Raw genomic sequence first — 120,000 nt, 5'->3', positions numbered from 1 at the left:
GTTTGGAAGGCAGCATTAAAAATCCGGAGTGCAGACAGAGTTCTAATTATAAGGAGCCGCTGTAATTCAGGAGGGAGACGGGAGTGCTGTAGGAGGTAGAGAATGGGGCGTCTGTACTAGCCATTCTGACCTCAAGTCCCTGTGGGAGTCTCTGCCTGCTGCCAGATATGCCCCCTCGCCCACTTAATCACGCAGAGCAGTTGTGTGTTATTGATTTATTTATGGGTGTTATTGATTTATGATCAGTATCACTGATTTATGTTCTTCTGCAGAGTAAGAGAGGACTGACCAAAGACTTTACACCTCTCTGTGGTCCATAGAGAGCTTACAGGGTTGGTCTTTCACTCTCTCTCTCTCTCACACACACACACACACACACACACTATTTCTAGGGGAGAGCTAATCCCTCACACTTTTAAAGAAAGTTGTGGTTCCATAGCCCCCTCGTTCATTCTGTGTGATCGGTAATTTAATGTCCTTTCGGCCAAGCACACACAAAGCGGCAGTAAGTGAGCGTGTGTATTAAGAGGAGAGAAGTTTGCGAAGTGTTATATGGGTTTCAGCTCTCCGTATTGAGTTTCCTAGGTGGGATTAGTGTAATGGGGGGCTTAGAGGCGAGCATCCACAGCCTTTCCAGGATCAAACTTGATTTAATTGCTTTTCTCTGAAAGCCAGAACTGGAGGCTCTCCTGTGCTTCTGTCTCTTCCCTCATGGAATGCACTGCAGCAGTTCAGGTGAAGCACTCTCTGCATGAAAGGCATCGTGTCTCAAACTTTTTTGCCATGTATTTTATGCTGATTCTCCTACCAAAATTCCCAACGCTCGTTGGAAAGTGTCAGGGCGGGCAAACGTTAAATATCATTCATACTGAAAAGCAGGTGTTGCCAGCAGAGGTACCATGTGGTGGGAAAATATGGGCACATTAAAAATGCATCGAAAAAAATGGACGGTCACTCAGTGGATTATAAAAATATGTTAATAAAAGGAAAAGACAGCTGCCAGCTAAATAATTTAAGGCTTTATCCACATGGACAAGAAGAATGCGATGCAAGCTTTGAGGCTTGACCTGCTGTGCAACATGGAATCCACGGGAGCAAATAACAAGCATAGGCTTCATTTACATGTGTACAGAGGGCATCCTGTCTGTCCATCATTGGCATGGCCACGCCTCCTCCCCAATCGGATGCTGGTGCCAAACTGCTGAAGCTTCATGTTTTCCACCCGTCAATTAGGTTTACAGACTACAAGGAGATGTGCACGATAAACATAACCCAGCCAGCTTCAGGCTTCAGGAAATCATTGAGGTTCAGCAGGGTTCAGTTTGCCCTGAGCGTTTCGACCTGCACTGCCGCCAAAGTCCTGCCTCTCTTGTGTTTAATGCACCATCACTGAGTCAGTTTTCCCCCAATATATTACACTAAGGGGCGTGCATATGGGAAAAGATATGTCTAAGGCATTAAGTGCTTAGAGTTTTTAAATTGTGACGTACACAAAAACGCTGTTGAGCCTACACGTGTCCAGAAGCTGAAGATGATTTAAAGGCAATTTGCACCAGCACAGTTATCCAAATAATGACTTGTCTTGTGGAAGAATACATACACACACACACTCACACACACACACACACACACACACACACACACACACACACACACACATACACATACACACACATACACACACACACACACACACACACATATACAAACACATGCACATACACACACACACACACACACACACACAAACACCACCCACACACTCACACACACACACACAGACACACACACAAACACACACACACAAATACAAACACACACACACACACACACACACACACAAACACACATACAAAAACACACAAACACACACACACACACACCTGTCATGTCTCGACATGCAAAAGCTGCACTGAACCTCAGTCAAAACAAATCCCACATGACACACAGATGTGCTGAAGCTACTTATGGAAGCATATGGAAGTAAACATTATCCCTGCTAGCTCCTAGTAGAAAGACATATTAATGTTCTCGGTACCGGAGATACTCTCTTCAAGTCTTTAAGATATGAAAAAATAGCAGCAACCATTTGCAGCTTCTCACTGGTGAGTAACAGGCGGTCAACTCTTCCCGAGAAGTGGAGATAAATTTGGGAGTGGAAAGCTTTCAAACCCAGTGCTGTTACTGAGAATGGGGGTCTGTTTGTTTGTTTTAGGATTAGGGATTAGGATTAGGGATCGCACCTTTCAGCCTCAAATTAAAGGAGCACTTAGTGAAATGATCCGTGCCTGAGCAACCACAGTGGACCACAATGGCTCCACCTGTTAAGTGTCTTTGATTGCAGGTCAGGTTTCCCCCACCCACCACTCTATCTGATCTTGGATTCCATAGGAAAAAGATAGAGGAACCACAGAGAGCATTTACCTTTGGAATGCTTTGGGATGTAGTCTCATTGTGTTATCAGAAAACTGTCTGGGTGTTCTAAGTGTGACATGGCAACCTGGTTTCCTCTACCCTTATGGTTCACAACTCCAGTTCTGAGGATCTTAATCTTAGCATGGTTTCCAGGTACAGACACAACTAACTTAGCTCTGGGTGGTCACAGTAATTACCCGCTGATGTGAATTAAAACTAGGTGACAAAATTGAGAACTATTCACACAAGACTATATATCATAAATAGGTGTAAACCACTTGGATGATACATGACATCCAAAAGGAAACACAGAGGAATGTAACCTAGTGTGAAAGACAAAGAGCATGGCTAAGAAGAGAAGCAGCATAAAGTGCTATAAACACTACATCATGGTAAGAGTGTTTATCCCCATGCTAAATGATCAAAGATGTCACAAGAGAACTGTGACTAACCTTAATCTAAACCCAGGCCACTTACCAAAATACTTCACCGGCTCATGCGTTAAATGCGTTGTGACCGGATGTGCCACTGCTGGACTCAAATGGTTCAACCACCAGAATCTTCTTTAAAAAAGTGGTAATGCAAAATGATAAATAGGTTTGTACCCTGTGGTTTGTATACAGAATTTACAGGACCAACTCCTGTGGTGGGAAAAAGTAAGAATGCTACAACAAAACCATCATACTTTTTCTACGGTACAATACAACCAAGTACAAGGTCATTCTGAACAACATTCTGAAAGGCATAATCCTTTCTGAGCTAAGCTTTTGCATTCTCCTTGTTAGGCTGCTTCAATGCCTTTATGTAACTGACATCTCAGAGATGCAGGTGGCGATGGACGATCAACTTCTCCTTGCCCATATGACTTATTCACTGGGATATAAAGGGCAAAAACCAAACACTGGTCTCTCTGATGCCTCTAAAGCAAAACACAGAGTTGTTGATGAGAACCAAAGAAATTCTAGGGTGAGGTGCAACTAGGCCAGACTTCCCAGTGGCGCTCTCTCAGCAGGCCAAGGACATGGGGGCGTGACGAAGTCCTGCCTCCAGCCCCTTTCACCATCCGAGCCGTGCTTCAGTCTGCCGGCTTTTAATTAACTATTGATTGGCTAACTGCTAAGAGACCTCTTGCTGCAGACCTACATGGGCAGTGATATACAGTAGGTGGATGGCATTTAAACTCTTATGAAGGAGAAATGTTTTACAAACTTCCAATCCGACCTCGCGTGTTTATTACAGTCAAGTTACAGCTCTAGATACAGATGACAAATTCGTTACACTGGTCTAACGTGATCAGATAATGTATATTATGGCTCTTAAAAGGGAGCATTAGCTTTTGGCTTGGTACTGAAGATCGTGGTGGGGTCGGTTGTATCACTGGTCATAGTTTGCAGAGAGTGCGGCAGGTAAATTCACAATCAGATCATGACCTCTGGAACTCCCGTCCTGTAATGCAGCAGTAGCTCACATAAGAAAAGGTCCTGCAAAGCAGTTATACCGCACATGCATGTACTTTTTGCTTTGCTCTCCTACCTCATACAACTTTTTAACAACTTGCAAACCTTCCTGTTTTGGAACAATATGCATGGTGATGAATTACTTTCACCCCCTTCCATCAAAGGCTGGTATTCTAACTTTAATAAATTGCCTTAATATTGGTAAGTGTAATGCTGTGGCTGGAGAAATAAATGAAATAAAAAGAGAAATGATGTCTTGCTGGAATCGATATGGCGGTGCAGGACAAGGCGCGCAAGAGCAAAACTGATGTGAAGCGAGTACCTAGCAGGGTAGCTCTCCCCGGCAGTGAGTTGTTGCCCCCGTCTTCATATTGCCACCCATCTGACAGGGAAATAGATTGCCCAAAATGAATACATTTTGGAAAACACAGACGACTTGGTCCCATTACTCAGACGTCACCGGAGACTTTAAAACAGCTTCTCAGCCTGCGAGGCATGAGCGAAATAGCAATTATTCTGTGTTTACATAAGACACAAACTTTTCCTTCACTTTTCTGCAATTAGCTTCATCATCCATGCCACCAATAACAAATGCAACGCTGAACATGTCGTTGAATCCAGGGCACCTTAGCTCAAGTAATCTGGCCATGAAATATGATGTCAGGTCTTTGAGGGATTGCTGGATTGTAATGTAATTCAGAAAAGGAAAAAAATAACTAAAATTTCAGAAACCGTCTTAAATAATAGCCCAAAAGATCTCTAGCTCTGTAAAAATACAGCATTTAATTTGTAAAAGTGCTGCATGATGATATTTTAGAGTCTTGGCTTTTTTGAAGATCACAGAATACAGAAATTAAACGAGATTCAAGGTTGTTGACCCAGGCAATTATTATAAAAATATCTTAACCTACTTTCTTGTAAGTGTCTGATTCAAGAAACAACATTTTTGCAAGTGTGTGTGATTCAAGAAACAACAGAATCAGGCTGATCCCACATTTGTGGAGTTTGTTGAATCCTGGGTTCAACAGATCCCACATTTGTGGAGTTTGTTGAATCTTGGGTTCAACGAACCTGCAAACCTACATTTAGGTAGCGGCTAATTGTAATGCCTACAAACTATTTGGAAAGATGTAACTGACATCCCCTGCTGTCCTCAAACTACAGACACAAGAACCTGGGATTCACTAAACATGACTGAAACAATGACAATCCACAAACACAAGGACCTGATGTTCACTAAACGTCAATGAAACACTGACAAAAATGGAAGTGTTCAGCAACAAACACCAGAAATTGGTTGTGAAAATCATGGAGAAAATAAACAACCCCCTGCTCTGTAGTATGATGGGGGGCTCACTGATGTTAAGGGGCTTCTCTCCATCCAAAAGGGCCTGGAAATCATGACAGTCTCCATCTGAAGCCAGAAGATTTTAGATAAGAATCTGGAAAGAAGTTAAGACTGGGAAACAGTTGGATCCAAAGCATAATGGCATACTGCCCACAGCATCTTTTGCCATGTCTATTGCAGTGTCAGGTCCCCTTGGCTAAAGCGCAGTGAAACCCTGAAGAGGTGAGTCCAAAAGCCGTGATGAAGCACTCTAAAGGATGCACAGATGTTTTGCGAGACCCAGACTCAGATTGGTTTGTGTGTGTTTTCTTTAAGGATTATAAGTGCTGTGATCTTCATAAAGGCAGGTTGCACCCAGCAAAAATGGCTGCCACGTTGTGTTTTTGAGGAAAAAAATAAATGCAGTTTGCTTTTTATAAGAATATTTTTGGCGTTTTTTTTTTTTTTACTCCTTTTGTGAATAATTTCATTCATTGAGAGGTTCCATTTTGAGCGTAACATCAAACTGATAAACAGGAAGGCATTTTTTCAATAGCCTTTTTTGCTGATGGTTGACATTCATTCCTGAGGATATTGTAGCTAAAGCATAAAGTGAGCTTTTAAATTAGCTCTACCTCCCCTTTGAATCAAAGACAGCCTAATCAGTGACTCCCCAAAGGAAATTATTTCTAAGTGGATAGGTTTCTGGTAAGGGTTGATTATCTCCATGTTCAAAAGGAGATCCCAGGGTTATTTATTTAATAGGCGATACGAATTTTAATGCTTTACTCTGATAGCTAACTCCCTCTCATTATGTGTGACACACACCAAATTTATATTTGGAACACATGCCTTTATAAATATTTGCATGTCTAGGCAGCAACAACCCTGTTGTGAGGAGGTTAGTAGGTGGCCTCCTGCGCATCTGTAAGAGCAGGAACAGCTCATAATTCCTACCTAATTCATTCAATCATGTGTCCTAGTCGATGTTTTCTACTTTGGTTGCCTCAGGCACTTCATGAAATGTTTTCCAGATATGTGTATGTTTGTTATTATTATGTGATTCCTATGTTTGCAACATTCCATACACACCATTCATAATTCATAAACATTTATAGAATTCACATATTTTATTATATAAGACATTACATATACATTACAAATATCTATCTATCTATCTATCTATCTATCTATCTATCTATCTATCTATCTATCTATCTATCTATCTATCTATCTATCTTATGGTGCAGGACAGGAATCTTCAGAACATTTCACTTAGTATATCAGCTAAATGTAAGCCGATAGGAAACATGGAGGTTGCGTTGGAAGTGTCCTCCCTGACGAAGGAGCAGCTGTTGAGAGCTGCTTCTCCTCCTTTTCAGAATTAGGCATGAGAATATGAGATTTTGGATTGAGATTCTCTGAAAGTCGCATAAAAGCACTTCAATCAGCATGACACACAGCACCTGTGTGCGTGCATGTGCAAGCATGTGTGAGAGCCTTTTTGAAAACCGTTCACGACACAGCTGTTAGCAGCTGTCTTACAGTCTCTTACATCACAGGCACTTTTGACGCGAAACTGAACAACAGCAGAGACCAGCGCAGGCAGCTGATTCAAGATATGCACGTGCCACACGTCAGCCATCCATCTGCAGGCTGTAGCCATCACATCTTAAGCCAGACAATGAAACTAAATGCCTTCCTTCCTAAGAGTTAGACCTGTGTACCATTGTTCAGTTGAAAGTGAATAACTAGCTTCTTTCCAACACCACTGTAATGCCATTCACAAACAATTTGCCATTAATCAAAAACAGCATGTGAATTCATACAACATGTGAATTTTACAATTAGGTTCAGTTCAGTTCAATCCAATTATATTCAATTAAAATCCAATCAAATTCAATTTTGTTTCATTTGTGTACTGTTTCGGCATCGAAGACTGTCATGGAAACTCCCTAAAATGGGAAGAAGACAAAAGCCAGAGAAAAACAGAAACCATCCTCCTCTGGGCAAGACAGTGGTATGTAACATATGCATATCCTTATGTTCCTTTTACGAAGACGCTGTTTACAAAGGTCTAGAGGCAGCCTCTGGAGCAGAATGTTTTAGAGTTACCTTTGTTTATAGACAGCTCGTGTTAGAGAGAGAGACTGCAGCAGCCGAGCCTCAGACACTGCAGTGACTGATCAAACCAGTTGAACCAGATTTTAAAGCTGCATTCTTCAGGTCCTGCTGGTTGTTTGGTGGCTTAAGCATCTATTTTTAATGTTAAAAATATTCGTGTAGACTTTTTTTTAAAACTCCCATTCTGCAAAACCGATATCAGCTCAATAGTTGGACGTAAGGTAAGGCCATACTTGCACGTGAGAGCGAGAGGAAGAGCATAGCGCATTGATTTACATGGCCTTTACAGAACCCTTGCAATACAAAGAAAGAGGGAAGGTAATAGCTATATTTGGAGCTCATTATCCCGAATTGTGGAACGTGAACAGAAATGCAGGCAGCGTCTCATAAGAACTTCAAACCACAGGAGAATGGATGAGATTCTGAGGTGTTCGCCAAATGACTGAAACTCATAAACACCTGAGTAGGCAAAGAGATCTTTCTGTTTACAGCTCCCAGTTCACAAACAGTGCACAATCAAAGTTGGAATGTGGTAGAATATGGAGTTAGTTGGCTTCACCTTCCACAGGCACTGGCCTGGATCCATGAAATGGGATGATGTGGCAAATCATTTTTCCATGAGTTATGATTCTGAGATTTATTGTGCTGCATGGACCATTGCTTGCCACAGAACACTTTTCAGGAAAAAAAAAAAAAAAGAAAAAAGTATATGGTAAAATGGAGTCATTACAAACCTTTTTTTTTTTTTTGAAGATGGGGTAAAAAATAAAAGTTTTACAGGTTTTCACCAGAGATCTGGATCTGCTCAGGCCCTTTTCAGAAACGTGTTCTGCTTGTTGCCAGGGAGAAAGCCAGAGTCCCCAGAGGTGACAAACAGTCCTTATTACTGCCAATCTACGCCCACACGTGCCTCAAAAGATGTCAGCATCCAACCTGCCATCCCCCTGTGCATAATACCAACAAGATCAAACACAGAATGTACGAGGAGGAGGAAGACACAGGAAGTTGGCCTGAAATGTGGGCTGACGTGTGTGTGCGTGTGTGTGTGTGTGTGTGAGTGCGTGTGTGTGTGTGTGCATGTGTGTGTGTGTGAGTGTGTGTGTGCGTGTGTGTGTGTGTGTGTGTGTGCCCGCTGTCAAGAGTTTGAAGATTTGATATGCAAAGGCAGAGGTGAAATCATCTCTACTGTCTGGAGGATGTGTCCTTCCCATAAACCTGGACACTGTCTTTCTGTAAGGATACAAGCTGGCGTGTGTGTGTGTGCGTGTGTGTGTGTGTGTGTACGTGTGTGTGTGTGTGTGTGTGTGTGTGTGTGTGCGTGTGTGGGTGGATAGTGGGTGTGCCATTTTGAGTAAGAACATCACGCTGGAGGCACAGATCATTACGACACATAGAAAACCGCTCTGACATGAAAAGCCCCCGGTAATGACTGACGTGTGACAGTTTTATCAGTTTATCAGTATATGCACTTATTACTTTTCTTACCTTACCTTCTTAGAGTATATTTATTCAGGTTTTTCATATATACAAATGACTAATCTTTTACTTTCCCTCAGTTTCTCAAGGCACCCCTTAAAAATTAATTTACGATGTAGTTTGCCGTTTGGCCAGGTGTTCGCCACAGTAATTTTTATGTGCAAGTGTTCTTGGCCAGAAAGCACATCTGGTGTATAGCCGACTGCAGGTGTTTCTAAAAGCAGGAGCTACTCTCACGGCCCACTTCATTTATTAAAGCTGTAGTCTGTGAGATAGAAAAGAGAGTGGACTGGTTGGTGTACCCGTTTGAACTTTCTAGCTAACTGAACGGGTACCCTCCCTGCTCCAGCACCACCTCAAAAGCCCCTCACGCTCCCTCTGTGCTCCAGCACCACCTCAAAAGCCCCTCACGCTCCCTCTGTGCTCCAGCACCACCTCAAAAGCATCTTCCCATAGAGGAGACAGCTGTGCACGTTGTGAAACATCAACACTACTGACCAACAAACAAGCAGAAATAAATCTTTCAGACATGCAAAGTATTCTGTTATATTTATTCGGTAAAAGAACTAGCATGCACTTATGTTAGGGTTTAGATGTTTGATAACAAAATCTGTCATGAATGGTGCTAAATATGCAGTAAACCATTTGTGAGAACATTTAGCTGTGAGATTGCAGGCACAAGTAAATCTCAAGAAAAGCCAGAAACCGATATGACTGCCTGTGCACTTCACAAAGATAGTTTCAGCAAAATACAGCTAAAATAATTAGTAGCTTCAGCATCAGTAACAACCTAACGTTGGCCCATTTGTAAAATCACAGTAACATGAGAACGGAATGTTACTGGACAATTTTGGCTTTCTGGGTAGTTCTTGGTAGTTTTGTTTAAAACATAAATCAATCAATCAAGCAGGGATTGACTACCTAGCTAGACATGTGGCTAACTCGACATTGATTTTGAATCTTTTCAGGTCCTTAGCTCTTCCCACCTCTGAAAAGCCGCCCCAATCCCTTTTATCTCTTTCTCTGTCGAATTCTTTCTTTCTGGCTTGCTTTAACTCATTTAATTCATTTATCTCATGTGAGCTGTGGTTGGCAAAGGAGGGATTGACAGCCTCTTGTTGCTTTTGCAAAGTTCCTAATGCACGCGCATGATCGCGCTTGACCGAATGAGAGCATACGCGTGCACAAACTGTGATTGACACGCTGTCAGACACTCCTCCTGGCTCTGATTGGTTGTTTTGATTCGGCCGCGGTGGATTCCTGCAAATGGCATTAGGTGGAGCTAGAAGAGCCTTATTTTTTTTAAAAAACAGATCGTTTGTCTCAAGTACTACTGTCAGGCGTTGTGACAGCAGCAAAAAGTTATTTTTGTACAGCTATCTTCTGCTTTAACGCCGGGAAAACTCTGAATGCTGCAGGGAGTAACTTGTCACATTTTAGTAATTAGCCTGTTGACTTGATTTAAAAGAAAATTTTTTATCTCTTAACATTCTCTTAACTTTTCGTATAACCAGAGTATGCAATCAAGCGTCGCGAGGAGGTTTGCTGCGTCTTTTGCTCCCAGAGCAGTCCTCTAGATATGTGGTCAGATCAGATTAGGATAAGAATACAGCAGTAAAACAGCAATTAAAGGACACATTTGTGCTCCTTTTGAGCACAGGGCAAGTGGCGAAATACTTCCAGGCTAATGAAGTGTAATTACTGGGAAAGACTGATAATACCGACACAATTAATGGTTATTACAATGGGTCAATTTTGCTTCCCAGTAATACTGATTCTATTGTATCTTAAGTCTCAAATAAAAAATAGCAGCCTGTAAAAATGTGACACAAAAATGGTGTAACAATAATATGATGATGTAACAAAAATAATGTAAAAAAATGACTAAAGCCCTCCTAAGTTTAAGGGGCTGCGTTAACATTTTTTGTTTAATCGTTCGTTTCAATCATATCCTCGGCCTTTCCACTGTTCAATTAGTGGCATCCACACTGGAGAAGGCTTGGCACCAGTACACTGGGAATAGTGGGGAAACGTAAACTATGGCGCAAGTGATTGTGCCACGCTGATGACGTACGAACGCACTGCATATGTTTCAGCCCGTGATCTGTATGTAAAACCTTATGAGCTAAAACCAAATACTTTGTGTGGGAAAGATGCGAGGAGATAATGTGTTTTATCTCCAGGGCGAGTTATTGTCGAAGTGACTCAATAGTTCGCTCTCTGCTCCTCCACGGCGCTTTGTACACAATAATTATGTTATCATGTTGATCTTCACCCCTGAAAGCGGGAGATGGAGCTGACAATTGCAGGCATTCAGAGTCTGGATGGCCTTGCGATAATCATGGTACCACAGCTTCCCAGAGCACCCGTTTCCGTATAGAAAACCCCATATATCTACACCACACAAATGCGCTGAAACGAAACTATTTATATAAGAGACCATTTACTTGAACGAAAATGTTAGCTCTGTGTTGCAGATCTCTAGCCATGCTATATTTACTGTGCAGTGCGTACTCAGCCTTTGAGCTGTGGAATTAGCCAGTAGCATTATGAAAGGTAATCTGATCGAAGCGTGCACTCTACCTTTTTTTCCCCCTGTATTCCGCGAGAAATATTGTCATGTTCTTTTTTTGTGTGTGTGCAAATCCATGCCGACCATGACCATAACGCTACAAATGCAATAGGGCTGAACTCCGGCGTTAATGGGGTCTCTGGTGGTGAGCCTTGACCGTAGGCCTCCAGTTCCCCACGTGATCAGACGGGATGGAGGCAGCACCGAGGCTGTATGGGGGATGCGGGGAGTGTATACACTGTGGGGGGGGGGGGGGGTAGTTTCACTGTATGGGGGGTATTTTCACTGTATGGGGGGGGGGGGGGGGGGTCGTCATTAGTGAAAGCAGAGGCAACAGGCTCACCACACGGCTAATGGCATGCAGGAGTCGTGTTGGGTGTTGAGTGGGTTTGTTCTGTCATTAGCAAGCCCAGGCTGCTATGCATGTGTGCTATTCTCTGGCTGTTTTAATTCGACTCTGCCTTAAGTCGCAAGCAATAGGATCGTTAGGGCTGATGAGTTTATCGTCAAAAATGACTTTCTGAATGCTTTTAAAAGGTTTATTCTGGCCTCTTGTACTTAGTGTAAAAATGATAAATTAGCATTTGGGTTCAGCGGTGCATTCACATTAAGAGAGCAAAACAACAAAACATAAGACCTCCAAAGGCCCTCATGGAAAAAGACGAATTAAAATTATGAAAACACTTCACTGCAAATAATGTCACACAATCACCATAGCGACTTTATTGGGCTTTCATGGGGGATGTGATACGAGGCGTTATTCTGTTAAAATGCTGAACACCAGCATGTCTGGCTGAGAGCAGACTAGCTCATGTACAGAAACTGCTGGATTCATTAGATTATAAAAGCTACCATTACATTTCTAATAGGATTGAAATGGTTATTGACCTCATGTTGACATTGTGCTATGGATACAGTTGCTTGCAGAAAATATTAGCTTTGCAATTTTTAAGGGGAACCAAGCGCATGCACACCCACAAACAGCAAAGTCAACTTCAGACATACCCCAGTGACATTTAAACTTGGCTTAAGCAAGGAAGATTAATCACGCATACTAATCGGCACAAACATGGGCTCTGATATAGCTTCCATGTTTATCCCTGTCACCTGCTGTAAATTACACAGAACGATGAGCTACAATCTAGTTTTACCTGCTGAATCATTTGTGAGCAAGCAGCATGGTTTTTGAGGTTAACTGATGTTTGCTTCACCCTTTGCTTGACTGCAAGGCAGGGCCTCAGAACCCTGTCTTCAGTTACCGTGGGAAACGGTGCTTCGGTAAGGCCAGAGTACAGTTTGTCCTTGTCTGAAGGCATTGAACACACACACACACACACACACACACACACACACACACACACACACACACACATAGACATGCAGGACAAAAACATCAGCAGTGGGGAGGACCAATCCTTATTCCACAGGTGCATCTGCAGAGACGTGTGACTTACACAAAAGCGATGATTTTTAAAAAAGCGAACTTTTTAGGAAGGAAAATTGTAGTTTTCCAGCTTCTCTCATGGCAAACATGACAACAGCGTCAGTAGTGCAGAGAAGGTGTGTACCATTATAATTTCATCCCTCGCAGCTCACCCAGGCTCGAAGTAGGCACGCTTAATGTAGGATTGTATTTGGTGAAATTCAGAGTTGGAATATTATGTCCATTTTTGCAGCAGGCAAGCATGCATATCTAGGAGACAGTACTGTTAAAACATGCATAGAACAGGCCAAACCCTACCTGGGATAAAATATGCAGAATGTAAATTATAAACCTCGGCTTGTCCCAGCTTGAAAACGAGACTTGATATCTAAAAGCTGGGCAGAAAATTAGTCTTCCATTCATTATGCTTAGAGGACAGATAAGGGGGCCCTTTGTGTTGGCAAAGATTAAACTCCGCCTCATAGCTTAAAATGACAGACTTCAAGAGACAAAAAGAAAACGAGTGGGAAAAAACCTTATGAGGCAGGATTCCAGCTATGGCTTTTGTGTCATGGTAGATAATGATTCTACAGATGACTTTTGAGGACAAAACCAAAAGGCATTTTTATTTATAAACAGAGCAAAGATATGGCACACCATTAAAATAGCACATCCCTCCTCTGAGGTGCTGACTGAACCTTCATAAAGCAAATGACAAAAAAATCTTCTTTTTTTTCCCCTTTCCAAAACAAAATGGGAAATCGCAGGAAACGTTTTTAAAGTATTCTATACACCCTTACTGGCACAGGTATCAAACAGCTCAAGGGTAACTCCCCACCACCTTATAAAACCACGTTTATTAGGATGAGAAAGGTGAAGGCCACACTCTAACTGCGAAGTGTGATACACGTACCACAGAGTTATTATTCTGCATTCAACTGTAAAGCCTATGAGCTTGTATTGATTGGCTCCGGCGGTAAATGACTGATAGACTTTCTGGGAGCTCGCTTTGGTCCTGTTGCATGTGACACTCTCATCAGCAGGGGGGACTTCTGTGCATTGTTTCAGGCAAGCAGACTTGTAGAGCTGATGGACCTGGAGCAGTCGAATGGACTGCATGTGGTATTGGAACGGCAATTAAAAAGAAATCTGCGGCTTTGACGTAGAATCATATGGGGAAAAAAACACACTTCTGTCCAAGCACATCTCATGGCTTGAAATAGACGTACGTTGTGTTTGTGCTGCCGAGTAAGGGATTGTTGGCGCACCCCATCTTATGTGCTTGTAAAGAAATCTAAATGTGTTCATATAGTGATCTCTATTCCCGTTGCTATTCAAGGCATGATAAGTGTTAAAGCTAGTTTATATAAAAGACTCGCTAGCCGTAATAACAGCTGAGAAGTGTGCTTATGACGAGATAGAATACAGCAGCTGTGGGGAAAAAAACAACCACTAGGCGCTGAATACGGAACTTTTACATTTTGAGTCAATTTCATTTCATTATGATGGGAAGATTTTCACGAATTGAGCACCATTAACCACGATGTGCCACCTTTGCAAATGAGGTTAGTGATAAATAGGCTACTCCAAAAGCCTATTCCCAGATTTCCGACAAATGTGAATGTGTTTTACTATCTGAGCAGTCAGTGTAGTGAAAACACTACATAAAACATGAACATACTCCAATACAATGAAACTGTATGCAGGTAAACAATATAACAATCAAAGTTACAAGGAATTTTTGTTTGTTTGTTTTGCACAGTTATTGATATCTTCTAAGACAGGTTCCCAAACTTTCAGGTTTGATTTGGTGAAAAAAAGACACACATTCACACACTGGTTATGCAGAGGGCTGGGTGTTGGGAGGTGTGGCCTAGTATTTTTGCTTTTGCTAGGACTGCACTCTCCTAGACTGAGGGTGATTCCTGGGCTATGTTGGAGCCACTCCTCCAACGTAGGGCTCACAGCCACAGATGGCCCCATCACCACTGGGAAAGCATTTGTGCTAACCAACATTCTCTCTATTTCTTCCTTCATTCCCTGGGGTTTGTCTAACTTCTTGTATTCCTTTCATTGGATGGTTCCATCACTTTCAATTGCCACATCTATTCCCACTGCTGTTTTATACATCTAGTATCTAGTATTAGTATGTGTGGTTGGATTATAATTACTTGCTTGTCTGGAAATATAGCTTTATTTATTTATTTATTTATTTTTGCAAGAATGCACATTATCAAAAACGTACCTTACAAAATCAAATATAATCAATTTTAGAGGCACTCTTGAACCCACATTCACTGCAATTTCAGTCTGCAGATTTTGTACTTCCAGGGGGAGGCGCTGTGTTGTCAAGCAACTATTTTACTCTACTGAGCAGAAAGGCAAGTGGCATCAGCAAGTAACATGTTCACAGTGCTAACTTTTAGCATTCACGTTTGCCTGTTTCGCAGCACCACTTGAGTAGACTTGGGTGAAACCAAGCTCTGACATAGATTTGTGAATTTGTGAAATACTGAAATGCAAAATGGTGTTTAGCTAGATGCCTAAATTTGGAGGCACAGCTGCATTGATTTTATAATGTCTGGAATAAAGAACGTTTCAAATCAAGGGCAACGAAAACGTGCTCATGAACTTTTGGCACAGGTAATTCAAGCTAATAACCAAAACAAAGGCACTCATAACCTTTCCCTACAACCAGTCAGGAAGGCTCAGAATGCTATTCACATTCAAATTGCTGCAGTAAAATGCAAAATGCCACACAAAGGATTAGACATTTTATTGTGCCAATTAAATAAAACATTGGAATGATCTCACAAAACAAGTGACACTGCTAGAGTGGTGGTCTCTCGAAGCTTAACACTTATTGTCCTAATCCGGTGTGATTGCTTCAGTTTACAAGGGGCATCACTGCTGTATAATAAAATACGAAACAGGAAACCAGAGAACTACAAAAAAAAAAAAAAAAGCTTTAAACACATGCCACCAGTTTTTTGCCTTGTTGATCTCTAGATGAAAGTAAATCCAGGTTAGTGTAAAGAGTGATTATTATTAGATACCCACTATTTAAACATTACAGTATTAGATTGTCTGATGCTTTCTGTTATACACTGTGGCATAATTAAAATCTGTTACTAAAGTGCTTTGTTGCTGAATTGCAGAGCTGAGGTTTAACACAGTAATATTGCACACAAACATCTTGTTTTCTATGTCAAAGTGATCCATAAAATATATTTTAGACGTTGACTGGTGATAAAATGGATCAGGTGATCTTAATCATTTTTGTGACACCCTCCTTATCCTTGTTGTAATTTAACAGCAATCAGCGAAGAAATACACATAGTGTTGCCATAAGGTTATTATTGGTAAAATCTAGTTAGGTGAGTATTAATATCAATTTTAATGGTGGCATTGATTCTAAAGGCTATGGCAATTCAATAGATCAAGTGTACAAACATTGTGAAAGTCTGTTGAGTTGAGATTTCCTCACTGACCCAATTGGCCTATTTAATCCCATGTCCTCGGTGACCCTGTCTGTTTGTAATAATTTTAGAAATTTCTTAGAACCACTGCTTAAGTTTAGTGAGAATCGGAAATGTTGCCAAGAATAATTTAACTGCTCATAAGACTCAGCCCTTGAACATCTAAGACTCAGCCCTTGAACATCTAAGACTCAGCCCTTGAACATTTAAGACTCAGCCCTTGAACATCTAAGACTCAGCCCTGGTTTTCCAGGAGGCCAAGACCTTTGTTATTTCTTTCTTCACATTTACATTCCAGGATATTTAATAAAGTGAAGTGGATTGTTATGTGGAAGGTGCAGGTCAAGCACACATCTGCCCTAATTCAAATCGTAGTTTTAAGTGTCATATACGAATCTAGTGTGATTGCCGTACTTAAGCAAGGTCACCTAAATAACTGAAAAATATTTCGTATCAACTTATTTCGTCGACATACACGCTGCAGCTTGGGATGTCCTCAGCACTATTAAGGGCACACGCCTGATTTTGGAACTGATTAAAATACATTACAAGGTTTCATGTAGAGTTAGAAACCGAGTGTAGTTTACCCAACAATTACTTTATTACGAATCTCGAAGTAGAATGAGATAATATGATGATATGCAAGTATGCATATAATCTAATCTAGGACAGCCATTACATTAAACAAAAACGAATTTACAATAAAAATACACAAGAACGTTCCACCTTTTACAAGCTATTATCAAATCATATTTCTGTTGTTGTGTAACGAAGTTGTGCTCGTGTCTAGTTAAGTGTGCGATTGATACTAAACACACGATTCTGCGAAGTCGCGCGCTGGGTGACTGCTGCTCAACTCTCCGGTGAGAAGCTTAAGCGCGCGACCTTGTTGCGCGTGGGAAGTCTGCTCCATGGGGAAATTATGCTTGTGGCTTAATAGGTCTAAGGTCTTCACATCATATTTTAAAGCAAGAGCAACGAATGCGTCAGACCTTTTTTTACACAAGCAGACAAAAATAGGTCTGAAACGTATTTTGTGAGGACCTTCATAATTCATTGTGAACTCTGTTACGCATGGGACAGAAAAGTGTTCCAAGAAAGTTTCGAAGGTGAAAAATCTCCCCTTTCATACCGACAACACAAAATCTCATTCTAATTTTCATAATCGTTGAGGGTGGAGCCGCGGGTGGAGTCATTGCGAAACTCTCTCTCTCGCTCTCTCAAAGTGCAGACCGTGCCTGCGCGCTCGCATTTCACCTGCCTTCCTGCTGCTCCTACTACGTGCCGGCTTTGCCTTCGTTATCTGCGATCTGTGAGCTGTAAGGTCGAAACGCCTCCCTCGCCAGTGGTTTGGTACTGACACCCAGAACAAGTGCCAGCGCAGAGCAGGAGATCGTACACCGGAGAGCCCGGGATTTGGAGAGATGAGCTCGCTTCTCTGCGCGCTCGCTGTCTTTGCTGCCGCGATGTTCACTGCAGGTAGGCTCGAGGACCTCTGTACTCGGCGTGCTTGAACAATGCGCCTTACTGAATCCTATGAACTCTTTCTTTCGACGTAACCTTTAAAATATATATATATATTATTTCAGTATTTTATGAAATATCAACAAGTGTTCGTAACGTAGCTGATTCGGGTACTGTAACATGTGAGTTACCGAAGTTACTCGTTAGCGTCGTTCTTTGAGCTTTTAATTGTGGTATTAGAAATTAAGTCGCGTCGGTTTGGATATTGACATGTCCCAGGTAGCGTTATGCTTTCACAATTGCGATGAAACCCCCTTTGTGTAAACTTCATACAGGAATCCCCTAGTGTGCGTTGCTGAAAAACGAACTAGGGTTTCAAATGCGCAGGCAACCCAAGTTAAAAACCCACCGGCAGCTACCGTAAAAGTGGCTTGAACGACACCCTGTGAGTTTCCTGCTTTATGTGATGCTGCGGTGTAAGCAAATACTCTCTGACATCACGAAGTCCTCGCGCCTGTCTGGCGACCCTTAATCGGAAAATACGTCACTTTGCGACTATCTACACGATGCGTCGTAGTTTCGGTTTGGCCGGGTTTGTCCCCTAGGCACGTGATCAAGGACGACGCGCATGAACGCAAATGTCCCGTGTGTGTGCGTGTGTGTGTGTGTGTGTGTGTGTGTGAATGAGAACGTGTTCGTAGAAACTTTGTCAGTCATTCGCCTATTGTGTGATCGTATCCCGTGGCGTCGGGTCATTTCTGCCAGACTTTTTGTCGTTTTGTGTCCACCCCCCCACCCCCCCGTGTGCATGACTCAAGCAGTTGCGAGACCTGTTCTCTGTCGTGGTGGGTTGTTTGGAGAATTCGGGTGGAGGCTGCTGTATTGTTCAGCCTTTTATTTCTTTTCATTTTAACTCCAATAAGCAACCACAAGATCTCCGGCAAGATATATACTAACATTTTGTCTTTGAGGCTATTATTCCTTTCTTTCCCCCGTATTTCAGCCTTTCTCCGCATACATGAATCACCAATAACTGCTAATCGTTAATGCTGTAATTGGCCGCATAATTTCGCACGTGGTGTGTTGGCGGTGTCTGTGGTCGACAGTACTACATGTTTGTACTGTGTTCTTGACTTTTCAGATCCATTTTCTCTGTTTAATCACTCTAAATCTGTGCATACGCGATATGAGGAATAGCAGCAGTGTCCATCACATGATGGGAAAAGAAATTCCTGTGAAATGTTCAAAAAAGAATGCTAGTGAGTGGCCTTTGTTAACTCTTCATAGAGCAACATTTTGACAGCTATTTTACAATCTTTGTTCGGAAAACAAGGACCCTTTGCTAGTTCTTCGTTGTCATAATGACAATGCAGCGAATGCTATAAATGGCTTGTTTGTAAATACAAGGCAGACTGTTTCTGTTTAGGATGAAGCTTTCAGTCTGGTGGATCTTACCTGACAAAAGGCGGGGCGTGGCTCCGGGCTGTGTAGCTCACAGCGCTTCTCCCCAACAGGGCTCCCGCGGTTAGCTTGTTATGCCATCGTTCTGCTCTGCTCTAAAAGTTCTTCCCTCGTCGAGCGCTAGACGACATGTCATGTTGGACCTGTCTGGGGTGGCTCGCGGTTTTATCGTGGGGAAAAGACAAACAAGATGTTGTTTGAGCCTGCACTCTCAAAAAGAATTCTGTTATAGTGCCATTATTTTTAAGTCAAGCATGACTGGATTATGAGTGATGCTACCACCCTTATCTTTCAGAGGTCAGCTTGCGTCTGTCATATCCTCAGAACCACACTCCAGTTCCTATGACTGTATACGTCATGTCTGAGCTGTATGAGGGTGGTGTTTGCATGACAGTTCTTTCCCTGTTTTTACAGAGAACACTTCCCATGGCCCATTTTGATTGACCCTTTGAGGCCAAATTTTTCACGTTCTGTTGAGAGATCCATAATTGATCAAATTTGGCTTGATGTATGAAGGAACGTCATCAGCCTGAGCTTCAGTTACGACATTCTTGTGGTGAAATATTCAGTGAAACATGCCTGAGAAGTCAGGTACTGGTAGACATGCGATTACGTGTCCGCTCACTTCCTCTGTTTATATGCGCAAGGCCTCACTCTGGTGATGTAATGAGTGACACATGACTGCTATTTTGAATAACTGACACAAACAGGAACTGAGAAAAGATGGCGGGGTTGGAGGTTGACTGAATTTTGCATTTGGTGGGAATTTTACAATTCCCTTCAGGCCACTGTGCCTAGCTGCAAGTCTCCTGGGAAAGCCCGGGACTGATGGGAGGAAGAGGCTGCAGAAAGCCCCGTGGTTTCCGGCCTTTGCCTTTATGAGTGCTGAATCATTGGTGATTGTGCACTGGCTGACATAAAACACTTCAGGTTACTGTCGATTCTAATGAGAAATACATGCATACATTAAAAGTACTCTAATTAGTATTTTCATATTCATTTTTTTGTAGCCTGAGTTAAAAGCAATTGTACAGTCAGTGTTTGAGGCTGGGTGGGGTGGCTTAATTGGCAGAATCTGTTTGGACATCATTTATCAGTCCTGTTTGTGGTCAGAATCCTGCGTGGACTGCCTACATGGATTCAGACTATCCATCCATATAGATGCATTATTACATAAATTAGCCATGTGTTTCCAGGCATACCCACCCATCCACCCACTCTTACTGTTATGCACTCAGACACTTTTTCCAGCAGTTTCCTCTGCTGATGTGACCGATGAGACATCTGCCTTCTGCTACCCACCCCTCCTACATGCACCGTGTCACCCAGCGTGTCACCCAGGGTGTCACCCAGGGTGTTTCCTGTCGAGTGAGCTTGGACTCCTCTCATCTGCTAATGGATTATTTGGAGCACTGCTGAGGGGGGACCTGTGGTCCGGTCCGCCTAACCAGTCTCCGAGGCATTCATTTATTGATACGGAACAGATGATTTCTGTTGCGTCCCAACACACCCCTCCCCCGCCCCACCACCAACAATGCTGCACTCCCAGCAGCCAATTGGAGCATGCATTTTCATCATGCGCGGGGTGGCGCGGACTCGGCTCTTGCCACCTGCACATACCCGGAGGTGGAGGAACGCCCTTCCTAGGAGATGCCTGGCTGGCGGATCAGTCCGCTGTCCTAAACGGAGGAAGGCTTCCCTTTAGCGGTGAGCGGCAGCACACTCTCCGAGGGCCTCATACTGTGCCATCTGTAATAGGGTTATTCATGCGGGTCGGGTAATGGCGTGCGGCAGGGGCTACGGATGGCCGCACGCCTGACGAGCGCCGCTGAAGGGAAGCGGCTGGCTCCGCGTTCAGGTCGGCTGGAACTCTCCCACCTCCCGCCGCGAAGTTTTCTAAGCTCAGCCCGATACGGGATCTTTATTAAGGGGAAAGAAAATAAAAAAGTGTCCGAGATCATTCCTGCTGTCGCTGAACTTCCTCTGGGGCTGACCTGTTTTCTGTTGAGCTGTATGAAAAAAAGCTCAAGACTGGATGTCAGAGTGTCAGAGCACACTTAAGAAAAATCAATAGCCATCAAAAGAAGTCTTCACTGACCACAGCCTTCTGCACTTTAGCCTGCTGAAGGGATAAAGTCTTCCACTCGATGGGAAACACTAGGAAGCCACGATTACTGCCCTCGCTCGTGCTGGTCAGCTGTGACCGTCATCGGGCACTTCTGGGAAACTACGAGGAAAATAATTAGTTACATTCAAGGCTGTGTGATATAATTAACTGAAAAGAACGCATGCCAAAGAGTGTTGGAGAGGCTGTCAGGAGGTGGCAAGGCCTCGTAATCAGTGGCAGACAGCAAATGCCTACACCTTCAGTCCTTAATGAAGTGCCATTTCACCTCACACCTGACGGCTCAGTGTTTAAGGGGCCAGAGCTTTTGGGCAGCTCTTGGCCTTTTAACGGGTTGGTAATGTAAACGTATTGATGGGAAAGTCAATGGACAGGTCAGGGGATAAGCATTGATTGTCCGATTATTCTTGCAAACACGCACTCCTTAGCTATAACTTATGAGCACGGGTGTGTGTGTGGGTGTGGGTGTCAGCTCTCTGGTTCCGCTTTAACAGCCATTATCTGGCTGGTGGATCTTTATATACGTTTGTTTACGGGGATTGGGTTATAAGTCACACTGTGTCTGGGTTGGTTTTATTGATCAGTTTGCAAGATAATTCTACTAATTGAGGGCTGTTGTGCGTGTGCTGTTCTCTGTACTGTGCAAAACAGGGCCTGAAAATATCTTCAGAAAAACAGAACCACCATAAAATAAGGGAAAGAAACAGCGAAATAGCACATTTGTAGCTTATCTCTGCACCAATTTAATGGTTGTTCCATCATTCTGAAGATATATTTTTTAATGTTTGGTGATTTTTCCTGATATTTATATTGGCATTCAGAAAAAGGTCACAAATCACAGTAGGTGAGTTTTTTTTTTTCTCCAATCTTTTAAATAAAATCCTGTCAAATATCCATCTGAAGCTTTAAGCACATCAGTTCAGTCTGACATTCAAAGTGGGCCAACCTTTTTTGGAGCCACGGAGATGTATGAAAACTGGATAGACGTTCGGAGGCTGCCGCTTTGATGGCGCGTATGATGTGCAGATTGCATTTCTCCACATGTGAGAAGACGCTTCTGCCTGCCACTCTGTTGCCTTAAGTGACACTTTGAACCCAAAAGGGCATGACTGAGGAAAGCAAAGTTTTCTCTCTCTCTCTCTCTCTCTCTCTCTCTCTCTCTCTCTCTCTCTCTCTCTCTCCCTCTCTCCCCTTTCTCCACTACCTCCACCCTGCTATCTGACGCTTTTAAAGGTCTGCCGGATGTGTGTACAGAAGTGTAGTGTATGTGTGCCCATGAGGTGGGGGGTTGTGTGTGTGTGTGTGTGCGCGCGCGCGCAGCAGGACCTCCCACTGCCCTCAGGGTCTTAGTACGGTAATATGAGGCGCTGGGACTGGTTAGCCCTTCAGTGACCTGGCTTACCCTGGTTTATGATGTTCTATAATTGAGTAATTTGGGATGGTCCCTCGTAAAAAGGTTTAACTGAAACGATATGTATAAATATATATGTCCAAGGAGCTTTCATACACATATAAACCAAATATGTCCAGATCATTGACTGCCTGCCTCTTCACTAAGCACACATGAGCAGCAGTTCTGGCCTAAATTAATTAAACACACACACACACGCATGTGCAGACACTGCAGTTATAGAGACTACTGGCTGCAGTCTGTGATGGGGCTTTAGCTTTGTGGTATTCATAAACTCTAGTCTATTTGTATTAGCCTAAGGATTTTTTTTCTCAAAAAGACAAAGCACTTCTCTCCAGAGCATCTGCCAAATGTTGTAAACACAAATGCAAATCACATAAAATATTCAGAATTGTTGGGGAAGTTTGTTTCACAGTTTGCTCCCTGCAAACTGGTGTCTGTTTGCGTGAAAGGATGAATGGGAAGATGACCAGAGGAATGACCTTTAATCATAATGGTGTTTTTCATACAGTCCAGCTCCCAGCATCATGGGTAGAAGAGGTTGGCGGAAGTGGGTCCTGTGGTGAATGTTTAGCGTTTTAATCGCGTGTGCCCTGTGTGTGTGCACACTTTCACAATGCTCACATTCATTTGAATGTCCCCTCCCATCTGCCTCGCTGCCACACAGATCCAGGAACGTGTCCAGGAACGGAGTCCCATGGGGCCACAGAATGTCGCGGGGCCCCATGTGGAAGTGCCATGGCCCAGTCTGTCAGTCACTGTCTAAGTGGATGTTGTCGAGTGGTCCGAAGGGGAAAAAATGAAGGGCAGGGACGTGTTGACCAGAGAATCCCAATTTGTAGATGAAACGCAAGCATTGGACTGAATGGCCCTGTGTCTCCGGACGCGGCCTGTCGTCCCTGTCCTGTGTGGATGGACGGTTTGGTGTCGTTTATCAGTCCCGCGTGGCTTATTGTAGTACATAACGTTAATGAAAGCCAGTCAAACGTTTACACCCCTGCAGACTGTCTCCCCCTGCGTTCGGAGTGTTTTTATTACCACTCTCTAAATCACGCTTTTAGAAGTTGAACTGTTGTCTGTGCTATACTGGGTAATAATTTAAAGCTGCTACTACAATGATTTAACCTTTGTGATGGCACAGAGGGGCATGTTGAGGGGCTTTAGAGGGAGGGAGCGAGGGGGTGGGGTTGGGATTTAGGGGAGGCCGGGGGGGGCGTCTGTATTATGTGGAAGTAAAAACATTTCGAATCACAAAGACTAGAAGGATGGACGGCTTTATCTCAGAGCCAGAAAAGGGAGACCAAGTTCACTGACAGGTTTAGTAGGCTACTGCTGAGCCTGAGTAGACAGATTTAATTACACTCTTCCAGGGGATGGCCAATAAAAACAGCACAAAGCAATCATTTGATACTAATTAACAGAGTCTCCCAAGGAAAATAAGTGCACTTTAATTAGATCATACACATATATCTAATTGTACATTTTTTAAATGTATCTACTGTTGTATTTCATCCCCTAAAAAGATTGTTGTGCCAGACCTTGCATGTGGTAATGCGCTCCCGCTGCTAATGTATTCTATAGCGCTCGCGCCCAGAGTGATTATGGCAGGCAGCTCCCGCGCCCGGCTCCCAGGGGACGTCGGTGGAGAGACGCATCCTTTCATGCGATAAATTAGCCGCAGCCCCGGCACACGGGCGCCACTCAGTCCAACCCTGCGCACGAGCAGACAAGCGCGAGAATGAAGGAGTGCTGGTGTGGGATATGGCGGCCCTGCATGGCTCCTCTCGGGGTGGGGTGGGGTGGGTCTGGTCGGGGGGCTCTGCTTGCATGCTTCTGCGTGTTCCAGCAGACCCTGGCTAGCGTGGGGCAGCCTCCTGAATCCCGCCGTCCCACAATTCCATCCCATGCAACCAACTCGCTTCCTTTTCTTTTATTATTTGTATTGATTTGATATGTGCTAATTGTTCCATGTGGGGTGAAGTGTTTGGCACCGGCAGTATAAAGTTTGAGATTCTCTCCATTTTGCTGTCTCTGCTGTTGAACACCCAAGGGAACAGACGAAGCTGCGGGCTTTTCGAGCTGTTCTCACTCAGGTCCTGGGGTTTAACTTTTTCCACTTCAGAAGGGAAGCTCGGGTCGTACCTGTTTTCTAGATCTGTCTTGCCGCTGGGTGAGTTCTTCTTTCTCTCCGTCTCCACCTCTTTGACCCTCTCTTGTTCACTGCAGAATCCGCACTTCCTTTGTTCCTCTGGTATGTCGGCCATCGCTGATTTATGAGCCATTCGGAAGAGGTCAAATGTCATGTTATTATTACGCAGAATGAGCTGCTGCATGTCGGTGATGAGGGAACAGCATCACCTCTACAAACGTCAGCTCTTCAACCAGGGAAAAGCTCAGAGTGTAGAACTTCTTTAAAACCGACAAGCAGATATTTTGTCCCCAGTGGTGCATGTTCTGGCCAGCTCGTAATGCTCTCTGCCGGAGCCCATCCCTTCAACCTGAGAAAACATGATGCTTTATATCTCCCTCTTTTCTCGTTTTGGTCTCCATTGTGGAGGTGAATAAGCACTGTATTGGTGAAGGGCCTACGTGTGGAGGGCCATTTAAAAACGTTGGCTATACTGTTCCTCTGGAAAGTCACCATGGCGCGATCAAGCAATAGTCTCTTTTTTCAGTTATTTTTTCATATTTTACCACATTAGTACAGGTTCTTCGGTTGGAAGCCTTACGTCATCTTCCCAAGAGTTGAGTCACAATCAGCATTAACTCTAGTCAGGGCTCATACTCACTTTTTATGCCTCCTTGTATTTGTTTTTATTAGGGTTCTCCATCTGGGGCTGTGTCATCTGAGCTTGTTCCTGCAGTGTGTTTAGCTGAGTGCTGAAAGCTTGGTCACGGACACCCTCCTGTAACACTAAAATGAACCTCGAACGGTCCAGGTGTCTCTTCCAGTCACTAGTCTTTGTCCTTAAAAGGAAGAATTTGTAGTCTTCCCTGTAGCTGCTGGAGATAACACAAATTCTCCAAACAGTTCTCCGTATCACATACTTTAGGCATGTAATTGAAATCCTGCTCTTGTGGCATGGTTTTATGCGCTTAGAGTGTTTATGAGGAGGGAATTTGAATTTTCCTCTTTCTGCTCTTTGGACCTACTTTTGCAGATGTCCAAATGATTTCTTCCAGTGTGTCCCTGCTAGATAAGAAGCTATGTTGCATTAATCTTCCCTCGCCCTATACAGGAAGCAACAGCAGTAATATATGTTTCATTTGGGCCATGCACTGGCCTTGTGAGCACACAAGTTAGTCAACAAAAACTGACCAGGAGAACAAACAGTACCACATAGGGTGCCCTTTTAATAAGTAAACAATAGGAACTTGTGAATAAGTGGCATTTTCAGCCGTGCTTCCCTGTGGAAATTACTGCTTGTTTTTCTCGGTTCGTGTTCGTGCCCAGGGCAGGGTAAGCTGAAGTTAAGCCACTACAACTTCAGCTCTAGACAAGAACATTACTGGGACTCAGTGTGCCACCAACTTCCCATTACAGGGGAAGAAGGATCTCCTATAAAATGCAAGTCTGTCTGTCTTTCTGGTGCTGGAGTTCCTCACTTAAGATTCTCCTCCACTCCATTTCAAAGGGAGTTTGCATTTGGTCCAGATGTCACCGTGGCACTTTTGACAGATGCAGTCAAGTTGCAGTACAGGGCCGTGACACCAAAGGTTCACAGCATTCGTCCAGACGTTCTGCACTTTAACCCTTCCTCCCACACTTCTGTTCTGTTCTGGCTTGTCTGTCGGGCAGCTTTCATGTGGTAGTGTTCTGGAACTCTCTGTTATTTCTGTAGTCTTGCCCTCACACTCTCCCTGGAGTGGGGTGTGTGTGGGGGGGGGGGGGGGCTGGGTGTACCGTGTATCCTCAAAGCCTGAAAGGCCTTTTGATCTCCGGCTACCTCAGGCTGACCCCGAATGGGCCTTGGCAGCCATTACGGACAAAGTGGATCCACGGCGTCGTTTTTTTCAGAGCTTTCTGGAGAACAGCTGTCATTTGGGGGCGTCATTTGTTATCTCCCTGACTGTTGTAGCCAGCGGCTGAAACGGGTGCCCTGACCCCCAAGCCTTTCAGTCTGGGTCCGATGTACCACTCCAGGCGAAGATGGCCCACAGAGGCCTGCTAAGTGCACTCTACATGTCCCTCAGCCATGCTGTCACTAATGCCCCTCATAAGCAGTGATTCTGCCTGCTGCTTTTAAGCGTCCCAGGTCTTCCGCCCAAACATCCGATTAGTTATCGATCATTATCGCAGCACTGGCCTGTGCCGTGCTCAAACCGCAGAAGGCTGCAGTGTGCAGATTAACCTGCTAACTAATCACAAACAGTGTTACAGTAATCTGACGGCGGTGTCGTATATGCGTTAATACGATTTCTCACATTCTACATGGTAGGAAAAGCTGGTCATGAAGCAAACTATGCAGACTTAAGAGTGGAACCAGCATCGGCAAGGCCTCCGTCTACGTGAATATCACAACCAGCCAGACTAGATAAAAGCAGCGTAGTAATTTTGCAACAAACAAAACCAGCAAGGCAATGAAATTGCACTGTATGATTTTGCCCATGTCATGTGGCTCACCTTTCCAGGCTTGGAGCCTTAAACCCAGGCTTTGATCACTGCCGTACTCCCACTTCGGCTGTGATTACAAGGAACATCACTCACTCGCAAACGTTCTCTCCGGCTGTTTGGAGATGTTCCATTTCGCTTTCATGCAAATGCCCTTCGGGTGTGTGTTTATTGAAAACGGGGGGGGGGGGGTCCATTTCTGTTCCTGGACAAGAAAACAAAAACCTGTGTTCCAATAGCATTTTAGCATTGGATTTTATCGTAACCAGATCCGGAATACCCCAGCGTCGGTTTGGTGAAGTGAAGGCAAGATGGGGAGGTGAAACAGACTACCCCCTCTCTGCGTTTCTCTTTCCCTCTCTGGCTTTCTCATGCCAAGTCCCATGTTGACTTGCCTCATACGATTAGAACAGCAAAGTCAAAGACTGGTTTATCATCTCATTCGCTTCAGAAGAAATCTTGCCCCCCCCCAAATGAAATTTCAAACGATCGCAGGCCCACCAGTGTCTCAGACACAGTCCTTAGGTGCTGCTCCTGATTTCGCCGTGTGTGTTGCCCCGACATGTGTGTGAAGCTGTTGCTATGGAGCCATGAGATTTAACGGCTGTGATGGCGGGCTTTTTAAGTTGTGATGATAGGTTTGGAAGAGCCGTGTTGTTTTTTTTCAATGGCTTTCATTTTCAGACCACTGACTGCATTTCTTTGCTATGGCTCGTTGCTCAACCGCACCGCCGAAGTAACAACTTAAGGAAGCGGCTTTTGGCGGAGGACTTTGGCAAATCTTATTCACTTGTGTGTGTTTGATCCTACATGGACAGACATCTTGGTGCTGAATCTCAGATTGGATTAATAGCTTAGTGGCGTGCACTTTAAGCATGTTAGAGGTGTAAGCACTTGTGGCGGGTGTCAAAATAACTTTTCACAATTAATGGTTTATTTCTATTCACCGTAATTAAAAAATTATGATTAAAAATAATGAAAAGAAACGGCCGAGATCAGAGGGCAAAAAGAGCCGCCTGGGTGCACACCAAGGAGGAGGGCACAGCACGGCAGGGTCAGAGCATGTGCTTTTGCACATTAAATTCACTTTAACTTCACTTCACTTATCGAAACGTTCAGAACAGTCTCTGCTCTCTTTCTAATGAGGTACCAGCCAACTTAGAGCACTGCGTTACAAAATAATACGGCCCCAAACCTGAAAATATGAGGTCAGAGTTCAGTAATGTTTCATTTCTCATGTGAAAGCACCTTTACTCATGTGGACCAACTGTATTGGTGTTTGAAATGAGTTTACCAAAGTGCTTGGTTCACAAAAGTACTATATGAACTATATGAATAAAGTAGTGTAATAAATATAGTGTAATAAATGTCTAAAATGACACTTTGTATAGTCGTTCACTGAGTGTGGTCTGTCACTCCACTTTCACCAGATCTTGGAGGGACTGACATAAAATATGACTGAACAATGACTTATATGTAATATAAAAGTGGACTATCAACATTTCAAGTTTCATGTGAAAAATGAGCTTTACAGCAACTATAACCACAAAATGGAAAAAAAACAGAAAAACCAGGTAAAACAGTGTGTTATGCTTCTTTTGCATCCCACTGGAGAGAGTCAAGTTTAAGCTTGTTGATGCTTACTATGGAGACAGCATCAGGGCAAAAATTCCAGTTCTCCTCCAACACACACACACAAAGGGCCAGATCCAGACTCACAAAGTGATGTACTCTCTGAGCGAATGGCATCCCCCTGAGAGTTCTGCAGAGCCCACTCATCCCCCCTTTTCCAAAAGCCATGTGAATGAGGCCACACGAATGGCTTTATGAATGTATTAAATTGTGCCAGATACCCACCCCATCTCTAGGCAGCTCTCGTGACATACCGATGCACCCCATTGAATCCCTGTGGGTCGGCAGGAGCCTGAGGGAGTGGGCTTGCCCCAACACCCTGCACTCTGACACTATATGACGTGAAGGTCACATTTCCCTTCCAGAAGTTTCCGTTGGAAGAGAAGGCCACGTGGCGGTCAACTCAGCGGAGGTACAGGGCAAACGTACCAGCCCTCCAGCCAGGCCCGAGATGGTACAGTCAGAGAAGCTCTGTGGTTCTGACGGGTCAGGCTCTACGCCGGGGCCCGGCCAGCACCGAGGCCTACGGAGACAGGCCTTGTCTCTGCATTGTTCAGACCGAGAAGGGTTTCAGATCCAAGAGCCTTGTAAAGGGAAATAATAAGGGCCACGTTTGCTCGCAGGCTGGAATTTCAATCCCCTGAACATGGCTTTGACTTGCCCTTGCTGTTGTACTTACGTTGCACACGTGGGCCACACGCCCAGAGGAAGTTTGTCAGTTTCTCGGCTCCTCATCAGCCTGTCAGCTTAGCCCAAAATCCCGCTCGTAGTCCTCAGACGTGAGTGAGAAGCAAAGGGAGGGAAGGGGAGGAGGGGATGGGCGGTCCCTGGAAAACCGTCTTCGGACTTCTCTTGGTCACTGACACTTAAAGCCCCAGTCGTTGGCCCTGTGAGCCCATAGCTACTGCAGCCTCAGCTCTGCAGTGTCACGCCCACTGAGGCCCGACAACACACACTCAGCATCACGGCACACCTAGCCAGACCGGAAAGACGGAGCTTGAATCCGGTTCAACACGCTGGTACGCATACACATTCCAGCTGACTCTGTAAGCAGACATTTCACAGAATGTTGCCTCGCATACGTTTGTGTAAGACTTTGCTGGAATTGAATTTTTTTCCCCTTTCAAGCCGGCGATTAAAAAGGTTCACGTTTACCTCACCCTTCTTCAAATATTACGTCGCTTAACAGCTCGACTTGCCGAGGTGAACCCATTTACATTGTGTCACGGCTTGAGATAAAACAACATTTGAGGAACGGCAAGAAGAGAACGAATGAATTCTCAAATCAGTGCGCCTGAAGGTGCTGGAAGAGAGGAGCAGTGCGTTAATATGTTCCAGACGTCTCCGAGATTATTCAAATGAAAGAAGCTGTGATTGTAACACCTTTAGATGTACATACCTACAGGCGGGAATTACCCGGGTGTCAATTACAGGCCCGCCGCCTTGGCCGTGGTCGCCCCAGTGTTCAGAATGACCGCCATGATTGCAATCTGCAGTAAAGCAGCAAAGACTAATTTGACCTGTAGGGACCCGTTTGGCTGGTGAGACGAGATCTGAATCGACAACGACACTTGGCACCACGGGACCGGCTCTCCCCCCACACCGACCAAATTCCCAGCAGATTGCCTGCTTTTTTTCAAACATTGTGTCTTATAATTGATTACCTCTTAGCCCTGCGCAACCGTCAATTAATGGAAAATCCTCTAAAAATGTAAAGGAGTTGAAGGGGACAGTGATTTGTGCTCTTGGCCACCAGGGAAGTTGGCGTGGTGGAAGCACTTTACCCCAGTCACCCACTCCATCTCGTCTTAAATCACAGCCGTGTGGAGCGCGACAGCCTTGGTTCCGACTGCACGGCAGACCACGCTGGCCTGCCACTCCGATCCCTCTTCCGCCGCAAGCACAGCGCGGGCCGAGGGAGGGTGAGTAACGGCTATGCTCCGCAACGCAGTGCACGGCGCTGTCGCAAGATTGGTGTCGTCACTCCCAGACAAGTCCACCAGTGCCAATTTGCTCTCCTGCCATCTTAATTTAGAACTGTTGCTCTCTCTTACACTGTCTTGCATTCTCTTCTCGCCTACCCAGCAACTCTCTCTGGCTTTTCACATATGAAGTGCGTTCTCTGACCTACCTGCATGTCCACATTCCACCATCTCCCATGAGCGTAGGCTCAGGAGTCTCTGCTGAGTGCATCTGGACATTTGCCAGAAAGTTTTTTTTCTTGACTATTTATAGCAGTTTGCGTCTTCCTGAAACCCGTTGTGTTCCGGCGCGCCTGCTGCTGTCCGCAGCTACTCACAGTACAGCCATACACATGCGGGCTACAGCGTGTGGGCCGAGGAAAACTCGCAAGCTGTGTATTGATTGGCCGAGATCCAAGGCTTGCTCTAATTTGACCTGCTGGAATCTCACGGACCCTCTCACGGGTCCCCCAGTCATGCCTCGTGTGTTCCAGCAGCGTGGCCATTAGCAGGTGCGATACCCATCTCATCTGTAGCCCGTTCATGAGAGGACGTGCCTGTAGCCTGCCAGTGCATGTCTAGTACCCACGGCCAGGCGTGTGTGTGTGTGTGTGTGTGTGTGTGTGTGTGTGTGCCAGCGCCGCGCGCGCGGACATGTGAGTGCATGCATCTCCAAGCGCCCCCCCATTACCCAGTCTGACTGCTGGCCGCGTGATAAATTGGTAGGAACATTTCTCCCTCACACAACAGCATTGAATAAATTTAGCTGCATCTGAAATGGCAGCGCAATATGAGAGAGCACAGAGTAACATAAACTTGCAGGGCATTTCATATTGAATAATGGATGTGCCAAAAGCCATTAGGAAACCGCGCGGATGTCTGCTCCCTGTGTACCACCGGCAGTGTGAAAACATCAGTAATAAACTATATGTCTGATTCATTGAATCCTTTTTGTTTTCTAAGTGTGCCTGCTTTAATTAAGTATAAAGTTTATTGAAGATTAAAACTGAACGCTCCATTGTTTATTTATTTATTTTATTTCTGTTGTAGCCTGTTGGGTGTTTTTAATATGTAACATGCTTACCTGATATGAAACATGATCGACGTGAAATGGTTCCTGTCTGTAATGTCGCTCGACATGCGGTAATTATATAGCCATAAAGCAGACGAGTGCCATATGAATGTGTGGGACCGTGCTGTGTGCAGAATTCACCGTGCAGCGTGTGTTGAAACGAGAGCAGTGACATGCCCGGCTCAGAGATGACCGCAAATGTGTTGGAAATGCACCTTGGTGTGTCTGAGCAGCCAGCTAAGAGGCTCTCCCGGACTCTCCAGGCTGGGTTTGCCTGTCACGAGGTCTAGCACTGGTGATACATCACACTCTGTGGGCTGTAATGTGTATATGTGTGTGTTGCTCTTGCTTGCTGATGTCTTCTCAAAGCCACAGCGGCCCTATTAGCATGAGGTGTGTGTAGTTTGCTAATTGTGTGTGTGTGTGTGTGTGTGAATTCACGTGTCCAGGCCAACTCCTAAACGGCACCCTCAGCCCAAATAAATGAAAGCCATTGCTCTGAGCGCAAGTTCATTTTCCTTGGGGCTCTCCAGCCTGAATGCATAACTGGAGGGGGGGGTTAGCGGTGACCTTCACCGCTCTTACGTCGGAGAGCAGCCCACACGAGGAAGATGAGGAGGAGGAAGCTCCTTTATCACAGGCACTGGAGTGTCCGTGTGGCTCTGGCACCGTTATCACGCAGCTAATCCAGGGCTGCCCCCCGGAGAACCCAGACACCCCGCTGATGTGTGAGTCACCCTCCCAGGGCTACTCTGAAGGGTCAGAAGGTGAAAGGTGCTCGGCAGGGATGCGTAAAATACGGCCCGCGACATTAGCTGCCCGTCCTCTGACAGCGGGTGACGTTGCGAAAGCATTTTCTGGCTGCCCAGATTGTATTTCCTTGGTGCCCTTTGACCCAGTTCTCTACCCTTAGTCATTCTGCTCCATGCTTCTCTCCTTTATTGGTGGGCAGACAGCAGCTGAGGGGTTATGGGCAGGTTTGGAAAAAAATGTTTCAGTATAAGCAGAGCCATAACTAAATTCTAAGCCAATCAGAATTCATAACCAAATGAAGCAGTTTCTTCTTCATCGTCCTCGTCTTCTTCAGGGAGGCTGGGAGACGCGATGCTGGTTTCGTAGTCTCGGCAGCATCCAGCGTGACGCGGCATGCTGAATCCCAGCTTTTGTTTGTCACAATATTTGTGCAGCAGATTCGCATGTTGACACTTCCTAATAACGGCCTCTAATTCAGGGGCGGCCACACTAATTAATCTGTCGTGTAAAGCACTGCGTCGGGCTTGAAAGGGTCCTCAGGGCATCCCGCGCCAGGTGCGAATCCGTCTGATCTCGATCCCAATCGGATGTTCCTCCGCATCCCGGCCCTGCGGTGGGAGGGTCCGATTAAAAGGCAGCGAGGCAGGGAGGAGCCCCGCGGGGGCCTTGTGCTCAGCCTGCAGACACGCCATGACGATGAGGCACTTCCAAATGCTGGCGGGCATTAGCTTTCTGATCCATCACCGACGCGAGGCCGTCACGAAGCGCCAGACAAGAGCATTCCGCCGGGGTTTCACAAGATTGGATTTTGCTAAATTTGTGTTTTTGTTTTGTGCTCATCTGTCATTAGAACCGTCTCCTTATTGGCAAGTGATTAATGACACACAAGTGGCTCTGGCCCACACGGCGTATCAGATTTCCAGAAGTGTGTCTGCGTGCACGTCTGTGTGTATGTGCATGTGCGACAGAGAGAGAGGGAGAGAGAGAGAAAGATCTTATTTTGGAGGTGTGCATGAGTATTTCTGCAAAACAATGGGAGGGAATAATGGCTGTCTGAAATTTAATTTCTGGTCCAATACAATCAGTAAGCCCCACACGGCTTAGGAAATCACTGCTCCATTTTCCTATATGAGCTCGGGCGGAGAGCTGAATGAAGTGCTCTTAAAGGCAAATGCATCAATACGCAGGGAACAGAATGGACTCCTCGCCTGTTCTGCCAAGCCTGAGGTGTTTTGGTCCGTGTTATCTAAGTCATCGGCTGTTTGGGGGGGTGGGGGGAGACACTCTCTCCTTTAATTGGCTGAAGCTTGTTTGCCAAAAAAAACCATGCCAGCTCACATTAGCATATTTTAATTATACGGAGAGCCTCCCGTGCAGAGACCCAGAGTGCCTCCACAGAGAGGGAGCGGTAACGCGCCGGTGTTCCGTGCGTGGTTGAGGCGGCACCGTGTTCCCCCACATTAAGGCCGGCCCCCTGGAGAGGAGAGGGGTTCGGTAGGCGTCCCTGCTGTTCGTGCCGGAGTCTGAGCTGTTGGGATCGAAAGCGCCGCATGCTGGAACAAACGGTTAATATTCTCGTCACGGCGGCTTTGAAGCTCGGCGGCAGGATTCCGGCCTTTGGCCGTGCCGAGCAAGCCTGATGTTTGGAGCTCTGCACTGATTAGCTGGTGGTCTTGGCTCATCTCCATTGGCCGCCGCCGCTGCCGTCCACCCACTGTTGCCCGCGGTTCCGCGGGGCCGGTCGGAGCCGACCCGAGCGTATCTGCGATTCCGGTACACCTCAGCGGTACAGAGGTACACCTCTCACCCTGCTCCACACTCCTCCAACACTGAGCCTTCTGTGGCCAGTATCTCTCACACCTGCCCCATCTCACCCTTCCTCTCCAATACCATCTGCGCTCGCTCTCTCTCTCTTTCTCGCTCCCTCCCTCTTGTCTTTTTCCCCCTCTCACTCGCTCTCTCGTTCTCTCTCTCCCCTTTATCTCTTCCTCTCCATAGGTGTCCTGCCAGACTCGGGCCCTCCCGCAGGGCAGCTATCAGCCTGACCTCGACCCACTCATCCTCCTTTGGCTGCCGCACTCCCCACTTCCCAACCCCCCCCCCACCTCCCAAACGAGTTCACCTCTCCCAGCCTCCTCAATGCCGCTTTCACGGCCCTCAAAGGTCCCTCTGTCCACCCGTGTCTGGGGTTCAGCCCCCCCCCTCGCACCTCCCCATGCCTCCGGGGACGGCAGCGGCTCTAACCGACACGCTTCCAGTCTCTGCTCCGTCATCGACCCTCCGCCGAGTCGGTGTGCGTCCACCCACAATGCCGCGGGCTGGTGTCAGCTCGTGGCATCCAGCAGCGCTGCAGCCTGGGACACGCCTGCAAAACGTGTCTAACAATGAGGAGTTTGTCGGGGTGACCTTTGCGGCTGGCTGGGCGCTCGAGGCTTTTGAATAGTAAACCATGGAAACACGCCTCTTATAAATATGCCAGCAACTGAAATATTGGCGTCTGTCCTGCAGCAGGTATAAAAGATAATGTTACAGAAGGAGAGTGAATAGAGGTAAATTGTTCTGGTGCGGCGCTGATATGTTTTGTCTTTGGAACGGGGAGGAGTTTACAGGGTAACCTTCTCTGTTCCACCAGCAGGAGAAGGCCGATGAGCGGTTCTGCCTGACGCCGGTTCCTGCTGGGCTTGTTATCCAACGCGGGTTTGGCTCTGGCGCCGTGGCTGGGGGGGAGCTCAGAGGAGTGACACCTCCCCGCGATGGATGTCTGAGCTACGCTCCAACCCGTTTCCGTCTGAGTCGAGGCCAACAAGACTCCTGTCGCCTGTTATGCGTGTGGAAGACCCACTCGGGCATTGACACGCAAACTCGCGCACGTCTGTGGATGAGGCGCAGGAGAGCGATGGGGGGGTGCACACATGTTTAACAGGAGAGAGAAGAGAGGGAGACGTCTCTCTGTACATAATTAGGAGTCACCATAGAGATCTCTCTTCCCGCGTCCACCATAGCTACGGAATTTCTGAAGCCGGCTAACGAAGGGCGAGCGAGAGCAGACGTTGCCCTGGGGACGACAAGCACGCGTCTGAGTTCAGCAGCATCGAGCAGGATGCGCATGACTGATGGAAATGATCTTTGTTTTCAAGCTTAATATACACAACCCCAGGGCCCCGTACATAAATAGCAGCGTTGAAAGATAAGGAATCCGGATCCTGCCGCAGTCGATGAAAGGGAAAACTCCCAGCCGGCGATCCGCCACGCGTGGCCCGGGGCGTCCTGTCTGCCTCTTCACGCAGCACATGCGGCAGGCCTAACCCGATACAGGCTAACCTCCATGGCCCCATAAAACCATCTGTGTTTGATAAAGGCCATCCCCCTGGTAACAGTGGCAGGAAGCACGACTCTGGGCTCCTGATGTGAATGCGGGGGCGGGGCATTGGAGCAAGGGCTCTTAGTAGACATTAACAGCGTGCTCTCTCTCTCTGCCAGTGGTTTGGAACACACAGGGGAAATTAGAGGCCCTGTGTTTCAAGGTCATAATTAGGGCGGACACCAGGCTCCTCAGATCGGGTCTCTGCCAGATGCTTTGCTACAAACAGGAATCAGCTGGCAGACGAGACCGCGTCGAAAGGTTTATGGCGTCTACCTTCTCCACGGTGCCTCAGTTAAAGTTTAACACATAAAGTTTCATGCATTTATATATGGTGTGAGTATGGGTGTGTTTCAAGCACTTCTTTCTTCAGAAGAAAAGTGCCCTGTTTTGGTTGTAAAAAACGGGACGGACTCGCAGTAGGAGCTGCGTTTGTGGGGGCAAACAGGGGCCATGTTAGAAGAGTGAACTTGGATCTTTTCTTGAAACGGGCTATTGCTGTGACCAGGGATTTTATGAGTGTTTGTGTGTATGTGTGAGAGAGAGAGAGATACAGTTACAGATACAGCGTGAAATGCATAGTTTTACACATGTCGGTCAGACTAAAGGCACCCGTATAATGAGTAAAGTGGACTTTATTCCCGTAATGTTTACCAGTGTGAGCTAAAACCACACCCAGACTGAAACACACACACACACACACACACACACACACAAGCAGACGCACTATAAAGTAAAAACACTATTAGAGTGATTAAGAGAACATTTCAGTCCTATCTCACCAGCTGCTGTTGCGATATGTATGGAACCATGGCCTGTAATGAGGAGCTTGGCTTCCTTTTGTCTTTAGCTGTGTGCGGCAACAGCATCGCGGTGTTTGCAAGTCGATACCCTTGGCAACGGCGTCTTGGCTCCGCTCATATGAATGCATGGAGTCCTGTGCCTTATCTGTTCTCTTTGAGATTACCTTATTTCTGGAGCTCCGTTTCTAAAGAGGCAAACGAACATTGCTTTTAATAGACTTCACATTTTCTGCCTCACACGATGGCAGTAGCGTGTGCCCGGGGCAAGCACTATCAGGCAGCTGTTCGGAGGTTATAAGCCAGCTTCTAGGTGGAAGAAGACTGATCCAGGATCAGCTTTGCATCAGTTATATTAATAAACAAGGCTGCAATGAGAGGGGAGGGCTGGTTTCTGGATCAGTGTGCTGTGGCTCGGTCCTTAATAACAGTAATAATGATAGAAATAATCCCTTTTATTCGCACAAGGACACAGCATGAGAAAAGGGGTGGGCGGAGACACCAGACCGAAAACGAAAAAAACGAACAAGAAGAATTATACCAACAAAACGGAAAGAAGACATCAAATAAAAGAGAGATGCATGCCGATAAGCGTCGATGAATTAGCATAAAAATAACCGAACTGGCCAGAGGACCAGCCGCGTGGCTCAGCACACGCAGACTGGCAGGGCAGCACGGGAGCCATCCGGATGGAGCCGTGACGGCCGGAGCAGCTGTCGATGCTCAGACGCCTGGAACGACCCGGCTAAGGTGAGCGAGACGGCCAGGACCGCCCCAGGGGCTGTTTACACAACGCTGCGATCTCCGACCCGCCCCGCAAGGCTCGCAGCGGGTGGAAAGATTTCAGGTTAGCGGGGTCGAGGAATTGCCCCCTTTTCTCCTCATCCACCTGTTCAGAGAAAATCTGTACATCGGCGCCTGTGTGTGGGGGTGTGTGTGTGCGCATACTGTGAAGCTCCAGACCTCATCTAACAAGTAGCTGAAGAGAAACTGCCATAAAAAAAACATTTAAAATAGTGAGTCTTTCATATTGCCGGATGCGAAAGGGCAAAACTGATCACGGATCAGTGCAGTTCCTGTGCCGAGACGTCTGAGGCCCATGGCAACTTCTCTATAAACAGCCTGTCTAGCCCCCAGGACAGGTACACAGACAAAATGACATGGCAGGTGTTTGCCCGGCGTGATGTGCGGTGTCTGGCTCCGTCTGCGTGTGGAATACGATTACAGTTGTTCCACAAAATGGCCGGCGCGGCTGCCGATTGTGAGCTGACTTATGCGCCCACAGCTGTGTTTTGAAACAGGAGAATCTAAACTGGAGATGGCGAGGAAATTCCATAGCTACGAGTCACATTCCCACCCTTGCAGAAGGTCGTTCTAAGAGCTTCCGGGTCAAGAAGTTTGTAGGTGTGTAGGTGGGTGTGTTGCAGCCCAAGTGGGTGAAGCAGGGGAATGGACAGTGTGGTGCTATGGGGAGGGAGTCATTCAGTACCAATAACACACACACACACACACACACACACACACAGAAACAGAGAGAGAGCTCTCTCATATCTCTATATAATCATTTGAATGGGGGTGTGTTTTCAAAGCCTCTTCAAGTGAACCAGAAGGACTGCTGTGGGCAGTTCAATTAATGGCGGTGACATTAATCAAATGCTACACAGTCCGGCTGCATTGTTAATGAGCGTGAGCATGTGTGAGCACATCCAGACAGCAGGATAAACGCACACCAGCTCCCACGGTTTCAGAACCATCCTCCTGACCTTCCATCGGGGGCCTGACCTCGGCAGGTCCGGGGCCTCTTCATCCAGCCCCGCGGCCTCCCGATGACCCCACCCTCCTGCAGGTAGCCCTGCCCCCCCTTAGGCGAAGGCCCCGCCCTCTCCCTGCGCAGCCAGTCTCCTCGCCTCTTTGGCCTCAATTAGCACGGGGTCCTCAACTTTTGAACCATTGCAACACTCCAGGAAACAGCCAGCGCATCGCTAATTCCCCGAGACCCTCATTCCGATTCTGCACCTTTTCCCTCCTCCGTTTATCCTCCCTTCCCGTGCGAGCCGGCTGTTTGAGGAGAGGATCCGTACACAGCTGTAATTAAAGCAGCGATGTAAACGGCGCCCCCCCCCCGAGGGAGAGTTAGCCGGGCGGAGCCATCTGCCCCCCCCCCCCCCCCCCCCCCCCCCCCCCCCCCCAACATTGTGCCTTAATTGGCTGTAGGCTTTTGAGGCGGAACTTTTTTTTTTTTTTTTCCCCATATTTTTGCTCGTTTCAGCTCACGCTGGAAATAAGAAGATGATTTTGTTTGCGTGCCTTCCTGCTCCCGGGCTGGCAGGTGGCTGGCTCCCCCTCCGACTCGCGCGGTCTCTTGAAAGTGTTCATCCCACATGCTTTAGTGCTAAACGGGCATTAAAATGCGAGACGGAAGGAAGCTCTGCTCAGCCGCTCAGGGGGTGGGCGGCCGCTGTTTGCCCAACGTCCAGGTCTGCGCGTCTGTGTGTTCGGAAATCTGCCAAGTCCCGCTCAGCCCAGCACATGGAGGTGTGGAAGGCTGTGGGTGGATGCACGCGCGCACGCGTGTGTGTGTGTGTGTGTGCATGCGCGCGTGTGTGTGTGATCTAATCGCCTTCCGAGCTCAGGCAGTGATGGAGAGACTAGGATGACAGATATAGAAGTGCTAATGGTGCATATCTCACTGTGAGAGCTACAAACACACATTTTCACACAGCTGCAGACATAAATGGGCTTGTGTTTGACAGCTAGGGCCTTGTTCGTAATTGGCCCCCAAGCACTAATGAGAACAGTGAACACACACACACCATCATCCTCACTGCCCTCTCACCTCACTTCCTCCCACACACACTCGAGGATGGAGAGCAAATGTAGGTAAACATGTTTGCATGCAAGTGTGTTTTTGCAGGTTGTTTGAGAGTTTAGGAAATGCAAGGCCTCTTCAACATGGAAGGTCTCATGGTCAGGGATCAACGGACTCCCTTCTTTAGACCTTTGTGAAATTGAATTAGGATGTGTGTTTGGTTTGTTGTGTTTTGTTTCCTCAGGGAGTGTGTATCACAGGGCATGTGTGCAAGTGTGTATCACAGGGCATGTGTGTGAGTGTGTATCACAGGGCATGTGTGCAATTGTATCACAGGGCATGTGTGTAAGTGTGTATCACAGGGCATGTGTGCGAGTGTGTATCACAGGGCATGTGTGCGAGTGTGTATCACAGGGCATGTGTGTGAGTGTGTAACACAGGGCATGTGTGTGAGTGTGCAACACAGGGCATGTGTGTGAGTGTGTATCACAGGGCATGTGTGTGAGTGTGCATCACAGGGCATGTGTGTGAGTGTGCATCACAGGGCATGTGTGTGAGTGTGCATCACAGGGCATGTGTGTGAGTGTATCACAGGGCATGTGTGTGAGTGTGTATCACAGGGCATGTGTGTGAGTGTGTATCACAGGGCATGTGTGTGAGTGTGTATCACAGGGCATGTGTGTGAGTGTGTATCACAGGGCATGTGTGTGAGTGTGTATCACAGGGCATGTGTGTGAGTGTGTATCACAGGGCATGTGTGTGAGTGTGTAACACAGGGCATGTGTGTGAGTGTGTATCACAGGGCATGTGTGTGAGTGTGTATCACAGGGCATGTGTGTGAGTGTGTAACACAGGGCATGTGTGTGAGTGTGTATCACAGGGCATGTGTGTGAGTGTGCATCACAGGGCATGTGTGCGTCTCAGACCTGCTCCTGTTTTCGTTCAGTTTGGGAAAATGGGGAAAACATGGCCTTTACTGAGAAACCACTGTCGAACAAACATGAGAACCAGCCAATGTTCTGCATGTTCACACAACCACAGTCATACACACCCACAGTCTCACACACACACACACACGCACGGCATAACAGAGATGCGTGCTGCTGAGATTTTGCTTGGATGTGGTTTGGGTTCTTCCACTGCTGTTCTACATGGGGCTGTGTACACTTTAGAAGAAGCTGCTGGAGAATTCCATAGCAGAGGCTGGAAGAAAGTTTTGTGTGTGTCAGAGAGCGAGCAAGCATAAACATCACTCTGTGTCAGAATGGAGACGTGCTTTGTAGTGCTATAAGGAAGGATGTTTGTTTCAGTTGCCTAATTGACAGGTTGTAAATTTTGTGTGTGTATGTGAGTGAGAGAGAGAGAGAGAGAGAGAGAGAGAGAGAGAGAGAGAGAGAGAATTAGGAGGAAGAGAGAGAGGAAGAGAGGGAGGGAGGGAGAGCAGAGCAGTCGTTGGGTTGATAATGGCTCAGGCCCCAGTACGTGTTGGTGGGATTAGCTCTGTGCCTTCATTCATATCAGCGCCTCCACTCGCCCTCCAGAGAAACCCTAATCCTCCAGCGAGTCTCCACTCATCCACCCTCTCCGAAGGTATCCGCCGTAACACTCCGGGTGGCAGTCATTTGTGTCCCGCTTCCTGCAAATTCCTGAGCTCAAACGAGCCCCACTCTGTCCATCCAGCTATGCTCCTGCATGAGTCTGGGCTCAGAGAGGCAGAACGTACACTCCCCAGCGGAGGAGATGAGTCAGTCCGAACCTCGCCGCCGTTCCTGACACGACACAAACGCTTGGCTCCCCCTCTCCGGTGAAACGCCCCGTGTCGGACTGCAAATGGGCTCTGACCTCTAAGCAGGCAAGCCGACGCAGGGAGTTGAGCGCTCTGTCCGTCCCGGAGCAGCGACCTCACGCGGCACGCGGGGAACGCCGCCATTTTCCTGCCTGTGTTTCGTTTTGCCGCCGTTCTTCGCTTTGTTTTTCATTCCCTTCACGGCTGGTGCCACTGCGAAATGGTCCCACGCTGGGATTAATAGCCGATCATTAAAGTGTGGACGGTGGGGGAGGGGAGGCATCTCCTGGCTGAACCCAAGCGCAGGCTTCCAGGAAGCTCTCTCCTCTCCTGGCCACCATCGCGGCAGCTCTCAGCATTCATAATGCAGGTGCATTAGGGGCCCTGATTGCAAAGTGCACTTACCTGCCCGACGGGGCTGATGTCTGGAGAGGGGCTTTACGGCCCAGGCTTTGTTCTGCATTTGCATGCGTGGCTTTTTGTTTCTTAGCCGCCCCGTTTCTGGCTCTGCTCTCCTCTCTTCCGGATTTCAGTCTCTCGCTCTCTCTCTCTCCTTCTCTCTCTCTCTCTCTCTCTCTCTCTCTCTCTCGATCTTCCCCTTTTCCTCCCTCTCAGGGAGTCGCATGCTGTACAGGAAGAAAGGTCGACAAAAGCGGCACGACGCGGCGCAAAGCCCATCGGACGCGTGACGAGCGCGCTCGACTCCCTCCTTCCCGGCTCCTGAAGAGCCTCCTGAATTGCTCTGGCGACCGGCTCTCCTCGGCCCGCCGCCTTGGCACAGGAATGGTCGCGCAGGCTCTCCTCTTCCCGTCGTGCCGATTTGAAGGGAAATTCAAATGTCGGGTCTCGTTCGGAAGCCAGGTTCTTTTAGAATGAGAGGTGAGGGTGTGGGAGGGGAGAAGGGCGGCTAATGAGCTACACCTGCCGTTACAAAGAGCAGATCAAGCAGGGGGTGGGGTAAGCTGTGTGTGCCTTTCCACACGGATAAGCCGCCTCCCCCATCCTCTCTTCCGCGGCAGGCGCATCGCAGTGCGTTTTACGCCACCGTGTTCGAGTGGAGTAATAATTGGATTTCAGTGGTGGCAACCAGGACGCCACAACAAATTGTTTCTCCCGCCGTTCGAGTGGGAAATTCGGTGCGTGTCACCAGTACACGTAAACCGAAGCCATGCAGAGAACAGAGAGCAAGAGGATAAGGGAAATGAGGTAGGCGGGGCCCTGGGTGGGCGGGGCCCTGGGTGGGTGGGGCTCGGAGGGGGCAGACCACCACGGCTCGTTCTAGACATTCACCACCTGTGCAGGAAAACACTTGTTGGATTGAGCACGGTTGTTTACAGCAAACACTTCTGCTGGAAAGCATGAAGCTCTGAGCCACACACACACTCACATAATCCGAAAGCACTTCTATGGCCTCTGTTCTGTTATACAGCTAACTTGACACATGCATTGTCTGTTGGGGGGGATATTTCACATTTTGGCTTCAGCAATGGAAGAACAGCGAGTGCAAATTGAAGACTTTGGGGGGGGGGGGTGTTTGGGAAGTGTTGCTGGAAACAACTTTGGACTTGGCTTTGACGCCTGGGAGCGATGAATAGACTCGTTGAGAGGATGCGATCCCTGGTTTGAGATGCAGTGCCATGCCTCAGCTCAGGACCAGAGCCGCACCTCAGACGGAGAGAAACCTCTCCGCATGCACGCCAGCACCGCGGCCAGCCGAAAGCGTCGGCACTGATATGAAACAGCCAGGAACTCGGGTGGGCGGGAGAGAGTGAGCAGAGTGGAGAGAACCGAGCACTGCGGGACGATCTGGTCAGATCAGAAATCGGCAGTGCAAGCTGTCTGTGGGCTTTAGTCCACAGTAAAGAGTTCCAAGTGCTTGGTATGGACAATTTGGTCCGGTGTGCATATTTGCCGCCACCTCTCTGATGAAATGTATCTCTCTCGCCTTCGGCTTGTTCAGTGCACGAAACCAACATGTGCTTCCTTCAGCATGAGCTGGGGGCTTGTGCTGTGGGCTGCAGGTGGCTCTAACAGAGCCAGGGTGGAGGAGCGGGTGTAGATGTGGTGAATGGCAGGGTTACAGAAGAGCAGGACTAGATGTGGTGGAGGAGCAGGGTTATGGAGGAGCAGGTCTAGATGTGGTGGAGGAGCAGGGTTATGGAGGAGCAGGTCTAGGTGTGGTGGAGGAGCAGGGTTACAGAGGAGCAGGTCTAGATGTGGAGGAGCAGGGTTATGGAGGAGCAGGTCTAGATGTGGTGGAGGAGCAGGGTTACAGAGGAGCAGGTCTAGATGTGGTGGAGGAGCAGGGTTATGGAGGAGCAGGTCTAGATGTGGTGGAGGAGCAGGGTTATGGAGGAGCAGGTCTAGATGTTGTGGAGGAGCAGGGTTATGGAGGAGCAGGTCTAGATGTGGTGGAGGAGCAGGGTTATGGAGGAGCAGGTCTAGATGTTGTGGAGGAGCAGGGTTACGGGGGAGCAGGTCTAGAAGGAGTAGGTGGGTGTATTTTCTGGGCCAGCTTGTGGCAGCTAATACTGCTTTTTGTCCCAGAACAGCCTTCTCTCTTCTCTCTCTCTCTCTCTCTCTCTCTCTCTCTCTCTCTCTCTCTCTCTCTGTCTCTCTCTCGAATTCAAGCAGTTGCCAAAGCAATTCTAAAGTGGTAACAAAACTAAATGCAGTACAAACAGTATGCCAGCGCCAATACTCCTGCCGCTAATAAACCAGTATGTGGAATCTCTCGGGCATCTGTTCATTGTCTGTTCTCACTCCATGCTGGTGAGTCAGTGCAGAGAAGCCATCTGAGCATCCGTGCAGCGTATGCATGCCTCTGTCGCTCCATGCGTGTCTGGGCTGTCCACCTGTAGACGTGTTGCCAACCACTTGCTGTAGCGTGTTTTCTTGTGCGGAATGCTCGGAATGCCGGAGCCTTCAGCCATTAAAGTGTCACACACCAGTGAAACACGTCCCTCCCGAGCGGAGACACTTCTCCAGCCTGGTCTGCAACGGTTGAGTGAGCTATACACTCAACGCCCACTTAATCCACTGCGTTTTATTCCGAACACCTCACGGGTGTAATGCTGGAGACCGTCGTCCATCTTTGGCCGTGTGCTCTTCACAACGCTCTTCACTCCCCATGTTTGGGGAGGTCCACCACACTGGTCAGCAGTAGTCCCACCATCAGAAATTGACCAGTCCCCGATTAACTGAAGAGTGGCTGACAAGTGAATGATAACACTCGGCCTGCAGTCGTACAGGTGATGCTACACCTGATGTAGCTGGGCACTAAGCGTAGGAGCTAGGTAGGTTTTAATGAAGTGGCTGGTGATTGGATGGCCTTTCCTTCACTAGGAGATAGCTCCGCAGACCAGCGTTTCCTCAGGCTGCGTCAGAGAGAAGACGGAAGCTTCCCAACACTCGGGACAGAGAGCCACACAGCGCCCACGTCTTGTCCGGAGGAGGTGGGCAAGGCACGCAGGGAAGGAGGGAGAGGGTGAAAGAGCAGAGGGAGGAGTGTTGAGGGGAGCGCAGGTGGAGTGTGGTGGACAGAGGAGGCGTGAACGGCCCTGGCTGCCCACCGAGGCCGACTGCTTCTTGTTTCATCGTGTCAATTATTTCAGCACTCCAGACCCTCGACCGGGCGGCTCCCAGAAGCCCCAGCCGCCCAGATGGGTCAATTAGCCTGCATGCTCTATCAGAGCGGCGCCAGAGGAAGCCGCACTGAAAAGAGAGAGAGGGAGAGAGAGAGAGAGAGAGAGAGAGAGAGAGAGAGAGAGAGAGAGACGCGATTTTCCTGTCCGCCTGAAGTCTAATGAAGACCTTCGTAACAAAAAAGCTGCCACTAACCAGCTCTGACAGTGCCCTTGTTCCGCGTGCGTGCGTGCGTGCGAGTGTGCATGTGTGTGTGCGCGAACGCTCGTGTGTGTGTAAGTGATGTTCCAGTCTATTACCTGCTACTTGTTATCATGCGTTGACATCAGCCCCTGATAACTACAGTGCTCCAGTTCTTTTGCATTCCAAAAAAAGCCTTCGCTGGTTATTCCTGTTGAGCTGTGGCTCCTCTGTGGTCTCAGCTCCTGCCCGCAGACCGGACACAGCTCAAACGCAGCCGCTCGCCACGGAGGAGATTGCTTTTTTCCTTTTTTCTTTAGTCTGCCCTACTTGCTCTGTACGGACTTTTTTAAGATTCATTCATCATTTTTAATCCATAATCTAACACATTCTTAATCCGTGATTTGCGCCGGCGCGCTTTAGAAATCGAGGCAGGTTATTAATGGGGAATGAACACATTAGCATCGGAAACCAACTCCTCCGTCTTGCTCTGGAGAAACCTCTTGGCTCGCCATGCGTCAGCTCTGGCCTGTCAGACACAGGCCTTATCGTACCGAGGGCACAACGGCTGCAAGATAATGGAAGCAGTGTTTCAATTAGCCCCGTCAAGATTCTGAGCGCGGCTGGCTTTAGCGGCAGTGTGGTTCCTGTGTCAGCAGGTGATAAAGTTGAATTAGTATGTGCCCATGGTCCGTGTCTTCCTTCCCTGGGTGCCATGGGAAGACGCGTGCCGTGCTGGGCCTTCGCCAGTCACCACGACAGGCCAATTACCGCCGTGGGCTCTGGATCCGAAGTGCGCTCCGCCACGCCTTAATGAAAATGCCACGCGCCAGCTCCGTTAGCCTGCCGGGTCTACGCCGTCCACCGGCACCCAGCCAAGCGGCTACCGTGCCGAATCCAGTTGCGCGGCACAAATATTTGTTCCTTCTTTCTGGGGGAGAGTAAATGTCAGAAATTCCCCCATCGTTCGGCATCGCTGGACACCATCAGGAACAGAAACCCTGGCTTCCTCCATGCACCCCCCACCCACCCCGACAGCCCGTTGAGCCCGAGTTTCCTCAGTCGGTCGTGGGTAAAGCACGTCCGGTCTGTCCTGCGTCCTGGCAGGCACGTCCCCGGGAGTGTGCTTTGTCTCCGCCACACACTGCCATTACACTGTTCCCTGTGACTTTTGTTGAAACAGTTACATGCACATTGCCGCAACCTTCATGTTGCATCCTTAAACGATTGCTTTATTTTGGAAAGGCTTTTTAGGGGTGTTACACACACACCGTGACTCCTCAAAAGAGCCATAGAACATTATATGTGGAACATTTGAAAGACACTCCAAAAAATAGTAATTTGTTAGAGATCCCATTTGCATATTGTTGCTTTCTGTGATATCAGGTTTTGAAACATCAGTGTTCTGATGATAACTAGTATCAAACAATATATTTCAGGCCTACTTCAGCACAGTCGGTGAAGAAATGGGACAGAGATCAAGGGGGTCGGTGAACAATGGCTCCATTCACTGCCTGCTCACACTGGCCCAAAATTAAACTCACTTGTCATCAGGAAGGTGTCAGTGCGTCCCGGTGACACCAGGCACGCGCTCTGGACACACTCGTGCCACAGTCTCTAGATCCCCCCACCCGCACCCCCGTGCTGTTGGAGAAACCTAGAAGGCAGATAGGTAGAAATAACAAAGGTGCTTTCTGTCGTGGCAGAGTTGATTTGCACGTCAGGTCATCTGTTGCTGGAACTGGAACAGGCAGTTCAGACACCCCCCGCCCCCCTGCTGAGATGCTTGCATTGTTGCCCGCGGTGCCCCGGCTGGATGAAGCGTGACGAGATACTACATTAAGCACAACCTGCAATTAGGCTTTACAAACTGCCACTTACTGTCATCACAGATGGTTGCGCGGCCACGCCGCTGGCTGCCATCGACGCGCTCGCTGAGTGGTTTGTCGTTTTAACTGCAGACAGTTAATTGGTCCGGGCTTGTAGCGGCTGACCCGGGCGCGTCCGCCGGGGGTTTGTGGGGCGTCTCGTTCAAAAGGGGCCGCTGGACGTCGGCAGATGGCATAGCCACCCCTCCGAAAGAAGCCGACACGGGATACTTCTCCCCCGGAGGGCGAGCCGAGTGCTTCGGCTCGGCAGGCGCAGAACCTTTACCCTCCGCTCCCAGAGGACTCTGCTGCCAAGACTGTTTAAAAATTCAGGAGAGAAAATAAAGGATCAAGGCTGAGCCGAAGGGATCTCATCCTAAAGCCAAGCGGTTACGCTGCAGTTACCCCGCTGGGCACCGGCTAAGACCGCGCGTTATGATCCAGGACCTGTAATCCTGGTTCTGTCCTTCTGATACCTCATTGCTCAGATACAGAACATGGAACATGGCGACTTTTAAAAGCCACCACGTGAGCTTTAAGGTGATGTTGCGGCCTGGAGCACGGACCCGCACGCTAGCCTAGAACACGGGGTGACCCGACTGGTTGAGGGACAATTGTGTTCAGGGTTTGTTCAGGTTGTGTTGTGTTTCTGCAACTGACACATGCCATTACATTTCCTTCTCTGTGTGAGTGTGTGCATGTGCGTGTGTGTGCGTGCGGGAGCACAATCCACTCACACCTCACACATGGTATGACCTGAAGATTGTGCTGATGCTAATTACCATCTGTTCATTCATATTACTGCCCTGCGCAAACAGACACGCACAGATCACACATTCTGTTTTCGTGTGTAGAAACGCTTGCTCTTATTTTTAGTTAAGTGCTATAATTATGTCGACGTGTGAGTGGTAAATGGCTGGCAGGTGTAATATTAGCAGTATAACATCTTTGGTGCTGCTATTTAGATGGAGCAGGTGGAGCAGACCTACATCACAGCTTGTGTTCTAGAGGGACTCTAAACTCGCCCGCCTGTCCTTGCTGACCTGCCACTGCTCTCCTGGTCTCCGTCTCTCTGGGGTGTGGAGGTATTTCTGGGGAGGTGTGGGTGTGTGTATGTCAGGGTACACATGTAATGGTGTCTTACAATGTTTCTGTCTGTATTCCACCGATTGTTCTGGGACCTGACTCATACTGGCATACGTATGTGACTCTCTCTCGTTCTCTCGCTCTCTCTCACACACACACACGCACATGTGAACTGGAGGAGTTTTGCTTTCCCATACACCGAACACGCTACCCACATGCTGGTACCATTTCTGCACAAGCAGAAATGTTCAGTACAAAGACATGCCTCCACCTAGCCGGCAAGTACCGCGCCACTCCGTGCTCCACCCTGCCTTTCCGAGGACACACTCGCCTAATCAGATTACACCTCCGCTGCCTATAGCAAGGCTTCATTAATTCCGACCAACCTCCTGTTCGGACGCATCTCATTCAGCCTAATTGATTTAGGCTGTATCTTATTAAGACCCCTGTAAAGTTCCCATCTGGTAGCAAGCAGGCAGAGAAAGGGCCCTTTCTACTGCGCTTTCATACGCTCTGACCTGCTGAAAGAGGCTCCCCAGAAATGCACCAAGACGTTACTATACAAAACATAATGGCTCCTCAGACGAACAATGGCGACCCTTTAATAGAAAACCATTCACAATAATGTTTTTCCTTCAGAGAAAAAACTGCTAGACTAATTCTAAAATGTTTTTTTCTCTCTTTTTCAAGGCAAAAAATTATATGAATTGACAGCAAAGCTTTTGAAGTACAGTCTGGCGAGCTCTTTGCCGGAGTTGATGAGCACATGTCTCAGATGAAAGACTCTCAGTCTTTATAAACCCAAATCAATTTTTGCGTCCCAGCCAATCAGAGGGTGAGGACGCGTCCGTATCGAGGCTGCCCTCTGGCATGTTGGCCCGGGTCAGCGGGGGGGATGAAGGTGAAGCTGATGGCAGGAGAGAACGGGAGGTCCTGGATCCTCCCGGTCGCTCCCTGCCGCCCTCCAACTAGTACGGCTGCTGCTGGAGCAGCTACTTTAGGGCTTTGGGGAATTCTGGGCTGTGTTTAGGAGAGCACGGGCTGGAATATCCCATCAGGCCGCGCTGCGCTACTCCGCGGCACTGCCATTTTTAGCAGCTAATAAGTTAGGGTTTGATGACGGCTGTGGCAGGCACTGTAATGCGTCACAGGCTACGGAGCGGTGTCGATTTCCCAAGTGCCTCCATTCGCATCCTCCACCCTTCCTGCCTCGGCGGGACACTTTTCGCTCGGTCCTGTCCGCTGTTTGGGAAGGCAGAATGGCTTCAGCGGTGGGGAGTCGTCTCTGAAGAGACGCCTCCGCAGGGCTGCACTGTCCAGCTCTCTGCGTCTTCAGAAGTCACACACTTTTAATAACTCCTGGAACCTTCATCCTAAGTTGACGTCTTCCTCAAACGCAGCGTCGTTTCGTCTGCGCGCTGTTTCCTGGCCCGCTAGTCAGGCCGTAGGCTGCGGTGTGTGTGTATGTGTGTGTGCTGCACTCCGGGTCAGGGAGCCAGGTGTGTGCTGGCGTTAGCTTGGTTTGCAGGGTTTTTTCCCCGAGACCTGTTGTACGCAGAGGAATCACTGGAGTGACCACACCACATCGCCCAAGATCCTGCTGCCATGGCTACCATCACAGGCACACGGCACAGGCACAGGCACGCTTGGCCACGCTTCCGTTTATGTCCGTAACGTCGTCTCAGGAAACGGAACGCTGACAATTTGATGGTCTCCGGGGCGTTTGTCCTATCAGCAGTTGTATGTGAAATACAGCACTCCACCCCTCAGTAGGGGTGGAGTGCTGTAGTCTGGGGAGATTAGTCCAATGTGTTCCCTTATCAGCGCCTGCCGCAAGAATGTTTGGAGTAAGACTGCACAGGATTTGAATGGTGAACTTTAATCTCGGCGGCGGGCAGGAATGCGGTTTAGGTGCGGGAGAGGGCCGTTCCCTGCCTCCTCTCCGCCGGGCCATTGTGCTCTGTGTTCTCAGGTGTGCGGTAGGAGAGATAAGCCCGAGGTGCTCCTTCTGACCTCGTCCGAGCAAACACACGGCCACCCACGCGCTGGCTCGCACGCGGGCACGCGCGCACACCCCAGCCGGAGCAAACGAGCTTGCCGGGGGAGGCTTTAAAAAGCCCAGCAACCATCATCAAGCGCCCTTCCAACAGAAAGGAGATTATAGTCAGGCGCACAGTGGGCGTGCGATCTCTCATCTCTGGCGCTCTCCCGCCACACAGTCAGTGGATCTGTGATCTCAGCAGGAATCTTAACACTCCGTGCCCTTAAACAGTCCTCCCCCTCGCAACATGTTGCTTTCTTCGCCTTTTGTGCAAGTTTGTCAGCATGTTGAATGCAGGAAAACCTTCACTTCAAAATATAACCAAATCCCCAACATGTTACGAAGACGGCAGTCTTGCCAGATTACCCTGGCTTGGTCTTGCATTTACGTTTTGCACATTTGGCAGACACCCTTATCCAGAGCGGCTTAAAATTTTCAGTCATGTTACAGAGGTAGTGAGTGTAGTGCTAGGAGTCTTGCCCAAGGACTCTTATCGGTATAGCATAGACCACTTGCCTGGGTGGGGTTTGAATGCCATTCCCCTCACAGGGGAGGGGGCACTGTTACCCCCCACACCATACCAGCCAAATTAGTTTACACACTGCCAAAGTCTCAAGGCTCTGTGGCTTTTTTGCTCTGCAGCCATTCCGGCACTACGTGCGTTTTTGTAAAGTGGACCCTGAGGGCGCGCGGGGTCTGGCCGCGGTGGTGGCCACCTGCTCTGGAAAGAGCGGCATTCTTTTGTAAACTCTGCGGCAGCACAGGGGCCTTATGTGTCGCGGTGCAGGCCGGTGCTGACGAGCCACTCTCTCCAAACATCCCCTTTGAGAAGCAGTGTTCGCCTTCATCTCCTGCCTAAAAAAGGTTTCCACGGAAAATGGACACCTCCACCCCCGTTTCCTCAGAAGCGATAGTGCTTCTTCCAGCTGACTGGCGGTTGCCGTGGTGTTCCTGCCACCAGCAGGTAGCAGGCATTAGCACGGGAGCTGGGGGGGGGGGGGGTTGGGTCAGTGTGCCTGTGGAGGCGACGCACCGTTCAAACAGCGCCGTGTTGACACAAGCAGACCTGCAGTGTACACAGCGTCACCTGCACCTGCTGTCCTGCCTCTGCTCTCCCAGTCCGTCGCGCTTGCCTAGAGTCCCGTGGGAGCTCCTGCATTCCCAGAAACCACGCTGTACATCCCACGCTCTGTATGGTGCTGAACCGTGTTCTGATCAGCACAGTCGTGTTGCGCTCCGGACAGGGCAAAACCTCACATTTCTTTTTGATTGCCCACTGCGGTGCCTTTAGTCTGAGCTGTGAACACAAGAAGTTTTTTTTTCTTTTTTTTCCAAAATGGCCAAAACGAGAAGCTTCGCGTAAGGCGCATGCGAGCGCGCTTGCGCGTGCCAGAGAGAGAGGCGGCGTCTGCAGCGCAGTGGTTTGGCGTGGCCGGCGCGAGAGGCGCGAGAGGCCCCCCCCTCTCTGTGTGCTTTCTGGGAGACAGAAGTGGCTTGAACGCAAAGCCACTGTAGCCCCTGACGCCCCCCAAGCCCACACCGTTTATCAAAACCACTGCACTCATCTCCATGACAACCTGTGAAATCTCAGTTCCCTCCTTCGAGGGAAGCAAAGGGGAGTTCTGGAGCTCTCAGTGTGACGTGTGGTCACTTGAAGAGAGGCCAGCGTGTATCTCGGGTGCAGGGCGCACAGGTGCCTTGGGCAAGCCGTACTTTGTAAACGGTGTCTCCGCCTCTCACATACGTGCTCACCTTGGTCATTTTAATGCTGCGTTAAGAGCAGTTACATAGAGTGTTGTAAAAACATCAGAGCATTCACACACACACACACACACACACTCACACACACACACACACACACATACACATCTGTGAAGTAGGTGTTAAACCCACATGTTCAGAAAACGTTCATGTTTGCCAGCATACATGGCACACACACGTCTGCGTTTACTATTTGCCCCAGCCCTGCCAGATGTGGATCCACCCTCTAACGTTTTCATTCTCTCTCTCTCTGTCTCTCTCTCTCTCTCGCTCACTCTCTCTTTCAGTGAGCGGCAAGCAGGTGGTCACTGGAATGTACGGGGACACCATCACCGTGCCCTGCAACAATGGCAACAACAAGCCATCGGATCTGATCTTCACCAAATGGAAATACGTGAGTTTCCTAGTGCGTGGGGCCCTGCGTCGGCGCGCAGGCCATCCCGAGCACCTGCGTCCGGGCTGGCTGTAGCTGGGGCAAGCACGCTAGAAGCGGTAGATGAGCGTGCGGGGGACGAACAAACAAACGCCTTTTTCCTCAGATAGCATGCCCCCACGGTCATATATGCAAGCGCGCGGCTCCGAAAATGTCATCATTAATGTTGTTTGCTGTTCTCTGTTGACACAGCAGCTCTGCAGTCGCTCAGTGTAGGACATGTTAGTGATGCCACCACGCGCGCACATGTGTGTGTGTGTGTGTGTTTCCTGCAGCTGAACGAAGACAACACCTCAGGAGATCTCTTGGTGAAGCAGGCTCAGAAGGAAGAGGCCAAGATCATAGCCACGAACGGCTATAAGGATCGCATCAGTATCACGCCCAACTCCAGCCTCCTGATCAGAGACGCTGCCCTCCTCGACGAGAAGATCTTCATCTGTATCGTGGTGTCCCTGGTCAACCTTAATGAATACCCTGTGGAGGTGGCAGTGTACAGTGAGTACCGCTTTATCCACACATGGGCAACTGCCAACATACACACGCACACGTACACACAAGCAAAAGAAAACCGTCAGCTTTCTGATGATCGTGGGGGGGGAGCGGTGAATCTGCTCAGATACTCTTTTTTTTTTTTTTTTTTTTGGGAAACGTAAGCATATGATTTTTATTGTAAGGAGTTGTTTTCCAGCGAGCATGTTTTGATGCGGGCTGTCAACACTTGTTTGCTCTTTGTCGTCTCTCAGAAAGGCCGTCAGCACCCGAGATCAAGAACAAAGCAAGTCAACTGGAAAACGGCAAACTGACACTGGTGAGCGAGGCCTTTAATCCGGTGCTCTTTAGGACCCCGGGCTGCCACTGATGCCTCCAGGAAGCATTTCGTGGAAGTGTTTGGTGCAGGGGGGACATTCCATTACAGAGTGCTTAGCCCATGCTAGAGCCAAAAGCAGTGGCTCTGGGGTACTGCAGAGATGTGGTATGAGCTCCCTGTCTGCCTGAGCTTGGAAACTTTCTTGCTTTCTGTTTTGTATTTTCTCTCGGCTATAGGCTGCGGGGGGGTTGGGGTGGGGGGCGTTAGATAGAAACAGGAGCGCTGTTGGCGAGCCACCACAGAGCTCCGTCTCGTGCAGAGCGCCCGCTGTGGTTAGGCAGCACAGAGCTCCTCGCTGGAGCACTTGGGCAGCTCGTGCTAAATGCGGTGGAGCCTGGCCAATCACAGCAGGAGGCGAGAATGAGGGGAGGACCTTGGAAGGAGACACACTACATCTGAGCTCAGTGTCTCCATGGTCCTGATAACCAGATCGTCAAAATGTATGTGTGGGTGTGTGTGTGTGTGTGTGTGTGTTCAGCATGAGTGATCACGGCCTTTGAAAACTATTCTCTCTGTCTCCTGGTTCTGTTACATCTCAGCCTATGTGTCATCTCACACGCTTCCTTCCAGCTCCTCAGCCATTATCACTCCCTATCTTCCTTTTTCTCTCTCTCTCTCGTTCCTGCTTGCTCCCTCGCTCCCTCTCTCTCCTTTTCTCTCTCTTAATAAATACGGTTCCTGCTCATCCCGTAATGGACTTTTTCCATCTCCATTTTTCTACAGGAGAAGTGCCGAGAGATAGATCTTGTTTCTATCTCTTGGATGTAGTAATTCAGAACTGGAGACTTTGAGCTTAATGATATTTGTCATGCCAGCAAAGTGAAAGAGAGAGAGAGAGAGAGAGAGAGGGAGGGAGAGAGGGTGGAGTAGAGAGAGAAACTACAGCCTGTTCTCCCCATACATTGTCTTAGGGCTGTCACACTCAGATGAGCTCATTCACATGCACAGAGATGAGATCACCAGGACTGGGTAATTAATGGGAAACCCCATGCCCCAGGGGCAACAGGTAACCTGCTAAAGGTCCTTAAAAGCCACGAGACGCCCTGGGCCCGGAAGTCCCCCTGAGTCAGGCCCAAGAGTCAGATGCTGTTTAGAAAGTTGCGCAGTTGTTTCAGTGCCATAGCCAAAGGGCACAAAATAACACTTCCTGAAACTCCTGATATAGTAAATGTGTAAACTGGGCTCACAGTCGCAGACACAGTGAAGTAGACAGAAGTGAAACTGATGTCACTTCCTGTATCAAACATGAGTCACTGTTCCAAAAATAACCAGCTGGGCAGCTAAGAATGGTTTGGTCATGCCTCTGTGATAAAGTGTACACTCTCTGTGTGTGTGTGTGTGTGTGTGTGTGTGTGTGTGTGTGTGTGTGTGTGTGTGTGTGTGTGTGTGTGTGTGTGTGTGTGCATAGCTGGGAGAGTGTGTATCTGCAGATGCGAACCCACCATCAGAAATTGTCTGGCTGAAGAACAATAAGCCTCTGCTGACTGATAACAGGAGTGAGTTGATTCTGTTTAGTTTACTCTAATGAAAGATACTGTACGAGGAGACACAGGACTCTGTGATTCAGTAGAACAGTACCATATAGAGATGCCTCTGTGTGAATTTTCTCTCCACTATGTCTGATATGTGCCTCAACTACCTGTGTGTGTGTGTGTGTGTGTGTGTGTTTGAACAGCAATCATTATTAACTCCTCCATAAAGAAGGACCCCTCCACCAGTTTGTCCACCTCCATCTCCCGTTTGCAGTACATGGCAGGAAAAGAGGACACGACGTCAAAGTTCACATGTGTCGCGAGACACGTGACGGGGCCGGACCAGCACACAGCGCCTGAGAACTTCAGCATTCACTGTGAGCGCAGCCACGCGTACTCACACAACCAATTACACGCACCTAAACGTGTCCCAGTACACGCATATGCATACACAGGGAAGGGTACATCAACAGACATGCACACTAAAGCACCCCCTAGGGGCAGTCGAAGGTCTTGCACTCACATAAAGACTCGGGCGCAGAGATGGATGGCAGGCTCGCTCTCCTGGGCTCTGAACACCTGCCCCTCACGTGATGAATTTGTTCTCCACTCCATATTGCTTTAAGTGATATCGCCCCACTGTGGATGAGCCATGTGCATGGTGAACGTGTGAAGCTGACCACATCTCTCTCTCGCCCTCCCTCCTAGACCCCACTGAGAAGATGAGTCTGCAGTTCCTCTCTCTGGTTCCCATTAAGGAAGGTGATAACGTGACACTGAGATGCCAGGCAGATGGAAACCCTCCCCCCACCAGGTTCAACTTCGACCTGAAGGTGAGCGCACACCTCCCGTCTGAGACCCCTCTCCCCTGGGTCCTACAGCCCACCCCACGCAGCCACCCACAGACCACTCACGCACTCCTCCACCACGCAGGGCGAGAAGCACACAGAATCCGGCCGGGACATGATGCTGGCTGCCGTGAACCGCAACCACTCCGGCGAATACAAATGCTCACTGGCCAGCAACGACAAAATGGTGGCCACAGCGACGCTCAACGTGACCTGTAAGCACCCGCGTTTGTCTTCTCTCTCTCTCTCTTTCTCTCTCTCTCTCTCTCTCTCTCTCTCTCTCCCCTTCTCCATCTTCTGCAGATCGGGTTAGGTATTTCCTTTTGGCTGGAGCGCTGCCCTGCTGGCAGCCTCCTCTATGTCATGGATGAAGGCGTGCGTGTGATGGTGCTCTTCAGGTTGGGAGAGGTTGGGCGACAGGCAGCTGCACGAGTTACAGCGGGCTTTGACCGAGCAGCTCTGGGTCCATTCCCACAGTTCTGTGTGTGTGTGTGCTTGACTGTGTGAGCTACTGGGTAGCTGTGTGTGTATGTGCGTGTGCGCATATGTATATGTTTGTGTGTTTCCACTTAGTCTCTACTGAATGGTTAATGTCTAAATGAAGCATGGAGCCCAAACAAGGCCACAGGGAGTGAGTCCTTACGCAAATGCGTATGTGTGTTGTGGCTGGGCGTGTGTGTGTGTGGGAGGGTGTTGGAGCTGTCCTGTACTGCTGATATAGAGGACTGATGAGTGTGAAACACACCTGGACTGGGAAGATATGAGAAATATCTCTTCGTCATTTTCCGTCTTGCCTCATCTCTCACGTTCTCTCTCTCCCTCCCTCCCTCCCTCCCTCCCTCCCTCTCTCCCTCTCTCTCTCTCTCCGCTCCCAGACCTGGATCTCTCTCTCAGTCCTACTGGAGATGTGAATAAGAATGTTGGGGAATCGTTGGAGGTGAAGATGAAGAAGTCATCCTCAAGTGAGCCCACGGTGTCTTGGACCAAGGTTAGAGCAGCGCTCCACCTGCCCTGCCGCGATTCGCTCATCCACGCCCGAGACGAGCTCAAAAAGCTCAGACTCGCCATCTGGAACATGCTGTCTAAATGCCAGACCTATTGTCTCCCCTCCTGCAGGACAATGAGAAGCTGGACAAACTGCCCGACTTCAGCACGCTGACGTACAGCCATGCGGGATTCTACGTGTGCCAGGTGTCCGTGCTGGGAATCAAGCGTAGCGCCTCGTTCAGGCTGGTGGTGCAAGGTGAGGTTCCCACCGCCATTCTCAGCCACGCCCTTGCACAGCCTGGCTGGGCCAGCCAGGAAGCAGTGAAGGAAGCAGCTGCATTATTCTAATGGAGCCATGTTTATCACATGCAGTGGGTTTTCTGCAGGTTTAAGAATGTTTAAGCTGATACAGATTGCCAGGTCAAATAGAGGCCTATTTTAAATACACCAGGGCCAAGCCTGCAATGAGCTGACTACTGTATAAATGATTGTGTGTGTGTGTGTGTGTGCGCTCCTTCTCTCTGCTGTAGGGTCCCCTGTGATTAAGAGTCTGAAGAAACACCGCAGCGCGAATGGCAAAAACAAGGTGCTTGTGTGTGAGGCTGAGGGCTCACCAGAGCCGGACGTTCACTGGAGCGTCAACGGGACTCACGTGAGCATCACACATGCATGCACGCACACATGCAAGCTTGGTTTGAGGGACAGAATCACTCATTTGAACCACACTTGCAGAAATATAGGCACACGCGCACATGCATGCGCGCGCACACACACACACACACACACACACACATACAAATGCGAGACATCCCATCTCAGGAGCTCTGTGGCTGACAGGGACGATAAATAATATGCGTACATGAATAATTCACCGTTATAACATCCTGGCTATGTCTACAAGTGACCTCACAATTACTGGGGAGCTGCTTCACCTCCCATCATGCCCCACCCCTCTGGGCCGTGCCTCTTCTAGCTATAGCTCTGTTTGAGTGTCACGTCCTGTTTGGCCTCATTATGAGTTTGTGGTCGTATAATGAGCTGAGAGATGGTAAATGGGCATCCCTGATGCTGGGTCAACAAGGCACCATTCACACATTAGTGTGCAAATGTGTGTGTGTGTGTGTGGCCATGCGTGCATACTCAGGGAGATGTTCTTGTTTGTCTGAAGGACAAGGGCTGCATAGTGTAGCAAAAGTGTGTGGTGCAAGAGAGGAGAGGTGTGTGTGTGTGTGTGTGTGTGTGTGTGTGTGTGTGAGTGAAAGGGAGGGAGAGTCGTGCTAACGCCACATCAGCTAAGCTGTCAGTCATCATCGCCCTGAGCCATCCTGCTTCTCCCCCTCGCTCTCTCACTTCCACGCGCACACACACAGGAAGCGGCAGAGGCTGCGTCAGGGCGTTTGCAGCAGCTCTGCCGCACTTTCCTCAGCCGTTTCCCTGCCGTGCAGCTTCCCTGCTCTTCCCACCTCCACCCACTCCAGGCCTCCCATCGGCCCTCGGAATCGCCACCTCGCGGAGATCCTCTCCGGGAGCCGCTCTTCAGCCGGGAGATGGCGGGACGTAACGTGTAGATGCACGGGCACATGTCCTGATGTGGAGGGCAGAATGAGATGCGTTGCAGTTAGGACTGTATTTAGTGGTGCGGTGGGTGTGTGTGTGTGTGTGTGTGTGTGTGTCTGTAATGGCTTCAATGGCTTCAATGCTGGGGGTCATTTGGCAACACAATGGTATGTGCAGTTTAACAGCGCAGTTGTTATTGGCTCCTGGAGGTTTAGTCACACTGGGCTGGTACCGTTTCATCTTCTTGTGTGTCTATACTCATCAGCTCTGCCTGTAGCAGTGACTGCAGCAGTGAGGTGGTGCCCCCTAGTGGCCATTCCCTCAGAGTAATCAGTACTGCTGATCTCGCCTTCCTATCACGAATCCTGTTCCGGCTACGGTTCTCCAATACATCCAGGCCGTGTGTTCCGCTCTCCTTCCCTGAACAGTGCCGACTTGGCTGGCTTCAGCACTCGCCAGAACAGACACCTTCACATGCCCATTAAGTGTAGGGAACTTGTGATAATGTGTATGCAGCATTGTGCTTGTCTAGTGAGGGAGGGAGGATGCGCCAGCCTCTTACAGATAATATCTCCACTGGACTATAGTGAGAGTTTCTAAGGTAATGTGAGGTCTGTGTGTGTGTGTTTGTTCCTTTACAGGATGAGAAAACATACAAAGACGGAAAGGCTATCTACAAACTGACCGTTGTGCCCAGTATGAACCTAACAGTGACCTGCCAGGTCAGCAACACTTTGGGCTACGACAGTAGGGTCATTAACGTCTCCTCCCGTAAGTACAAAAGACCCTTCAGCACCAGACATGGGCTCCGTACTAACGGCCTCTCTGCCGGCTTCTAACTAACCCCCTAACAGCCAGTTAGTGTCTCACACACACTAGGCACAGCGCACATACACAATAGCTAATAACTTTCCAGTGTCTACGGGTGAAGCTCATGTAAGCGCTAAAGCGCAGTCAGAAGGCTGTCATTCCTCCAGCACAGCTGATATCAAAACGTCACACTTAAAATGGTGGCATCTCGGAACATGAGCCACCCAGCGAGTGCAGGCTGGCCTAGTGAGCAGAGCCAGCTGGGATGACTCTCCAAGCCGGCACCAGGAGATCCATACACTCAGGCTGGAAAATCTCAGCTCCGTCTTCTCTACTTGGGGTTGTGTGTAGCAAGGAGGAAATTCATTAGGACCACACCCAGATTGTCATCTGATCGGCAAATTCAGCTGGTTTCTGTGCAGTGTTCATGTTCCTATTCTGTTGTTTCATTCAAACTTTACTGAGGGTTCAAAATAATACTCACATGACCATCGGCAGTGTTACTGTAGCAGACATTGGCTGTTGTTGGTGGCAATATCACATTACCATTTGATGATTGGAAGTATGAAGATTTGAACAGCGTATGTACGTGTGAACACTCGGGGGTATTTCAAGGCTGGCATCTTTTCTCGTTCTTTAATACTTTGTTACATTTTCTCATTCTTTTATCTCTCTCTCTCTCTCTCTCTCTCTCGGTGTGGGGCTCTGTTTGCCTGTGTTGGGGTGCTTGACTCTTTCTTCTGTACTTTCGCCCGTCAGGCCACACACGCATGCTAGCGGCCCTCCACATTACTGAAAACAATCGTTCCATCTCGGTGTACATTTGAATTATGTTTCTGCCGTTTTCCTAAGCCACAGTTCGGTGGTGGAAGTTTGGGGTTTTTAGTTTTGTTATAAATTAGTGTCCATTTGGGTCCCAGTTGCCTGTCAAGTTAATTTGATCTCATATCTGATTTCAGTAATTGATGAGGAGCAAAAGGCGAAACCAGGTAAGAGCTTCTTTCCTTCTGTTGCTGCTTTAGTGGGGTAGCGCGGCCGTGGGCCGTGGGTTATGTTTCCTAAATCCCTGGAGTTACTGAGTGTTTTGGGCAGAGTTGGTAACAGCATCCCCTGCTGTGATCGGCACTGTGCTTTCCCTCTCTGACAGCTCGGGAGTGCAGGGGGTGCAGGGTGAAGGCGTGTCAAGCATCCTAGCATGATGACAAACTTTTTTTTTTTTTAAACTTTACTTTTCATCATCTCACCTGTCATCTGGTTGTGGAAAAGGTTACAAACAAGGGGCGGGAGGCGCGTTTGGTTGTAGGTCGTGGTATAATGGTGATACCCCTGCCTGCGCCTCCCGTCGCTCACTGGCACCCCCTCCTGACCTTCCCCGCAGATAAATCGGAAGACAGCGACGACAAGGCCAAGGTGATCGTGGCTGTGGTGGTGGGCCTCCTTGTGGTGGCAGCCTTGGTGGGCATCATCTACTGGCTGTACATGAGGAGGAGGTACGTTGACAGGCAAGGCAGCGTGCGCACGGCGACGGCAGATTCCCGGGGACTTCGTCTTCGGCGATCGCCGAAAAGCCTTTTAAAGCCGGCCGCCTGCGGCTAACGGGGCGGCGCATCTGTTTCTCTCAGGCAAGGCAGCTGGAAGACAGGCGAGAAGGAGGCGGGTACGTCTGAGGAGAGCAAGAAGCTGGAGGAGAACAACCACAGGACTTAGAGCACCCCGAGGAGCTGGACGTGCAGAGGTGAGCTCCCTGGCCGGCCGAACCGCCGCCTCTGTCTTAGAAGACTTTGCAAAACTTGCACACAGCAGATTCTCATGGCTTTGTGGACGGTTCAAGTTATACATTAATATCTTAATAATCTTTAAGGCTTATGATAGATCACTACCTGCCAACAGGAATCTTTACTACAGGAAGGCTCCGAAACAAATGTTCATTTTCAATAGGATGTGCAGAGCTTACGATTGCATTGCTTATGCTTTGTTGTATCTAAATTTTCTCTCTCTCTCTCTCTCTCAGAAGAGAGGCCTTGTCACACTGAATGTGCTGTACACCACCTGTCTATCATCTGATCCCAGACGCCTGACTGGCCGCGACTCTCCTCTCAGGCAGTGAATGTGCACATTACAGAAATTTGCTGAATACTTCCAAAATGTCACACAACCCAGACGAAGATTCCTGACAAAATTCCCCACAACCATCTGCACTGTAGAAAGGAGAAAAAAAAAACACTTTGTGTTGTCAGTTTAGTCTGCACTGAAAACCTGAGTCTGATTTTGTGTTCCTGGTGAATGCTCTTGTTTTATGCGCATTGGTGGGTTCGGCTCCCCCCTGATCTTTTTAGCAAAAAAAAGAAAAAAGAAAGTAAATTCACTGTACACTTTTTGGGCCTTTATAAATGTGTCAAACGTGAGCATGTTCTCTTTGCTCAAAGCTGAGATTACCGTACAATTCAGGTTTAGTTAATGCGGGACTGAGAATAGTCTCTCTCCTGACTTAATCTGCTCCTGTGAAGCCTGCTGGATTGTGGAAGGACTTCACTGACTTCACTGCTGTTACACTCCTCTCAGTTCACGTCCTGTTTGTCCTTTATGTTCATCGGGTGAGCCGGCCTGCTTTTGGCTGCTTCCAGCCCTGTCCAAGTTCGATTTTATTCCTGAAAGTCCAGAAGATGAGCTGATTTTTGTTTCCTTAGTGTTTAAAGCATATCTGAATAGTAGACGTAGCGTTAGGGTTCTGTCTCTGTAGGCCGAAGCTGAAGATGTTTGAAGATGAAGATGGTAAACGCAGGGACTTAAAGTTTCTTTTATCCTTCAAGTTACAGCCCTGCAAGAAGGCTTTTCCAGGCTTAGCCTCCTGGGGGAAACACTAATCTACCGAAGGCGGATGATGTGGGGAGAAAAAAAAAAACCCCGCTAAGTCCAAATAGCAGATTGCGATGTTACCTTCACCTTTTATGAGCATCTCCACCCACATGCTACAGTCACAGCATTTTGCAGCCTGGCACTCACAGCCTCCACATCTCCTGTTATTTATTTATTTTAAGAAACTACATAAAAAGATAAAAACGTAAGTTGAGCTTCTCTGTTTGGCTAAAGCCCAAGATGGAACGTCTCAGTGGTGGGGTTGAGACTATGACGTTTCTTACGCTGTCCGCTTGTTGAGCCCGTGTGGGATTTCTGCTGTCCAGCAGAGCTGGTCGTCCACGCGTGCTTTCATACATCAGCTTTCCTCAGCACTGGTTAAGATACGTTCCAACTGCCTGGGGGAGGGTTTCTTTCCTTTGTATTTCTTCATCTTCTGATTTAGCATCACACGCTGTAGCTTTTGGCTCGTGGTAGATGTAGACATAGTTCTGTTAACCGTGATCTGAAGAGGTGTGTTGTAAATATGACTGCTCTTTGTGTCCAGCTTATGTTCTGGCTATTTATATTGTGTGAGAATGTGAGGTTCGCTGCATATCTGTCCGGGCACTAGTTAGGCAACCCCAAACCCACACTTCCTTCTGTACCTTCAAAATGTATCATTTCCTCCACTGCAGGGTAGTTAGGAGCTGTTTGGAGACATTTAAACACGTGTTCCGTTTGAATTGGTTTTTATTGTATCTGTGGAGTCCATAAAGGACATTTTGTTAAAAAGTACTGAACATTAAAGGTTTTGGGCATAATTGGAACTCTGTCTCCTCCACATGTTTATCCTAAACTTTGTCTCCTCCATATGTTTATCCTAAACCATCAGGGCAGCAGTGAAACCAAAGAGGGTAAATGAAAAGGTGGCCGTAAGTGTTTGTAAATACCGACTTTTGGTTTTGTACTTTTGTTGAGAATAAAGTGTACATTTTGAAGAAAAGGTTTTGAGTTATTCTTCTATTGCTTGTCCCTTTACAAGTCTTTTGGCAACTGACATTAAGGGTACATACAATCAAATTAGCACACTGGAACAACCATGTTTGGTCACTGCCTGTCAACAGGACAGAAGTAGGCCAATAAATTGTTGTTTTTTTCATTTCTTTAGGGGTCTCATTGCTACAGAAACCCACATTTAAGAAGTGTACATTTTGGCAGCAGAATTAAAGGTATTAACATTTATAATTCATACAAAATCACAAAAGAGGTATTTGATCAAGATTTGGTCACTTCTGTTACCTGTTTGGCTATGAAAGCTTTTGCCAATGATTGTTTCTCAAAATGACAGGACTACAAATAGCTACATGCCTTATAAAACACACCACACCAGATGCTAATAATACTGGCTTTTATAAAACATTTTCACAAGAACAGATCACAAAGTTAACATCATTACTGAACAATGAAAATAATCTCAGGGTTTTTTTTTTTGTTTGTTTTAACAAAGTATAAATTAATTGCACACATTACATGATCCACAAGGCATTTTCCACTAAAAAACAGACCCCAAAAAATCTAAAAAAAATAAAAATAAAAAAAAAGTGTGGGGGGGGGGGGGACACACTAAAGCCCAGAGCCTAGAGACAGTCCCTAGCAACGGCTCCATCCTCTGCACACCTCACTAAAGGTTCACTCTGTCTGTTAAAGTCTTGCCAGTTGAGGAGGAGGGGGGGGGGGGTACCAGTGCAAAACTAAAGCTGGGAGGGAAGGAGTGTCCAGTCCAAGCCAGGTGTGAGCGGGGGTGCCGGCACAGCTGGGGTCCAGAAGTGGAGTGATGAAGTGCTACTGCTCACCTTTCTTTAAACCTGTTCTTAGGTGCAGGGCAGGAGAAAAAAAAAACAAACAAAAAAGTCTTAAACTGCTATGAGCTTAGCAAAAAAGCACAAACCAAACCACTTGCTTCTCAATTTTGGGCTTTAAAAAAAAATCTGCAGGATCCGATCGGCCATGGCAGGAGGAACCTGGTCTCCGTCTCAGAATGTGGACGGAAGTTTGGTGCGTTTCCCCCTCACTGAATCAGTGCTAGACAATGTGGAGCCCACAGCTGGAATACGACAACCTTTATGCTGGAACTTCTTTATGGCCGCTTACCCTAGAAGTCATGCCATTTTAATCTCAAATCATCCTGCTTTTAAAATACGAGGCCAGTTTAATCGGTCTTTCTGTGCTCCCACTGGTTCAAGCGCCCAGAGCGCAGCCATTCAGAAGCCCTTCAGTACACAGGACGAGGCAGGACTGAGCAGAGAAACACGAAGCCCTAAAGAGTCACCGCGACAGCCCTTCTGTGGTAGGGCAGCAGCGCGAGACAAACACCTGTACCACACTCTGTTGGGTTTAGGAAACTCATTTTACCAATGTTTTGGCAATCCCTTCCTAGCACTGACCACAGCTAGTTTTTGCCAGGTGCTCCACGCCATTATATTAGGTAGGAGAAAGTAAAAAGCCCCCAAGGCTCTACACAGAACACCCTGATGCACTGGCCAGCCCCTTCTCTGGGTGAGAGCGAGCTTGAGAAAAGTAGACCAGGTACAAATGAAACTGCTAAGAGGAATAACAGATAAAAAAAAAAAAGGTGTGACTGAATCTCGTCATACCAGACACTGCCCAGAGGTAAAAGGAAGGATTCTGAGAAATGTAGCCAGTACATAAAAAAAAAAAAACATGAACTCTGTGATATGAATTTATTGTGTAATGTGACTGCAATGTGTAATTGGAGCTTTTGAAGTCCATGAGATGTACTTTAGATGATCAAAAGTAACCCAGATTGAGTGGAACTCAGTGGGAGTCTCTCGGGGAGGGCAGTGTTGGGGTGGAGGCAGGATGGAGGCAGGTTTGGAGGCGGGTTTGGAGGCACTTTCTCTTGCATAGCCGACAGCAAAGTCCCATCCCCTTCATCAGCTGGATGGAAACCTCTAGTAAGGAATTTGTGTTGATTGCGTTGATTACGGGGTCTGGCAGTGGAGTGCGAACCACGGCCTGATGGAGAAATCTCCACCTCTCTCTCTTTCAGAGTGGATTGGGCCTGATTATAGTGCTGCAAAATGGCTACTCTCACTTTAAACTACAAAGCTGAGAGACGATGTGCGTCACTAAAGGATGCACTCTACTCTTCAGGCTAGTAGAGCTTGTCTGTTGCCCTGATCAGCGCTCCGCCGGAGGCTGCAGACAGAAGGCAAGGGCCACACGGTGTGCGGTCCGACGTGCGACTCGTCTGGTTACCGAGAAATCAAAGAGGACAAAAACAGAACGATAAAACTGTAGATGTGTGTGTGTGTGTGTGTGTGAGAGAGACTTGCAGCAGCAACAGCACAGCTGGCAGGACAGGAGACATTAGCCGGCATCACACTGGCAACAGTTGGCGGGGGAGGCCCGACTCCCATTTCCATTTCAGCCAGTTCAAGGCCGACTCCAGCACACAGAGCTAGGCCAGAGGCTCGCAGTTCCTCTCCTGAAGTGTAGGAGCTGAAGCAGAATGGAGGGAGCCAGCAGGTGGCAGCAGAAAGCCGCCAAGCGACACGTCACTGTAAACAAAAGGTCTTTTTCACAGGTTTCCTCCCCCCCTCCCCCACACATCATCTCCTCATCCAGGCCCGTAAGCCCGCGCCTCTCTTTCCCTCGGTCCCGGGCTCTGGTGCGTGCCCGCAGAGGGGGTTGGGTGGCCCTGGGCAGTGCCCTCTCCGCAAACAGCCTTCCTCTCGGCAGGCTCGGGCAGAGACGAGTGGGCGCTGGGCTACAGGTTCAGTCTCGGGGCCACGAGGGCAAACTCGCGCAAAATGTTGCGCGCCACATCCACCTTGTTCTGGGCGATCATCAGGGCCCGCTTCACGTCGTCGAACGAGTAGCCCTCGCCCATTAGCTTGGCGATCTTAGCATCCACGTTCTCATGGGAGGACTCTGGTGGTCTCCGGTACTGGATCTCAGGAGGGGTCTTCCTGGGAAAGGGCTTAGGTGGCCGAGCAGGTGCCTGCAGACAATCCCCAGCCACTGGCAAACGGGAAATGAAGTTATGCTCCATTAAACAGATCATAAAGAATGAATGAGGCCAATCAGCTCTAATTCTCCAACCCCCGGAGGCTCTGAGAGCATTACCGTCACACAGTTAATAATTCAAAGAGCCTGCATTTGTCTGCACTAATGGCTTAACTAAGACCCAAACACAGTATGGTACAAGGGCTTCATACACACAGTGACAGCACATCAGTGACACAGTAACTAATATATTCCACGCAGCAGTACACACTGTAATACAACACAACCATGGGTGGTGTATTTCTGGGATATTGTCATACTTGGTGCAGGAGGCAGCTGGTCGTACTCTTGTGACGTTCTGACTGCTGATTTCACATTTTCTGTCTGTCTCCTAACAGGGGGAAGGGGGGCAGACGCACTCAGAATATCCAGGAAGGTATCTACACACACACAAAAAATAAAAACTTCCCTGTTTAGCGTCTCTTATTGCAGAAAGGCCTTGCAGAGCTCATCACAAGCAGACACGTCACAAGCAGAATCCGCGGTAGGGCTTGAGTGCATACCTGGGTTAGAGAGGAAGTGGTCGTGTCCGGACACAGGACGCGCAGGCCTGGAGCAGGACGGAGAGGAGGACGCGTCCGGAAAGCTGTGTCTAACTGGGGGCGGTGGAGGGGGTTGTGCGGGCGGCGTGGCGAACGGGTCGTCTGCTGGGGAGGCTGGAAAAGAAGGGAGAAACACCCGAGACGAGAAGAACCAAGTCAAACCAAAGGCTGCAGCTCTCCGTTCTAACCACTAGATGGGGCTGAAACACCAACGTTAGACTTGAACAGTTGCAGCCACCGGCACAAGTTGAACCATACAACCATGAATGCACCTTAGAATCTCAGCAAAACTATCCAAAGATTGTTAACATTCCTTAGATCTCAGCAACTCAAATTTCTGACTAGGAATTTAAATGTCTATGAAAGGCATATAAAGATTTCCTTAGGAATCACATCTTCAGATAAACCGTGCGATTCATTCGTAAATGGGCCACTGCACTCAAAAGTCGATCAGTAATTAGCATGTGGAATAATATAAACATTTTATGAGGAATGGAAATAACGTGGATGCATCATACTACGCCTTTGGCCAGCAATTTATCAACAAAATTTTAATGAAGGCGCACACAGTGTGCGTTTCACCGTTTCTAAAGGATGCCATGTATGCATTGACACTGTAGCAAAACAAACTGTTTCTCAAATCTTAACATTACTATACTTAAGACAATGCACAGCCACCCAAACTAACAGACTAAGATAACTTAGTGAAACTAACTACATAAGAAAACAAACTTCATCATCAAATCACAGACCAGCACATGGCAGTACGTCAGTAAAACAAAACACAGCAGTCAATTAGCAGCTGCTCTCCAGCAGGGAGCCGGGTCATTGGCTACCTTGAGGAGGCAGTAGAATGTCGTAGTCGGACGGAGTCCTGTTGTTGTGAAGGGGGCACTGTGTAGCACGTGCCCCACCCAAAAGAGACAAGCCTGAGTCAAACCCACCTGAGGAACACACAACACAAGGTTACACTAGCCTGACTCCAACTCACATAGGGTGCAGGGTCAGGCCGCACCGGAGACGAGCGCAGCGCAACCCCGGCCCAGAGCTCGCCACCACGCACACACACATGTGCGTACAGGATGGAGGGACGAGATGGATGAGAGCGCGGCTTACCGTGGTCGTGAGCCTTCGGCTTCTTGCCCTCCGAGGTGAGATCCAAGGAGCCATTCTCCGCGCCCCTTCGGAAAGAAAGACGGGGAGTTTGTTTAAGCCCAGCGCACGTGAAGACATATTAGCTCTGCAGAGCCAGAGCTGCAGGAGTTGGTGCACATGGTTTATGTATGTGTGTGTGTGTGTGTGTGTGTGTGTGTGTGTTTACATACCTATTAGGGATGCGGACCGAGATGCACACTGGAGGCTGCGTGATGCACACAGAGTGTGACGAAGGGACCTGGTACTCGTCGTCCGCGCGCTCCGCGCCTCCCCTCGGCCTCTCCCAGCACGAGCTGCTGGACAGGTTGGGAAGTCTGCGTGGAGACGCGACACGCGCCAACAGAGCGTCACTTACAGCCACCAGACACGGCGGCACGAGCGAGGCCTTCAAGCGCGCTGCCACTAGCGGCACATGGTCCAACCATGGTTACTAATTACAGCGCCCAGTGCACTACCAGTACAATAGTTAGTCAGCACAGTTACCTAACTGGTTAAAGTAATATATGAGTGTGGCGTCAAGCCCATTTGAATTTACTTGAGTTCTAGTCTCCAGGCCAAAAGCAGCATGCTAATAAGATTAGCAGCTCATCTGCGTGCAGGGGCTGGGAGGTTGAGGCGCGGCAGGTTTGCTTTTTAAAATGATGCCATCCAGGCAGCGCACAAAGAAACCCTTTATCATCTCTGCCTAATAACGATGCCTTCAAACCGAGCCCCCCAGATATCGGCCGCTCGACACTCCAGCTCGTTCAACCCGCCGCGGAGCGCGTTAGCTGCGTGGCGCGAAACGGTCACAACTCGGCCGGTCCGCGGCCAACATCCCGCACACGCGGGTGCCTCCGTATCCACCACAGACTTAAATCCAAAAGCCACTGGACCACAAACCTAAACGCAGCCAGGAGCAAAATGAGTAGGGTGTTCATCAGCGGGTGACTGGCGCATCACACGCTTCACTGAAACGGCTGGGCCTCTTCACACACCTATTCGGGATCATCTTCCCCTCCCCCCCCCCCCCCCCCCCCCCCCCGAGTCTCTCAGATTAGCAAATCTAACCGACGAACAGCTAACAGCCCATAACGCAGAGCTGCACTAACGAAGGTAAATAGCGAACCTCTTATAAATCACACATTCGTGCAGCAAAAGGTCACAGCCTAGTAGCACGGTACGCGGCGCTGCTGTTACTTCCGTACCCACCAGAGGGCGCACCAAGCAACTAGCGCGAGACCGTTCCGAACCACCTCCACACTCAGCCTGCTATGAATCAGAATGCAAAGTGAGCAGGGTGGTTCATTTTTTCAGTGAATAACGTCAGGGCATTTATATAGCTAGCTACATTTTCCACATCTTTAACATCACTCGGAGTAATGCTAAAACGATGAGAGTAGGAGCCAGAGAGAGAAGAAGTGAGTAAGAGTACAGAGGTCCTAGGCAGGGGTTTTTTTTTTATTATTATTTTTTGGCCAAGGTGGAAAAATGTGTGTGTATATGTGTATGCAAGTTGCTCATTACAAAGAAGCCAGTGTGCTCTAAGCCAGGTTAGTGTGCACAGCTGCAGTTCAGCCTCTAGCTACAGAATTAACGCACACAAACAGCAGTGACACGCAATCAGTGTGTCCAGAAAGCCACTTTAGACTACAGACGCAAACCTGCACCCTGCTCCCAACTACCCACTGCACACCACTGCCCACCACTGCCCTGTACGCGACGCACTCTAGGTGAGTTTACTTCCTGTGTCATATGACATCCCCTTTATCAGACAGGCACCAAAGTATTTGTGACACTTCACCTGCACACTGTGTAAAGCTCGAGAGAGTTTAGTACCACAGTATGGTTTGTTCCTCATTAACCACACTCTCTGACGTATTTACTCATATGGGAACCTAATGTACTTGAAAAATAGGAAATGTTGATGTCAGAGACATGTCAGGGAGATGATGCTGTTCTAAAAATAAATCAGCTTAATAAAAAAAAAAAAAAAAAGCCGTTAGGTGTAGGCATAACATTGTTAATCTAGTTAAGTAGCAGAGGTCAAAAATACTGTGTATGTATGTATGTATGTATGTATGTATATATTATATATATATATAATATATATATATATATAGATAGATAGATAGATAGATAGATAGATAGATAGATAGATAGATAGATAGATAAATAGATACACACACACACACACACACACCCCCATGTGCACCTGTGTGTGTGTAAAGACATCCTGGTCTTTCATAATCAGTGTAACAGACAAAAAGCCATTCAAAGACAAACTCAACACCTCACTTGCACAAGGATAAAATGCTGACGACCCATTTGCATGTAGATGCCTGATTTGCATGGAGACATCGTCCTCCTCATTCGAGCAGGATTACGAGCATAGAGCACAACAATAATTCAGTTCATTCATCACGAAAAGCATTAACAAAGAATACATCATGTGTAGTGCTCCAGGCATCAGTTACTCATGAGATTACAGCAAACAGTAGATCTGAGGGGTAAATGGAGATGGTTTTAGAAGATTACACATCATGTACTACAGTAGGAAACACAAAAATATGGAAATATAAAACAGGTAGAGAGAGACAGAGGGAAGAAGATGGAGTTAGTTAAGATGATGAGAAAGAAGCAGTGTCCTGAAAGGTCACAGAAGGGCCAGTTCATCGCACGTGTGTGTGTCAGGCACACTCACCTCTGGTTGTTGTTGCTAGTGAGAGCAGGCGGGGGAGGGGAATGACGTAGGGGGGGCACATCATACTCCTCAGAGGAAAACAGGCCATTGGAGAGGGGCTAGAGAAAGACAGGACACCAGAGTCAGCCCAGCGGCCTAGTCAGGACTTCAGAGTTCACCAAAAGTCACAGATCCAGAGATGAGCAAAATGTCTTCATAAAAATTCACCACAGTGATGTGTGTATGGACAGTCACTGACACACTTCCATATATGCAAAATAGCCCAGCCTTCTTCTGGACATAGTGACCGAATGACATTAAAAATCCAGGACCCATGGTGAGGGTGTCTATATTCCAGAATGTGAAACTGCCCTGGAAACCTCCTCTGAGCTTATGGAGCACGTGAAGAACTGCTGCCCTCTCTCTCCAGTCCAGGTGCTGGGTACCACAGGACAAACTGACCCAGGATCTGTAGCCACTGCCTGGGAATCCACTGGCATTTCCTTTCAACGAGTAAAAAGTAGTATGATGTAGGCAGGACATTTCACTTGCTATACCAAAACACATCTCCACATGTATGTTTTTGCTATCCAAGTCTCTAATACACCCACAGACACGCGTCATGCTGAAATGCTTTCGGTCCTGCAGGGATTTTTAATGAGAAATCTACTTCAGCTCTGCCTTCACATTTCACAATGACAGAAAGAATATACTGCTCAAAAGACAACACGTGGCCAACCCCCCACCCCCCAGAGACGCACACACTCCTACCCACACACACACACCCTCTCTCCCTCAGGATATGCTCTGAAAGATGGGCACTAGAGCCCCCATTTAATACATAATCCCCAAATCCCACTGAACTGCTAGGAGTTTGTGTGGGTGTATGTGTGCGCTCTTTTTTGGTCTATTTAACACAGAAGCACGTGCACGCAGAATATAGCACATCAGGGGGACCAATGCTAAATTTGTCATCAAACATTTGTGCCTGTGCCCATTTGTGTGTATGCAGATAGAGGCAAAAATAAGTGTGGGGACGGTGGGACTTCTTCGTGTGTGTTTTAATTGCCCTCACATCCAGACAGCTCTGGCTTCAGTACCAGGCTCTCCTCTGACATACACACCAGGAAAAACATGAACAGCTCACCACAGAGCCAAAACTCATGGCTTGCAGGAATGCAAACACTGTCACTGTTGCTTAGTAACAGATACGAGCAAAAAGTGAGCATGGTCCGCTCAAAATAGATTTGCAAAAAACAGCAAATCGAAAAGGTATGGAGTTCCAGCTGTTTCCAGCTGCATAACATCCATTCATTTGTTGATTTAATGCACCTTCTTAACACATGCCTTCATGAGAGTTTGAAGTATGTGCCACAGTGGTCCAAAATGCTCACTTTGAGAGTGTGTGCACACACGCGAGTGTGTAGGTCTTACCTTACTGGAGTCCGTGTGCGCGTCCAGTCTAGGACTGGGCCGGCCGATGCCCACCAACTCGGTGGCGTTGCAGCTGAGGGGTCTCTCATTGACGTGAGCAGGGGCGTCATGGGCAAGCTTGGGAGAGCGCTCGGGCCCCGCCCTGCTGTCTGCCACCGTGCTGCTGTCCTTCGGGCTCCAGGCCTCCAGGGGCAGCGGCGTGTCGCGGGGTAGGCCTGAGGGCGGCGCGGCCAGCCAGCTGGCCCGTCCCTCAGAATGGATGGGTGGTGGGCGCTCAGGAGGAGGGGGAGGAGGCGGGTCTCTCTGAGGGGGCGGGGGCGCTGGGAGGGGCTTGTCCTGTTTCCGGGCCAACCCTGGTGAGGACTGCGGCAAGACGAAGCAGAAACGGAACAAGAACTCAGAACCCGTCCCAGGCATAAAAGCTGCATTTAAAACAAGGATTGTGGCTTCAAATCAGAACCAGAACCACATTTAGACCCAAAACGCCGCCGAGGATCAGATGGCGCAGCTGGTGCCTCGGCGTACGTGGCGAGCCGAACACACAGACCTTGGGCGAGCCGGTGGGGCTGGCGGCGGGCGAACGGATCACGCCCTTGTGGATGAGGTCGAGGCGGGGCGGCACAGGCGGTAGGCTGAGGTGCTGCAGGCCCGCGTGGTCCGGTGCCGGCTTCCGCCGCTGGCTGACGGGGGAGGAGTTCGGCGACATCACCGGAGAGTTCTGCAGGTCTGCACACTGAGGGACACACAGAGAGACGCAAGACTGCTGGTTACAGCCTGCAGCCCAGACTCCTCGGGCGCATCTACGGCTTCGGTGAAAAATCCCCCCGCCCGAGGGGGCTCTCCCCAGTTCTCACAACGGAGCTCAGTGGAGGCGGAGAGGACTCGGGGTCGGTTAGGCAGAGTCTACTGAAAGAGCGGCTGACATTTAAGAGCGGAGGACAGGATGTTGTCTGCGCGAGGCGCCCGCTGCAGTGGGTAGGGCCAGCTCTGAGGTGGCCCAATGAGGGAGCCGTTCGAAGCAAGGCATGCTGGGAAAGCGGGCTGAGGGTGTGGACCGTCGCACAGGGCGCGGGAAAGGTGCCACGTTCTGCCGGCTTAACAGGCCCCCGATGGGAAGCCGGAGACCCAGCGAAGGTGCGCCGCTGGAAAATGGCTGAGACAGAGCGGGAGGTAATAACGAGACGAGAAGGCTTTTGGCAGCTCCTCTGCTGGGGGAGAGTTCTGGTTCCCACAGCATGCTGTCTAGCATGGAAACAGACTGCCATCATTTTGCACATGCAGTCTAAGCCTAGCTTTGGGCTATAATAAAAACACGCCTGTCTGCTGTCAGTTCGCGTTTAACCTGTGCCAGACAAACTGGCCTGCAGTGCTGCGGTAGCTCTTCAGGGAGCTACAGTTTCAGGAAGCTCCATCCTCATCCTCACGTCTGCGGCGTGTCACGTCTGTCTGTGTGTGTGTGTGTCTGTGTGTGTGTCCTTGCCTTCCTGATGCTGGCCAGGCCATTCATGACAAGTGCATCGTCGCGGTCGTCCTCGTCGTCCACGTCCAGCATGGGCGAGCTGAACTGCTCCAGGAAGAAGCACTTGGCACCTTCGTTGCGAGGGTCAAAGGGGTCCACGATAATCGGCTCCGTGCCCTTGATCTCACAACGGCAGAAGGGGCAGCCCTGGCCGTCCGACTCCTGCAGAGTAGAGGGAGAGGACGTCAACACTCGCGCGCACACACGTACAACGCGAGTAAAAGCTCCTAAAACCGCGTTTCTTACACGGGGGACCGTTACAAGCATGTCTGCGCACGCGCACTCCCAGCCGGCCCATTTGTCTAACGCAGTAAACAGGACCCTGGTGTGGAAGCAGCTCTTCTGCATGAGGAAGTCGTTTCGCGGGCCAATCGGGTGGCAAGGGCAGAGATCAGCAGCAGCTGGAGAACACATGCTCGCATCAGAGCCTCGGCCCGCAACCACCCTCTGCTTTTAAACCGCCACTTGCAGGCGGCTGAATTCAACACACGCACACACACACAATAAAAGGAAAGCAGCAGGGGATTGGGGGGGGGGGGTTGCGTTCATCTTTCATTTCCTCCACTTCAGCTCACCCAATCAAAGTGTGTCAATATTTACAAGAACAAAAGATGATCGTGGGGACCATCTGACCAGGGACGTGCACGAGGCTTCAAAGCACGTGAAAGCAATTAGCCTTCCTAGAGCAAGACAGACCCATTACAGCTGCTCAGAGAACAAACGGCAGAGCGCCTCCAGAACCCGAGCCTCACCACGAGCTCAGAGACCACATGCTTCACTCACGTGCTTGATGTACAAAAAAGTGTGAATGCGTCTGTATGTGTGTGGGCATGTATTTAGCTCTTTGTGGGGAACAAATGTCACCATTATGATAGGCTGGTCTTGTGGAAATACTTTTTACACCAAAAAACCCCCCTAAAACTAAAAGGCAATAGATTCCCCTTTTCTTACATTACATTATTTAGCTCCAGTAATACACAACAAACCCCATAAAGGTTACGTGTGTGTGTGTGTGTGTGTGTTGGGCTAGTGCTTCAGGTGATTTCCCTTCTAACTCACCAGATAAGCAGCAGTAAATATCAACATCCATGGCGTACTTGCTGCCTGAGACCTGGACAGGTTTCCTAATGGTAAAGTGATTTGAACAGGGATGAGGAAACAAGTGAGCTTCCCGTCTCCCCACAGCCACGGAACAGGTAAGACTGGGGTGGCTAGAGTGACAAACTGGAAGCGCGGCTGGTCGCTCTGCGCTGGGCGACTCACCTCGGGGCTCTTCAACTCGCGTGTTGCGAGCGTTCTGCTGTGGCCTGGCAGACCTCCAACATAAAAGGCAACGGAAGCCAGGCGCCCACGCAGCCATAGACGAGCAGCTGGCCTGCACAATACTGGGCCAGTGAAAAGGGCCCATCCGTGGTCTCTCACAGCCCTGACTGAGGGACCCGTCCCACTCATACCGGAAAGTTATAGCCATCTCTGGCTGCTTATAATGAGACCTTATCAAGGTAATTACACTCTCTCAAACACATTCTCTCACATTGATATGCACAGGCATGCAGTCTGGGCACATGTACTCACTGAAACATGCACATCGCTCACTTCCTCCCTGTCTTATCAGAGACAACATATCAGAGAAGGTCACCGGCACAGCGGAAAATACAGGAACACAACGTCCCCATTTCACAGCTACTAAGAGCCAGTGCTACTTTAGCTAACTAAGAGCCATCCTCAAAGGTCACGAGCGGAGACTCGCAGCACTAACTATTCTGATCAGCCATTATTTAAACAGACCAACAGGCCTTGCAGAAATGCCATTTTGTCACAAGGATGGCAGCTAATTTGTCCATGTTTTCTGCTGGTGAAAGCCCCCGTCTATTGGCCCACGTTTCACGACGGCCTTCATCTCTACTTTCGCAGCCCGGTGGAGACTGACCACAGAACACGCACAGACCTGCCGATACGTTTGCCATAAAGCACCAGTCCAACGGCTACAGGCGGTAGTCATAGGGCCAGTTCCAAGGCAGGTCCTAGAACTGCCCACATGCTTTGGTGACCGTACCTGCCACGCGGTCAGGCAGGATGTGCACATGAGGTGACCGCAAGGCTCAATCTTCACGTCTTTGTCGTTCTCGGCGCATATTTTGCACAGCTGAAACGTGGAGCCCATCTCGCAGTAGAGCTCGTATTGTTCCTGCAGAAAGAGAGAAAAGGGGATGGGGTCCAGTCCAGCGGGCACAAAAGTCAACAGACTAAACACATAGAGCTAGTATAAGCATACAGACATGCATGATCGCTTGACAACACACTCAAACGAAAGGGCATGCAAACACTCCCTGCCGCGATCTCGCCCTCCCTCACCTGTGTTACTTTAATGTGGTCGTGTGGAGTGGGTTCACACAAGCCAGTCAGGTCAGGGTTGTAACTTCGGCCATCGGGAAACAGATAACTGCAGACAGAGGGATTGAGAGCACGACAGAGAACGAGGGGGAAAGCAAGAGAGCAAGAGAGAGAGAGAGAAAGACAGGGATGAGTTACACGCCACAGCAACCACCTCAGGGCTCGAGTCACGTTTTAGCCCTCCCGCGAGCCCGCAGACGGCTGGCTGGACTGAAGGCCATTCGCCGGGTCCCATTAGTGCCGACGGGCAAAGGGAACGAGTCCCTTCCTCCCGGGTGTCTCTCTCGCTGGCTGGGAAGGCCGCCGGCAGTCAGGCGAGAGGAGCAGGAGAGGAAGGGTCACAGCACATTAGCCACAGTCCCTCTACAGTCGGGCAGGCCGGGAGGGAGGGAGAGAGACTCTTTTACTGAACTCTGGATCCATCTGAGCAGCCATTATTGGCACCGTTATGGCTGTTGGCGGCAATACTCGTGGGGGTGGGAGGGGTTTATTATATTACCGATATAGACATTAGTGTGGCTGTCACGGTTTTTCATTGTTATTTTTGATGTCTTCACTGCTACTACTGGCACTGGTATTAGGCAAGGCACATAAACTCGCTTATTGCAGCTTGGGAATCTTATTAATGCAGGTACTAATCCCTGATCAGTGAAACGCTGTTCACGCCACCAGCCCATCAGAAATACCGAGGCCGGCGTGCTTTAGACGTGACAGTCCCTGGACAGGGTTCACGGTGGAGACACGTCCAGGCATGTCGGCCAGGCTTGTTTCCTCTTTTCACAGGCAGGCACTTACTGAGACGCTGACAGCTAGCCACCGCTAGACCTGAGCCTGACAGGCGTGCAGTAAAAAAAGTACACCTGCCAACCCAGAGCGAGCAAGCGAGTGAGGAATTCCAGACTGTAAGACTCCATCACTATCCTTCAGATGGTTACACTAAAAGATGGATCACTTTCATGTATCCTAACAATAAAAGCTTTTAAAATTCTTCACTTGAATCCAAACCCTAGTCCAATTTTTCGCTTTTGAGCTAGAGAATGGGCTGATGTCTGATACAACTGGAGTGGAGTTTCTTTTCGAAAGCTCCACTTAAAAGGTCTTGGGTGTCCGGGGCTGGGTGCCGTGTAGTGCAGGGTGCCGGCCCTACAGAGGCGGCACTTACAAGCCTTCCCGACAGCCATCGATGAGTGCCTGGAAGAGCGGCTTGTTGTGGGGGATGGTCTGCAGTATGTTCCCGTCGCTGGTGACGTAGCCAATGGCCCACTGGCCCAGCCGCGTGCAGCTCAGCCGGAAGATGTAACTGGAGAAGAAGGAAGGGGTTAAAGGGGAGAGAGGGAGAGATGGAGAGAGAGAGAGAGCAGGAGCACATTTAGAGGCCAAAGTTTAGCATCTCAAACAATCTTTTATATAACTTTTAACAGTGCTACATTTCTGTGAGCAGCATTATCAGGCCTTAAATGCTGATAACTTCATGCATGTTCCCACTGCTTCAAGCTGGACTGATCAGAAGTTAAATAGGTTTAAAGAACTCAACAAAGTGTCCAGCTGAGTGCGGGAAAGCCGTCTCATTGAAAGCTCCCGTCTCACGCAAACTGATGGAAGAACCTGTTCACAGGTTAAAGCGAATAACCATGTGATGTGTTTTTCCCCTTTCGTTCCTGACGGAGTCACACAGACATCTTCATGATGCACACAGACACGGGTCCCGTCTGATCACAAAATATATATGGAAAAACAATCAATCACAAACACCTGCAAGGGACGTGAGCCCAGACGCAACTTTGTAAAGGTATGTGATTCAAATTGAGAGAAAACGCGTTATCCTTTCTTAGCTCAGAGCTATTTAAAGGCTCCTCTCCGAGTACAATCACCTAGCAACAAACAGTGTGGCTGTGGAGGCGGGAGCGGATTGGGTTCTGCTGCTCTGAGACAGGCGGTGTGGGGACAGCCCGGAGCGCAGCACAGCCGTCCGGGTGAAAGGCACAGCACGTCGGGGAACTGAAACTCCCTGTGCTTGCAGAAACTAAAGAACAGGCTCGTGCTTGGGAGCAAAGAAGTGAAAAAGGAGCCGGTGCTCAGCGAGCGACTGTGGAGAAGTAAAAGGCACTCTTCCTGGAGCGGAGGCAGCGGCAACCAAGATTACGAACAGTCGATGAAGCGAAGGAACAATGAAGCAACAACGTAATTAAAGATGTGGCTGTGGTTTTGTGGTACAAAGTGGCATATGTATTCACAGTCAGACATAAAAGTCGACAGGAAGCTCTCCGAGCCTCAGTTACCCCTCCCAATGCACAAGCACAAACGCACACCAAAGTTCACCTACAGACAAAGACTTTTCTAAAAAGGAACATTAAAGGACCATTTAACTGCACAAGTGTGGAATGCAACAATGCAAAGGCTCACGGCAGATGCTGTGAAAATGCCCCTCCGAGGCCCAGTCGCCTGGGTGGCACTGGACTGTGGGGTTGATGTGAATGGCGCCCTGCTACCAGCAACTCACAAGAGCTCCTCTCAACCGCGGTGTTCACGGTTCGAGTTATATCTTTGAAGTGTAGTCTCTGACATGTTCACTTAACGCTTTTCATTTAAATCATTCATCATGTTTAGTCTCCCAGTGGAAGAGGGGTTCACTCTGACTGCTCACAAGCCCTTTTCCTTCCTTGCTTTCTTCAGCTTTTTCCTTGCCGCTGCAGCTTCTGGCTTGCTCGTTAGGGCCCTATAGGCCTGGTTCCTGTACAGCTGCTCTGAGACAGTGCGTCTTGTAAAAAGTTCAATCTAAATAAGGCTGAACTGGTTTGTTCTGCATTGCTTCTTCTGTTGCCATGTTCAAACTTGCTCTTCTCTGTGTGGGAAGAATGACAACGCTGTAACCAACACCAATAATGCCTGCACACATTGTCACATCCGCCATGCGTTACACTACAGTTATCAGTTATCAGTTAAGCCCCCAAGCCCTGTCTGAGTTCTCTAATTACTTTGAATTTAAATTGGCCTTTGTCTAAGTGATTAGACCACACGTTTATTCAACTATGCAGGAAATGCAGTTAATGAAATAAATCTGCATATTCTTGTTGCGTTGCGGAAATGATGGGGGGGGGGGGTGTTGTGTGAATCAGTGAAAAGATAGGCGCAACTAGAATATGAAACAGAATTCCATCAGTACATGAAGAGGTTGCCCAGAGATCACCACCGCACAAGCAGCTAGCCTATTCCATAATGCAGTTACTTAGCGAGATATTCTTCAGAGCCATACTGAGACGAGCCAGCGTCAGAAGGAGCAGCAAAAGGAGAGAGCGCAAGAGACACAGCCCTGTGAGACAAAGAGATGGGGCAGGAGAGAGAGAGAGAGAGAGAGAGAGAGAGAGAGAGGGGAGGAGGAGGATGAGGGAAAAACTGCTAGACAGATGTATGTGAGGGTTGCTGAGGGTTCTGTCTGATTCTCTGACAGAGGGAATCCTGGCTCAGATGCTGTGGGCCCTAATTAAAGTGGCTGTGATGTACAGTGGTGCAGTGTTAGTTGCTCTGGGTTTTGGTGGGGGGTGCTTCTGAGGCTCCAGGAGGAGGGGCAAGGGCACAGAGATGGCCTCAGGGCTATCAGCTCTACTCACACACACACACACACACACACACACACACACACACACACACACACACACACACACACACACACACACACACACACGACACTTATGCATAGGCATTGGGGAGGTATAAACCTGCAGGACGACAGCCAATATCTCCAAGGGCCTGAGGGATGCCAACTGGGATTTGAACCAGCAATGCTCCATTTCATGGTTCGGAGCCTTTACCCACAACTCCCTAGGGCTTGCACTGTGCGCGTGTGTGTGTGTGCACATGCCACCTGGGTGGGTGTTTGTGACGAGCAGAGATGCTTCCGTCTGTGACTCTCCCAGAAATCACATGGGTCAGCATCCCTTGGGTGCTGCCCTGGCCATGCCACTGCACACACCTCCCTCACACAGACAGCTGCTGTTCCTCTCCAGTAGACTGGTATTTGCATGTAGCAAAATCAAAACATGGCTTTGCATTTCCTTGCATTTGACACACACACACACACACACACACACACACACACACACAAAAGCAAGAGATCTCAGATTTCCCAGTGCTAATCACACAAAGGCAGCCTTCACCATTGCTCACTGGCCTCTTTCTTTCTTGCTGTGCTGCACCATGACACGATCCCATCCAGGGTGTCGGGGTCCTTCCCCCCCCCACCCCCCACGTCTGATCCGCCCAGCCACACCTTACACACACGCGCATGCGCACACACAGCTATACTGCTGCTCCACGCTGCCTTCTTCACTGAACACAAAGCAGTGGGGGGGAGGGGAGGCGAGCGGAGGGGAGGGGAGTCGCTGTCTGCGTCTGTGTGTCTCTTGTCCTCCTGTAATTAGGTAAGGACTCGGCCCTGCCCATTACTCAGTAGCCATCTGCCAGACAGAATCAAAAAACAGCTGCCTTAGCAGAATGCCACATAGCAGATGGAACACCTCTTATAGCTTCCATACCCTCGGACACGCGCGCACGCATCCCCCGTCTGTCTGTGTGGTGGAACTGAGAGCAGTGTTGGGAGTCCAGCCCTACAGCTCCTCTCTGGCGGTTTGTCTGCTCTCGGAGGGCCCTACCTGCCGGGTTTGGTCATGTACTTCTGCAGCCGGGCCTTCACCTCGTCATATGTCAGGAAGGCCATGTAGCCTGGGTGGGTTACGGCCAGGAAGTTCCAGTTCCTCAGAATAGATCCCCATGGCTGGAGAGAGAGAGAGAGAGAGAGAGAGAGAGAGAGAGAGAGAGAGAGAGAGAGAGAGAGAGAGAGACCGTGAGGCTAGTCAAAGCAGAGTGTGGTTCAGTGAGGAATCAGTTCGATGTGCGTGACCTTCACCTGCCAGGGCCACACGAGCACATTGAGGTTTGGTGCCACACGCGTTTAAACTGAGCCCACCCCAAACCTACGTCCACTGCATCAGGACGCGCCGTGGCTGGCTGAAATCGACTAACCACTCGACAGCTGCAAAAAGCGGCAGCAGCGAAGAGACAGCGGGGCAGGCTCGTCAAACGGAAGGCAAACTCACCTAATTAGTCCTGCTCCCCCCCGCTGCAGCCTCCCGACAGCTCCAACGCGCCGCCAGCTCCCCAGCTGCTTGCTGATCCACCAGGAAGCACAGCGGCACACGTATTTAAAGAGCCTCAGCGCTCATTTGTAATGCCTCGACTCGGCCTGCTGCCTCGTCCGGCTCCAGGCTGCGTGTGTGAAAGCCAAAACAAGGGGAGCCCACGGCCTGGTCCTCAACACACGGATCTGTCTCGCTGTGGCTGTAAATGGGAAGCCCAGTCACGCGCAGTGATTGGCCACAGCTGAGGTCACAGGAGGACAGCCAGGCCTGGCTAGGAGACAACCGGGGGTGTTTACCAGAAGCCCCAAGAAGCATCGCGTGAGATATTAAGCCTGCATGTTATGTGATGTGCACGCACAGCATATAAAAGACCATAGCCCTCAAGATACCCTTTCATACCCTTACTCTTTGGTTGTGCACACACACACGCACACAGTGAGACAGAGCTTCACTGTATGCCTCCATTTGCAGAAAACGCTGCAGTAACAGGAGCTGAATTCAGATCACAGCAAGCTGATTTTGTGCTCCCCACTCGGCCCCCTCCCCAACACCATCTCCCGTCCGCACGCCCCTGCCCGAGTCCCAGAAACTGAGACTTCTGAGCTGAACCAAGGCAGTAGCAGCATGCAGTTAAATGACGCTAACGAAGGCGGATGGCTTTGCGGTGAAAGCCATTTACGGTCCCCTCACAAAGGGATTCCTCAGAAGAAAAGCCGCCCCCTCACGCCAGAGGTGCTCCCCACCCTGGGAGCCTCACTTTCCATCGCGCCTGCCTGGGGAAGAGCGTCGCGCCTGACTCATAGTGTCACCGCTCCACACCCACGTTCTTCAGGCTCTCCTGTGATCTCGCAGCAGGGAGCGCGGCCTCTCGAAGAGCGGCCCACGCCGGGGGGGAGAGTTGACAGAGATAGGATGAGAGGGAGAGGGAGGAGATCCCTTGGTTTCACTTTCAGGGTGACTGCAAATTGTATGATGAACCTCTGACATTTAAATGTTACCCCGATGTGGTGTGTCACCGGCTTGGCTGTGCGTGCTTTGAGAACGTGCGGGCGAGGACTACGGGTACCTGAAAGAGGCGCGTGAAGATGTCAAACTCGAAGACGGAGATGTAGTCGTTGCAGGTGAGGTCGATGGTGGACTTGAGGGCCATGGCCTCCAGGCCAGAACTGATGGGGTGCACCTCATGAAGACACTGACGGAATACCTTCCACGGCACTATCGTCCTGTGACACACACACACACACACACACACACACACACACACACACACACACACACACACACACACACACACACACACACACACACACACACACACACACACACACACGTCAGTCCAAAATATCAGACATGCAGCACATTTATTAGAGACAGTTACTTCAGCCAGACCTGCTCAGCTTTGATAAACACTCTCTTCCTTAGTGTTTGCAAATCAAAGGGAGGAATTTAAAGTGCAAGAAAAAGATAAAATTCTCCTGCTAGTCTGTAAACCAATTACATAAAGCGGAAAGAAAGAGGGGGAGGGGAGAGAGACAAGACATCTCGCCCACACACAGTCACCTTTTATGAAGGCGCACACACACAGACAGACACACACACACAGTAGTAGTGTCAGCATGCATACTCGCTCCACTCCACTCCACTCACCCCACTCGAAACTTTGTGTTAACATATCGGATAAGAGACAAACATCAGAATCTCTCATCTTCAAAATAATGGCCTACTCGGTTACACGTTTTATTTATCATCTGCAGCAATCTTGTTAAAACAGGCACTTCACACACGCGCGAACCCTCTCCAACAGTAGCTAGATACCCAAACTGCTCTCTCAACAGCCATTATTCCCATCTCCAAACATACACTTTCGAGGGTGCAGGGTGAATGTTTAAACATGCGAGTTTAGCCTCGAAACGGGAATTTCCAAAGGCTCCCAAAAACACCCCCATCCTGCCCTCCACCCGTGACATCAATCCCATTAGTTGTGACCCCTCCTGTCCTTCCCGTGCTGACCAGAGGGAGGACGGAGCTCAGGAGAGCGGAGGAGGGGTCACAAGCTGCAGACCAGGTGAGACAGTGGCTCAAAATGTAACTAGCGTGATTGCACAGTAAAGCAAAGGCCTATTAATCCCAATTATATGATGTGTTAAGCAGCTCTAGCAGTTAGGAAGAGCAGGTGAGGCCCAGCGGGAGGGAGCCCAGGCTGTGTGGATTCAGTAGGGAGAGGAGATGATCAGACTGTTTACTGCAGCTGCTCTGTTAATTAGGAAGGGCAGCTTAACGAGTGGGGCGTGCAGCAGAGGACACACACAATTACTGAACAGGTGGAGGACAGGCTCAGGCTGTCCGGAGAGAGAGAGAGAGAGAGAGAGAGAGAGAGAGAGAGAGAGAGAGAGAGAGAGAGAGAGTGTGAGTGAGTGAGTGAGTGAGTGAGTGAGTGAGTGAGTGAGTGAGAGAGAGAGAGAGAGAGAGAAATGGTTTGGAGGAGATTCACTACTCCAGCCATCTAATAGCACACAGAGCTGAAGACTGGGGCGTCCGTGGGGCATCCCCAGTGCCTGCAGCTTGGGGTGGGTTAAAAATACACTGCAAGGTCACACTCCTTGGTTTCACGCATAGCAGCAAACCAAAACTGTCGCCCAGGGAAAGCAAGCGGGGCAGAAAGGTTTGACCTAGTCACGCGTCTGTCCCCTCAGGGGCAGCTCACAAACATCACAGGTGGCCTCTCTTTACACTCGGTGGGGTCACTGTGTGTGTGTGTGTGTGTGTGTGTGTGTGTGTGTGGGCTGCACGCACCACATGAATAATAAAAAGAGCACACACTACCATACCAGCTTCACTACAGTGGGGGGAAGAAACCGAGAGTGAACCTTTCTGTGTGCCTGCGCGCGCACATGCCGTTAAGGACCAGCTGAGACATACAAGGCACTTGCCTGTCATCTGTTCGTTATGTGGTGGTGGTGCACGGAAACTGAGGTGAAAAGGTCACAAGCAGAGCCAAACACCACACTAACATGGAGTTCACGGGGATGTAGCTTGGTGATGGGGGGGGGGGGGGGAAGCTCAGTCAGCGACTCCTGCATGCAACACACCCCCACACTGCGGATGTGTCACTGAAGAATTCAAATTTATACTGTTCTCTGATTACAGCAAGCAGGAGCACAATGCCATAATCACCCACGCTGACATGGAAGGTTGGGAGGGGTTGGAGGAGACCTCACAGACCTATTGCACATGCTCAAACATGTCTGCAAGACACAGTCTATACTGAAACTACACCACGTTACTGATAAAAACACAACACAGGACTAAACTGCATTATGTATGGAACGATTGCAGAGAGAGAGAGAGAGAGAGAGAGAGAGAGAGAGAGAGAGAGAGAGAGAGAGAGAGAGAGAGAGAGAGAGAGAGAGAGAGAGAGAGAGGAGAGAGGAGAGAGAGAGAGAGAGAGAGAGAGGATAATGCCTGTATGATCTCTTGTGTATATCTTCTTACAGCTTTGATATATTATAGTTAATGAAGAAGCTGTTGTTCCTGCTCTGCTCAGAGGAAAAGTGTGTGTGTGAGAGAGAGACACTGATATCCTGCAGAAGGAACAGCAGTGAGTGTTTAGCTCAAACACATCCTGCTTCTCTGCACTTGCCTATCAGTTTGGGCAATAATGAAAATGAAGACAAACGTTCCGTCATCTCCAGAATCACAGCAATCCAAGACAGCAAATCAGTTTTGAAGGAAAAAAAAAACAACGCTATGCTAAAAAAGTTGGTTTTGATTTATGTAGTTTCCCAGTAGTTACTGATTTAAAATTCTAGCTCAGACACAAACATACTGCTATAGCTAATAATCTGCTAAATATAATCACCTGCTTCATTCATTCATGCAAACATATTTTTTGTACTCATGACTGCAATTTAAATTCAGCATCAGGTAGAGTACTTGTGTTGAGATTTTACACAATACTGTTAATATCTAAACAAGTTCTCTGTGTTCATTTTATTCTAAACCAAAATACTGCCAAACTGTAACTCTGACACCCATCTTCTAGACATGTGACCTAACAGAGAGCAGGTTACACGTACTGTGTATCTTTGTCTCATTTGCAGGTATCCCAGCATTCTTTTCCAGACTTAAAATCTGCTATGATCTTTTCTAGTGCCATTTTCTTAATTAGTTGGTTATGTGTCTGTGTGGACAAAAATTAAAACGCAGTCTTTTCTACTGTACAAATTTTTAACTAACTAACTCACTAACTAGATTAAAACATCTTGTACAAAAGGTGAAATAAAAGGTTAAATAAAGGTGAAACTGTTAAAAACGTAATGGAGAAATGGTATGTCTGCAAGGATTTAAATAATCGCGTTTGGTAATACTGTTATCGGCGGAAGGCTCCTCACTTATCTTTACTGTTACGTCAGTCCTACTGTGTATGTTTGTGTGAGAGAGAGAGGACAACAACATGTGGGGTTAAACAGAGTTTGTGTACGTGTCCTCTTGTTAACCCCATTAGGTGTGGGTGGGGCACAGGAGATGTTGGAACACACAGCAGCCTTCAAGACTGATAACAAGGCCTACGTGAAATGTCCCTGTAAATGGATTACAGCTCTTAAACTTCCTGTGAGCAAGTCATGCCAAAGGACAGATGTACACACAGAGAGAGAGAGAGAGCGAGCGAGCATGCGTGATAGAGTGAGTGAACACACTGAAAGGAAATGGTCAGAGAGCACAACATTCTACAACAACGATATAAAGCTTTCAGTTTGGGGCAAACTATTCTGGTGAAGCACTATGCTGTGATGGATGGGGTCTACTCGGGTATCATAGCAACAGGTGGTGGAACAAGCATCCAACAACGAACACACACACACGCGCGCGCGTAGAGTTTTGTAGGGGGACCTTAAAAACTACATGGACATCACCAGCCAATGGATGGAGCCTAGTCAGTAAATTTTGTGATGCAACATGCTGCTATCTAAGAGACAATGGAGAAACACACACACACACACACAAACACACAAACACACACAGAGATGGAGGTCCCCACTCCTACACTCCTCATTTAAAACTTGCTTTACGCTCACTCTGTCCCACATGGGCACCAGGGTCAGCTTTATCCAGAGTGAGCGTATTATAAATGCTAAATGCAAAACACTGTGGCCAAACGCGGGAGCTCCATTCCCAGGTGCCACTCGCCGTACAGTCTGCTGGGAAGCCCCCGCTTCCTGCACCCTACGGCCCGGGGTCTTACTTCTCACTGAAGAACCTCCTCCAGAAGTCAGCTGCGTCGGCCTTGGTGATACGGAAGGTCTCGCCCTGGAAGTGTCCCTCGGGGAAGACGGCCTTGATCTCAGCCAGCATGTGGCTGAAGATGAGAGAGAGCTTGGTGAGGTTCCGCCTGGGGAGGAGGAAGAGGAGGAGGTCACAGAGTCAGTGCACAGTGTCGTTGTGATCAGAAATACACACATACGAGCAGAAATGAGCCCGGAGCATTCCCCCCTGACCTCAGAGATACGAGTGGCTCGCCTTTGAGCTTGTTTGAGAGTTAACGTGTCTCAGGCAGGAGTGAGCATAATGCGCTAAACAGCCTGAACCTGTGTGTGAAGGGCAATGCCGCCCAGAGGCAGCCGCTCGCAGTCCACTACCAGAGAAGAGAGAGGATGTGAGCAGGATGCTTAATGTCTTGGACCCAGAAGGCCGATCTGGAATCAGGCCCTCTTTTTGTTACTGCAATCTTGTCCATTGGCAGAGCTGATGAAAGAGTACCTGACGGGCCTGGGATCAGCTTTACCATAAAATCACATTCGCTAGCATAAGCGATTTAAAAGGCCTCGGGTTATTCTGAAACATACCAGTGAACTACTGATGTTCAGAGGACGGCAACACCATCATGTTGACACTGCTCAGAGGATCACGTTGTTTACATTGGCTGCCCACTGATTTACATGTACAGTCCAAACCATTCCTCTTGGCACTGCGTGGTCCTCTGGAGCAGGTCTGTTAGCCGGTCCTCACACTCTTCCTGAAAGAGCTACGCTATGGAACTCCCTGCCCCAACATTTACGTTACTGCTCAGCCATTTTTTTTATTTGAACTTTATTTGAAAGCCTGTGTGTGTTGTCTGTGGTTTTCCGTTTGTACTTAAATATCTGCTCATCGTTGGCCTTGTTTTGATGCTCTGTACAGCAACGCTGAATTCTAGAAAGGAGCTAAGAAAAACATCACTGTTGCTGTTGTTTACTGCTACTACTAGTATTAGGATTAACAAATTCTTTTTGAACCATATTATTTCCATTAGTTACAACCTGTGACTTCCGTGAAGCCCTTCACAGAACACTCATCTGGAGTGGTGAGACTGGTCAATATGCTCACAGCCCAGATTAGTGAGAAGGGCTGATGACCAGCCACCAGACCCGTAGTGCAAAGGCCAATGCTGTGATAATTACCACATGATCTACAGTGCAGAGCTGAAGTGTGGGTTTGACACATGGGCTAAGAGCCCACTGAGCAGAGAGTAGAGGGGGACAGGTACGCAAATACATAAGGGGCCTATTACAGCAGTTTACAGCAATACGCTACAGCACTTAAACCCTTCACGAGGGGGTTTGTCCTTGTGGCATTTATTGCTGTACCCTACATCACTATGACAGACAGTGAGGGGCAATATGACCCTCAGTTCAGCACTAAACCCTCTAGTCACTAATCTTGCCCTCTTTTTTTCTGCCTTTCCCTTTTGCTCTCCCTCCCTCTCTCTCCTTCAGAACATTCTCTCAGGTGACACTCAATGAGGCAGGGTGATTACGCCGGAGGCCCAAGTCCATAAGGAGCCAGGCTGCACAGAGCAGATAACTAGACCTCAGAGACAAACGCAAACGCGCGCACACACACACACACACACACACACACACACACACACACACACACACACACACACACACACACACACACACACACACACACACACACACACACACACACACACACACACACACACACACACACACACACACAGGCATTTTTGTGGAACAGCTCCAAGCGAAACCAAGAGAAGATCCCAATACCTAAAGATCCCAAGAGACAGTCTGCCTCTCCAAACTTCTCCACAATTTATTAACTGTGTTAGCATTAAATCAACAATTTTCCTAAACCTCTGCTACGTTAGAGAATCGCAAACTGGGACCATCGCGGCCGCTTCCCCACGATACGACCTGGGCCGTTAGCACTTCGGCATGTCCCTTTGACAGATTACGACATAGAACAGCATCTCAGCTGCAGCTGACGGGTCCCTGCTGAACTGGGGTAACTCCAGCCCTGGGGAGAGCGCTGCCAGCCAGCTTCCTGCTCCAGCAAGCACAGTGCACTCCTGATCTGGTTACCGGCTCCTGATGGACCCACAAGGGCTCCTTCCCCTCCTGGCGCAGCTACATGCCCCCTCCCCCCTACGTTCCAGCAGCGTTCTCATCCGACACCCCCATCCAGGGAATTGCCGCCCTCTCCGTTCCCTGGCCCTAATGGACTTCCCGCTTGTTTTACACGGGGCTGGCGGCTACGTCGATCTCGTCTCCAGTTCTCCCTTCCGAGTCCCCAGGAAACACATCGGCTCAATAAGCTCCAGGTTATGGACACCAAAGACAGATCCGCACTGGAGGGCAGACGAGTCCGGGTTTAGACGCCAGGATTGTGGAACAGACAGCTCTGCTCGAGGAAGTATCTTTGGATGCATACCCACTAGGTATGGGACTCGGGGTCTGAGCAGTTGCCTCTGCCCACTTCTCACTCTCTCAGTTCAAGGCAGCTTTACTGGCAGGACTGTACCAGGACTATACCAGGAGATGGGAGGACTACAGCAGGTACACTTTCTGTGTCTCAGTCTCAGTTTCTCTCTCTCTCCCAATCTGTCAGTTTCTCAACAAAGTGCAACAAGAAAACAGTGGTACTGGTGAGAGAGCGGCGCTGCGATAGGTCATGTGCATGCTGCAGCTCATGCTAGAGGACTTCCCGCTGTCCACACCCACACTGCTTCTGCCTGCGGTTCATAGGAGAACTGCCTGATATTAGCACTTGCTAATAAAGTGCAATTTTTCACTTCCTGTCAAAAACACAGCATTAAGGTTTAAATAGCGCACGCATGTGCGCTGCAGTCATAAAAAGTGCATGTGTGTGAGCTGCAGTCACGTGTTAATTACTTAATTGCAGAGCTCTAGCTTGCAACAGATGTGCAGTATACAGCAAAATACTGCAATACACTTACACAAACTGCAAATCTGCAATATACTCCTGAACAGCTCCAAGTCTTTTTGAAAACGCCCATTTATACCTCCTCCTCCTTACACACACACACACACACACACACACACACACACACACACACAGACACAGAGACACACACACACAGTATAATCCTATAAACCTGATATGGTACAGACTGATAACATGCAGAGGAACCTTTGAAAACACTGTGTGTGTGAGTGTGTGTGGGTGTGTGTGCTCGTGCATCAGTCATAGTGAGATTATCCAACTAGAGAACACTTGTCCTGAGGAAGGAGAAACTGAATTAAGAAGGGGGCAATAAAAGGCGGAGCGCTGGCACATCTCGGGCTTATTCCTGCTGTGGTCCTGGAGCGCTGCACATGCTGTGCCTCTATCCCCCCCACCCCCTCCCACACAGTTCTGAGCTGGCAGGGACCGACTTTTTAAAATGGTGTGCCATGAATTGTAAAAACAGCTGCACCGGTGAAACGTTCTATAAATAAAAATTATGACCACGTTTCCCCTTCTAGTTGCTGTTTGGAGAAGAATGATCTGAAGTGTTAGCATGGCGACACAGATCTAGCCCTGTTGACATGTTTTCTCCGTGGCTGCGTTTTGCATACTCTCTGCACGTCTCTCTCTCTCCCCCCTTTTCCTCTGGAGTCAGCAGTGCCTGGTCTCTCGCACTGCCTGTGACTCAGCAGGCCTGAGCCCAAAGTGTACGTACACGCGCGTGTGTGTGTTTCTGCATTCTGTGGCTGTACTCAGCAGTATGAGCGGGTCAAGCAGTAAGACCTGGCATAGCAGTAGAACAGCAGCAGTGCTGATCTCAGACCAATCACTTCCCCTTAATAGCATCATGTGACTGTCAGGTCAAAGGTCATTATCTACATCCTGCTCGCTAAACGGCCTGTGCTGGTGAGATGTGACACCAGCTTAGCGAAAAACCAACAGCAGCACAGGGTTTACACGCACGCACGCATGCACACACACACAATCTTATATGGTACTTTCACTAACTTCAGAATTATTGAGTCATTAAAGTGCATGTATGGCCATTGATCTCACTGTGACTCAATACTTCTTAGTAGGTGTGTGAGTGGCTACACTCTCACACAAACACACAGACAGGCACACAGCTGGGTTAGGCTACAGTTCCTGCCATGTTTGTATTAATCATACATGCATTCTTAACAGTCAAACGCCTTATGCTCCGAGGCAAAGCTGCAGCTAAACCCACCATCAGAACACACAGACCAACTGGCTACACACTCTGCTTCCTCCTTGTTAGCTCACCACGACAAAGGCGGTGGAGCACCGTGAGATGAAGCAAGTCTCGGCCACAGACGTACACGGCTCTTAAGCTGACGCCGGGGGAGGGGCCACACATTCTAGACAGCCGGCCATCTTATGGAGAGACTTGCCGGTCAGACGGGCTGTCGGAGACGAACCCATCACACGCTCGCCGAGATAGGAGGGCGACGCTGTCGTGGTGGACCAGGGCTTATTTGACGATAACGGGGTGGCCACGGCAGAGCAGAGCTCCGCTCACATCTCCAGAGGAAACGGAGACTCCACAAAATTACACAGTGTCGCCTGAAATCACCCCTCCCCCATCAATTAAATGCAGGCAATCTGTCTGGTTTTCCTGTTACAACCTCTAATATCCATCTCGGAAACACAAACATGCAAACGCGCGTGCGCACACACACACACACGGGTTGTGGTTAGGCTACAGTTCTTGCCGCGTGGCTCCAGTAGTATTATGGCCCTGGTCTTCTCTGTGTCTGTCTATACTTGTTTTTCTGTTTTTGTTGCTTGCCTGCGTGCGTGCGATCCTACATGCCCTGAATCCCTTCACAGGCACACATACTCCCTGTGACCAGTCTCTCTCTGAGCGAAGCTGATCAATACATGTGCTAAGAAAATAAAAGACTCTGGGGTATGCAGTGCCTGTCCCAATCCAATAGGACAGACACCTCAGCCACAGACCTGTCAAACCTCTCCACACACACACACACACACGCCTCCCCATTAGTCAATATACAGTTGCCTGATACACAGTGGCTCATTCCTTTAAGACATTTATTTTTATTTGCATTGCTATCTGCATTTTTGATCAGGTTCTTCATTCCCATTCAGAACTCAGTCTTGCTACGCACACAGGCGTGTGTGTGTATGAACTGCACAGACAACAGCACCCACCGCATGCACACCACCAGCTGTGTGCCGGTCTGACTAGTGTTTGCCCTACCGTGCATTCTGTATCCTTGAACAACTATGTGCTGGTCTGCCTGGCGTTTCGCTGCAGCACAGACCAGCAGTCCCACTGTAGACATACAGCACCAGTTTGATTAAGATGACCAATGAGCGAGAGAGAAGGCAAGAGGGTGGAGAGAAATCTTTTGACCAGACACACGGCCCTCTGTCCTTACACGTGGGCCTCCCAGCCTGTGACCCTGTGTGTGTGTCTCTTGACACGATGTGCCATGACGTCACTTCTAGGTGCTCATGTAGGAATGCGGCCTGCACTGAATCAGCACCGATGCATGTAGAGTGGAGAGAATGTTGTACAGGCTCTTGGCTTTACTTGAATACATATGCGCACACACACACACACACACACACAGGCAGCACAGGAGAGGTGCGGTTGGGCTGTGTGCGTGCACATGTGTGCATGCTGACACCTGTACAGCGAGTGTAACGGCCTGGTATGACATTCACGTGGTTTCCTGACACCTGTACTGCTCAGCCCATTGTACTGTCAGTCACTCACTCACTCACACTTTCTCTTTCTCTCTGCTCTCTCGCAGTCACAAACTGACCTACATTTGCCTAAAACACACACACACCCGCCCATCACGACTTCACACAACAACCTACCATAAAGGGCTTTGTAACATGGCCTGGTGCCAAAGTAGTACAGTACAGCTGTACACGATGCGGCGTGATGTTGGAGCAAGCACACTGCACCAAACACAGGAAGGCACTCGCACCTCTCACTCAGAGACCCAACACAATGGCTGGCGAACCCTGGCCGACTTTTGTCCCAGTGTTTTATGCTCCCAAACTGCCCAAATGTTAAACTAGCAGGAGTGGAACAGCCCTGCCTGCATGTTGTGTCCAGAAAGCTCTCTCCTCCGCGTGTGCTGACAGAGGGGAGGATGCCCTGCCACCCTCCGGGCGCAGTTTTAGGAACGCAGTCCTCCGTCGGCTCGTGCAAACAAGTTTGCCAATGGAGATGGGGCCGACGGATGGAGAGGTGATTATAGGGGTAGTTGAAGGGGTGTTCAGATAGACTGACAGATGGATAAAACTGTAGAGCAGTTATACTATTCAGAGGGAAGCTAGGGTGATTAGGCTCATCCATTAGCCTCTGCCTCCGCCCCCCCCATCAGAGTGCTCTGGGGAGGACCTGGGCACAGGCATGACTCACTCATCGACAAAACACCTGGCACACAGGAACACTGTCTTAGCCAAGCACACGGTGCGTGGCACATGTACTGCTCCTCTGTAGGGCTGAGAGATCTACTGACACATGCAGCTATGCACATGCATGCACACAGAAAGAGAGAGAGAGAGAGAGAGAGAGAGAGAGAGAATGACTAATGGCAATAGGACATCAGCTGCACAGCACAGATGAAGTATCCATCAGTTACCCCTGCAGGAAGCCAATCTGTCCCATCCACTGAACACCCCCCACACACACACACGAACATAAACAAAATGAAATCCTGCCAGCACCCATGCTGACACTACCATGCATTATTAAAACCACTAACAATCAGCAGAGGAAGTGAGAGAAGCCTCTCCATTAGAGAGAGAGAAGTTCATCCTTCCCTCTCCTCCTCAACTCTCACTCACTCACTGTTTCTGTAGAAAGAGAGAGAGGAGAAGAAATATCTCACACACACACACACACACACACACACACACACACACACACACACACACACACACATTAATGCAGCCGACTTGGACAAGGCAGATTATTTTCTGGCCAAAGCCGTGCGCTCCCTAATTCTGATTAACACCATAACAAATGAATCGTGCTGTCTAATCGTCCACCTGGGTGAAGAAGCCTACGACTGTTCTTAAACATTCAGCGCATTGGATAAAAGGAACACAGCAGAGAAAGCAGATCACTTCAGACACGGAGCTGCGTTTAAAAGACCTCCTCCGCTTCCAAGAGGGGGGGGCCCTCCGTGTCCGAGGGCACAAAAGACAGGCTAAAGCTGTTGATCTAATCAAGGCAGCCCTCGGTCACCAAGGAAATCACAGAGCAATGAAGATCGGCACCAACAGAGCCGCTTTTTCTGGTTTTATACTGAGAAGTGCCTAAACCACAAGATTAAATGGGTGAAATAAAATGGAAATCAACAGCTGACAAAAAGATGCTGAGGTGACAGACAACACTGCGACTATCAGTAGTACCCAAAATCTGCCACTGATGGTCCACAACAAACGTGTGCACGTCTGTATCACGTGGTCCCAGAAAGCACAGAGACCATCAGGCATCACTGAACATAAATTTGGCATTTTTAAACCAATTTCGTTCCTGCATTCCGCATTGATTCTAGATGTTGGGGTCGTGGTTGCATTTAGAAGAAAAAAAACAAAAACACACAAAACTGTCTCCAGAAGCATTCTTAACTCCTTTTAGTGGCCTGACATGCCTTACATAAAAACAGCAGTGTGTCTGTGTAAGAAGAGAACGCTGCAGAGAAGAAAGCAAACTGTAGACCCTTTGAAATCAGACGAGACCTATGCTAAGAGACATCTTAAACCTGACCTCAAAAGTTCATCTGCCCTAGTGCCGTCTGAACTGCTGTGCGGCGAGGAGATTCTTTGATACAATGCATCTTTGCTTAAGTATGCAGAGCATTTACAAAGAGCCTCTGAATTGCACTGGGTCCATGAGTATTTGATTAGACCGCGAGTATTTTCCCCCAGCAAGAGCAAATTTAGGCCTCATGCAGCCTAAAGGAAATGTATTTAGATAATTAAATCAGAATGTGTGTCTTCACCCAGGGAGAAGCTTTTTAAGATGCAAATCCCTTCAGCACATTCGTATGGGCCAAAGATTAATATTCCCTTATCATTACACTCTGGGTATAAGATAAGTGATTTGAACTGAATGTTGTTCATACGCAAGCTAAAGAGTGAGGAGGATAATAGCATTGTGGTAGTAATTACCAACAATCTCTGAAATCAGGAGTGTTGAACAAGAAAGAGAATCTTGGCCTAATTAGCCAGTGGAGCCCAGACAGGCAAAGTGCAAGTCAGAGTTGCACAACAACCCAAATCATTACAACAAAAACACCAGAGGGAGAGCAGCACTGCTCAGCCTATGCACCTGATCTCATGCATGCGCACACACACAAATATATAACTATATGGCTATATAACAAATAAGAATTAGATCTATGCAATTACGTCAAAACAATTTAAATTTTTTGTGCACCTTAAGAGTATCATCATTATCCAAAATAAATATTTTGAATACAAATCCTTGTGTGCATGTATGATAAATATCTGGCTCAGTCCATTCCAGAGCACAATTCTCTCTCACCAGCCTATTGCCTGGTTAGAAGCCACCCTGGAGGTGCAGGAAGAGAACAGTGGCACCGTCAGGGAGGAGGGGCCAGACACACATGGTCCCACCCACCCCTAAAGCCCTAGAAACACCCCAACCCTACGGACTCCCACCGCCCACCACCTCCTCCCCCCATCCTGTCCTGCCCCCCACCTCTACCTCTTATTTCCTGATTGATCACGATGGTCTTGTAAGCCCCGACCCCACTCGAAGCCCTTGTGTGAAAGCTACAGACAGGCAGGCAGACAGACAGGCAGACAGACAGGCAGGATCAAGCCCTTCATTCCTGCTGGCTGGATTTATTGATTCAAATCTCTTTTGTGCAGAATACCATCTGACAAACCCCAATCAAGCCAGCAGGCTGTTCATCAGACCTCATCACCAGAAAGATCAAATAAATATTTATAAATATTTAAAGGAGACTGCGAACGGCTGCCATTTTGAATGTATAATGAATGTCCATGTGCTACACTGTAATAGCAGCTAGCTGCAGAATCAAGTGCTCTCACTAATTAAACAAACATTCTTCAAGCTGTGCTGTCAGAAGAGTGTGTGTGTACACATGCAACTGTAACTCATGGCAGTCCACTGAACTGTGAGATTCCTGACACTGCCCAGATACACCTACATTCATGTGTCACAGAGCTGAATATTGTAAAAATGTGAACTGCCAAGTATTCTTCTCCAGTGTTACTACTGGATGATGGAAACACTCCTGTGTCTTTTTAAAACATTAATAAGACAGTATGTGTATACACTTTAATCAGATAAGACTACAGATGAGCTCTCTTTACAAACAAACAAACAAAAACAAAACAAACCAGAGCCCATAATCGCCCTGCTGTGGATCCCAACTCAATCAGAGCAATCTCAGGCTTGATGCAGGGCCCCGTCAAAATGGCCTGGTGTATTTGCATGTGGCTGATGGGCTCTCTGGTGAGGAGGGCTGTTCTCCCTGCGTGCGTGAGCCTGGGCCGCCTGGTCCGGACAGCAGCAGGCAGGTCTGCCTGTGTTGGATCCACATCCGGATCTGCCCCGCCCCAAGCTAGTGCCACTTATCTGCCTGAGGGAGGACCAATCTCTGCAGTCTGTACGCACGCGTCCAGACGGGAAACCAAAAAAAAAAAAACACCCCTACCCCCACACCCACCCTCCTACCGCCACCCACATGCTCAGAGTAGCATTATTTCGCCTGGATGTATGGGTGTGGATCTGTGTGCGTGCGCGCGCATGCTTTAATAATAAGCTGTCAGTCAGCCATTCAGGACTGTCAGTACCATGCAAATCACACAGCCACGCACGCACACAGAGAGAGAGACTGCGCTAGTGCGAACTTCACTTCTTTTATGGAAACTTACCTCGGCTTTCTCTCTCACTAGGGTGCTAGGATTAGTCCATTATCATACTTGTTCAAAAACATTGTTGTTTTTTTTTTTGTTTTTTTTGTTGCTTAGCTTTTTAGTCTGTTGTCAAACCTTCACCTCTTCAAAGTCAACAAACTGGGACAAAATATGGGTGGCTGTGTGTGGGTGTGGGTGTGTGTGTGTGTGTGTGTGATTGAGGTGGGGGAGAGGTGTAATCCTTCATTTTCTGAGAACAGACAGTATTGCTCTTCACCCTCCCACATAGACAGGAAGAGCAGCAGGAAATTAACTGGAAATTATATTCACAGCCTTCTGTCAGCTCCCACAATCTGGACCTGCATCGCCCCCACGCGAACAGCGCACTCAAACTGGACAATCACCCTTCTGTAGCGGCCGCGGTTAGCTGAACATACAGGGGAGGGTTTTCCCCAATTAGCCAGCCAGGTTAAAAGTCAAAGAAAGAAAGGAATGAATATCTCCATGACACCCGGAGAGGGAGAGCAGAGATGTAAAGGGCCAAGACAGTGAGCAATCCCCTACAGCCTGCCGAGTCTCACCCATGGACGCCATAAATTAAACGCAGCCAACATGTAGGCTGTGCAGCCATGCCGCAAAGAACACAGGTGATGCAGTGAACGTGGAGGCTGTCGCTCTCATCCGCCAAAAAACCCCAACTGAACAGGCTCAGTGACACGCATCCACCTACGCCCCCGCCCACACACAGCAGGCCATCGCTCTGGCTGTGCCTGGAACAATACAATGGACACATTATTGCTGGAACTGCTGTCTCAACAACAAGGCTCACTTCCACCCCGTCACGGGCTGGCAGATGGAGTCCAGACTCCGAGTGCTGCTCTTCCCCGGGCCACCGCGAGGAGCTGCAACGAAACGCGCAGGGGTGGGGGTGTAAGCGCACGCACACGCGCACACACACACACACACACACACACACAGGCAATGCCTTGGGGGCAGGCCAGTCATACAGGAAACTGCGTTATCCTGCCAGAGAGGGACTTCCTTTCCTTTACTGCACCTGTGGACAGGGGCTTTGGGAACTGGACACTCGTCCATGTGATGCGTGACGTACGAGAGAGCCGTAAATTCCGATGGCAGGCCCAGTTTGAGACGAGAGGGGGACAAAAAAAAAAAATTTAAATCCACACAGCACACCGACAGGCACTTTACCCGCCTGGGCCATGAGAGTTAGAGCTCTGGATTTGCCACACACACACCGTACGATGCTGTGCTGCATGTGCGGCTGTGGACACAGTAGGGAACGACCATAAAAGCAGCGCATGTGTCATCAGGGCTTCCCGGGTGATGTCCAGGTTGGTTATACCAGTAGGAGGGCTGTTTTCCCAGTAAGTACGGTGGAGAAGTCTGCTGCTGGGTCTCGCTCGCCAAGCGCAACTAAGCCATCGTTCGCAATCTTGCCTTCGTCTGCAGATATCCTGGGTCTCGTGCCAACGGTCCCTCCCGAGTTCGGTGAAACGCAGGCATATGGGCTCTCTTTCCACGCAGGGCAAACACTCATTTATGAAGCATGTGCAAATACAGCCTCTTATAGTTAACAGAGTGACTCGGTACAAATCACCTTCCAAATCATAATCAAGCTGCTGAGCACACGTCAAGCTCTCTGAATTTGCATTCGAGACCAAGAGTTAACCGAGTTAATAGAGCGTTCTCTTCAGTTTACCATCTTTATGAGGTAGCTCAGAAATAAATCTCGTCGCTCTTCAGCGAGGGCTCTCTGGCTAAAGCATGGTCCGAAACTAAAAAAGGACTCTCCAAATGGACTTCAAACAGAAGGATGTTTTGCTCAAGGCTGAACTTAAACTTGAGCAAACAGGTCCAGGTCATCTAAGGTAACGGCCTGGTACAGGAGACGGAGGCGGGGCGTCAGGGCTGTTTTGTGCGGTGGAGCCGCAGAGAGCCAAGCACCGGGGGCCATTTTCTTTCCTGCAGTGTCCGAGTAGCCCAGACCAGCACTCTCCATATTAACCGGAACAACTTCTCCACCCAAAATCTCTTCCCCTCCTAATTCAGCAACTTCATCAGGGTGAGCCCATGTGTATACGTTTTCTGAAAATGATCCAGATGGATGGGTTTCCCCCAACCTGACCTTCCTCTCATTCACCCCAGTATTTTATTCACTTTTTCATAACGTTGTTCCTGCTGCTCGGTTTAGATGTTTTTAGAGCTTTTAAAACTGCCAGCAGCTCTCCCTGATCCGTCACCTCCGTGTAACGGGACACTTGTGTTACTCTGGGTAGAGGACGGCTGTGCTTTCTGGATTCGGGTGTGTTCATGTGGGGTGTCACTACTGCTGAGAAGCTCAGCAAAGAAAAAAGTGATATCACCACAGCATAAAGGACACTGTGACAGTACTTCCTGTTACTTCCTGTGCAAGTGTCTATGTCCATGGTGATAAGATCTTCCTGCTGATCACTGCATGCACTCAGATTGGCAGACAGGTCAGATCAGGGGGAGAGGAAGCTTCTTTCTGCCTGCAATGCAGAATAATTGAGTGCGAAGTTATTTCTACATTAGCAGAACTGAAGCAAGAAAACAAGAATTTGCATTTATTGGCACTGAATACTAATGAACTCGGTCAGCGGTTTGCTTGCTTTGGGTTGCAGATTGTTGCTCATAATAGGCAACTGTCATGAGCCATAAGAACACACACAGACACAAACACAGCATGAGCAGATCAGAGTAGCATTTTCCTTGGCAATGTGCAATTAAAATGCACTGCGAGCTACATGCGCATGACGGGAACAAACAGGAGGAGGCAGGGAAGAACATGGGCCATGGTAGTGGCGAGCGCCAACTCGGTTACAGCTCCGTCCTGCTTCCTGGCACGGCACTACCAAAGCAAGCCGCTCCTGCGATGACGGCTTTGGGGAGTGAGAGCGAACGAGACGCGAGCCTTCTACACGCCGGCGCCTGGCCTGCAGGCTAAGCACGAACGGGAGCCGGCCCTGGGATTGGGGGGGCTCAGGGGATCAGGGGCTCGGTCTCCTGCCGACCTGCCCTGAAGGGATGAATCTCTCCCTCCCACCGCCTCTCTCGTCATTCCCGTAATGAAGCTCTTTATGGCCTACTGCACCCATAGCAGATCAATATGGACCTTATCTGTGTGTGTGTGTGTGCGCGCGCGCACGCACACACAGCTCGAGGCTCTCCAGCTCAGAAGAAAAGCACACAATTCTCAATCCACACTGTAACTTGGTTTAAAATATCTGTGGAATAAAGCAGTCTAATTAACCCAATTAGAAGCAAAGTTATTAAAGGTGTATTGGGGGCTTCTTAAAAGATTTAAAGAACAAAGTAGTTGAATTACTGAAAGTGAAATTAACAATTTCGCTTCTGCAATGGTCTCAGGGGCTGAAGCAGGAAACGCGTTTGTCTAGGGTTAGAGGTTAGTTAAGAGCATTCATCATTCTTAAAAGACATCATAAATGTGTGTTAACGTGTATGTGTGCAGTTGTCAGTGTGCAGACTAAATAGAATCTCTCACGCTGAGTGACACCTGTCATGGAGTGGCAGACGAAAGACGTGAGGGACTGCCAGAGGGAGTGATGGGAAGGGGAGTGTTAGGCGCGCTGCTGTTCAGCTCATCTCAGGCTAATGGAGCAGGCAGCCATGATGCCAGAGGGCCATGCTGTTTCCATGGAGCCGCAGACGTCGGCACCCAGTGACAACACCAGCCAGGCAGGTCAACTCGCACAAATAACATCGCTGTCATCACGGCATGCAAGAAGCTGGTTCCTCCGAAGGGTTGTTTAAACTACTCTCTCTTCTCTCTCACACACACACACACACAAATTACAAACTAGCTCTGGCTAGACAAAATTGCTCTGAACTGTAAAACATAGCCGATTAGCTGTGTGGGGTGCGTGAGGCTGAAATATACGTTGCAAAAACGTGTTCAAAAGTTCTGCAAGTGAAAACACACTCCCTCTCTGAGAAGTGCTCTCTCTGCGGCCCTCTGTCTCAAGAGTAGTTCGTGAGACAGAGCTCACTTGTTTGTGTGGGTCTGTATGTACGTGTGTGCGGTGTATAAGGTGGAGCCTGAACTCTGCGGACTGGGGTGTGTGAGCTTGCGCGCGCGTGTGAGGGGCAAGTGCCTCATTGCTTCATGTGGTTACTGAGGAGGAGGGACATACTGAGGTATAGCAGGGGTGCACGCGCACACACCCCCACCACGATAAATCAAACATGTCAGCCAGACTCCCAGCGGACCCAGCGCCACAAAGACACTTCACATATGGACGTACATGAAATGCTGCCAGACGAAGGACATGGCCCCTCCCGCCCCATCCATACCACCCCCACCCTGCCCTCTACTGGGGGACCCGCGCGCCCCTGCCCCTAACCGCACATGTGCCGGCAGGAATCCAGCCGACCTACAGCACAAGCACTGACATGAAACACCAGCAGAAAAAACAAAAAGAGGCCTGTTCTCATCTCCTCTCCCACTTATGCCCTAAAGGCTCAGTCAGCCTGGCAGGCTTTGCCATTGATTTGCCCTTTGGATGGGCTGAACCTGCCGTAGTATGGCACCTGCTTTGCGGCCTGTCTTGTAAGAGAGCACCAATGGGTGCGGACGTGCCGGGATGAGCAGAGACACCGCGAGACAATCAGGACAGACGCGTGTCCAGGCGGAGAGCCGAATTCAGGCACACTTATTTCACTCTGCTATGGGAAAGGGGACACACGCACGCACCAAAACATCACCTTGAGCGGAGGGAATGGATGTGTAATGTGTATAAGAATGTAAGAGCAGAAGTGGAGCAAACAGGAGGGACAGATAACCAGATGTTGTCAAGACATTAAGTAATAGATGTCCCAGCTTTTCCAGATGACATCCGCTGAACCTTCTGTCCCACCTGGTGTCTCTCCCCCCCCCAAATATCTCTCTCAGAGAGAGAGAGAGAGAGAGAGAGAGAGAGAGAAAGCGAAAGTGTATATTTTTAAATATATTTCTCTACATATGCCTCGAAGGAGGCGCGTGTGTGTATGTGTGTGTGTAAGCAGAAAGAAAACACAAACAGGATGTAACTGGATTTTCCTCCACCTTGCATTTACTCTCTCGACTCCCAGACACATCCAACACCTGGAACGAGATCACACAGCAAAGGTCCCGCAGCTCACCTCCACCCACCTCCACCTTGCCCTGCGCCCCTCTGCACCTCCAATGCAAGCTGGACGTGCCGCACCACGCGCAGCTTTAGGCCTCACATCTGGACCAAGGCGGTGGTCACCAGCATGTCCGTCATGAGCACAGCCACGGAGCTTTACAGTGGGGCGCGATCTGATTGGTCCCTGTACGAGGTGACCTTTCGACTGGTTGACCTGACATGTTGCTCCTCGCCGGCAGAAAGCTCAGGGGTGGCGTGTGGAAAGCACGCCCGCCACGCCACCAAGAGTGCCCCCCCCATCCAGCGGAAGCATAGGGGGCTAATTATGGCGTTATTCAAACACAACCCTGGGCTCATTAAACACGGCACCACCAACGCTGCCGCGGGACGGAGGAGAGAAGAGAAAACCTGGCCCTCAGCATGTGAGAGCACGCAGCTCGCAAACACAGAGGGATGAAAGAAACAGAAGAGATAGAAAAATCACTGGTGGGAGGGAAAGAGGGCAGAAACATCTGGTTGTCGGGCCCTTACTCCAGCGCTGTTTGAACTTCGCTGTGTTGGGGCATGCGTGAGTGCGTTAGACGCAGCTGTGGGGGGGCGGAGTAGTGGGGTGCGCAGAGGAGGGGGGGGTCCATTTGGGAAGCAGGCTCTTAGATGAGGGAGGCCATGGTTTCCCTTTCATCCCTCCTGGGGTCAACGAACTTTGAAGGCCTTGGGGCTCCGGTCTGTAAATAACTCAAATTAACGACCATCAGAGCAGCAGCATGGCCTGAAAGCCCTCCCGAAAAGAAAAAAAAACAAAACAAAACAAAACAACACAAAACAACAACAACACACAACAACAACCTGGAGTGAGTAGCATGGCATCTTGTATGTTAAATGCAGTTCAAAACGATAGTTCGGGCGACAGCTTTTCACAATCTGCTTCGAATTGCATCGCTTTTAGGGAGCCCCACTTGAAGGTGGCCCTCCGTGAAGGACGCTGGTTCTAAGGTTCCAGTCTCTGCAACAGATCGAGCTAACAAGCCTTTCAGAGGTGGTCTGGGTGGGCATAATTTACATGGTCTGTGCTCAGTAATCACAAGGGCGCGGGAGGTTTTGAACACTGGCTTGCGGCACTCGCTCCTCTCACAGCCATAGGGAAACTCGCCAGGCTGGGCTCCCCATGTGACTGACTAGTGCGCTTTCACATCCACCACTTTCTTGTTCCAGCCTCATCTGCACTTTCGTTTCTGCTTCAGCGGTCAGACACAAGCGCACGGTGGTCAGACACCAGCGCACCAAACAATAAGTGACTTGAACGCATTTTCCAGCGACCGTATAAAAACAAAAGACGCAGTCAAGGCAGGTTGGCCCCAGTCGTGTTAGCTGGCTCGCATTCAGCTAGTATCAAACCACAATGTACGAAGGTTTACGGGGGTTTTTTGTTTGTTTTTGGTTTTTTTTAAAACACTGACATTTTTTTCCATTCAGTAAAATATTTTACATTCTCCCTTGCTCTGTTAGACAGGTCGTCATGATGTTTTTCAGAAATACCCCCAGTGCAGCAAGCAGGCTGCGAGTCAGCCGGGAGCCCCTTGCGGATGTCGCCATACACAAGTCTGGCTCGGCCTACATAGCACACAACAAACACAGTGCCGCAGATCGTCAGGGCAGGAAGGGACTGAACCCAAGCTGCTAGGCGTGTGCTGGTTTCCTCCTAAAATGTCACTTCTAATTATTTCAAAGAAATTACATAATTTTAGTTTATTAAGAACATAGCTGTATAAATAAATGCAAAACCATCTGTCTATAATGAGATGCGCATGGCATGCCCAGGCCCACAAAGCCTGAATTCTAATACTACATTAATTTTTTTGCTGGGTTTCAGTGCAAGATTGTCATTATTGAAGTAGCCTCCAATTTCAGATATGTTACATAAATAAAATGCACATGAAAAGGGAGCGCAAATGTCTGTCCTAATAACATACTGCAGGTTTGAAGCCTTTCATGTCCTGCCTAATAACTAACTACAGGTTTAAAATCTATCATGGCAACAGTGATTCTGAAATACAGCAGATGATATAAATTAACACTGCGGAACAATCACTTAATACATTTTCACTCAAAGATTACAAAATCATACCTTTGAAAGCTTTCCCAGAAAATATCTGACGTCTCATATCTTAAGAAGTTAGATTTATTTGGTTAATATTTTGGAGGAGTTTTTGCTTTACCAAAATGGTCTCACACACGGACACACACGGGTAAAACAAGTGCTTGTTTCTTTGTTTTATGCAAATATGAAAAACATTTGCTTTTGTCCAGTGGCTAGCCATCATGATTACAAAAACTGGAAATACTAACCAATGAGAGATTACTGCAGTTCACTCTGAAGCAGCAAAGCATCTGAAACTGTCCTGTGCGAAGGCCAAGAAGTGCACTTATATACACTCTACTCCTTTAGTCTACAGAGTTGCCATGTTCTTCCTAAGTGTGCGTGAGGTCTTTTTGCGGGAGGTCCAGGCCTGGCCGGCCATGCTCTGCCTGTGGAGGGCCCTGTGTTCGCACGCAGTGAGGTGAAGTTGAAGCGGCGTGTTGCGCACCGAGCGTTCCCGCAATGTGTTGCGCTTTCATTGTTTACCCACAGCAGGTAGAGGAGGGCCGAAAGGTAGGCGGGTCTCAAGCGACAACTGTGTCATGTTTTTCTGCCCGAGGAGAGCTGGGACCTCACCACGGCAGGGAGCCCCGCCGCACAGCCGGACGCCAGCTTTCCATGCGCCCGCACATATACCGGGGAGCCGGCAGCACGCAGCGATGTGCTAAAGTGTGCTGGTTAGTTATCTCAAGGCTGATAAGATAAAGTCAAAAGGTGGTTGTACGTAAAAACACTTTCGCTCCTACACTGAGCTACTAAAAAGATCTTCTACTTGACCTTACAGAACACTCATGCAGTAGGCCTACTTGTAAAGGGGCATTTGTGATGTTGTGATGTGGTGCTATCTAAACCACCGAGAGGGAGGTGTCAAACACCTGGGGGAGAATAAATAAATAAATAAAATAACAGGCTGTTCAAGAAGCCAGGAAGAAATGGCCTGACCTGCAGCAACCTCGCGGTCAATCAGCTGAAAGTGAAGCAGGTTTCATTTACAGGGAAGTGCATGACAACCGACAGCAATTGCTGCACAGGTGGTGGAGTGCATTAGCTCGGCGAGGTCCGGCTCAGAGGGGGTGTAATCCTCCCTCGCACTCCACTTGCAGAGCTGACAGAGGCCAGAGAAGACCAGACATCACGTCCTCCCATTATCTACAGAAGCAGTAAACACAGAGCTCAATTTCGCGGGTTAGCCATGTCTGCAGTGAGAGTGGCTGTGCACGGTGGAGCCTGTGACTGCTATCTCTAACCCTCTTAAAAGGCCAAACCTCAGCTATTTGGCTGCGTAAGCCTAACCAGCAGCTTAAACACCCCCCCGCTGAGCTCACCTCAAAGCCACTGCAACCTTCGTGCATTTCTCAGTACTTTATGCCTGTCTCAAAAAACAGACTTGTTTTCCACCCTCATCAGAACCGTTTCAGGTTTGTTTTTGTTTTTTTTATTTTATGTGGCAATTGCGTACTAAACAACATGTGCTACCAGGTATTTACACTTTGAGGCACACATCTGATATGAATAAAAAAATAAATAAAAACTGACAATGGACTTGCAAGCTGAACACCAGACTAGGTGCACAGTAAAATTAGTTCAATGATTAACCAGTAGTAGAGGATGAGGAACTAGGCAGCGGTATTGTGTTCCTGCAGGGGATTGTCTCTTGTGCCTGGTTCATGCTCCGACATCGGCAGCAGTGGCCAGAAGGGTAGCATGTCAAAGCCACAGAAAGAGGAGGACGAAATGACACGTCCCATGAACAGCCCATACTTCACTCTTTGCTCCGTGCGTGTGCGCTCGATAAGGCCACGTTCCACGTCCACGAGTGAGGCAAGGTCAGCCCTTAATGACACTACTGACCGATGCTAATGCATTTAGACCGTTTCAGCCAGGCACGGGAAAACCTCCAACCTCGTCGGCTGTTTGCCGTGACTGAGCAGTGGCCTGAGCCCCGCTGCAAGGCAGACTGCATCAAACGTCTACAGACACAAAAGCCCCCCACCCAACAGAGACTATAAGCACTGCACAATTAACTTATTATGGCCCACTGCAAAACTAATAGCAAGAAAATAAAACTATGACAAACGTAAGAGATTTTTCCCTTAACAGGCTGCGTTTTTTTTCATGATCTACGCATTTTAAATCCAGGGCTAACTGCATTGCCCTGACCAACTCTTAACTTAATTAGCTTTAGGTGTGATTAATTATGTACCCTTGATAGCACACATAGTCCCAATGAGCACATCAACTTGATACACTTGGATCCAACTGAAGGTAACAAAACATTTAAGCCCAATTATAGAATTATACACAACAATAAACATGGTGCATTAGGAAAGTCAAGACTTGACCTAGGCTAATATTGTATTTTGAGACCAGCAGCACACATGCAGACTGAAAAAACAAAATCCCTTAAAAAAAAAGACACTTGGATTTGAAGTCATCTTTTCTGCTGCAAAGATTCAGTATTTCCCCGTGTGTATCCAGCACAAGGCTGTCTGCGAGTAATGCTGTTTACAGCAGGCGGCCAGCCCCATGGCTGCTCTCAGAGGTACAGCACAATGACTTAAGCACATGGAAGACATGTGCGGGCCAAGCTACAGCCCGGCAGCCACAGCAGTGGGCACACACACTCCAGCACTACGCCGCCGCTCACCTTCCGTCATTATTACCGTAATCGACTTCATGCACGCAAGGCCACATAACGCATACGCCTCCGATCTCAAACTGGTTTTGTTTGTGGAGGAAAGCGCTCCTCCGCTATGCGCTGTGGGCCCGCACAGTGGGGCCTTCGGGGCAGCAGAGGGGGGACTCTCCCTGGAGACGCAAACACGCGGAGACACGGCAGGAGCGGCGTGCCGTCAGCACGTGTGTCTGCTGTGAACATGCTGGGGGTACGGCAGTGTGTCAGCACAGCCTGTCAGGCAGAGTCCTCTGGCTAACAAAAGCACCTCTACTCTCCATCACACCAAACTCCCAATACACACACACACCCACACACACACACCCACACACACCCACACACCCCACCTGGCCTTTACTGGCCTGTTTTCTCATCTCCATCACTCCACACACACCCCCCACCCCTTCATGCACATGGCTGTTTTCTCAATCACTCGTTCCCTGCGGAGAGCAGGGAGTCTGAGGTCAGTGCAAGGGACAGAACTGGCAATTTGGCCAAATTAAACACCCCTGCCAAGAGCTCTTCCAGGAGCAGTAGAGTGGCCCCGACCACTCCTATTGTGTCTCTCACACACACGCACGCGCGCGCACACACACGCACGCACGCACGCACATAAATGTTGGGCAATAAACCAACAACTAAAAATACGCTGTTGGAAAACATGTTGAGGACTCTCTCAAAATGTACACCGTACAGCAGTTACCTAAATAATTAGGGGCCAAAATAATTGCAAATGAGAGGCTATACTTTAAACCAGATGCTGGAAATGTTACATTTGGCTGTCAGGAAACCATAAGGCTAAGATTTTCCTCTTCACTTCAGACATAATATTAGGAGAGGAGCAGGTCCTAAATCAGCAGGCTGTGAGCTCTCTGGACAGCATCTCTCCTCACAAACTAGCCGGGGCCACATACAAAGGAATGAGCTGACCTGGTGTTTGCCCTTTGTGCACACACATTAAGAGTTCTCATTAAGAAACGAAGAAACCTGCCATTGACAGGTTTGACCTGTGTGACCCCTGGCCCAGTATGGATGAGCTCATTCCATCTGACTGTCAGAAAGGGGCTTCTGTGGCAATTACCAGCTGCTCTTGCTATCGTTAAACACTGGAATAAATGACAAGCACAAAGAGTGTCATGTGACCTAACCTTTCAACAACCCCCCCCCCCCAGTTCCTGGCAGTGTGTTCAAAGAGAGGGGCAGGTCGTTGTCAGGAAGAAAAAAGCTCAACCAGGGATTAGGCTGAGAACCATGCTAACACTCAACAATTACCTCAAGAAAACCATCTGCCCATGTCAAAACACATGTCCATGAGGCAGAGTAGCTGGGAATAACAGTCTTGGACAGTAGGATAAACTCTCCCCCCCACACACACACACACCCCTCCATCATTCCCTGCAAAACAAGCAGTTTCACAGCACTGCTCCACCTGAACACTGTGCTCCACACACACACACACACACACACACACAAAATCCCCCTCCGTTTACCTGCCTACAAAAGACCCGACGGCATCCTCTCCATCCCACATGCGCAGCCCAGCGAGAGACTGCGGCAACCCAGCACGCGTCCGTGGCCCGTGGCCTCCTTACCTGTCCTGCGACTGCTCCTCATACATCCTCTCCTTGCCCTCTTTAAAGAGGCGGATAGCCCTCTTGGACTTCTTCATCAGGCTGTCGATGTAGACTTTGAAGTAGTCGTTCTCGCTGAGCTGCGCCAGCTTCTGGCTCTCCTCGTACTTGCACAGGATCATCCGCAGATGCTGGTACGTGTCCGGCAGGATGTCCAGGATGTACGGAGGGCTGTTCTTCAGCTGCAGCCTGGGGTTCTGGCACAGCCTCACCTACACGGGACACACAGCTTGACTTCAGACGTTTCATTTAAACCTTAATGATGAAATGAATGCGTCCCCACTGGCATCTGACATAAAGGCTGGAAAGCTGCAGACATATTTCTCTTCATTCCAGACTTGTTTCTCCAATCACTGATATATGGAGACATTATGTGCAACTAAATACACACTGCAATTTCAAACGCTTAACTGTGTCAATAGGTTTATCGTATTAGTCAAGATATTAATGCCTGAAGCTACAACTCTCAACGAGAGATGCAAAGTAAATGTGCGGCCGTCCAGTTTTCTTCATGCAATCATTCGGTGACGGTGAGGCTGCTAACCTTTCCAAAAACCGCTTTAGAGAAAACTACTTCAGTTTAGGGAGCAGAGGACACGCTGCCGCGTCTTCACGAGTGGGGGGTGTAAATACAGGTCCGGACGCTTACCACTTTGTCCATGAGTTTCCACGTTTTCTCCACCGTCCGACGGTCTGCCGCGGCTTGCTTAGGGGGTCCGACCGCGTCCTGAATGGCATCGATAATACCCAAAATGCGACCTTTGCGGGGGTTCTGGGCACGTCCACCGAGACTGCGGCCACTGAGAGCGGTTGCCATTTCCTCTGCACTACAGGGAAGACACGAGAGCTCTCTGTGCGAAACACACCGACTTCAGCGGAAAACGACAGCGAACGACTGCTCAGGCTGGGAAAATAAACCCGCAGCTACAGCCACTGAAGCCTGCTGCTTCACCTAAAAGGAAGTCGAGTTACTTTTTAAACAGCTCAGCGAAGAACATAGGTTAGATAAACTAGCTAGCTAGCTAGCTAGCTAACTGGCCAACAACAGCTACTGAACTTAAATTTCACTCAGACACCGTGTCCTAATTGTCGACTATGAAAAGTTCAACGTATTTAAAGTTGAACTGCGTTCGGTAAAAAATTGGATACAATCGCTTTAAGTCACAACGCCGCAATGAACTCTTCAACATCTGTAGGAAAGGAGTTATTAGATAAACCATGACTGTGGGCATTTTGGTGTTTCTGTCGGCGTAAGTGTGCTGTCGGATCGTCCGCAAACTCCAGACTTACTGCGGCAAAACAGAGGAGCTGCCAAAAGACGGAATGTCAACGCGGAGTTCCTGAGTCGAAGCAAGGAGGTCTCAGTAACAAAACAAAAACCGCGACGAAATAAAAACCAGCGCAAATGCGAGAGAAACTATTACATATCTATCCCAACGGTCTGTCAACAGAATACATTCTTCTACAACCTCTCCCCAAATAGGAAATGAAATGTATTTATTAAAAAAAAAAAAAAAAAAATCCCGTTTTCCACGGTCGCCGACACCGTCGCTGGGTGCTCGTTTCAAAATCAGTACGCGTTTAAAAACGCCTTGGATAAGAGGCGTCCGGGCTGCGTCGGGCTGTGTGCCGCTCCAAGGCGGAGTCCGAGCTGCGGCTCGCCATAGCGGGCCGCCCTCCCGGCGTGACGGATTGCCTTTCTCGCCAATCGCCGTCGAGAACCGAAAAGCGTTTACCTGACATTCTGCTAGCGACGAATAAAAGCGGGCGAAACCTTTTCGTAGGCGGTTCCGTATTTATTAGTATGCAAAATAGCTGTCGCCGAATCGCGTTCAACTTTCCAGTGGAAACTAATGGTGGTGTTTACGTGACTTTAAGCAACGTGGGAGATGAGTCAGTCTCAAGACTGATAAAATCAATTTCTGAATATTTTTTAAGAATCTGTTATCCGATTGTTCTGCTCTGTAATATTTAAACGTCTTGCGAATTTAACTGAGTCCGTGGAAGCAATGTTGTGCAATAGCCTTGCTAATTTCCCTGCGTGAAGAGGTAAACACCGAGAAAGCATTTGCTTTAGTTATAGAGAAGTCCATTATCATTACCTTTATACTAACACGCAGGAGGGTGTGAGTCACAGGCTGTGAGGTACACTTCTGCAAAAGCTAAGCTGTTGGAAGTAACAATATCAACTTGATAAGCTAATAATAGGCACATTTTTAGATTTGTTTATCGAATACCTTAGTACGTGCCAAATGTATCTCCTATACACAAATATCGTTTACATCCGTAGGCCTGTATAACTAATGATCACCATACTACTGGTAATACAAAAGTATATAGTAGAACTGTGTTCTAGTTTCAATATGGCGCACAGTCCCACTGTACAGCTAGAAACCATAAGCGAGAGTTCACTGACTCATCCAAATGAGAGCCATGTTGAGAACAATCATGGCTTTTCTCAAAATTGGAAAAAAAAAAAAAAAAAACACGAAACAGTTAGCTGCTCATCTGGTTCATTTCCGGCCTTGTCTTTATTCTGGACCTCAGAGGACAGCAATGCGGAGTCTCTGAATGCAGAGGATGTGCTTGACTTAAAAGCACGTTCATGTCATATTTCAAGTCTTTTCCTGAAATCTGCAGTCAGTGGAGGATTTTGAAACGTGAACCTGGCCCACGTACTTGGTGCTGTCACGGGCATGATGTCGGCAGCGGGAATCAGAGCCCCCCGGGCGGGTCACCCGATACAGCAGTGCTCTTATTAAAAGTGGCCCGGCTCTCAGGCTCGCCTACCCTCGCACTCACCCGCACAGAGAGACCACATGCCCGGAGGCCCTCATGTGAGTGTCTTTTATCAAAGAAAGAATGGATGGAGAAGCAAAAGGGAGGAGGAAGCCGTGACATATTTTATACATATAAAGTCGTATTATATACAATATAATTCAGCAGAAGAATAAGTATAGTTGAGAAGGTTCCGATGATCATCAGAGCACATCTAGAAAGACACAAGGAATAGATGTGAGGTCAGTAATGGCAGAGAAGTCAGACACAATTGCTGGTCTGAGGTCCTGAGATAATCGGCCGACCGTGGCTTTGCCTTCTGCATGAGACCCCCTCATCTTTCCTCAATTGCACAAACAGACAGATAGAAAGAGCGGAGGCGGGGGGGGCAGGGAGGTCCTGCCTGGCTTTGCACTGTAGCTCATCATTTAGGTAAACCTCTGTGTTACGGTAAGTGAGCGAGGTGTCTGCCAGCGCTGAGAGATGCGGTAACTCCATCCGTCTCTTAGTGCGCAAACCACATCATTTCACAACTTTTATACAAACAAACGTTACTGCTGTCATTTCAGATTGTAATGTTTAGAAACATCTGACATCAGTGGAGGGCAATTTGCTAGCAATTTTACAAACCGTCCTTTCCTTCTCAGTTTTGCGTAAGGTTCTGAGCAGGCTCTGCTATGATGATCAGAATTACTGGTGTTTTGGATGAGTAATACAGCTCTGCAGTGACTAATCCTGGGTGTTTAAGAGGAGTGACTGGAGCTAACAGGAAGTTTGTGGTTATTCAGCAGGCTTTGGGAAACACTCTAATCACAAAGTATGCAAATAATGAGGACAGAGACCCTCCAGAGCAAAGGACCCTCCAGAGACCCTCCAGATCATAAGCTGAAAGCTTTTCGCTGCATAGAAACGCTGCTGGAACTGTTACCAACTTGACTAACTGAAGATCTGCTGCTAAAACAGACTGTGGTTTATTTTGGTTACTGAGCTCATGGTTTATGATGATTCAAGGATTACAACTGCACGTGTTTTCTGGTAACAAATGAAATCGCACAGGCAACAGTTCAGCAGTTTCCTTACAAACTGCCAGATACAGAAAATATTACTCTGTTCTCGTACTTATAGAGGAACGTTACTCTAATTAACCCCTTTCAGTACAAGGACCCATACTGGCTCTCCATTTACATTACTCTTGTAACTACATACTTTTCGTGTTAGTCTCAGTGTAGTTACTGGATAAGTCACAATAATAACTAAATAATGGGTTGTAGAAAAGGTATTTAAATGTATAGTTGTTACCACCTACTATCCAAAGAGTTAAGGTGTTCATTTTCAAATAATCCATGTAAAAGCGAGTGAGGAAATGCAATTACACAAGTTGCTCAAAATTGAGCTGCTCCTCAAAGGTTTACAGTTATGTAATTTGTGTTCAGTAATCTAGTAAATTTGTATTCAGTAATTTTGGAATTGTATTCTGGCTCATGTCTAGACCTCTGGATAGACAGACCTACCTCAACTTCATGAATCCATATGTCATTAATTAGAACTAGAAACTGTGGTACCTGTGCGTCCTGCAGTCTGCTATCTAGCTGGACCTCAGCTTCATTCTTTCAGTTTCACTCATGGAGTTTTTCGATGTCATTGTAGTTCTAAAGGCTCCCACACTATGGAAAGCATGCATGTGCGGGTACTGCAGAGTAAACAGAGACGCAGCAAACAAACATAAATATCCGGCCATGCAGCCTAACGGGGGTGGCTGACCACTACTGCATTCAGAATGACATTAGAGTTTCCTGAGGCTATAGTTTGTGGTCTTTTCCAAATGGCTCCCCCTTTTAGTCATACACTCACACTCATGATGTAAAGCAAACAGTGGAATGGATATGACCTTTAATATTAAGACACTGGTCTGGTCAGAGCTGCACCAAATCATCTTGTTCTCAAATATATCTGTCTCATTCCCTCATGCTGCCTTTGCTTGCTCTAACTCCCTCCATCACGTTTCCAGAGCGACGGCCATGGCAACCAGGCTATATAAAGAGTTCTGAAAGCATGTGGTTCTCTGATAAGGCACATGAGTTTAAGAGAGGAAACTGCTGAAGAGGAGAAACAATCCAGTCAAGCAGAAAACTCCCCAATAGTTAATCTGAGCTGCAGCTGGTCTTAGGGTGAGTTCACACACACACACACACACACACACACACACACACACACACACATGCCCACATACATGCACATGCAAATGCACACACTCATAGGGCCTCATCACATTCGTTTTTCTCACAGGTTGTCATCACCTTCACTCAGTGTTCTTAAAGCATTCATTTGTAAGATGCAGAATAAATGCACACTGACCACAGTGAATCAGTTTTCTGTCACCAAGACAGAAGCTGACCTGGTGACAATGCTCAAAGAAATCATACAGCACATACATCCCAAGAGACTAATCTGGCACGCCTAAGGAACAGTGGAACAGTGGCAGTTCTATCACTGCCCCCCCACCCCCGGCCAACTCCCAAAAACCAAAATGTACATGCTCTTCTAGTGTTATTTTCTCAAAGCTGTCTGACACTGCAGAGACAAGAACTGAGCCACCTGATAGAGTACCTTTGAAAGTTTTCATCAACAGACGAGTGTTTTTCGGTTAATCAGATTAGAACCGTGGTTATCCAGTGACATGACGAGTCATTTATTTATATCTCACTGAGACTTTTGGTGTCAAGCTGCTGTAACAGATGGTTAACCCGCCTTCTAGAAGTGTTCATAAGATGTCAAATTTAAATAAATAAATAAATAAAAATTGATTATTAGTGACTTATACATAGAATTAAACAACATCAAACTAGTGTTTCACCTGTTTTTAAATAGAGGATTATTGTTGTGTGTTGTTTTCTCTTTTAAAACAAAGTAGAAATGATTAAAGAATATCTAGGCTTCGTCTTTTGATTAACCGTTTCCTCAACCGATCGAATTCTAAGAGGAGTTTCATCAGCGCAAAGGGTCTGCGGCTTTTGGCGTCATGAGCCATGTACGAACTCTCCTCCGCCCATCCAGACAGCCCTCGCTGGCTTAACCTCCCGTTCCTCCGACTCGGGGAGAGCGAGAGGAAATGGGGTTGACGTCGTGAGGATGTGTAGGCTGCAGACTCTTACATCACCGGGACCGTGTTTGTCCTGTTTCGCGCTCCGAATCGGAGCACTGCGGAGAGCCAGAGGAATGCGAGCGCGCAGGAAACGTGCGCAAGGAGGAGGCGGGCCCGTCGCCCACTTCAGCGGCCTTAAAAGGAAGCAACGCTTTACTCCCAATTTCCCAAGCACAAGCGCTCCTCGGTTGCTCTGTTGTGAAATATGGCATTTCCTTGACTCCACGGACGTGCTATAAGCAAATCTGAACTCCAGCCTAGCGCGTTTCTTTAAATCAGACGGGATTAACTAAAGATGAAGTATTCTCAGATGCGCTGGGATTCTGCGGATCAACCTGGATGTTCTGCACGACATAAAATAGTTTGATTTTTGTTGACTGGTTCAGTCTGGCGCTGAAGGTTTAGCTCTAATGTAGGCTACAGGATTCAGTGCAGACGTGAGATTCAAAAACTAATTGGTTCACTAAAAAGAGTTCATTTAAGGAATACAAATGAGTAAAGATTAAAAAAAAAATGTAAATTTTTTTTAAAAAGACGCGACAATAGGAGAACCGAGTAAATGGAAACAGCGAATCCTCAGATAACTAGCTACAGGCATGACAGCTAGAGATAACAACCCAGTAGGGCTCGCAGTCAATGAAAATGTTTTAGTATTCGTGCATGCGATGTTATTGGACAAACGTATCACATTTCTGGTCTGTCTGGTATAGCAATTCCTGATTAGGGCTTGAATGGATCCTGATTAGGTCACACATGAGTCTTGTATATAGCATACACCCATCTCCAACACACGCACAGTACTTATAGTGCAGAATGAAAATGAAAAGCCAAAAAGTTTATTATTTATTATTACATAGCCATATGTAATTAGATAAAATACACTGCCTGGCCAAAAAAAGGTCACCACCTGGATTTAACTAGCTCAAATAGGTAAGAGCCTCCTTACCTATTACCTGGGTGATTATGTTTCAACTGGCAACAAGTTATTTAACCCTAAATGATGCAGTGAGTAGCTTCTCATTTGTTAAACAACCATGTGGAAAGACATCCTGTGGTCATGGAAAAGATGTTGATCTGTTTCAGAAGGATCAAACGATTGGCATGCATCAAGCAGAGAAAACATCTAAGGAGACTGCTGAAACTACTAAAATCGGGTTAAGAACTGTCCAACGTATTATTAAAAAGTGGAATGACAGTGGGGAAACATCATCTTTCAGGAAGGAATGTGGTCAGAAAAAAATCTTGAATGATTGTGATCAGCGATCACTTAAACGTGTGGTGAAATCAAATCGTGGAAAAACAACAGTAGAACTCGGATATGTTTAATAGTGAAAGTAAGAGCATTTCCACACACATAACGCGAAGGGAACTCAAGGGATTGGGACTAAACAGCTGTGTAGACTTAAGAAAACCACGTGTCAGTGAGGCTAACCGGCAAAAACGACCTCAGTTTGCTAGGGAACATAAAGATTGGACTGTGGAGCAATGGAGGAAGCTCATGTGGTCTGATGAGTCCAGATTTACCCTGTTCCAGAGTGATGGGCGCATCAGGGTAAGAAGAGAGACGGCTGAAGTGATGCACCCATCATGCCTAGTGCCTACCGCACAAGCCTGTGGGGGCAGTGCTATGATCTGGGGTTGCTGCAGTTGGTCAGGTCTAGGTTCAGCAACGTTATGTGCCCAAAGAATGAGGTCAGCTGACTACTTGAATATACTGTACAACCAGATTATTCCATCAAAGGATTTTTTCTTCCCTGATGGCATGGGCATATTGCAAGATGACAATGCCAGGATTCATCGGGCTCAAATTATGAAAGAGTGGTTCAGGGAGCATGAGACATCATTTTCACACATGGATTGGCCACCACAGAGTCCAGATCTGAACCACATTGAGAATCTTTGGGATGTGCTGGAGAAGACTTTGCGCAGTGGTCCAAATCTCCCATCATCAATACAAGCTCTTGGGGAAAAATTAATGCAACTCTGGACAGAAATAAATGTTGTGACATTGCGGAAGCTTGTGGAAACGATGCCGCAGCGAATGCGTGCCGTAATCAAAGCTAAAGGCGGTCCAAGGAAACATTAGAGTGTGCGACCTTTTTAATTGGCCAGGCAGTTTATCTTATTATTGTTTATATTAATAATGCTACTTTTGCTGGATGGAAAAAAAATGGCTTTAAGCACAAACGCATGTTGATGAGTGAAGCCGTAAGAGTGGCGCTGGGCTTCATTGTGCACAAATAAGCTCCTCAACCAAGAAGACCTAAGAACAAGCTCTGAATTAAAATCAGCCTGGTCCTCACACTGCCCTCCTGCACCATGGCTGGCAACTTGACTCGTCTTTTATGGGGAATGGCTGATTTAGAAAAGCTGTAGATGGGATGAGTGAAGAGCCAGAGGTGATTAAACTTTAAAGGGTTTCTCTCCCTCTCTCACTCTTCAGAGCTTCCTTTGAAAATGCCACTGATTGTGTGTTAGGATGGTGAAACCAGTGGAATTTTCTTTCAAAGCGACACCCCCCCAAGGTTGTTCACCGAGTGTGCTTCGGTTCTCATCACGTAGAAGAAGTTCATCCATTAGGTTTGTAGACTATTCATGCTGTTATAAGAATAGACTGTGGGTTTTAAACCAGACTCGCACAGAGACCATACTTGCTCAGCAAGTGGTAGGACTGGTGTGGGTATTTAATTCTTTATTCCATTTTCTTGAGTCATGCCTAAATGAAATGTGCCAGCATTCAGCTAATGCCTGCTCTGGGCAAAGGAATGACTAAAATGGGAGGCAGAAAAGGCCGGTTTTGTGGCGTCTGATAGCACTGGTCCGTTCATTGCTCAGCGCTGTGAGAGGTGTCCATTGTTTGAGCTCATGTAAGCAGTCCTGTGGCTCGAGCAGTTCTTCCCACAGTCAGGCTGAGGTGAGTGTGGAGGATGAAACAGCGGAACAAGGGAGCGCGTCTGGCCACAGCCTCCACGGAAACCGTTGTCACGCCCGCACCACATCACACAGAGCGGCAGAAGTCTGCCAAATCTGCACAAATGCAGTAAACATAAATGCAGATGTAAACACCAATGCGAACAGTTGCTGTTTTCACATGTCTCAGTATTGGCTAGAGGAAATTTCGCGCAAGTCAGAGTGTGATGTGCACCACATATTGAGTCGTGTCACCAAAAGGAAGGGCACCAGACAGAGGGGATGGGCCACAGTCCAGACATCGGAGTCAGAGGTTTATGTCTGGAAGAATGCCAAACAATAAGGATAGAAACATGAAAGTCATAACACAGACTATATGAGTTTAAAAATAAAATAAAATCTAGCAAAACAGCTTATAGAGCTTAATGATTTCACAGCCTTTCGTTTCTTCTCTCTTCTTTTTTTTTCGCAAACTGAGACTTTCTGTTATCACTTCTCTTTTCCGCTTGTTGAAGTCTTCCTGCCAGGGGTTGGTGGTGGTGGTGGGGTGTTACTGCAGTGAGCTTATCAGCTACATTATCTCCCATGGCATTCCAGCATTTCTGTAAAGAATCAGTGGGTTGGGTGTGTGTTTTGGTTCTGAGGAGAGAGATTTCTTCACGACTGTCAGGTCACCTTAACTCTCTCTCTCTCGCTCTGCCTACACTCCACCACATATGTTCTGCACCAAACTTTCTAAAAGCAGCCAAATCTCTCCTCTTTTCTTTAGCTCAAAAGCCCTGTACGACTCTCAAGGTCTCTAATCATGCCTGCCCTGTGCACACACCGACACACAAAACAGAACCAAGAGACACCAGGATCACCTGGTGACATTTCAGACAGAGTGGAATATTTGGCTGAGCAAGTGACAATGAGTAAGGAACAGCAGGAAAGGGAGATTCGGAGCTCCATCAGTGAACACTCCTAGCAGGCTTGGGTGGAACACAGGAGGCTGAGGGTTTGCCTGGTGGACCCACGCATTTTCAAAGCCCAACTTCTTGAATTCACCTGAATATAAAAAACATACTGATATATAGAATGTTGATATAAAAGGGCTGTCTGGAGTCATTTGACCTGCCTTTGATGAATTAGCATGTGTATCTTACCAGGAATGGTAGGCTGAATGATGGGAGCTGGGTTTAACTCAGGATAATCGGATCATTTTATCAGTGTCCATCCACTGGGCTACATAGGGACAATTTTCATAAAACAAGTCAGTGTGTTAAATCCTGTACTGGGTTGTACGTCTACAGCAGTGCACTGAGCAAAACTATGGGCCACGCTGACACACACACACAAACACGGTCTGATGTGCTACTAAGACCAAGCAAAGGTCACACCTGTGAGGAGCCATGCTGATTTCTTTGCTTTTTCAAAAAAAAAAAGGGGGGGGGGGGGGAGGGGGGGAAATAGCTATAAGCCCTGCCTCATGGTTGAATTCTTAATAATAATCTAGTTCTGAGTTCAAAGTAGGTCTTTGTTTGACTGTGAAGAAATCACCATCCCATGTCATGAAACTATGAGCCTCATTTATTTGGACCATAAAATTATATGCATATGCTCTTTTGGTATTGCAATCAATCACTGGTCACTGACCTCTGCCACAGTCGATAACTGGCTTGTGTATTCATTTCACCTCAGCAAAATATTTTTGCATGAGTCAAACACTTTAGTAAATCATGCTGCATATGTCAAAAGGGGACCATTTAAAATTCAGCCTGGCCAACATCCTTTAGTTCCTCTAAATCCTCTAAAATGAACCCAGTCTGATGTCACACAGTCTGAGCCGGCATGCTGCCATGAGGACTTGCACATTCAGAGACTTTTAGGCAGGCGCAGTTAACCTAGAGTTGAGGATATGCTGGAAAAACTCCAAAACTGGAAACGGAATGAACGACAAGATCATTTCCCCATGACGTAAGCATTTGTTGTGTAGCCCTGCGAGGAAATCACACTCTTCAACTTGCTATTGTAAAAGACCACGGCGTCCGTCGTCATGTTTAGCGGGAGCGTGGTTCTAGGGTTGGACGAAAATACCCTGCGCCCACCCTCGTGCCAACGCGCCAGCGCCCTAACAGCCCTTCCGCTCCAGTGCGCGTGCAGCGAAAACGACGTATACTGATGACGTTTAAATGCTTATTCGTACAGAACATGACCGCGTGCTGCGGTTTGACTACATAATCCGTGCTGTCAGCCTACGACTCCAGAGCTAAGCACTGTGTTGCAAGATTCAGCAGAATCATCAGTCTTAAATGGATAAACTAAACTAACGAATGGAACTGACATATCCGAGTTCCGGAAGACTTCATGCGTAAGCCCTGCTTTCAAAATGCAACAATAAATTATTCAATAATCAAAATTATTAATAATTAATAATAAATCAAATATCAAATAGCTGATATGCTAATCCAAGCGATTGTGAGATATAATGTTCCAGTAAACCTGAATGGAATGGACAGAGTGAAATATTAGAAGACTGGGTTTTGTCATAGTTACACTTTATTGATTTTTCAAGAAGGAGATCCAGATTCTGCCTCGAACTTACATCAGCAACTGCTAATTAGACAATCAAAGAATCCAGTATGAACAATTATATTGTGGAATGTTTTCAAGAGATCATGTTCATCACCTTTAAAAGCCGTGTCTCAAAGAAAAAAAAAAGGTGCTATTCAGAAATTGATAAGGATACACCGTAGATACGCTGTGGTCAAGACACAACCAGATCATATCAAATTATTTGTGGTTCCAAAGTGAAGCTTTTAAAGCACTCAGGGAACCCCTGGGCTCTAGTCTGCCCGACGGCTCCTGCGACCCAGAGGGGCCTGCCTGACTCACGGTGACTCATCAGATTTCCCAAGGTTACAATTTTCTATGAGCCATTTCTGCTGAGTAGATAAAGACACGCCTGCCCACAGAGAGAGAGATAGGACCCCCCCCCCCCACTCCCACTGTCTGCGTCCTAATCACTCGCTCACCCACACATGCACGCATACGCAGACACGCACACGACGCACAGCACGCACATGCGCCTGACCCTCACCCTAACCACACACCCAAGTGCAGGTTTACAGCAGATGACCCCTGACCTCATGTGAAGATGAAAGCCGAGGCAGGTAATAATAACTAAGTGAAGGCAGGGGCGGGGGGGATGGATGGGGGGATGTGGGGGTGGGACAAAGAGAAGAGTAGAGAGAGAGAAGGAGGGAAAGGGACGAAGACAGGAGGAGCAGCGCACCTTGACGACGACTGTCTTCTGTGATCAAATATCACGGCCCTTTCACTCTTACTCCTGAGTCCCCTCATTCTGTCACGCTGTTCATCTTTACGCGTTCGTCGCCCTTAAACATCTAGTGCATCACGCTGGAAAGCTGGTTCTACGCTGCAGCGATGGAACCAGTGTACGTAAGATTAATGCGTGGTTATGGGTCTGCATCTGCGCGTGTATAATTAGGGTTGTGTTCACTTTTACAACATTGCCCTCTGTAGGACATAAGGGTATT

The 120,000-nt window shown here is 48.4% G+C and overlaps 2 protein-coding genes across 5 annotated transcripts; one reads left to right on the top strand and one right to left on the bottom strand.

Annotated features, from left to right (window-relative positions):
• The first annotated feature begins 17,487 nt into the window (after positions 1 to 17,487).
• On the top strand, positions 17,488 to 62,917 carry alcama (activated leukocyte cell adhesion molecule a). Of its 3 annotated transcripts, none has more exons than XM_027000742.2 (16): positions 17,488 to 17,752; positions 52,389 to 52,495; positions 52,810 to 53,029; positions 53,278 to 53,342; positions 54,811 to 54,898; positions 55,078 to 55,251; positions 55,583 to 55,707; positions 55,808 to 55,937; positions 56,598 to 56,710; positions 56,839 to 56,965; positions 57,240 to 57,361; positions 58,908 to 59,037; positions 60,036 to 60,065; positions 60,455 to 60,566; positions 60,699 to 60,811; positions 61,091 to 62,917. In XM_027000742.2, the coding sequence occupies exons 1-15, from the start codon at positions 17,698 to 17,700 to the stop codon at positions 60,781 to 60,783; spliced, it is 1,683 nt and encodes a 560-aa protein (XP_026856543.2). In that variant the 5' UTR covers positions 17,488 to 17,697; the 3' UTR covers positions 60,784 to 60,811; positions 61,091 to 62,917. The 3 variants fall into 3 exon arrangements, with proteins under 3 accessions (XP_026856543.2, XP_026856542.2, XP_026856544.2); XM_027000741.2 differs by having other exon boundaries at positions 61,088 to 62,917; XM_027000743.2 differs by lacking the exon at positions 60,036 to 60,065 and having other exon boundaries at positions 61,088 to 62,917.
• Positions 62,918 to 63,305: 388 nt separating this feature from the next.
• On the bottom strand, positions 63,306 to 109,245 carry cblb (Cbl proto-oncogene B, E3 ubiquitin protein ligase). Of its 2 annotated transcripts, XM_035535954.1 has the most exons (19): positions 108,922 to 109,245; positions 108,281 to 108,458; positions 107,593 to 107,843; positions 86,087 to 86,233; positions 81,911 to 82,067; positions 80,359 to 80,480; positions 76,872 to 77,009; positions 75,671 to 75,758; positions 75,372 to 75,503; positions 73,277 to 73,477; positions 72,344 to 72,529; positions 71,797 to 72,159; positions 70,384 to 70,481; positions 67,871 to 68,014; positions 67,662 to 67,726; positions 67,382 to 67,489; positions 66,507 to 66,659; positions 66,264 to 66,383; positions 63,306 to 65,958 (listed from the first exon to the last, which is right to left on the bottom strand). In XM_035535954.1, the coding sequence occupies exons 2-19, from the start codon at positions 108,446 to 108,448 to the stop codon at positions 65,705 to 65,707; spliced, it is 2,895 nt and encodes a 964-aa protein (XP_035391847.1). In that variant the 5' UTR covers positions 108,449 to 108,458; positions 108,922 to 109,245; the 3' UTR covers positions 63,306 to 65,704. The 2 variants fall into 2 exon arrangements, with proteins under 2 accessions (XP_035391847.1, XP_035391848.1); XM_035535955.1 differs by lacking the exons at positions 63,306 to 65,958; positions 66,264 to 66,383; positions 66,507 to 66,659; ... (2 more) ...; positions 67,871 to 68,014; positions 70,384 to 70,481 and adding an exon at positions 70,491 to 70,865.
• Between the last annotated feature and the right edge of the window lie 10,755 nt (positions 109,246 to 120,000).

This window comes from Electrophorus electricus, chromosome 17, assembly GCF_013358815.1.
Source record: "Electrophorus electricus isolate fEleEle1 chromosome 17, fEleEle1.pri, whole genome shotgun sequence".
Taxonomy (NCBI): domain Eukaryota; kingdom Metazoa; phylum Chordata; class Actinopteri; order Gymnotiformes; family Gymnotidae; genus Electrophorus; species Electrophorus electricus.
Note: the sequence above shows the minus strand (reverse complement) of the source record. Positions and strands in the feature narration are given on the sequence as shown.

Bases quoted from the DNA above. Each gene is read 5' to 3' on its own strand.
- alcama (XM_027000742.2), top strand. From the start codon at position 17,698: ATGAGCTCGCTTCTCTGCGCGCTCGCTGTCTTTGCTGCCGCGATGTTC. The intron at 55,708-55,807 runs GTGAGCGCACAC...TCCACCACGCAG, and splicing joins GGTTCAACTTCGACCTGAAG to GGCGAGAAGCACACAGAATC. The intron at 60,066-60,454 runs GTAAGAGCTTCT...CCTTCCCCGCAG, and splicing joins GGAGCAAAAGGCGAAACCAG to ATAAATCGGAAGACAGCGAC.
- cblb (XM_035535954.1), bottom strand. From the start codon at position 108,448: ATGGCAACCGCTCTCAGTGGCCGCAGTCTCGGTGGACGTGCCCAGAAC. The intron at 66,660-67,381 runs GTAGCCAATGAC...CTTCTTTTCCAG, and splicing joins CATTCTACTGCCTCCTCAAG to CCTCCCCAGCAGACGACCCG. The intron at 66,384-66,506 runs GTATGCACTCAA...GTGTGTGTGTAG, and splicing joins CCACTTCCTCTCTAACCCAG to ATACCTTCCTGGATATTCTG.